The sequence below is a fragment of the Phyllostomus discolor genome, chromosome 5 (genome assembly GCF_004126475.2).
Source record: "Phyllostomus discolor isolate MPI-MPIP mPhyDis1 chromosome 5, mPhyDis1.pri.v3, whole genome shotgun sequence".
In the NCBI taxonomy this organism is placed as follows: domain Eukaryota; kingdom Metazoa; phylum Chordata; class Mammalia; order Chiroptera; family Phyllostomidae; genus Phyllostomus; species Phyllostomus discolor.
This window is the reverse complement of record NC_040907.2, coordinates 165,311,713-165,455,891: the sequence shown is the minus strand read 5'-3', so window position 1 is coordinate 165,455,891 and position 144,179 is coordinate 165,311,713. Positions and strand designations below refer to the sequence as shown.

The following is a 144,179-nucleotide window of genomic DNA, read 5'->3' as shown; positions in this document are numbered from 1 at the left end:
GGGAACCCATGAGAATTAAGAGATCCGAAAAGGCAATTAATTAATATGTGGTAGGTCAAAGAATGGTGATGACCGGCTACGGACTGAGTCAGGGTGGAGAGTATAAGGGAAAATCTGAGAGCCTGAAACTCTGTTTCCCGTTCTGTGGTGTATTCGGTTTCCTCCACAAGGAAAGAAAGGACGAGAGGAATATGCATTTCTCTTTCCATGACTCGAAAGGAAAATGTTTTTTAAAAACTCAGCCTCTTTGGTCCCTCATCAAAATTATGGTCATTGTCAGTTCCCCGGGTTTTACACATAACTCCAGGTTCTCCTTAGCGTGATATTTTCGAAGGAAACCTTCATATAGTCTCAATGTGTGGCTTCCCCCCTGGGTTTTAGTTTCAGATGCTGTATTGTGAGTCCTCAGACGTGTCGAGTCCCCCTAATGTTAAATGGTAATTGCCAGAAGTGTAGCCGGGGATGGAAACATTGTTATATTTTGTTCATTTTTCACACTTCAGCAGTTCTCCCTTTTTCTCTCTTGCTGTATGCTTATTAGGGTATGAAATGCAGGTGTGTGGGAAATGGCTAGCGGACATTGACAGGTTATTTTGTTGGTCACTGCCTAATTAGTAGCATAGTGGATGCACCCTGCTAAGCTTTAGTGTGGGGCAGCAGAGCTGGTCTGTTCTAATTTCCTCACGGCTTTGATATTCGCCAAAAGATTGACGGTTTACACAAAAAGCCAGGCCCGAAGGAGGCCTGTGGAAACAATGAGGCTTCTCGCGTGTAGACACCACAGATGTGAGAGAAAGCTGGCTCAAAACAATTGGCTGACACTGTCTAATTGTCTCCGATGTCAGCGTCATGAATGTTTTCCCATGTAAAACGGAGAAGGCCAAGGTTGTATCCTCCCTTTATTTTGAGTCACATGATTATGTAACTTATCGAGATTCAGATTAAGTGTTAATTGTATTCGTGCAGTAAAGAAACTGAAGCTACCTTGGGTTTAATGAATATGTGCTTAATGAATGTTGACAGCTTTTATCTTTACTACCTTCGGAATAATCCCTCTCAGAATTAACAACATTTTTTCCGTAATTAAAATCACAACCCGTGTAACGAATGTATACACGTTTACATTTTTGAGTTGAAGCCAGAGCGATGATGATCCAAGTGTGCTCGCCTTCTGGGACGCTTCTTGGGAGTGTGTGAAGCAGGAATTAGAGCAAATACTTGGGGTGTCGGCAGTGTTTTCAGATGGGAAAGCCGGCCCAACCGTCCCGAGGAAACACACACTCGAACCGCCAAGGAGCACAGAATGGCAGGAGGAGCCCTGTGAGGCCCCAGACCTGTTTTTGCTTATGCAGTGGTTTTAAAGGTTTTTTTTCCTAAGGAGGAGAAGACTGGGGAAGGTGAAACCCCTAGGAAGAACGGACAGGTTGGAGTGAAATTAAACATTTTTTAGCAAAGTAAGACCCGTAGTTTCCCACAGCGCTGATGACGCGCCAGCCCAAACCGCACTGTGTTACTTGCGTCGTAATCAGCAGACACTGTCCTACGGTCTGCCCTGCGTAGCGCCATCTGTGACCCCAGCGGAAGGTAAGGCAGACGCTGCAGTGTCTGTGCCTCCTGGTATTTTCTAGGTCTTCTCTGGGCAGTGAGCGCCTTGCCTCCCTCTGAGCCTCAAAGCAGCGGCAGTGGAACCGGGTGGGCCCTGGAGAACAGGTGTGCTGCCATTCGTTTATTGTCTGTGGAGCTTTTGAATCGAGGGAAACCCACATAGGAGAGCTCCACCGTGAGTTAAAAATGGATCAGACTTGATGCCGCAAACAGCGTCTTTGAAAAGTTAGCTTCCCCCCAAAATCCTTTTTCCAGGGGAGCCCCATGTTGTCAGCTGGACCTTGTGTTGTCCAGGTTTGTTGCTGGAGCGCACAACTGCCCCCGCCAGGAAGCAGTCTTCGAACTTGGAGTCGCGTGTGGGAAATTCCACCGCGGAGTTATCTGGCTTCCCTCTGCCTCCTTCACAACACCACCGCCAAGGGCAGTCCACACCATCGGCGCCCAGGGTGTGGGGGCCGCTGCAGTGTTCCTGGTGGTCTCACAGGGGGTGGGTCCCAGCGCCACTTCCGACCACAGGCAGCCTAGTTTACAGTTAGTGTCATGGGCCCTGGCTGGTGTGGCTCAGCGGATTGCACGTGGGCTGTGAACCAAAGGGTCGCCAGTTCAAATCCCAGTCAGGGCGCATGCCTGGGTTGTAGGCCAGGTCCCCAGTGGGGGCCAGTTGAGAGTCAGCCACACACTGATGTTTCTCTCCCTCTCTTTCTCCCTCCCTTCCCCTCTCTCTAAAAATAAAGAAATAAAATCTTAAAACAAAACAAAACAAAACGGTGTCACGGGAAAGCACATAGCCTTTGGGGTCAGGTAGCTCTGAGTTTAAATCCAGACCCCGTGACTTACACCTGTGAGACTTGGGCATGAGCTGTCTAAGCCTTGATCTCCTCGTATTGAAAAGGGGTGGAAATGCCCCTTTTGATGGGTGTGAAGTGCTCATCAGCACAGGGTCACCTACAGTGGCTGTACTGCCAGCAGTGGCTGCCACTATTACTGCCGGGGCACCTTCTGTTCCTAGGGCTCGTCCGCCTCGGGCTCCATTCCCTCCGCCTCCTACCTGTGCACACCTGAGCATGTTACCTCACCAGTCTGCGCTCAGCTCCTCCCGCGTGCCATGGGACGAGGACAGTGCCTCCCTGATGGCGTGGTTGTGAGGGACGAGTGAGCAGGTGGCGCCAGTGCCGGTCGTGGCAGACGCAATGACTGCTGCCGCGCGTTGAAGGGGCACTGGGTGTCGGGCCTCGTGCTGCGCTTTCTGTTTGGTTTCACGTCTTATTTAATGCGTATGTATCACAGAGAGCCTGGGGCATGGTCAGCACGGCATACATATTAGCCGCTCTTGCCGTGTTTCTTGTGAAGCTCTCAGATGTGGAATTTCAGCTCCGCTAGACTGGTCACATCTCATTTTAGGAAGCCCCGGTGAACCAGTTCCCCTGCCAGGCATTTCTTGCCCACGAGGTTAAGAAAGTGTTACACAGGAACCCTTCCCCCTTTCTCTTCAACCCAGTAGTGTCAATCTCTCCCTTATCTCTCCCTTACTTAAAACAAAATAAAACAAACAAACAAACAAACAAAAAACCCCTCTTTTTAAAAGACAGCAACAGTGCGCAGTAAATTGAGCTGCTCCAGAGCGCGGTATTTGCTGATCTGGACTCATTCGGTGTGGAACCTGTCCGTGCGCAGCTGTTCTCAGCCGCTGGTGCTGTTGCCGCGGCCCCGCAGACCCTCGTGTCCTGGGCGCGGCCACGTGGGCCTAGACAGCACCCTCTCCGCCCCCCTCTTCCTTCTCTGACTTGGTTTGCCGCTAAAGGGGATAAAGTTTCACAGTTTTTAAATGCAGTGCCTTCGCTTGTATGTGTTGGTTTATGTGTTTATCACTGAAGCCAGTAAGCGGCCTCACAGCAGTTCAGCAAACACTCCCTCCACACGGGTCGCTCGCCGGCTGCCGCGGTGCGTGCAGGGAGCCCCGGTGTGAGTCCGCGGAGTGCCGTGCGCTGCAGTGGTGACACGCACGGGCTTTGGTGTCACTTCTGGGTTTTTTCTTCTCTCTGTTCCTTACGAGCTAGAGAAGGCACCTGCTCGAAGACTTTCTCCTTATTGGCAAAGAAGGGTTTGAGAATATGGATGTCGGAAGGTTGTTTGGGATCAAGCGAGGTAACGTATGGAAAGCAGTGATTACTCAGTAAACGGCAGTCATTAATAAGACGCAGCCTCTTCCCGAGCTGGAGGAGACGCGCGCCCAACAGAGATGGCGTGCACGTGATGCGCTCCGTGTGCTAGGTAGGTTCCTGCAGGCGGCGTGGGAAGAAGGCGGCCAGGGAAGGCTTCCGGAGAGGACCGTCCTTGACTGAGTCTTGATGGGTGAGGCAGAGCCATCCAGGGAAAGCAGGACACGGGGCCGTGTTTTCCCAGCGGGAGGGACGGCGTGAGCAATCGCTCAGTGAAGGAAACACAGGGTAGCCCAGGAACTGCAGGAAACTCAGTGCTACCAGCAACCCAAAGTGCTCCGTTGGACCTGCCTGTGGGAGAGGCCGCTGGAGATTGGGCGGGCCCTGCGTAACCTTCCCTTGTCTCTCTCCCCTCCGGCTAACTTGGCAGGTAACAGCCTCCTTTGGAAAGTGATGTGCTCTAAAGAATTCCAGCTCTTTTTTTTTTTTTCAATTTGATTTTAATTGTTGTGCATGTACAGTTTTCTGTCTTTTACTCCCATCCCATCCCACCCACCCATCCCCCCCATTCTCTCCCCCCCCACTCCAGTTTTTGTCCATGTGTCCTTTATACTTGTCCCTGTAAACGCTTCCCCTTTTCCTCTGAAATTCCCTCCCTTCTCCCCTCTGGTCACTGTCAACCTGTCCTCTGTTTCAGTGTCTTCGGTTATATTTTGCTTGTTTCTTTGTTTTGTTGTTTAGGTTCCTGTTAAAGGTGAGATCATATGGTATTTGTCTCTCACCACCTGGCTTAGAGATGCAGATTAAAACCACAATGAGATACCACTTCACGCCAGTCAGAATGGCCATCACAAACAGAGCAACAAACAACAAGTGTTGGAGAGGTTGTGGAGAAAAGGGGACCCTAGTGCACTGTCGGTGGGACTGCAGACTGGTGCAGCCACTGTGGAAAGCAGTATGGAATTTTCTCAGAATTTCAGCTCTTATTTAATTTGTTTAACTTTGGTTCTGAAAGAAAAGGTTATTTATGGGGAAAGGTCATGTCTATCATTTAAGAAAAAGTCAAACACGGATTTCCAGAGCTTCCCTTGCCAACTGTGTGACTGTGTACTATTATTTAACCTGTGTCTCAGATCCTTCATCTATAAAATTAACATTTTGGGTAATGATAGTATTTACCTCATCTGGGATATTTCAGGATGAAGAGATGTAATACATGTAAAGTGCTTGGACTGGTCTCTGGCACAAAGAAAGAAGCTCAATTAATGTTAATGTGGGTGTGGCCTCCCTCGAGGGCATTTCCATTCAGAAGAAGGCAGTGTTTAACCCAGAGAAATGGTAGACTTTTTCAGCATGGGGCTGTTTGCTATTTGGAAGCAGAGGTCAGTGCAAGAGTTAGAAGAAGGCAACCCAGTTCCCTCACTCCCATGCTCTAGAGGAAAACTGAGTGCTTCTTGCACACGCCGTCATGTGAAAGGGAAAGCCAGATCCTGAATGATGGTGCCGTCCTAGCTCAGTGATGTTCACGATCGCTACTCATCAGGGACATGCAAGTCAGAACCCCAGGTAGGTGTCACCTCACGCTGGTTAGAATGGCTGTTCTAAAAGAGACAAGAAACAACAAGTGTTGGAGAGGCTGCAGAGAAAAGGGAACCCTCCTACATTGTTGGCGGGAATGTGAATTGGTGCAGCTGCTGTAGAAAACAGTGTGGAGAGTCCTCAAAAAGATTAAAAATAGAACTACCATATGATCCAGCTCTTCTGCTTCTGGATATGTATCCAAAGAATAGGGAACCACTAATTTGGAAACATGTGCACCCCTATGTTCACTGTTTACAGTAGCCAAGATAGGGAGGCAACCTAAATATCAGTTGCTAGTCGAATGAATAAAGAAGATGTGATGTAGATACACACACATATGTATGCAGCAAGAAAGAACCTTGCTATTTGTGACAAGATAGATGGACCTTATGAGTATTATGCTCAGTGAAATAAGACAAAGACAAATACTGTATAATTTCACTTATATGTGGAATCTTAAAAAAATTGAACAAACAAACAAGACCTCATAAGTAGAAAGAACAGATTGGTAGTTGCCAGAGGAGAAGGGGGTTAGGTGAAATGGGTGAAGGCATCCAGCCGTATGGTGATGGGTGGTAACTAGACGTATGTGCTTATTTGCAGTATATACAAATGTCGAATTACGATGTTGTACACCTGAAATTTATATGGTATGTCCTGAGAACAAACTTATCCCGCTGAGCAGAGCCTTCTCCTCCTTCGCCCTCCCCTCCCCCTCCCCCAGCTCTACTAGCTGCCCTTTCTTACTTTCTCTCTTCCTCCCTCCCTCCCTCCCTTACTCTCTTCCCCTTCACCCTTCCTTCTTTACAAATCAGGTCGCTCGGCTTGCACAAAAGCCTGGGGTGGATTTCAAAGCTGTGGCTAGGTGCCCTTGTACAAGACAACTTGTACAACCATGTCCCCTTCTGAATTCTTGCCTTCTATTGGAGTCCTCTCAGTAGGGATTGTTCTGTTCTGTTTTGTTTTGTTTTTAATTGTGGTAACACACACAGAATAAAATTTATAATCTCGACCATTTTGAGTGTACAATTCAGTCATGTTAAATATATTCATATTATTGTGCATCCAATTTCCAGAACTTTTTCATCCTGCAAAGCTGAAGCTATGCCCATTAAACAACAGCACTCCACTCCCCCTGCTCGGCCACTGGCAGCTGTTTTCTGTTCAGTGAGTTTGGCTGCTCTGGGCTCTGCCTGTGAGTGGAGTCACACAACGTTTGTTTTTCTGTGGCCGATTTATTTTACTCAGCATAATGTCACCAGGAAGCGTGAATCCTCCAGCTTTATGCTTTTTCAAGATTCTTTTGGCTATTTGAGGTACTTTGGTATTCATGTGAAATTTATTATTGGTTTTTCTATTTCTGCAAAAATATGTCACTGGGATTTTAATAGTATTGCACTGAATCTGTAGATCACGTTGGGTAGTATTGATATTTTAACAATGTTGTCTGTCTTCTAATCCATGAAAATGGGACGTGTCCCTTCATAGGTCTTATTTGATTTCTTTCAACACCCTTCTGTAGTTGTCATTGTGCTCTCCTTGGTTAACTTAATTCCTAAGTATTTTATTTTTTTGATACTATTATAAATAAAATTGTTTTTGTAATTTCCTTTTCAGTTTGTTCACACAGTATTGTAATGCAACTGATTTTTGTGTCGACTTTGAATTTTGCTACTGTGCTGCATTCATTAGCATTAACTTAAAAAAATCTTTAGTGTTTTCTACGCATAAAATTTTATCATCTGCGAACAGTGATAATTTTACTTCTTTCTGATTTGGATTCCTTTTATTTCTTTTTATTTCATAATTGCTCTGGCTGTAACTTTGAGTAGGATGCTTACTAGAAAGTGGGCATCCTTACCTTGTTCTGGCTCTTAGGTGAAAGTTTTCAGTCTTTCATAATCGACTATAATGTTCGCTGTGGGCTTTTCATATATGGCTTGCATTATGTTGAGGTGATTTCCTTTTCTTCCTAGTTTTTAAAATGTTTGTATCATGATAAGCTGTTGAGTTTTGTCAAATGGCTTTTTCTATAGCAATTGAGACGATCATGCATTTTTCTTTCTTCATTCTGTGGGAGTGGTACATGCCACCTTGACTGATTTTTGTATGTTGAACCATCCCTGCATTGCAAGAATAAATCTCTGTGCCAAGAGCCAGGCTGTGTGCACACGGCTGCTTGACATGTGAGTAGGGGTGGGAGATGGGTCACTGCTACAGTGCTGGAAGATGAAATGGACTGAAATTAACTTCAATGTGCCACCCATTCTCTCTGCTGGAAGTTCCCTGCCTTCAATAGACACCAGAGCCCCTAAACAGTTACGTCGGACGGATCCTGCCACTGTGACTGTTGTCTGGGTGGAGAAGCAGGTTCTTGGTGCTTCCTAACCCTCCACCTTCCCAGAATCCTCCTCCTGTTCTTGGTAGTGTCATTTGAAGAGGAGCCTTTTAAATTTTTGATAAAGGCCAATTTATCAATTTTTTCTTTTATTGCTTGTGGTTTTTGTATTCTATCTAACATTGTTGCCCATCCTAAGATCTCATAAATTCTGTGTTGTTTTCCTTTATAAGTTTTATAAGTTTAGCTTTTAAATTTAGATCTATTGTCCATTTTGAGTTATTCTTGTTATATGGCATGAAGGATTGAGAGGTTCTTTTATTTTATTTGTTTGGTTCTTTTTCATATGACTATCCGATATTCCCACAACATTTCTTGAGAAGATTTGATCCACTTAATTATCTTTGTATTTTTGTTGAAAATCTATTTGTGTATATATGGTCTTTTTCTGCATACCCATCTGTTTCCTTAGTCTATGTCTGTCTGTCCTTAAGCCAGTACTGACTCTTCTGATTGCTTAGCGTTGTGTGAAGCCTTGGAGTCAGGCAACATAAGCCTTCTCACTTTGTTTCTTCTCAAAATTGTATTGGCTCTTCTAGATCCTTTGCATTTCCACGTAAATCTGGGGAGCCTGAGCTCTTCGGGTACAGGAAGCAAATCCAGTCTTTAGTGTTACCCAGCAGTGCCTCCTAGGTAAGGTACTTTTCCCTGTTTGTTGACTGACTAGTTCATGGGAACTGATGGAATAAGTGGGATTCAACCCATCGAATCATAGAATTTTGGAGCTGAAAAAGGATTTATATGGGCACTAAGATGAAGATTAAGCCCAATAACCTCATTGAAAAATGGTCAAACTGAGGCCCAGAGAGGTTGCATGACTCGCCTGAGGTCACACAGTGAGTCAGAGCCAGTTAGGGCCAGAACCCAGGTCTTTGACCTGCCTACTCCTAACTCAGGCACTGGGCTTGCCTGGGTTGGCGGGCCCGTGAAGCTCTATTTTGTGCCAGAGGTAGGACTTCACTTTGCCTTTACCACCAGGGCTCACCAATAATACGCTAGGCCACGGGGATGCAGAGAGGAAAGGGACATGCTGCTTACATGTGGAACATTCATGGCCTTCTGGAGCTACTCTTGGATGCCTCACCGAAGGTGCCCCGGACGAAGTCCCTGATGTGTGTGTGGTCCGGGAAATGTGCCTGAAAGCAGGCCTTAGACATCTGTGTTTTAGTAGCAGACGTAAGGCGTGTCAGAACCTGACAGAATCTGATCAAAGACTCCTTCCAGGGGCCCAAGCAGCAATGCCAAGGACAAAATCCCCGTAAACAGCCCACAGATTACAGGTGCTGCCATCCGCACACCTGTATCGGAGGACTTGCTGAGCACAGGCATTCTGACTTCGTAATGGATGGCCGTGAAATTGGCAAATTAGGGGGGAGGAAATTGCATCTCTGAAAGCTTGTGGCTCATCGTTCTGCCGGGAATGACTCGGCTCCTTCCTCCCTTCAAGCTGTGATTTCAGTTTCCTTTTCTAATACACACACTGGTGTTTTTGTGCTTATTTCTAACCTGGTGGCCTATGGAAAATTTCCTTAAGAGGAAATACAGAAGGTAGAAGTTGTAATTTGAAAAGTCACTTTTATGTGAAGCAACTCCATGAATATTGAGATTTAGTCAATGCCTTGTAAAAGAACATTTCTAAACTTTAATCAGCTCTGAATAAGTCCTATCATTTTGCTATGATAAAGAAAAATTTTTACTCTTAAGTGCTTTTATCCATAGTTGTTAAACAAAAAAAAAACAAATGTTAATTATGTTGGAAACTATTAAAACATGCTATGTTTCCTTTATCAAATAAAATGGTTTTCTAAAGTTTTGTATTTAGACCTTAAGTAAACAAAATTAGATTAATAATATGAATATCTATAAAACTAGCTCAAGAACTAGAAATTACTAGTAACCTATTTATCACTGTCTATGTGTTATTTCTTATCCCATCTTTCTGCCTTTTATTTATAGGCAAACACTGTCCTAAATTTTGGTTTTATCATCTCACTTTTAAGTTGCATCAGACACACAGACAAAAGTCTGTCCGGAAAACGTCCAACCACTGTTGATACAATGAGAACAGTTTGCAGGGCATCCACATAACCAGGCAGCCAAGGAGGGTGGACTGGAATGTGCACGTGTGAACCATGACAACTTCACTATGCTAGTCAGTGGGGGCGGTAGACACTGTTGAGTGAGCATGTGTACTGTGTGGCTGTCACGTTCAAAATGACTGAGGAAGTAGAGCAATGAATCTGCGTCAGATTTTGTGTTAAGCTTGAACAGTCTTCTGCAGACACTATGCAGATGATTCAGAAGGCCACAGCTGTGGGCAACTGGTGATCGGCAGCTTCGTCATGACAAACTGCCTGCTTGTGCATCACATCTCGTGAAGAGTTTTTTGGCAAAACTCTTCACACAGGCATCTCAGCCCCATTATAGCCCAAATTTGGTGCCCTGCAACTTCTGGCTTTTCCCAAAACTAAAATCATCTTCGAAAGGAAAGAGATTTCAGACCATTGATGAGATTCAGGAGAATGTGATGGAGCAACTGATGGCAGTTGGGAAACTGTGTGAGATCCCAAGGTGCCTACTTTGAAGGGGACTAAGGCCTCATTGTCCTGTGTACGATGTTTCTTGTATCTTCTTCAATAAATGTCTCTATTTTTCATATTATATGGCTGGATACTTTATGGGTAGACCATTATATGTCACTTTTATGTCCTGTCCATGGTCATTTGTGTTGTTTCCAAATTTTACCTCTTACAAATATTGATGCTACGAATATTCTTGAACATGTTTCCTGATATACAGGCTCGGTGCCTTGTTTCAGCTGTACCTGCAGGAGTAGAATTGTTGAACTATAAGGTATGTCGATGTTCAACTTGCAAGCGACTGCCACATTATTTTCCAAAGTGTGCCAATTTAGAATTATGCTACCCATATATAATGATTCCATTACCCATCTATTGGCAATTCTCCTATAACATAACAACTGTGTCCCAGAAGTCACCATGCTGTACAGAATCACCCAACAAACACCACAGGGTTTATGGGGGAAATGGGGTTAGGGGAAAAATGCTCAAAGACTTTTTCAGTGGCACATAAACACAGTAGCATAGTTTTACGCACGAACCAGTGTAGACGCACATATTGTAGTTGCGCGCCTCTGTGCTCTGGAGGTGGATATGCTCATCTCCAGGAACGGTTCTGATGCAGTTGCTGTAACAGGTAGAAGTGCTTCCCTGCCTGATGTTACACTGCGTACCTCTTTGAGCTTCTCGGACTGTGTTTCACAGCGCCTCGTCTTTAGGAACAGTGTGACATGAGTGTGGGCCTGCTGGGAAAGGGCTGGGCGCCAGCCTGGCCAATGAGGGACCCGATGCCTGAGACTTTTTGTCCTTCTTGCCAGTTCTTCCTCAGAGACATTGTTTTAGTCAGGATTTCAAAGTATAGATTAGCGATTAAGAACGTGGGCCTTGGGGGCCAATGGACCTAGGCCATGTCCTTGCTCTGCCAGTTACTAGCTGCATCACTTTGGTAAATTACGTAATCTTTCTGAGCTTGTTTCCTCATCTGTAAGATGGGCGTATTCAGATACTTGACTATCTCGTAGGTCTTTCTGAGAAATTAAAGGAACTAATGCATTTTTCATTCAGGGGACATAGTAGGTACAAAATAAGTATTAGCATTTTTCTCTTTCTTCCTATTTCGTTCCCTCCGAAGGATAATCAGCTTAATTCATTTCAGGAACATGCAGTTATAAATTCCTTTCTGCCTTCCTAAGTAGAACTTTAAAGAAAATATGAAATTGTAAAATTACTGATTCATATCTTTTAAAGCTCAATTTTATGTTTAAAATTTGCTCTTAAAATCCTGTTTTTGGTTTTATATTATGAACTATACTTCTTCCATGTACAACTTAATACATTAACCTTTATTTCATTAAAAACTAATTTCTAGCTCTGGCTGGTGTAGGCTCAGTGGGTTGAGCCCTGAACTGCCAACCAAAAGGTCGCCAGTTTGATTCCTGGTCAGGCACCTGCCTGGGTTGCAGGCCAGGCCCCCAGCTAGGTGTGAGCTAGAGGCAGCCGATAGATCGATGGTTCTCTCCCTCTGTTTCTCCCACCCTTCCCCTTCCTCTAAAAAGAAATACATACATACGTACATACATACAATCTTTAAAAAGTTAATTTCTACAGCACCAATATTATTTTAGTATATTAGTTTTTAAAAAGTGTTTTAAGTTTAGGGAGAAAATGATTTGAAACTTTATTCTTTTGCAATTTGTTCTTTTTTTGGTTCAGTGCAGGTAGCAATTAAAATAAATACAGCTGATAATTCCTCCAAAGTGGAGCCTTGCCCACCTAAATCATGATTTTAGAGATTTCCATGATTGCTCCACAGTGTCTGATTGCTCTGGATATCTAGCTGTCCTCCCCCCCACCTCCGCCAAGGACAGACTTTCCGGTGAAACACCTGTGTCCGCAAGTGCCTGGAGACAGTTCCTCTCCACACACATACCATCGACGAGGTCAGAAATTACATGCCATTCTGAATCTCTTCATTTTAGCTCCCTTGTCTTCTGTCGGAGTGCAAACTCTTCAGAATCTACATTCTATAATGCCTCTTTCTGACCAGCTATTGGGAAAAGCTTAACGTACTGCCACACTTTCTGTTCGGGGAAAATCCTTAGGAAACTCATGAATCACTTTGCCAGTTAAGGAAACCCGTTCTGAGAGGTGAGACATTTTTATCTTTGTGACTATAAGGGTGTTTTTATCTTCTTAACCTGTTAGGGCTTTTGCATCGGAGGAGCCTTCAAATCTATTATGAAAAAAGCGAAGCGAGAGGTACCGAGGTATGAGTATATTAATGAAAGCCCTTAGGAAGTTTCTTCCACTAAAATAAAGAAATGAAGTCAGCACACTAAGCACAACACCAATGAAATGTTTTACATCCGAAATGAATAATAGGAGACACTGTATGTTTGCTCCTCTTTTCTGTAGAAACCTGTAAATCAGCTTTACTTTCATGCAGATAACACAAAAACTCCGGTTTCTATACGACCTTGGACAAATTAGCAAGAGGCATTTTTTTTCCTAGCCTCTTTCCAAAAGTTAAATGTTTTCCAGACTTTATGACACAGAATCAATGCTTTTTCCTGGAAGCCCCAATTCTGAGTCAGAGATTCAAAACGACTTTGGATACTCGAAATGAAGTGTCTCGGTGACTCTCATCTGTCCCATCTAATGCCACTGAATAAGCTTAGTAGTTTGTCACTTTATGTGGAAATACGGTGTGATATATCCTGCACACTTTCGGGGGGCAAGCTTGAGAATTTGTTTCAGTATATTTAACTTGTGTTGGTATTCTCAGATGGTGGGTTTGGAAGTAGAATAGAGGGAGAGACAAATGATGGAGGGGATGAGGAGGCTTTTCCAATAAACTGCTAGGAAAGAGAGAGAAAGTTAAAGGAAAGGAAACCCCACTCTGGTGGAGGGCGATAAGGATGTAACTATGTCACAGATTAATTCACTTCTTTCCATCCCTGCTGTCACTTTCCCAAAGTAGCATCGTTTCCCCTTGTGACTGATTTCCTTCAGTCTCGGCCGTCTCCCACCATGCTGAGTTTAGGTTCCCTTGTAGGGTACCTCCGCTAGAACACTCCCATCACACTGGGTGTCACAGTGCATGATAAATGCCCCTAATTATTAGTCTGCATCCCCCACTAGGCTGAAAATTCCATGAGAACTAAGGTCAGGCCATGCTTGTTTTGGTTACTATTGTGTCCTCAATGCCTAACAGAATGCCTGGTGTGAAGAAGGCGCCCATATTTATTTGCTGAATAATTGCATGAATGAGGGGGCTGTGATTTGTTTCAGACTGACCCAGAGCCTTTACCACCTCAAATGCACAAGCTGGTCCGTGGTTTGCACTGGAATCCCAGCGGGACCCAGGAGCTGGATGCAGGGTGGGAATGGGCAGCTCTGAGCCAGTGAATCTGAAACCTAGGGAACCTCTCTGTTCCCCGGGTGAGTGATGGCTCAGGATGCAGAGTGCCTGCAGTGAGGCAAAGCGGAGTTTGAAATACTGTGTTGAAACTCTAAGGAAAGGAGATCCTAGAACATTTCTACCAACCAGGGAAAAGATAGGTGGGAAAAATGGAACAGTTTCCACTTCCACGAATTTATTTAAGATGTATAAAATTCAGATAATTGTGTCTATATTGTTTTATACAAAAGAGCTTTTTTTCTTGATAAGATCTTAATTTTTTTTCAACCCAGATTTCTTGGAGGTGTTGAGGAACTGAACCCATGGAGGACATCTGTATTTTTAAAAATTTTGTTACATTTATTGAGGTAACATTGGTTAATAGGGTAATGTAGGTTTCAGGTTTTGGTGTACATTTCTGTGATACATTGATCTGTACATTGGGTTGTGTGCCCAGCCTCTGTGTTTCCTGATTCCCGCCCTGAGAGCCTTAGCTTTGGCCAGGACGGCTCTAGGCTGTAGTCCTGCTGTCCGCCTGTCCTCCCTGCAGATCCGAGCAGCAGTGGGGGAGGGGAGGCAGGGCCAAAGCAGGCCTACTTTCCTTGGGCTTCTCTATCTCTCCGGAGGTGTCCTGAAAACTTATGTTCCTGCCCAGCCAACAGCTGCATTTCCTGTTCCTGGTCTCAGTTCCCCATTCTTCCCATGATCCCCCCAAAGTTACTAAACTTACAGCTCTCCAAACCAATACAGAAATAAATTTACACATATCAAAATTGAAGAAGAGAGGAAACTAAGATTTGTGGTGGTATCACTGAAATGCAGTAATCCTTAACCTTTGTAGGGTTATGGATTTTTTTTTTTTTTTTTTTTTGAGAATCTGATGAAAGTTGCAGGTCCTTTCCCAGAAAGATGCACATGCACACTCATGATGTTGCATCCAGTTTCCGAGTGTTCGTGACCTAAAGGTCAAGGACCTCTGCTGGCACGTGTTTACTGAAGAACTCTCCTGCATTCTAGGGTATGGGTACTAGGGGATGAGAAGCATTAGAGGTGCTTACCCCTGTGAATTTGTCGTTAAAAATGAAACACGTTTCCGAAACGCGAATCCAGTCACACAGTTTGTGCATGCTTTAACGTGTACCTTATTAATTTATGGCTATTACAGGTTGCAAAACAGGATCATTAATTGGGGTCCCATCTTGGTGGTTAGGTGAAATCCTCTGTGTATTTGAACTCAAGCTTTCTTCATTCATTGCCCGAGAGTAGGAAATGCTGGCTTGGTAGTCACAGAAAGTATACATTGTAGACTTCCTGCCAGGAGAAAGGTCTCCAATGTTCATTTCACAGAATGACAGTTCCTAGAAAGGCTCTGCCTCTTATTTAAACTAACAAAGTGTTGTCTTTCACAGGACAACTCCAAGGGATTTGAGTTTACGTGCAGCTCTACCAGATGCTCTCAGCTCGCTCAAATATGTTTGTAGTAGGACTTCCTGCAGGATTGTAGGTCTCAGGACACTTCCAATAGTTTTGCAGCCTAGAGGGCCCTCATTGTGCCCAAAGTAGGTGGCTGCCCGTATGTGTTGTATTACTGGAGGCCCCAGAAGCCTGGCTCCCAGGGCTGAGCGGGAGCCAGAACCTCGTGATTTGCATCGCTTCATCAACACGTGTGGAAGGGTCATGGCTGTTAGCAATGGGCGGAACAGGGGTCAGTCCCACCTCTATCATGTATTAGCTGTGTGACCTTGGATCGATTTTTAAATTTCACTTTGCTCCAGTTTCCTCAACTGTGGGATGAGATAATCACGGCTACCGAGGTGGGCTACTGTTAGAGGGCCTGGCGCAGTTCCTGGTGCACAGTAAGCTTCGTTCCAATCACTCGTTACCACAGTGCAGCCTTACAGGAAGTAGAACCATTCTGATGAATAAATCTGGTTAATAAAGTATTTCACCAGTGCAAGGTGTCAAGCATGAACAACCTTCATGATAATTGACAGCAGCAGAACATAGCAAATGACTGTTAAAAGATAATTCCAAGCACTCATTTTGCTTACGTCTTTGTAAAATGCTACTTTATTAAATTGCATTTTTCTTCATGTAAGGTAATTGCTGTTTTATTGTTAAAGAAGACAGGAAATATAAATGCAATATTTTAAAAATAAACCAAAGTTATATTTTAGTTTGAATGTCTTCAAACTTTGTTCTGGAGAAAAAATATGCCCAAGCCTATTGTATGAATCTTTAGTAAACCAACATCTATGAAAACGCTTCCGGTCCCTTTGCCCACTGGCTGGTGGAGACCACAAACTCTTCTCTCCTGAGCTCAGTGCCCGAGTGGCATCCTCTACTCCATCCTCATGAAAGCCTGCTCTTACAAAAAGGAAAGGAAAAGATCTGGCACTCAATTCAGTGAGCCTGGGACAGTGAGCCGAGAGCCAAGAGGGAGGCCCTGCCTCTGGACTGGCCTCAGCATCCAGTCAAGGTGCCACAGCCAGATGGGATTCCAGGGACCCGAGCCGCCTGCTCCCAGCCCAGAGAGAACGTGTCTTCTGCTTGCAGAAGGTGGAGATGCCCTTTGTAGTATTAGAGGTAGCTTTGAAAGTACAAATGCCTGTGTTTTTTAATTTTTGTTGGTTTGTTTGCACATATTTTGCTTTAAGTTTTCTGTCTCACGTGTGAGTGAAATCATATGGCTCTTGACCTCCTCTTCTGTCTGACTTACTTTGCTTAGCATGATGGTCTCACGGTCCATCCATGTTGTTGTGAATGGCGGCATTTCATGTTTCCTCATGGTGGAGTAGTATTCAGTGTTACGTATGTACCACTTCTTTATCCGGTCATCTGTCAAGGGACACTGCCTGCTTCCATGTCTTGGCCACTGTGAATAATGCTGCAGTGAACAGAGAGGTGCATATACTTTTGCAAATAAATGTTTTCAAATTTTGGGGCTAGATACCCAGAAGGGGGGTTGCTGGATCATATGGGAACTCTATTCTACATTTTTTGAAGAATGTCCATAGTGTTTTCTAAGTGACTGTACTAGTTCACATTCCCACAAGCAGGGAATGAGAGTTCCTTTTTCTCCTCTTACTAGTCTTGTTGATAATGGCCCTTCCAGCAGGTGTGAGGTGGTATCTCATTTTGTGTAGTTTTGATTTGCTTTTCTCTAGCAGCTAGTGAGGTTCACATCTTTTCATATGTACGTTGGCCATTTGTATGTCTTCCTGGGAGAAGTGTCTGCTCAGGTCCTCTGCCCATCTTATAATTGATTGATTGTTTTCCGAGAGAAAGGGGAGTGAAGGAGTAGTGAAGGGTAAAGGGGGCCAATTATATGGTGACGGAAAATTTGACTTTGGGTGGTAAACAAATGCAATATATAGATAATATATTGTAGAATTGTGCTCTTGAAACCTACATAATTTTATTAACCAATGTCATCACAATAAATTTAATTAAAAAAAGAAAATACAAATGCCTCTTGGAAAAGCAACTAAAACTCACGATAAAAAGTTAAGCGACTGAAATTAGTTAACTTCTTGGCCGTGACATTGCTGGGAATACACAAGATGAGCGAAAAGGGCACAGAAAATGAAGAGAAAGGTGTGTGGAGGAGGAGAAATGTGTAGAGCAAAATTAACAGGCAGCTCACAAGGGATACTGTATGGGCTGTGGTTTTAAACCAGAATCTGCAGTTTGGAATTTTTTTAGATCAGACAATAGGCTTTGATTTAAACAAGAAACACAACACATACCCCAGAATAGACACAGAAAACGTGCCTCCCACATCCATTTAGTTAGGTTTGCAGCCATTTGACTGGCATGCTTGGTACTGACCTCAGGGTCCATTATGGGCATTAATACAGCAGCCTAGGGGTTTTTTTCTTTTCTGGTTTTTTTTTTTTTTTGACAGATTTTCAAGATTTTCCCATGGCTCTTAGTACTATTTTTTTTTTGTACTCTATTAAGGATTTTAAAAGCAGAGGTCTTTGCTTACATTGAAAGTACTACTTTTTCTAGTATCATGGTTCCATGCTAATGGATTTCTGAATACCATTTTCATTATTTAATTTTTATAGGACTCTGCTTCCTTTATTATTACATTTGCCTTTGTAACATGTACAGTCTGTTGGCTACATATTGCTGTGCTTTAAGTATTTTTTTTGTTGTTTACCATTAATAAGAAAAAGGCTGTGGATTCATTTGCTTTGAAGAACAAATCACTATCCGCGTCCATGCCCAACAGAAAAATGGCGTGTGTTACCTCTTGATTACCCTCACTGGCTAGTTTGCCCTGTCTGATCTCTCTCTTCCCCTCCACACTAGTGGAGATGTAATGCTGTTTGTGGAGAGGAAACAAGGATAATGGTAAGGCTGCTTGGACTTTATAAGTTTAATAGTAATTACCTATTGTTATTAAATAGTAACACATGTAACACTTGACAGTTTACTGAAGACCTTCACTAATATTCTCTTGTTTGAGTCCTGAAAGCTTGTCCTGTCCTGATTGTTATCCCATTTTTGCAATCGTGACCTACACAGGTTCATGACTAGTAAGTCACGGAGGCTACTCCTCCTTTCCTTTTTATTTTTTCATGTCTTTTTATTTTAAATATTTTATTTATTTATTTTTACAGAGAGGGAGGGAGAAAAAGAGGGAAGGAAACATCGATGTGTGAGAGAAACATTAATCAGTTGCTTCTTGCATACCCCCTAACTGGAGACCTGGCCCACAACCCAGGCATGTGCTCTGACTGGGAATCGAACTGGCAACCTTTTGGTCTGCAGTATGACACGCAACCCACTGAACCACACCAGTCAGGGCACCCTTTACTTTTAAACTGGGTCTTTTCTATCCTAAGACCACAAATCCCTTTCTCAGTCCACATTCTCTTTTAACTGCAATCTCTTCTCTTCTCCTTCAAGGCTGAGCCACTTTTTCTACTTCCTCAGGTCCCATTCATCCCGCAGCTCACTGGAATCCCGGGTTGCTGTCCACACTGTACCGGTCCCACTTAGAAAAGGTCATAGCAGCCCTCTGGTTGCTAAGTGCAATGAATCCTTTTCAGCCCTCCTTTCCCCGAGTTCTTGGCTTCTGGGTCACCATCCCCTTTGGGTTTTCTCCTTCCTCCTCAGCAGTCTTGGGGTCTCATCAGTGGCTTCTCTTCCTGTGCTTTTTCCTTAAATCATGAGTTTCCTCAAAATGCCAGCCTCTGCTCCCTTCAGGCTGCTTTTTCTTCCCTTTTGTTCTCATCTCAGAGCAGTGTCATCCGTTTTTCAGTTTCCTCTATAGACCCATGACTGTTTTTTTAAGCTATTACAGATGTTTTTAAACGTAAGAAAAACTAGGGATAAATTGAATTAATGCCCAGGGACCCATCCCTGAGCTGCAACAATTACTGACATTTTGCACATGTTGTCATTCCTCTTGCAAATACTTCAATATACATTTCACAGGGGCTTTTGAAAGTCATAGCCAATGCGCCACCTTTATACCTAAGCAGAATTAACCGTAACTACTTAATGTCATCTAATACTTTCTAAGTTTCTATGATTGTCTCAAAGATATCTTTTTATAGTTGCTTTGTTTGAATCCAGATTCATACCCATTGATGACCTTGAAATGGGTCCCCACTTCTAGTCCTACTGAGCAAGGCCTTTCCTTTGGGCTCCAAACCCAAGTATCCAGCTGACCTTTAGTAGCCTCCTTTGAAAGCCTTAAAGGTATTTCACACTCTTTATGTCTCTAACTAAACTTCCTTTGTCCCTAAAGCTGACCCTCATTTTGACCTTCCTCTCTCGGTAAACTGCACTGCTTGCCCCCACCCAAGTGTTCATGCCAGAAACCTGGGGTTTACTCTTGGTGTCTCCATCTCATTCTCTTCCCCTGGCCAGTATGTTATCAAGTACTATCCATTCTGTCTCCTAAGTATCTTTTCAGTTCATTTTTTCACCCTCCCTGTCATTATCTTAGTCCGGGCCATCATTTTTTTCTGGATTCCTGCAGCAGCCTCCTAAACGATCCCCTATTTCTATTCTGTCCCTCCCAAATAGTCTTTGCGTTATAGCCGGAGATCTTCCTAAAGTGAAAATCTCGTCATATCACTCCCCTCCTGAAAGCTCCTCAGTAGTTCTCCATGGTTTGGGGGATAAATTTTAACACCGTAGAAGGCCTTCAAAACCCAGCGCTTGCCAGCCTCTCCGGCCGCACTTCCCCTTTCTCTCCAGAGGCTTGTGCTCTAGCCACATGTCACTCAATTCCGTGTCCTTTCCGAACGTGGGCCTGTGCACGTTCTGTTCCTTCCGTCTAGATGCGCCTTGATTTCTTCTCCCGAGTCTTTCCTCGTGTTATAAATCTGCCTTGTCATCACATGGTTGCTGAACACCTTGGGCAAGTCCGCCCTCACTCCCAGGCGGAGTGAGGTGCCTGCTCTCTGGCTGCGTGGTGTATCTGGAGGTACTCAGTTCTGGCTCCTTTTGGTACATTTGTTTGACAGATTTGTGTTGCTTGTTTGATGTCTTCTGTCTTATTTATGGTTGTAGTCTAAGTGTCAAGAACAGCGTCTGTTATGAGACAAATGATCAGTAAGTATATTTCAGGTACACCACTGTTCCTTAGTGTTGTAGGCATTGTGTGTGATAGACATTGCTCTGGCGTCTTAGCAAATTCCGTTGCATTTTCAGATCATTGAAACATGGAAACAGAGTAGTGCGGGGTGAAGTTTGTAAGCTGGTTCCTGTCTTAGGGCCTTTGTATTAACTACTCACTCTCCTTGGAATATTTTTCCCGTCTTCACCCACATGGTTCCTTTTCAGTAAATATCACCCCCTCAGAAAGGCGCTTCCTGCCACACAGTCCCATTCAGTCACATGGCTGTCATCACTCGTCCAGTTTGAATTCTCTGCACAGCACTTGTTGCTGTTTCTTTGTTGCTCTTTTGTCCCTGCCTCTCTCCTCAAGGGATGCAAGGGACCTTGTCCACCCCACGCCTTGCTGTGTAGTAGGTACTCTATAAAAAGTGTTGAATTAACACAAAATGAATGGGTGAATGAATGATACAGAAGTTAAGGTGATACACGTGTAGCACCAATAAGGGAAAATGACAAGCTCATTTCCCAAGGGGGAATGTTTTTCAAAAGTAACAACCCTCTGTAGGTCCTGTTATTAATTAGATATGTGATCTGGTGTGTGCCCTTTTTCTCTTTTCTTGTTCTTTATATTTTCTTTCTAATTTTTCTTTTCTTAAGGGTACATGGAGAGCTGCTTGATGGACACTCTCCATTGGACCACCTTGCTTAAGGGAGGTGATAAGCATGTGCCAATATTAGCAGAATCAAAGAGGAGCAAGCTCTGGGAGAGGTGTAAATGAGTAAGAAAAGTAATTAAGGTACCTTTTGAAAGAAACCTTTTAACAAAAGAGAGAGGCAACAGTTTGTCTATTTCAGCTTCAGAAAACCTGTTTGGGAGGCTCATTATAAGGCTCACTGATTTAGCCCGAAGAACAACCAGTAAGGGTCAGTTTAGATCCCTGGCTTCTTAATACTGGGCGGTTGTGTAGGACTTTGAGCGATAACGGGGGGAGGGGGAGGCTGGGTTGGAAAGCCCGTGGGCTGCCTGAAAGTACTATATATTTCTAGAGAAGGGGCCAAAACTCTACCCCAGAGACAAGACAGAACTGTGTCTCTGAGAGGGGGTGTGAAGAGTTGGATTCAGTTACTTTCACGGGTTCTGTGTTTGAGAACATGGTCCAAACGTGGTCTCGCTCTCTCAGCATATCTCTAAACACTTGACACTGTTTCCTGTGTTGTCAGAAGAGACCCAACAATGAAAAGGAAACAGAATAAAAGGTGGGATATTCGTCCTCACCCCTGGGGAGGACAAACCATTCTTCTTTCTCACTGCTCTGCTTCACTGGTTCTGCTTGCTAATTTACATGGTTTTATCAGTCTACTTTCACCTGCAATAAAGGCAATTTCATACCTCTATCTCTATCTCTATCTCTATCTATAGATATAAAGAAAGCAAACACCAACCTGAGTGTTTCCACACACTGATACTCACAGTGCGGCGCATGGATCAGCGCTGTCTGAGAATGGATATTAGTGCAGAAACTGAGACTAACCATTTTGGAACTTTTATAACAATTCGACAGAGTAATTTTATGCCAATAATAAGAGAGTTAAGTTTGTATTTTGTACTTATTTGTAGTTTTATTTTGCTTTTCTAGTAATTAATTTTTAAAACAATTTTATTGAGATATTGACTTACAATAAACTGCATATATTAAAAGTATATAATTTGATAGGTTTAGACATATGTGTACACCTGTGAAACTATCTCCACATTTAAGGTAGTGAGCAGTCATCCATCCCCAAAATTTACTCATGCGTCTTTGTAATCCTTCTTTTTTGCCCTCCCCTCTCCCCCAAGTAATCTCTAATGTGCTTTCTCTTCCTATGGATTAGTTTGCCTTTCTACACTTTTCTATAATAGAACAATACAGTGTATACACTTCTTTGCTTGTTTCACTCAATGTTATTTTGAGAGTCATCCAAGTAGTCATATGTAAATGAACAGTTTTTTTTTAGTTGCTGAATAATGTTCTCCTATAAGAATATATGAATTTTAGTGTCGCAGGTTCGATTCCCAGTCAGGGTACATGCCTGGGTTGCAGGCCATGACCCTCAGCAACTGCACATTGATATTTCTCTCTCTCTTTCTCCCTCCCTTTCCTCTCTAAAAATAAATAAATAAAATCTTTGAAAAAAAAAGAATATATGAATTTTCCCGGGCTGGTGTCACTCAGTGGATTGAGTGCCAGCCTGAGAACCAAAGGGTAGCTGGTTTGATTCCCAGTCAGGGCACCTGCCTGGATGGTGGGCCAGGTCCCCAGTAGGGGGCATGCGGGAGGCAACCACACACTGATGTTTCTCTCCCTCTCTTTCTCCTTCCCTTCCCCTCTCTCTAAAAATAAATAAATAAAATCTTAACAAATATATATGAATTTATTTACTGTTCATCTGCTAATAGACATTTGAGTTGTTTTTATAGTTTTTAGCTACTATAAGCAAAACCGCTCTGAACATTTGTGTGTAAGTCTTGGTATGGCTATGCATTTTCTTGTGTAAGTATGTATCCATGAGAAGAATGGCTGGATCAAAAGATCAAGCAGAATTTAGTGAGCTCTGGCTGCTATAACAGGACACCATAAATTAGGTGGTTAAGACCACAGACATTTATTTTCTTACAGTTCTGGAGGCTGGGACGTCCAAGATCAAGGTGCTGGCAGATTCGGTTCTTGGGGAGGGCGTTCTTCCTGGTTGCAGTTGGCCGCCTTCCCCCATGTGTTTTCATGGCCTTTCTCGGCGTGTACATGGGAACTTACAGATCAGTTTAGGGAAGACTGACATGTTAACAATATTTAGTCTTCTGATCCATGAGCAGGGTATACCTCTCTCTTTAGTTCTTCTTTAATTTCTTTAGCAATATTTAGTAGTTTTCAGTTTATAGGTCTTCCTCATTGTTTGTCAGATTTATCCCTAAGTATTTCATATTTCTGATGCAAATGATAACATTTCAAATTTCAACTTCTGATGATTTACTGCTGCTAGTAAATAGAAATACAATTGATTTTGTGCATTGACCTGTATCTTGCACCCTTGCTAAATGCACTGATTATTTCTAATAGCTGTTTTGTAGATTCTGTCAGATTTTCCGTGTTGGGGTTTAAAAGATATAATTACCAGAAATAACTTCATTGCACTCAGTGAAAGTTGGCCAGAGGCATGTTTTAAGTTCTTAAATTTGTTCTTCTAAGAGAAATGAAGCAGTTGTGGCAACGATAATTAGATTCCTGGTGATCTGACTTGATCTTAGGGGGAAATAAGACAATGAAAGCAAAGCCTCTGCTTCCCATGTAATGCTTCTGGCAGAGAGGAGCCTGGGGAGGAGCTCCGCTGTAAAGATCCTTGCTGCTCTGCAAGGCCCAGTCTTGGGGACGCCCCCCACCCCACCCCACAGTGTTGCTGTGGTTGCCTCTGGCCTGTGCCCACCTTTCTGGCTCTTTGCAAAAGGGGCTTTAGGAGGTGCCCAGAAGCGAGGCTGTGGCCCATGAAGGATCATTGTCACTAACAGTGCACCATCCACCTCCAGCTGCACGCAGTCTGAGGTTCACGGGAGCTTTCCCTGGGGCCTGAGGTAGATGAGCAGAGGATGAGACAAAAGGCAGTCGTGCCCACTTCATTTTGGATTCTCAAGATGCAGGAAACAAGCTTTTCCTTCCTCCCTCCCTCCCTTCAGGTGCAGTGTCCTCTGTGTTTATCTCATACTGGAGTACGCCACAATTCTGTCTGCCCCGATATGGTGAGGTTTGATTGGGATCATCGCAGGCTGAGTGAGCTACAAATTGGCCCCTGTCTTCTGGAAGCTAGGGCTCATCTTTTTCTCATGCCTGCCTGTTTTATTTCACAGAGCTATTACAAAAATCAAAGGAAGTAATGCTGTGAAAGTGTTTTGTTTACCACTTTCGAAGGATGCTTGTTATTATTTAACAAATACTTATCGAACATTTATTTTATTTCATGCACACTAGGCATAGAGCAGAGAACAGACCTGGTCTCTGTTCTCGTGTCCCTTAAAGCTGAGTAAGGGCGGACAAATACTGAGCTAATAGGTACACAAAGATTGTGCAGATACAATTGCGGGAAGTGTTACGAAGGAAAAGAAAGAGTGCTTTGAGAATGTAAAATGTAACTCGATTTGTGACTCTCAAGAAAGACCTCTCTGAGAAAGTGGTGTTTAAATGGATGAATAAAAATTGCCCGAGTGAATGGTGTAAGGAGTAATGCTTCTGGAAGAAGGGACCACACGCGTGAAGACAGTGAAGCGAGGTGGCGACCCCAGTATTTGAGTCAGGGATGGAGGGCCACTAGATGGGGCTTGGGAAGGGGGTAGGGACAAGGTCTTATAGGATCTTGAGGCCACACTTAGAGTTTTGGACTTTTACTGAAACCTCTCTACAGTTGTACTTTGAAAGAAGGAATTGAACACCGGAAATTGGTTACACGTGTACCAGAGGGGCGAGCGTGCAAAGGGTGTCCACGGAGAGAACCTGGTGTCATTACTGCAGTTGGCAGCTCCCACCCGCCAGGACTGGTGGTATTTGTAGAACCGGGAGTGCTCAAAGGGACCCTTGCGGCAGGTTGTGGGACTACGGAGTGGGACGGAGGAAGGGTCTTGGTGTTGGGGCTTGGATCACCAAAGGACAGGGCCTCCTATAAACTTGCTGTCACAAGTAGAGAGAGGGGTGGGGGAGAGGGAGAGAGAGCCCTTTTCCCCTTCCTTCTGCCTTCTGCTCTCCTGCCAATACCTCCTAATGGGAAAATGTAATTTATAGACTCTTAGCCACTGGAGCAGAGTGGAGAAGGGTGGGTTGGAGACAATAGCAGAGAATGAGAGAAGAGGTGAGAATCCCTGAACTGCAGAAGGACTGATGCTGTGTTAGGGACAACCCCCCTGACTGGGGTTCAGTAAGCCATCCCCCTTCGTGGGCACCGTTACCTAGGGAACCTCCCAGTTTGCTTCACTTAAAGCCTGTTGGTCTTACACTCTCTTTTCAGTAGGTACTTGTGTACAGGAGGATCTGGGAATCCATAGTGTGTATACCATTTGTCGAGCAACTGCTGTGTTTATGGCACATGACAGTGTCTCATGTAATCCGCACAAAACCCCTCTAAACTGGGTACTGTCATCTCTGTTTTATTGTAAAGGGACCGATACTGAGGGAGGTGAGCCAGTAAGCAGCAGGGACGATGTGTGACCTCGGGCTCTCTGACCCAAACCTTGCGCTCCTACCATTAGAGCACAGCACCGAGCCTAGAGCTTGGGAGGGGCTCCCCGCTGTCAACCTCCCGCGCTAGGTAATTCTTTGATGCCCAATTTCCTCTTACCTGGGAGGAGACTCCGAGTGGGAATTCTGTGTTAGCTGAGCAGGAGTCACAGCACTTCAGTGTCTGGAGCCTGTTTACTAACAATGCTTAAAATTCATGGTCAAGAAAGGGTTGTTTTTTTTTTTTTCTTACTGTAGGGTAAATATTGTCACTTTCGCCAGTAAGTCATATGGCTCTCTTCATAGAGGAGACAGTGTAAGCTTTATTGTCCCGTCCCCCCACCCTATAGGTTTGTTGTGAGGATTAAATAAGACCTTGTAATGTGCTATAATGTAGCAGGTATTCAACAGCTGCTACCCAACAAGTGTTGCACTTGTAATTAGCTTATTTTTGTGAAGAGTACAAAGTTCAGTGAAGAGACAGACCGGTGTGAAATGTTGTGCAGGTAATTGGATGAGGCCACAGTGACTCCTGGGGCAGGAGTTCTTCTGCAGGGAGAGCTGAAATCCCGTCAGGAGCTCTCTGACCCTTTGCTGAGGTTAGTAGCAATGCAGAAGCTAAATAGTGTTTGGAGATGATTTAAACCTGAAGAAAGCCCGTGAAATACCATTATACATTACCCAGAGTTCAACTGAGAGGGAGAACTACTACGCACACATTAGTAGAGACTGCTGTTTTAAAATACAGCGTGGCACGTGCTTTGTAGAAGTAGGCCAGTTGGTTGCTGGCGATGGTTAGGTTTTGCAGAAGCTTAAGTAGAGTGACTTGCCCTTTCTGTAAAAAGCCTATTGAAAAGGTAACAGTTACTTAGATATACACCAAAGTTTCAGGCGACTTAGCAGCAGATTTCACGTTGAATGTACATAATAATGGTGTGTTAACATAAAATGAACATTGCCAGCAGAAGATTTCATCTTGAATATACATAATAATGGTGCATTAACATAACATGAACATTGCCAGCAGACCTTGACCGTTTTGCTTAAAAATGCATTGTTTCTTTCAAATTGAATTCCTACGCTAGTTCAGCATTAGTTCTTCTCTTTTAAATTTGAAGCCAAGGTCTTGCAGTGTGAGCTGTTCTGTGCTAGGCACTGTACCGTACCACATGAGGTTTTTGTTGGAGTTCCTACCATTTCTAAGGTTCCTTTCCTCTTACTTCTCATACCATAAACAGCTTAAAACACCATGAGCTTTCCGTAGCATTAATTCCTCAATGACCTGTTAAGCTTTGAAACAAACCTCAAGGCAAGATAGTCATCATGAGAATAATATTGTCTGGTTGAAACACGATACCTTTTGAGTTGTATATTATCCACTCAAGGTGCAGTTCTTGTGTCTTGTACAAACTCCTGGCATGTCGCCTTGCTTGGCTTACTGTAGGCACCTCCTATGTAGGTCATCAAGGTCGGAAAGACCTTACGAACCAATTGCCCTCTGTTTCCCAGGTCTTTGGAGTCACCTGCGTTCCAAGCTAACTATCCATGCCTTGCCCGGAATGGAGAATAGGGCAAAGGAGCAGTTCTCAAACTGTCCGGGCCAAGGAGCCCACTTAAAAAAAATTGTTGAGGACTGCACAAACCTTTTCTTCAGGTCGGTTATCTATCAATGTTTGCTGTGTCAGAAATTAAAACCGAAATGCTAAAATGTTTATTTTATTTATTAAAAATACAGTAATAAACCCACTACATGTTAACATGAATAACATTTTAAAATGAAAAATAACTAGGTATTTTTAAATTACACTTTTTATTTTGAGATAATTATATTGGGGTGGCCAAAAAGTCCATATGGTTTTTTCCATAAAACAAAAGACACATTTTTCATTTTCACCAATAACTTCATTGATTTGGATGTTTTGAGTGTGTGGGCTGTCTCCTACTATTGGCTTCTAGTGGGTGGAGGCCAGGGGTGCTGCTAAACATTTTCCAGTGCATAAGGCAGCCCCACAGCAAAGAAACATTTGACCAAAATGTCAACAGTACCAGGAAACCTCACAAACCATTTTTGACATGTTTGATCAGTCACAGCACCTTCTCCATACATTGTACAAATCTTTTCTTTTTGCATTTCAGTTGCATTTTTACCTTCCTTGAAATAATAAAGCATAATACACTGAAAATGTTGTGTATTTCCTTCCATCTTTAATAATAAAATGACGCACAAAAATGCACCGATTTGGATAAGCTATTTTTTAAATGCACGCTGAGATGACACGTGTCAGAGTGCAATATAACAAAATTATTCTGAATGAAGTTAAAGACAACTAAGCACTACTAGAGCCATAGTATGGAAAAAAACTTATCGGACTTTTTGGCCAACCCACTAGATTCATATGCAGCTGCAACAAGAAATACCAAGAGAGATCCCATGGACGTTTTACCCAGTTTCCCTCAGCGGTACCATTTTTCTTGTAAATCATAGTACACCATCACCCCTGGGTGCTGACATGTGTGCAGTGAAGATACGGAACGGTTCCAGAGCCACAGGGATGGCTTCTGGTGCCCTTTCATGTCCCTGTCCCTCCTCTGCCCACCACCCGTCCCTTGCATCTAGTAACCTTTCCACTTCTGTAATTTTGTTTTTACAGAAAGATTTCTGTACAATGATTTCCATTTCTGTAATTTCATCATTTCAAATATGTGACGTAAGTGGAATCACATGTATGTAACCTTTTAGGACCGGCTGTTTTCACTCAGCATAATTCCCTGCAGATTCATCCAAGCCGTTGTGTAGTACCCAGAGCTGGTTTTCATGGCCGAGCGGCGTTCCGCGGCACGAACGTACCACATTACGTTGAACCATTCTCTTGTCGAAGGACATGGGGACTATTTCTCATTTTTAGCTGCTATGTATGTGGCTGCTGTGGACATTTGGGTAAATGTATTTTCAGTTCTCTGATATAAAAATATGAAAGAGCATGGTTCCTGGATTGCATGTTTTCCAGAGTCACTGTACCTTCCCACCACGAATATGTGAGTAATCTCACTCCTCTGCATCCTTGCCAGCACTTAGTGTTGTCCTTTTTATTATTATTTTTACTTTTGTTTGTGTGGGAGGGAATTTTCCCCCAAATTGTATTATGTAAAAATACACATGACATGAAACTTACCATCTTAAGTGTTTAGCATGCAGTTCAGTGGTATAAATATTGTTACACAGCCATCACCATCATCTGTTTCCCGTGTTTGGGATTTTGGCTATTCTAATACACGTGCAGTGGCATCTCACTGTTGCTTTAAGTTGCATGTCCCTCATGACATATGACTTATATGACTTGGGAGTTTCATAGATGCTCTTTACCAGGGTTAGAAAGTTCCCACTCTATGTCTAGCTTGCTCAGTTTTTATCATCTGTGGGTATTGGCTTTTTTCAAATCCACTGATGTGATCCTATATATTTTTTCTTTAGCTTGTTGATAGGACCACTACATTAATTGATTTTTGAATGTTAAGCCAGTCTTATATATTTGGGATAAATCCCAGTGGGTCATGGTATGTAAATCTTTTTATATATTGCTTGATTTAATTCTCTAAAATATTGTTGTGGATTTTTGCATCTATGTTCATGAGAGAGATGGACATACAGTTTTCTTTTTCTGTATTGTCTTTGTCTGGTTTTGGTATCAGAGTAGTACTAGCTATAAAATGAGTTACTCTTTCCTCCTCTTGTATTCCCTGGAGGATATTGTACATATTTGTGTTGATTCTTCTTTATATGTTTGGTAGGATTATCCAGTGAAACTACGTGGACCTGGAGTTACTTTTTCAAAACTTTTCAACTACAAATTTAATTTCTTTGATGGCAGTAGGACTGTTCATATTATCAATTTCATTGTCATTGAATTTTGGTAACTTGTGGTATTTGAGGAATTGATCTGTTTCTTCTAAATCATCAAATTTATGAACATAAATTTGTTCACAATAAGAAGGGTACTTAAATACACATTTAACAGCTACTGGATAGATCATCCAATCAGAAAATCCATAAGGAAATACTGGCCTTATGTGACACTATGGACATAGTTGACACAGTCTTTCATCCCAGAACACCAGATTGCACATTCTTCTCCAGTGCACATGGAACACTCTCAAGAGTAGTCATATGTTAGGGCACAAAACTAGCCTCAACAAATTTAAGAAGACTGAAATCATATCAAGCATATCCTCTGACCACAATGCTTTGAAATTAGAAATCAACTGCAAAAAGGAAGGAAACGCCCCCAAAACAAAACCCCACAAATATAGGACATCAAGCAACATGCTACTAAAAAAGGGTCAAAAAAGAAATAAAAGGTGACATCAAAAGCTATATAGAAACAAATGAGAATGATAATATGACATATCAAAACTTTGGGGATACAGCAAAAGCAGTAATAAGAGGGAAGTTTCTATCCTTACAGGCTTATCTCAGGAAGAAAAGAAAAATCCCAAGTAAACAACCTAGCATTACATCTTAAAAAAAAAACAGAAAGAAACCCCAAAACTGTCCAAAGTCAGAAGAAAGGAAATAATAAAAATTAGAGCAGAATTAAATGAAATAGAGAACAAAAAGGCAATACAAAAACTTAATGCAATAAAGAGCTGGTTTTCTGAAAAGATTAATAAAATTAACAAACCTCTGGCTATACTCACTAAGGAAAACAGAGAAAAGACTCAAACAAAATCCAAAATGAAAGAGAAGTTACCACTAAAAACAAAGGTTCACACAGAAGTGCTAGGAAAGACTACATGCCACCAAATTCAATAATCTAGAAGACATGAACAAGTGCTTAGAAATACATAACTTTCCCAGACTGAAGCACAAAGAAGTTCAACAGTGAGGAAATTGAAATAACCATCAAAAATCTCCTGGAAGGTCAAAGTCCAGGACCGATGACTTCATGAGTGAATTCTACCAAACACTCAAAGAAGACTTACTACCTCCCCTTCTCAAGCTCTTCCACAAAATCGAAGAGAAGGCAATACTTCTAACATGTTCCACGAGGCCATCATAACCTCATTACCCAAACTGGCAAGGATAACACACACAAAAATCCTACAGACCAGTATCTCTGATGAATATAGAGGCAAAAACCCTAAAGAGAATGCTAGGAAGTTGAATAAAACAATGCATTACAAAGATAATACATCATGATCAAGGGGGTTCATTCCAGGGCACAAGGATGGTTCAATGTACGCAAGTTGATCAATGTGATATAACACATGAATAAAATAAAGGATAAAGACTATTATCAATAGATGCAGAAAAAGCATTTGACAAGATAAAATATCCATTTATGATTAAAACACTCTATAAAATAGGGATATAAGGAAAATACCACAACATCATAAAGGCCATATATGACAAACCCTCAGCTAATAACATACTCAATAATGAAAAATTGCAAGGTTTTCCTCTCAGACCAGGAACAAGACAAGGGTGCCCACTCTCATCATTGTTATTCAATGTAGTACTGGAAGTCCTAGCTGCCAGAGCAATCAGGCAAGATAAAGAAATAAAAGGCATCCAAATTGGGAATGAAAAAGTGATGTCACTTTGTACAGATGACATGATTCTTCATATGTAGAAAACCCTAAAGATTCCACCAAAAAATATTAGAAACAATAAACTGATACAATAAAGTAGCAGGATACAAAATCAATATTCAAAAATCCATTGCATTCCCATATGCTAACAATTAAATTGCAGAAAAAGAAATGAAAAATTCATTTTGCAATTGCGACAAAAAGAACAAAATACCCAGGAATAAACTTAACAAAGGATGTGAAAACTACAAAATATTACTGAAAGAAATTGAAGAAAACACAAAGAAATGGAAATATAATTCTGTGTTCATGGATTGAAGAATCAACATAGTTAAAATGCGTACCACCCGAAGTAATATACAGATTCAATATACAGATCAAAATCCCAATGGCACTTTTTACTGATTTTTGTTGAGAGAGAGAGAGGAAGGGAGGGAAGGAGGTTTGTTGTTATATATGCATTCATTGGTTGATTCTTGTATGTACCCTGACTGGGGGTTGAGCCTTCAACCTTGACATACTGGAATGACACTCTAACCAACTGAGCTACTCAGCCGGGGCCCCCAGTGGCATTTTTTTTTAAAAGAGACAGCACAAATATTATCAGATTTGTGTGGAACCACAAAAGACCCCAAATAACCAAACCAATCCTGAGGAAAAAAAGCAGAAAAGCCAGATTCCAAATTAAACTGCAAAGCCACAATAATTAAAATAGCTTGAAAATAATGAAAATAGGTAGAAAAACAGACACATAGACTGGTGGGAAAGAATTGAGAACCCAGAAATAAATGCACATGTATATGAGCAAATAATTTTCAAAAAAGGAGCCAAGAACATACAATGGAGAAGATAAAGCTTCTTCAATAAATGGTGCTGGGAAAATTGGAAAGCCACATGCAAAATGATGAAACTAGACTTCTTTTTGTCAGCATATACAAAATGTAACTCAAAATGGACCAAAGATTTAAATAGAAGACCTGAAACAATAAATTCCACAGAAGAAAAAATAGACACTAAGCTTATGGACCTTAGTCTTAGAGAGGATTTTCAAATTTGACCTTGAAGGCAAGGGAGGTAAAAGCAAAAAAAAAAAAAGAAGTATGAGACTTTATCAAACTAAAAAGCTTTTGCACAGCAACAGAAACCATTCATTCAACAAAATAAAATGGCAACCAACCAAATGGGATAAGATATTTGTAAAACTGCACCTCTCATAGGGGGTTAATGTCCAAAATACATTAAGAACTCACACAACTTAACAACAGAAACAAATAATCCAACTGAAAAATGGGCCTACGTCCTGACCAGACACTCCTCCAAAGAAGACTTACAAATGCCCAGCATATGTTATGAAAAGATGCTCAGCTTCACTAGCTATTAGAGAAATGCAGATCAAAACCAGAATTAGCTACAGCCTCACAGCTGTTAAAATGGCTGTTGTCAACAGGACAAGTAACGGTAAGTGTTGGAGAGGCCGTGGAGGAAAAGGAACCCTCATTAACCACTGGTGGGAATGTACACTGGTACAGTCATTATGGAAAACAATATGGAGGCTCCTCAAAATTTAAGAATAAATTACCGCATGACCGAGCAAGGGTAGATACCCTTATTCTGGGTGTCTACCTAGAAAGTCTGAAAATATTTAATCATAAAGATCTGTGTACCCCTGTGTTCACTGCAGCATTATTTCTAGAAGCCAAGACATGGAAACAGTGGAAGTGTCCCTTCATAGACTGGATAAAGAAGTGGTATGTATATACAGTGGAATACTACTTATCCATAAGAAACAACAAAGTACTGCCACTTGAGGAGCTTGAAAATATCGCGCTGAGCAAAATAAGCCAGCTGGAAAAAGTCAAGAACCATATGGTATCACTCATATGTGGAATATAGAACCGAAAGCAACAAATAAGACAAACGAGCAATCGAAAGCTCATAGACTCAGACTACAGTGTGGTGGTGACCAGAGGGAAAGGGGGAGGTGGGGAAGGTGGTGGAGGGTAAAGGGGTCAAACACTCGGTGGCGGGAGAGTTGACTTTGGGCAGGAAACACAATGCACTATACACACGATGCATCACAGAGTTGTACGCTTGAGCCCATAGCGTTTATTAACCAATGTCACCCCAGTGCATTTAATTAAAAAATAAGACTTTAGAACTATATATGCTAATGAATGTTAAGTAGACTTAGTGTGATGATCATTTTGCAATATATACAAATGTCAAATTATTATGTTGGACACCTAAAACTAATATAATGCATATATGTTATATATTATAACTAATATGATGATATATATACATATATATATACTTGATATACTTGATATAAACTTGATATACTTGATATATATATATCAAGTTTATCTCAGTAAAAAACCTAGGGTGGTGAACAATCCTGTATAATACTATTAATGATGGACATGTAAATATACATTTGTCCAAACCTATAGAATATATAACACTAAGAGTGAAACATAATGTAAATTATGGATTTTGGATGATTATGTGTCAATCAATGTATACTGATCAACTATAACAAATATACCACTTTGGTGGGAGATGTTGATATCAGGGGAGGCTATGCATAGGTGGGGGCAGAGGGTGTATGGAAAATCTCTGTATCTTGCTCTCAATTTTGCTGTAAACCTAAAACCGTTCTAAAGCCTTTAAATATGGGAAAGGTTTTAAAGGAATAATCAATATCACTGAACGGTGAGACATTATTAAGCACCTATTGTGCACCAGGCATGGTTAGACTTGGGTGATAAGAGCAGAAAATGCAATCTAGCCTTCACTCTCAAACCAATCTGTTAGTGAGAGCCAACATATCAAAAGATGACTGCGATGCAGGCAGTATGATGTTGCTGTGGTGGTGTTAATGTTCAGATACAACAATGAGATAAAGGAGGCAACCAGTAACGCTCTGGTAGAATTAAGACATGCTTCCTTGAGGAGTGGAATTTGAAGCCATGTCTTGAAGGACAAATTGTAGTTTGCAGGGATGTCCAGAGAAAGGAAACTCCAGAAACCGAAAAAGCATGTGCAGATACATGAAGGCAAAAGAGAACCACTAGAAGTCGGCTCTGTGGTGTAATCTTACCCAGCCTTCTGAAATCAAATTGGGTGTCTGTTCTTGAACCGGGTGCCATTCCATTAGTGTGAACAAACTGCTGCAGACCGGGGTTTTAAGGGCAGAGATCACTTTTGCAGCTTTAAAAGGGGCGCAGTGCAGTGGAAGTGAGGAGAGCTGTACGATCACCCGTGCATAAACAAGTCCTAATAGTAAACACCACAAATAAGTGCATGACAGTAACTCTTGGAGTGTATAATTAACATTATGAATAAGATTAAGTGGATCTATGTGTTGAGGTGATGTAAATATCCCCATCAACTCAATCAGGCTCAAATAATGACAGTAGCATAACGTATCTGGGTAAATAAAAGCTTTTATTGTTTTCATATTCTGACAACTAACTAATCAACACTCATTCATAAAGATAACATAGCTATGATTAAATATAAATTCCAGATAGAAAAGATTCATTTTACAACTTTCCCAGTTGATTAGACACATCAGCACAGTCTTGTTACCTACCCCCTTCTCTGAGGCAGACTTCATCAATCTGGAGAATGAAGGCAGACCACTGATTGGAAGGCAGACCTGAAAGGGATTAAACACTTAGCATGGCATTCTAAAATACTGTAATTACAGTGCAATTAACCATACTGCATATTAAACGTGCAACTCTGAAATGTGTTCAGACTCCCCAATTATAACTAGTTATTCTTCAAAGAATTTTGCCGCCCACATTGAATTACTCTAGTGCTTCTTTGTTAAAATTCAGGTGTGACAGTCACTAATATATCTGAAAGGACAGTTAATAAGAAGTAGGCATTCTTTACTGTAAACCTAACACATGCATGCCAGGCAATACCCAACCATTACCATTAATAATCATGTTTCAGACAGGCAGGTCTATTATACAATTGGGCTTTGTCCTCTTTTACACATATTTAATGGTCAGCTATGAAGAGGCAGTGAGATTGAGGCAGAGTAAAAGCCTAATTGGGAGTCTAGAAACATGTGTGAGGTCTGTGCAGGAGGTATCCAGCCATGTAATATGAAAAATAGAGACATATATTGTAGAAGATAAAAGAAGCATTGCACATAGGACAAAGACGCCTCAGTCCCCTTCCAAGTAGGCACCTTGGGACCCCACACAGTTCTCCCAGTCACCATCAGCTGCCCTGCTGTATTTTCCTGGATCTCATTGATGGTCTGAAATCTCTTCCCTTTCAAAAGTGATTTCAGTTTTGGGAAAAGGCAGAGTTGTAGGGTGCCAAAGTTATCGTTGTTCGTGCATGTGCATTCCAGTCCACTCTCCTGGGCTGTCAGGTTACATCGATGTCACACAAAGCATTCTCACTACATTAACAACAGCTGGGCAGACTTTGGTATTTTGATTTTCTCAGCTAGGCAAGTCTCTTAGCATCTCTGAGTCTTGATTTCCTCATCTGTCAGCTGGGTCTTATATCTGCCCAGGAATGTGATGAAGGTCAAAAGATTTAACTGACAGGAGAAGTCTTAAAAAGTTGATCATTTGGAGGCGTAGGTAGATAGATACACTTTGCCTCCTCGCACAACCAAAAGAAGGATGAGAACAAATTTAAAAACAAAAATAACTAGAATTGCCAGAAAATCGAACTGTATGGAAGTCTGACAACCAAGGAGTCAAAGAAGAAACATTCATCCAGACTGGTGTGCCAAGACAGAAATACAGCCCAAATGAAAGAACAGATCAAAGCTCCAAAAAAGAGAACTAAGTGATGAAGAGGTAGCCAGTCTGTCAGATGCAGAGTCCAAAACACTGGTAATCAGGATGCTTACAGAAATGGTTGCGTATGGTCACAAAATAGAGAAAGAAGTGAAAACTATGCAAAGTGAAAAAAGGGAAAATATGCAGGGAACCAACAGTGATGGGAAGGAAACTGGGACTCAAATCAATGATTTGGAGCAGAAAGAAGAAATAAACATTCAACCAGAACAGAATAAAGAAACTAGAATTCAGAAAAAATGAGGAGAGGCTTAGGAACCTCCAGGACAACTTTAAACTTGCCAACATCCGAATCATAGGGGTGCCAGAAGGAGAAGAGGAAGAGCAAGATATTGAAAATTTATTTGAAAAAATAATGGAGAACTTCTCTAATCTGGCAAAGGAAATAGACTTCCAGAAAGTCCAGGAAGCTCAGAGAGTCCCAAAGAAGCTAGACCCAAGGAAGAACACACCAAGGCACATCATAATTACATTCCTCCCCGCCCCCCCCCAAGATTAAAGATAAGGAGAGAAAAGCAGCAAGAGAAAAGCAGAGAGTCACTTACAAAGATGTTCCCATAGGACTACCAGCTGATTTCTCAAAAGAAACCTTACAGGAAAGAAGGGGCTGGAAAGAAGTACTCAAAGTCCTGAAAGGCAAGGATCTACATCCAAGATTACTCTATCCAACAAAGCTTTCATTTAGAATGGGATGGCAGATAAAGTGCTTCCAAGATAAGGTAAAGCTAAAGGAGTTCATCATCACCAAGCCCATATTATATAAAATGTTAAAGGGACTTATCTAAGAAAACAAAGATAACAAATATGAACAGTGAAATGATAACAAACTCACAACTATCAACAACTGAACCTAAAAACAAAAACAAAAAAAACAAACTAAGCAAACAACTAGAACAGGAACAGAATCACAGAAGTGGAGATCACAAGGAAGGTTATCAGTGGGGAATGGGGGAGGATAATGGGGAAAAGGTACAGGGAATAAGCATAAATGGTAGATACAAAATAGACAGGGGAGGTTAGGAATAGTGTGAGAAATGGGGAAGCCAAAGAACTTGTGTGTATGACCCATGGGCATGAACTAAGGAGGGGGAATGCTGGTGGGGGCAGTGGTGCAGGGCAGAGGGGAATAAAGGGGACAGAAAAAATGGGACAACTGTAATAGCATAATCAATAAAATGTATTTAAAAATAAATTAAAAAGTTGATCTTTCCACCTACGTCTAGGTTGCCACTTTAGTACAGGCTCAGATTGCATTCTAAAAAAAAAAACATTGTCAATGGCAAGAGAGAGACAGAGATGTCTGCAGTCATGGTTCAGGCCCGGGATGAGATTTAAAACACTCAGCGCCAGTCCTAGCCCATCAGAAAGAACTCAGCTTTAAGCAATTGGTATTACTTCTAGGATGCAGACCAGTTTTAGATCTTCCTATTTTAAAACAAGCAGAGAGTTTAGTGTTGAAAATAGGGTACAAAATGGCAGAACTGATCAGAAAACAAACAAACAAACAGCCCTAACTGGTATGGCTCAGTTGGTTGGGTGTCATTCCACATAATGAAACAATTTCCAGTTAGGGCACATGCCTGGGTTGGGGATTCGTCCTGGTTTGGGGTACGTACAAGAGGCAACCAACTGATGTTTCTCTCCTTCTCTTTCTCCCTCCCTTCTCATCTTTCTAAATACACATTTAAAAACAAACAAAAATAATGGCATTTTAACCTACCTTTGTGTTATTGGCAGTAGTTTCTACAATAGAGGAGATAGTAGTCACCCATGAAATTATTTGCTTAATTATTTGTCTTCTCTGCCAGACAGAACCATGAGAAGAAGCAATATGTCTGTCTTAATCATCTCTGTATCCCTAACGAGCACAATGCCCAGTGTAGGAATTCAGTAAATGTTTGTTGAATGATTGAACAAATGAATGAATGAATGAACAAAAGAATGAACAGACATTCCTGCTCTATTTTTCAATGGCCAGACCAATCCAGAATTCAATGTTCTAGGTACCATAATTTAAGAAAGTTACAGATAAAGGAGGGAGACCACCGTTGAGGGAACTAGGGGCCATGAACCTAGGTACTGATCCGTGATGTGATAGTTACCTTATAATATTATTGTATAAAAATACAACTTATCAAAATATGCGGGACACAGCTAAAATGGTACTGAGAGGGACATTGATAATGTCAAATGATTACATTAGAAAAACGGTCTCAAATCTAAGTAGCTATTGCAAGAAACTGCAGGAATAAGAGGAAGATAAATCCAAAGCAAGCAGAAAGAAAAGAATAATTTCATTAGGAGCATAAATAAATGAAACAAAACAAAAACTATAGAGAATATCAATACAACAAAAAACTGCTTCACGTAGAAAAATCAATTGGATTGATAAACCTCAAGCAAGACTGAGAAAGATGAAAAAGAGGAAAAGCATGAATCACCAACATCAGCAATAAAACAGGATATTCTGCAACCATTCAAAATATATGAAGTTAAACACCAATAAGTGAAGAAAGAAATCACAATTGGTACTTGGAGATGAATGAAAATACAGAATCACAGAAGGTCTGGGATGTAGCAAAAGCAGCCTTCAGAGCAGCAAACTAACTTAAGAAGAAACACATTTCCGAACTGCTGTAGCTATTGTCTGCTTTCCTTTGTAAGAATGGCTTGCCTCTAACCTTTCTTTGTATTTAGGTGTATAGTGCCCTGTTCTAGACAAGTGTTGCAATATCCTGCTTCTGTCTGTCATCTTGCTCATAGTTTTGTATCTTTTTGTTTTTTGCTTCCGGTAGAATAACCTGAAACTTACAGCTCTCAGGGCCTGCCTTAAAAAAGAAGATCTGAAGTCAGTAACCTAACTGTGCGTCTGAATGAACTAGGAAAAGAAGAGCAGATTAAGCCCACAGCTAGCAAAAGCAAGGACATAGTACAGATGATAGCAGACAAAGTAATTTAAAATGTAATGAAAAGAAACAATAAAACCAAAGTTAATTCTTTGAAAAGAGCACCAAAATTAGCAAGCAGTTCGAATGACTAGGAAGAGAGAAGACTCAGTGACTCAAATCAGAAATTAAAGTGGAGACGTTCTTATTGAACTTACGGAAATAAAAAGAATTCTACAATGAACTCCATTCTATACCAAAAAATTAGGTAACCGGAATAAAATGAAAAAATTCCTATAAACACACTAATTCCCAAAACTAACCTAAGAAGAAACACATTTCCAAACTGCAGTAGCTATTGTCTGCTTTCCTGTTTAACAATGGCTTACCTCCTTTGACCTTTCTTTGTATTTAGGTGTATAGTGCCCTGTTCTAGAGAAGTGTTACAATATCTTGCTTCTGTCTGTCATCTTGCTCATAGTTTTGTATCTTTCTGTCTTTTGCTTCCGGTAGAATAACCCCCTTCAGTGTTTCCTGTAATGGAGGTCTTGAGGTTGTAAGTTCTCTCAGCTTCCATATGTCTGGAAAAGTCTTTATTTCTCTTTCATGTCTAAGGAATAACTTTTCTGGGTATATTACTCTTGGCTGGTAATTTCTTTCTTTTAATAGATGGAATATATGATTCCACTCTTTCCTAGCTTGTAGGGTTTCTGCTGAAAAATCCAACAATAGTCTAGTGGGATTTCCTTTTTAAGTCACTCAGTCGTCTTTTCCCTGGCTGCCTAGAGAATTATTTCTTCGTCATTAATTTTTGACCGTTTTAATAGAGTGTGCCTTGGAGAAGGCCTTTTTGGACTGAGATAATTAGGTATTCTTTTTGCTTCTTGGATTTGAGGATCTAGCTCTTTCCGTAGGTTTGGGAAGTTCTCATCAACTATTTATTTAAATAGCCTCTCTGTTTCCTTCTCCCTCTCTTGTCCTTCTGGTATACCCATTATCCTTACATTGCCCTTTCTGTTGGAGTCATGTAGCTCTCCTAGAGTTCTTTCATGCATTTATTTTTCACTCTCAAGTCTCTCTGGTCTTTCATCTGGGTCACTTCCAGATTTCTATCTTCGATATCACGAATTCCTTCCTTCCATCTGGTCGGCTTATTTCCTAAGCTCGTTACTTCATTCTTCATCTCTTTTACTGAGTTCATCATCTCCAGAATTTCTGTTTTTTTAAGGTTTGGTATTTTTGGTTATGTACTCTTTTTGTTTGTTGCTTTTATTTCAGAGTTCATTAAACTACCTATCTGTGTTTTCTTGTGTCTCGTTCAGTTTATTAGAACTGCAATCTTGACTTTTCTGTCCTTTAGATCACGTATTTCCATGTCTTTAAGTTTATTTTCTGGAGATTTTAATTTTTCTTTCTGAGTTACCTAGTTATTTTGGTTGTGACATGTGACGGATTACTTCTCTGCCCAGGCATCTATGGGAATGAAATCAGTTCTTTTTTTGAAGAGCAGCCCGTGTGTATTTAGTAAATTAAGAAGAAGTCTTCCTTTCTTCCAGTAGGTGGCGCTGAAGTGCAAGTTTCCAAGTTTTTCTTGCTTCTAGGAACTCCGAGGGGTGGCGGCAAATGCCCCATATTCCCTGGGGAGGTGGGCATTTCTTCTGTGACCACGTCACCTCAGTCTTAGGGTACCACCTCTGTGAGGAAATGTGGTGGGTCATGGGGCTGCTAGCGCATGGAATCCCCGCGCCGCCCTCTGCAACCAGACCCTGCCTGCACTTCAGCTGCCAAGGGTTGGGGCCGGTGAGCCTGGACAGGCTGTCTGGTGTGTCCGTGGCTTTGTTCTCTGAGTAATCAGGACTGCCAGACCTCAGTTGCCTCGCCTCTGCATCTCCACGGCTCTCACCAGGGTTAGTGTCAGCATGCATTCTTAGGGAAGAATGCTTCTGTCTGCCCAGTTCTCAGGGCTGCAGGTAATGTACTGTGTAGCCTGCCACTCGCTGCTGCAGATTCTCCTGGGGCCTGCTGCTAGCTCTGGGAGGGTTGGGGGCGTGTGGCCAGGCTCCCTGAATTTTTTTTTTTTTTGCCTGGCAGTGGTAGTCTTCAGGTAACTGTGGCTGTACCTCTGCATCCTGTGTCTGCCCAGGTCACTGGGTTCAGCCACAGCCTGTACTGACCACTCAGGCAGGAACACTCACTGTGTCTCTTCGTGGGTATCTCACTGTATCCCGAGGCCCACAGTGAGCTTCCTGCTGTGTCTGTGGCACCTGTCTCTGCTCTTCTCCCCTTCCTCCCCCCCACTCGCCTCATGCGTGGGTCTCTCAGACGTGTTTGTGTGTTCAGCAGGGAAGCTTTGTTGCATTATAGCTGTTCAAATTGTGGTGACTTCCAGGGGAGATGCCAGGGGAACCTCTCATGCTGCCATTCCTCTGACATCCCATAAAATCTTATTTTTAAAAATATTCTTCAGATATAATGTATACATAGCCTAAATCCACTCTTTTAAAGTGAACAATTAAGTGGTTCCTGATACATTCAAAAAGTTGTGCAGATGTCACCATTATCTAATGTCTGAGTATTTTTTAAATTTTAATTGTTGTTCAAGTACAATATTCTCTCTTTTACTCCCATCCCAGCCCACCCACCCAGCTAATTTCTGAGTGTTCTTGTCACCACAAAAGAAACCTTATACTCAGTCCTCATTTCCCCCTTTCTGCAGCCCTTGGTAACAGCTGATCTAATTCAGCTCTCTCTGGTTTGCCACTTCTGGACGTGTCATATAAACGGACTAGGTGTGGGGTATGGCTTCTCTGCATAATGCAGCATGTATCCCTACTTGAGTCCAAATAATGACTCCATTGTATGTATATATTATTGTATATATTACATTGTGTTTGTGTATTTACCAGCTGGGGGACACTGGGTTGTTTTCACTTTTTGACAATATAAATAATGCTGCTATGAACATTCATGTAAAAGTTTTATGTCAACATGTTTTCAGTTATCTTGGGTATATACGAGGTCTGTCTGGAAAAGGTCCAGCCATTGCTAATATAACAAGAGCAGTTTATGTGACATTGATGTAACCTGGCAGCCAAGAAGCGTGGACTGGAATGCGCATGTGTAAACAATGATGACTTCACTGTGCTAGTCAGTGGGGGCAGTAGACACTGTTGAGTGGGCACGTGTACTCTGTGGCCGTCACATTCAAAGTGACTGAGAGGGTAGAGCAATGAATCTGCACCAGATTTTGCATTAAGTTTGAACATTCCTCCATGGAAACTATTGGGATGATTTGGAAGGCCACAGCTACGGGCAACTGGTGATCGGCAGCTTCCTCTTAACAATGTGCCTGCTCGTGCATCACATCTTGTACAGAGGCCTTTTGGTGAAACATCAAATCACCCAGGTGACTCAGCCCCCGCTATAGCCCAGATTTGGTGCCCTGTGAGTTTTGGCTTTTCCCAAAATTAAAATCACCTTTGAAAGGGAAGAGATTTCAGACCATTGATGAGATTCAGGAAAATATGAAGGGGCATCTGATGGTGATTGGGAGAACTGTGTGAGGTCCCAAGGTGCTTACTTTGAAGGGGACTAAGGCGTCCTTGTCCTATATTTCTTTTATCTTGTATCTTCTTCAATAAATGTCTGTTTTTCATATTACATGTCTGGATACTTCTGGTCAGACCTCGTATGTATGAGTGGAATTTCTGGATCAAATGGTAACTCTGTGTTTAACTCTTCTGGGAGCTGCTAAATTGTCTTCCCAAATGACTATACCATTTTACACCCCCACTGACAGTGTGTGTGAGTTCCGATTTCCCCTCATTTTCCCCAACACCTGTTATATCTGTCTTATTGATGTAGCCATTTTAATGGGTGTGAAGTGCTATCTCATTGTGGTTTTGATTTGCATCTACCCAATGGTTAATGACTAATTAGGAAAGATCATCAAGAGCAAAGATGTCGCTAGAGACCAAGGCTAAGTTCATCTGCACCCCAGTAGTCCTAATTATTATGTAATGACTTTTATATTTGTCCTTTACCAAAGATGTTTATTTCTTTATATAGGTTTGAGATACTGTCTAATTCCTCTTGATTTATACCTGAAGGACTCCTTTTAGCATTTCTTGAAGGACTGGGATAGTGGTAACAACCTCCTGAAACATTTGTTTATTTGGAAATGTCTTAATATCGCTATCATCATTAAAGGGCGGTTTTGCTGGCTATAGAATTCTTGGTTGACAGTTTTTTTGACTTTCAGGACTTTAAATACCATCCCACTGCCTCATGGTTTCTATGGTTTCTGATGAGAACCTGCTATTAATCTCAGTGAGGATCCTCATTGAAGTGGAATGTGTAAATTCATCTTTAAATCAAATTTGGGATCATTTTAGCCATTATCTTGCCACTTATTTTTTTTTTAAATTTACCATTGCTTTGTCTTTTTCTGGGCCATCAATTTCATGTGTGTTGAACGGGCTGCTATTGTATTTCATGTCTGTGGTGGTAGGTTAATTTTTCAAAAAGTTTTTTTCCTTTGTGTTTCATTTTGAATTGTTTCTATTGCTGTGCTTCAAAATTACTGATTTTTTCCTTCTACACTGTCCAATTTGCTGTAAATCCTATAGGTGTGGGTGAGTCTTTTCTTATCTGGTATTGAATACAATACCTCTCTTACATTGAATTACAATGGAACTTACAAGTACCATTGAATTATTTTTAAAATAATTACCATTTCTCCCCTCATCTTGTTTATGTTACTCTTTGCATTTTTTACATATGCCTTTAGTTATATTTATAAGCCTTATAATGTTGCTTATAAAGTCCTAGTCTGCTAATTTTATTACCTCTGTTGTTTCTTGTTCCTGTTGAGTGATTTTTCTCTTCATATGGCATCATATGTTCCTACTTCTTTGCTTACTGTAATTTCTGAATGCTGGATATTGTGAATTTTACATTGTTGAATGTCGAATAATGTTGTAATCCTTTAATGATTACAACATTAAGTATTAGGAAGTTTCTCATCACTTTTATTGTTGTTGTTCTGTATGTAATGAATATTTTTCTTGGGCTGATTTTAAGAGCCAAATGTTATGTTTACTTTTAACAGATTAACTATGATATGTCTAGGCATGGTGCTTGTATTCCTGCTGCATTACTCACACAGAGACAAATATTAATAATAACTCAAATATCTAAGGACTTGAGAATGGCTAAATATTCATCAATATAATAGAATGGCATTGAGTAAATGTATAGATTATGTTGGTACAAGATAAATTGTATACAAAATGACGTTTGTATAGAACAAACTATTAACTATCCAAATATTTGAAAAATGAAAAATGTTTGTATTAGAAACATATATTTAAGAGTTATTTAAATAGTGTATTAAGGTAAAAGTTTTCTTCTGAAAGTCTGTTTTTAATACAGTTTTATTGAGATACAATTAACATACCATAAAATTCTCCTATGCAAGGCATATACTTAAAGTGTACAATTCTATAGTTTTGAATATATTTACAGAGTTGTACAATCATCACTGCAATCAATTTTAGAAAAATTTTATCCATCAAGAAATCCCACGCCTATTAGCAGCCACCTCCCCTCTCCCCCAGTGCCCCGAGTCCTAGATGATCAACCACTAACCTCCTCTCTTTGGGGATTTGCCTGCTCTGGGCATTCTACAAAAATGGAGTCATATAATATCTGGTGTTTTCTGACTGGCTTTTTTTTCACTTAGCATGTTTTCAACATTCATCCATGTTGTAGCATGTGTCAATACTGTATTTCTTTGTATTGTTAAATTATATTCCAATGTTATCATTTTATTTTATTTTAAGTATATTTTATTGATTATACTATGATAGTTGTCCCAATATTTCCCCCTTTGCCCCCCTCCACCTGGTACCCCCTTCCCTCCAGCAATCCCCACTCCTTTAATTCATGTTCATGGGTTGTACATATAAGTTCTTTGGTGTCTCCGTTTCCTATACTATTCTTAACCTCCTTCTGTCTATTTTGTACATACCAACTATGCTTCTTAATCCCTATGTCTTTTTTTCCCATTCTTCCCCCTCCCCCTCCCCACTGATAATCTTCCAAATGATCTCAATATCTATTATTCTGTTCCTGTTCTAGTTGTTTGCTTAGTTTTGCTTTTCTTTTTTAGATCAGCTGCTGATAGTTGTGAGTTTGTTGTCATTTTACTGTTCACAGATTTGATCTTCTTTTTCTTAAATAAGTCCCTTTAACGCTTCATATGATAAAGGCTTGGTGATGATGAACTCCTTTAACTTTACCTTCTCTGGGAAGCACTTTATTTACCCTTCCATTGTAAGTGATAGCTTTGCTGGATAGAGCAGTCTTGGTTGTAGGTCCTTGTTTTCATCAATTTGAATACTTCTTGTCAGTCCCTTCTTACCTACAAAGTTTCTTTTGAGAAATTAGCTGACAGTCTTATGGGAACTCCTTTGTAGGTAACTCTCTGCTTTACCTTGCTGCTTTTAAGATTCTCTTTAACCTTTAGCATTTTATTTTTTAATTTTTTAATATATTTTATTGATTATGCTATAATAGTTGACCCATTTTTTTCTCCCCTTTATTCTCCTCTGCTCTGTACTCCCCCTCCCACTGGCATTTTCCCACTTTAGTTCATGCCCATGGATCATACATATAAGTTCTTTGGTGTCTCCATTTCCCATATTATTCTTACCCTCCCAGTCTATTTTGTACCTACCATTTATGCTGCTTATTCCCTGTACCTTCCCCCCCTTTTCCTCCCTCCCCCACCCCACTGATAATCCTCCATGTGATCTCCATTTCTGTGATTCTGTTCCTGTTCTAGTTGTTTACTTAGGTTTTTGTTTGTTTGTTCAGTTGTTAATAGTAGTGAGTTTGTTACTGCTCATATTTTTGATCATCTTCTATTTGTTAGATAAGTCCCTTTAACATTTCATATAAGGGCTTGGTGATGATGAACTCCTTTAACTTTTAACCTTTGGCATTTTAATTATGATGTGTCTTGGTGTGGTCCTCTTTGAGTCCAACTTGTTTGGGACTTGCTGTGCTTCTAGGACTTGTATGTTTATTTCCTTCACCAAATTGGGGAAGTTTTATTACTTTTTCAAATAAGTTTTCAATTTCTTGCTCTTCTTGTCCTTTGGGCATCCCTGTGATTCAGATGTTGGCACTTTTGGAGATGTTCCAGAGTCGTCTTATTCTCTCCGCATTTTTTTTTAATTCTTGTTTCTTCATTTTGTTCTGATTGACTGTTTATTTCTTCCTTATGTTCCTATTCATTGATTTGAACCCCAGCTTCCTTCCCTTCACTGTTCTTTCCCTGTGGATTTTTCTTTATTTCACTTAGTGTAGCTTTCGTTTATTCCCTTATGCTTTTGCTGCACTCAGTAAGTTTTCTGAGCATCCTTACCACCAGTGTTTTGACCTCTGCATCTGATAGGTTGGCTATCTTCATTTCCTTCAGTTCTTTCTCTGGGGTTTTGTTCTGTTCTTTCATTTGAGCCATATTTCTTTGTCTCCTCCATTTGAGAGCCTCACTGTGTTTGTTCCTGTGTATCAGGTAGAGCTGCTTTGATTCCCTGTCTTGGTGCATTTATTACGTGCTATGGTGTGGAGCCCTAAGTAATTACCAGGGTGCAGCAACCTGCTTCACATCTTTGTGGCTCTACATGTAGGGGAGGGGTGAGAGGGGATAGTGCCACTGCCTGGCACCAGCCCTGTTTTCAGTCACTTCACCCACTTCCCATGTGTGATTGCCACCCCTATAGCTGTTGCCCTGGTGATGGTTCCCAGGGTGGATGGGTTTGCACGCATCCTAGGACCTTGAGGGCTCTTTAGATGGACTCTCCTGGGAGATGGGCAGTTTCTTCTGCCATCCCGCTGGTTTTTGCAGCCAGAAGTTGAGGCTTTATTTTCCCAGCACTGGGACCCTGGGCTGTGCAGTCTGGCCTGTGGCTGGGATCCCTTGCTCCCCAGGTGTCCTTCCTGATTTTTATCTACTACATGTGAATGTGGGACCACCCATTTCACTGGCTGCTGCCACCTTCTGCCACCTCGCCACCGCCACACCACATCTTCTTCTCCGCAGCTCCCCTTCTCTGCCCCCCATACCCACTTGGATGAATGTCTTCTTTACATCCTTGGTTGTTGGACTTCCATACAGTTGGATTTTCTGGCAGTTCTGGGTGGTTTTTGTTGTGAGGTTACTTGTGATCCTTATTTTGGTTGTGCAAGGAGGTGAAGTGTGTCTGCCTACGCCTCCATCTTGACTCGAAGTCTCACCCAATGTTACCATTTTATACATGGTTAACCTTATAATCAATAGCTCTGTATATAAAACCTTTTAGGATAGATTCCCTAATGTGAAATTAATATTATGGAATCAAAGAAAATGAATTTGCCCTATTGTATTTTGATCATATTAATCTATACACCTCAAAAGATTACACACGTGATTTTACTTTAATTTCCTGCAAACACAAACAAATATGACAGAAAATCTTTCTGATCACTGCTCTTTCCCACTCCAGCCCCTACCCTCAGGCTTACTTCCTACCCCTCGCGGCAGGCAGTCCCGAGTTTGGTACGCAGCCTTCTAATCGTGTTTAAAAAGTCTCTCCTTCCCCTCTGTCTGTATATGTATAAATACATACATCTTTAATGGTTTTTAATTACATGTTATTTGGAGGTTTATAAATCCAGTGTGATGCCTGCAACATAAATCCCTGTGTGCATTATTAAGCAGAACAAAAACTAATTATATCACTACTATCCTTTCCATCAATATTAATATCATATAAATAAACCATAGTGTAATGGGAGACCTGAATCCCAATAATTGACTGTAATAGCCACCCTAATCATTCATTCCATGCCCTCAAGATAATGCCATATTGTATTTCAGGAGGCTATTTTAATTTCAAGGAAGGTAAACAGGATTAATTTCAGTCGGCTGTAGATTCAGTGTGGGGCCAAAGCACTCAGTTTGATTATGTATTTGATAATTAATTAACTCCTTCTTAAACTCCAAAAGTGCCACCTAATTACTATATAATTGAAGTAGACAGTTGAATCAGCCATTTAAAATTGGAACTTTGTGAACTGACCCAAAGGGTACCCTGCTCATGTTTGGTTGAGTATGAGAGGATATTTTGGACTACCGGTTAGGAAGAGGCCTCTGGTCATTGACAATCAGGGTGACAATCAGGTTTAACCGGTTTCCTGGCTGCGGGGCAAAACCTAGGTAGCCATGGTGTGTTACTCAAGTCTCTTCATTTTTTTCTAGAAAGAAGTTGTTTTTCCTAGTACAAAATTCCCGGTGCTCGAGCATATCATTCATATTTTCACGCAGCTGAGTCGGAATTGCCTCGCATTTGGGGGCCTTTTTAAATTCTGAGGATTAAAAAGTCATCTCAGGGCAGAGGCCATTTGGTTCTTGCCTGGGCACCTTCCTAACAGCTGAGCTGCACCTATCCTAAACCAGCTCATGAAAAACTAGGGAAAGAATTGAATAATAAGACCCCCTACTAAATTTATTTGCAAAGTTTCAAAATTTTAATTCACTCTAAAAATGCTACACTGCCCTTTTAAATGACTCTACTACTGAACCACCTATGCTAAACTAATTATATCACCTTTTCCAGAGACAGCAGTGTTATCTTTTTTTTCAAGTTTCTTTGAGTTAGAATTTCATAGGAGTATCAGACAGATACTAGTTACAGCATTTACCCACATGTCAGCCTCTACCCCATCAATCACCCAGTAAATGAAGTTGGGTATTTGCATAAAACAGCGAGCAGAAGCGCTGCGCTGGTGCAGTCCCCACGCCGAGTTTCCAGGCAGATGTTCAGTAAGTGTAATTCAAGTGGGTTTAGTTTGGATGCTTAATGATGAGTATAAAATGACTCTGTCCGTTTTAGCTCATAATCAGCATCTACAACCCCCTTTTCACAGAGCTGTGCCCTTAAAAAAACCCACCAATTGTATGTCAAGTTCTGGATTTGATGTTTTGTATATCTTCCTTTCCACTCTTTCTGGAGAGCAGTTATTAATATTATTCCCATCCTTTCAATAACTTTCGAAGGGGTCGGTAGGTTGACCAAAGCCTAAGGATCAGCAGTTGGCGCTTGGGGAGAGCCGTGGTGAAATCTGGCAGGCCTGCCGCCTCTCTTCCAGTCCGGGTCTCACCCGGAGCCGGGTTTGAGCAGTGCAGGGGGCCGTGGAGTGGGACACGCGCGGGGCTCCACTCCGCCAGCCTCTGCTGCCGGGCAGCTGGGTGGCCTTGGACGTTCCAACTGCGATGGCAGCCTCACTGAAGAGAAGGTCCTCCCATCAGCACCCGGGTGACCCGCGAGGACACGTGCTGCAGGGCCCGCGGCCAAAACACCTCTCAACCCCAAGGGGAGGCTGGGGAAAGCCAGCCGTGGCCCTGGGAGCGTTTAGCTGCCACGCCTCCGCTGCTCACTGCGTGTTCACAGGCCGGCCTGTGTCAGTCCTTGTCTGCTTTTCAAGGTGCTACACGTGCCCCAGTGGGCCTGCCCGGCAGCTCCTCGGTTTTCCCACGACGCCCCACAGCCCATTGTGTGAGAACCGGGAAGGAGCCCGTTGTGTCCGGCTCTGTATGGGCGGCTCGCGGGGACCGGACCTTGGGCAGCGTTCAAAGTGGGGTTCCCACAGACACTGCCGATGCAAGGCCGGTTTGGTCCTGAACCCACCTCTTGGGTTCTGGGGAGATCGGGGGGGGGGGGGGGGGGGGAGGGGAGGGGCGGGTAGGCGGAGAAAGGTGCTCCAGAGCGAGCCGGGGCGACCACGGACAGGCCCGCAGGTCGCACGCCCTCCCGCCAGCGCCACCTGCGGCGCGGGCCTCGGCGGAGCGAGCCGAGCCGCAGCGGCCACCGCGGGTCCCTCCCTCACCCCACCTCTGGCCCTCGGGCGGCCGGTGCGTCCCCGCCCCCTCCGCCGCCCGGCCGCCGCCCGCAGGTGAAGCCAGCGCGGCCGCAGGGTAGGTGCGCCGGGTGATCTCACTCGTGCGCTCCGCGCCAGGAGGAGGAGGAGGAGGAGGAGGAGGAGGAGGAGGAGTGAATCCAACTTCCGGGTAGTGCCGCCGCACGCCACCGGCATCTTGCTTTTCCTTCCTCCTCCCCCCGGCGCACCCCTCGCCTCTCCCTCCTTTCCTTTTATTCCCGACCCCACCTGCCAACATGAACAGCTCCGACGAGGAGAAGCAGTTGCAGCTCATCACCAGCCTGAAGGAGCAAGGTAGGCGGGCGCGCCGCCGCCAGGTGCGGGCGGCCGCGGCCCGTGGGCGGGGACGGCTCCCGGGCGCCGCGGTCGGGGCCGCTGGAAGCTGGGCTGCAGCTGCTGCGGCCGCGTGGCCACGCCGGCGGCTCCGTTACCCGCGGAGAAGCATCCTCCGCGCCCCGCGCGCACCGGAGAGCCCAGGGCCGAGGGTGCCGGGCGGGTGCCGGGGAGTGTCGGCCCGGCGCTGCGGGAAACGCTACCCGCTGGTGGTTGCAGCTGGGGATCTTGGAGTGTTGGGGGAAGGGACTAGGGTTCGGCGCTGACTTGGCCCCACCGCCTTACCTTCCAGGAGGGACTAGCGGGTGGGGCTGGATGTCTTGTGGGGGTGGGGTGGGCGGCTCAGCTGGCCCTGCTCGCCCACTTGGCCCCACCCTTGCCCTTTCGCGCTGGGAGGCCTGCGGCGCTCCACTTCAGCCTTCCCAGCTTTTCATTTTGTCTGGTTTGCTCGAGTTCCTCTTTCTTTCCCCAGCTAGGATTTTCAGGCCACGACGGGTCTTATCAACTTCTCGTTTTTAGCAATTTTTTTAGTCATTGAGTCAAAACCCTGCCTTGGGTCAGGCTTCCCGAATTAGGGCTTGGTTCTTTTCCACGGGAAAGCCAGGCCATGTAGGTGCACTTCTGCACTGCCTGGTCACGCGAGGTTATCCCTTAATAAAGAACTGTTTTAATCCAGCTTTTCCATCACTTAACCACACTTGTTAAACAAAGCCAGATGAACGTGAACCTAACACTTTTTAAATGGACGAGGATTATTACCCTGACCAAAGGGGGCCTGAAAACGTGGGTCGAGAGAGGAACCACACAAATTTAGGAAGTGAAAACATGTAGGAACAGTGCTTTTCTGACTCACGTGCTGCCAGAACCGCTATGCAGAGGGGACACATCGGGGCCCCTTCTCTCTGGCTGATCCTCGGTGTTTACCCCCAGCCCTTTCACTTCTCTTGCTCAACTCACCAACTCTGAGTTTGGACGAGTACTGTCTTCATCCTTCCAGGGTCTTGTGGATTAAGCCTGACCCACTAAAGGCAAAGGCTAGACCAGATCGTGTCATGAGGTTCTGCCCACTACTATGAACCCTTGCCCTTTAGAGATGCAGGCGTACCATTTGCAAGGGAATGTAGGTCCCTCTGGAATGCACTCTCCTGGAAAGACATCTGTTTACTGTTTACTGTGTGACCTTGGGGAATTCTGTAACCTCACTCAGATGGTCAGACACGTTCCTCTGTAGTATCTACCATCCAGAAAGCACTGGATACACGTTCATGAGTTTGCCTTCCCAGTGCCCTCCACTCCCACTGTAATTAGTCCAAGGTCATTAAATCACAAGCATCTGTGACTCTAGCAGGCACATAAAATGCCTTTATCTGGAATTTCTCAAGCGTTTTTGTGAAGGGCTGGATTCTATTAGTATTTTTTAAATTTCTTATAATACCCCCATAACATAAAGCCTTTTTTACTCAAGCATAGTTGACAGATAACATTATATTGGTTTCAGGTGCACAGCATAGTGAGTCGACATATGTACACCTTATGATGTAATCACAACAATAAGTCTGGTAACTGTGTGTCATTCTACAAAGTTACTGTTGACTCCATTTCCCTGTGCCATACATTATACTTCCATGACTTACTTATAAGTGGAAGTTTGTACCTCTTGATGCCTTTAACCTCTTTCACCCATCCCCAAATACTCTTAATTCCTATTCTAGACATTGGAGATTTCATTATTGGTAATATATGCCAGTGGATACTAGATCTTTTGATAGGTTATCAGTTTGCAAATAGTAATGATAACAAATTTCATTTCCTTTCACACTGTGTATAATTTCAAGGGTAGATTAACATAACAGATAATCCACAAGGTTATATTTGCTTTTGGAATACATTTTCTGTCTCTGTTGGGTTTAAGAGCTGAGAAAAAGGGTTCTTAAGTTTCTGGCTCTTTCTTATATTACATCAGAAAACAAACAAATCTATGTCATTGGTATTTATAGAGGATATATTTTCTGAATTATGTACATATCAAGTACAATAGACCAGGTAGAGTTTGAAGTTGTGTTTCTTAAAAAGGTAATTTTGTTTAAGGCTATTGAGTCTGGTTGCACAGGTGTTGGAATTTTTTTCAGTCCACAGTCTGGTTTTTATCCATCTCAGAGCTAGGGCATTTGTTTGTTTGCTGTTCGATCACAGAGTGTGTTAACACACTCAGGAGTACTGAGTTGCTGTTTGGCCAATGGGACTAGCTGGTAAAATAGGGGTTTGAGGCAGAAAAACAGGCAACTAGGTATTTGGGCTCTTACTAGTATTATGATCAATTTGGTAGGATGATGGTGTGTATAATTTATTTTTGAAAATAGACAATTCTTTTTACTACCTGTTAATGACATTTTGAGTAACTCCACGACCCCTGTTTAATGTGAACAGGAACTAATAATTCATTTCATACTCTGTTTTCCTTTTTAACACTGAGTAAACATACTCCTTTATTCTTTTAACCAAAATTACCAGGTGCCTCCTACTGTAGCGTGGATAAGGCCCAGGTGCTAGGCACGGTCTGAGATGGTGACCAGTCTTTGCTGTCATCGAGTTTCTCTTCTGGTAGGCAGTCATTCAGGAAATAATCATATGCATAAGTTTGTACAATTACAAATATTTTTCTAGGACAGAGTCTTAGCAATGGAATTGTTGGGTTAGAGGGCATGTACACCCACAGTTGCTCGAGACATCACAGAAGTGCCCCCCAAACGGCCGAGCCAGCCCACATCCCCCAGCCTTGCCCGTGAAACCACACACTGGTCGACACGGACCAGCAGCGGTCTTTATTAATTTTGGCAGCCTGGCAAGTTCCTTAATCTTGCCAATCGGATAAACAAAAACGACACCTTAAAGAATTGGTATTACCTGGTTATCAGCGAGGTTCGAAATCTTCCTACACATTCCCTGACCGTTGAGGTTTCGTCGCATTGTTCCTTCCTCAGCGAGTGTGCAGTCTGAAATTTGAACCCGTTCCCCCGGAGGGAGCTGGGGAGGAAGGTTCCTCTCCGCTCTGAATGGCAGGACGTGAAGCCTCCGTGGCGTGGCCCCTGACGTTGTTTTTGACACGAGTTGTGAAATGTAATGACGGAGTCTGTCATAATATGAACAATCTCTAATTTATACTTACCATTCCCTAAGCTCGATGTCTTATAAATCACACCCACTTCTGAATTACTTCAAAACATTGTATGTTCCCTTCTGGTGAATGGTATAATTAGCTATATTATGTCTTTCTAGAAAGTTATATTATGTCCCTTTAAAAAAAATTAGCCAGTGTGCGATTGCTTATGTTCCAGCAGATGTTGAGGTAATGAGGTAATTCTCCTTTTGTCTTTTCGGGGGCTTTATTTTATTGGACTGATTGACATCTCTAATGCGCCGAGAAATGGCAACTTGGGATACTATTTCCAATGCGTATTTCCTAGCGACTAAAGTGGACATTTCCCTGACAAAACATCATACAATTTGCTCCCCCTCCAGAATTCTGTTGGGAAATGATAGACTTAGCTTAGCATTTGTTGAAGGTACATGATTTTCATTGTAATTTATTCAGCCCGCATGCATTGAATATTCATAGCCAGGCACTGTGCTAGGCTTCAGAGATACACAGATGAATAAAACCTTGTCCCTGCTGGTGAGGAGTTCCTCCCCTAGAGATGGGGCTAGGCATGTACATCCCAGGAAGCGAGTTCATTGACCTAGATGGGGGTCACATGTTTAAATCCTTTGGCCAGGGCGGGGAGGGGCACCTTGATTGGCTGTCCCCACAAAGACCGATGGGTTGGAGCAGTGGTCCGAAAGAGAATGCTACGCTCTCTCTGGTCAAGTGCCACTACCAGAAGCGGGATGCAGGCCATGCAGACACAGAAACTGTGTCCACTGAGCTGGTCACCACAGTAGTGTCGTGTCATTTGGAAATCGTGGAGGAAGTGTCGAAGAGAGTGATTGTCATTTAACCATAAGGCTGTTCTGACCAAAACAACCACAAGCAACCCAGAAGTTACAGCTGTTCTTGAGCTAACACTATTTCCAGTGGATTTCCTATGGTGAGATAATTGGTTTTAAAGAGAGGCAGCCTCCTTTTCGCCTTTAATTACTAGTATTTTCCTGAAGATCACTGAGATAGTGCTTGAGGTTCAGATGGAAGCTTAGTCAAGCTCCTTCTCAGGCTGAGATGGTCATTAGAGGTGTCCAGTGCTCCCGTGGCTTCTAGGTTGGGAAGTGGCTGGGGCGTTGTTTTGACAACAGGGACTGCAGCTGTTGCCTGCCACGGTGACCTTTTCCGTCTGGACAAGCGGAGGCACTGTCAGTGTCGGATCCGCGCAGAGTCAGTCAGCAGACATTTTCTCTAAGTGACGAGGCAAGGATTTTAGGCCTTGTGGGTTGTATGGTTTTTGTCGCAAACCAGCGTACTTGTTAAAAATGCAATTTCCTCCTAAAGTTGGTTAGCCGCTGCCCAAGAGACATCAGCTGGGCAGTGCAGCTTCCTCTGTCATTCTCCAGCGAAAGGAACAAGCTCCGGGGGAGAAACGGCTGATTCCAGGGCTGGGGGGGCTGGGGTGACGGGGGCAGGAAACACACAAGACGAGCCGGGAGCATCCTGTACAGCAATGGGGAAGTGCTCCAAGGAAGAAGCCCACGGCCATGGGGGTGTGTCGAAGAGATACAGGAACCAGCGGGACTCGCAGCGGCCAGCAATGGGACAGCTTGAACAAGGAAATGTTAGCCTATAACCCAGAGTACGAAACAGATATTCATGCGTCCATACTGACAAAAACAAATGGTTGAATCAACAGGGAGAAGAGACCAAGCTTCTGGGCAAACAATCCCAAATAGTGTATATAGATACTCCTGGTCAAAGCAGTGGAACACGTGCCCTGTCCCTTCAGGGTGGGCTGTGCACAGTGACGCCTTTCCAAAGAGGACAGAATGGAAAGGGGGAGAGAGAGCACCTTTCCAGAGGGGAAACTTGACAGACATCACCTCGGCTAGGTGGTCAAGGTCAGCGCCAATGGTGGTGGAAGTCATGTTGATAGGATGTACCTTCAAAAAAAATCTTTCCCCCGGGAGACCTGATCTTTACTTTGTCTCCAGCCTCACTGGGGGGAGTGTGCACCTTTGGACAGAGGTGCTGAAAATGGCACTTCGCCTCAGTGTCTTCCCCCAGAAACCTGGAGCCCCAGTCTGATGGTGAGGAAAGCATCAGACAAATCACAATTGAGGGCCGTTCTACAGAACACCGGACCAGTACTCCTCAAAACTGTCACAGCCATCGAAAACAAGGACAGCCTGAGAACCTGCCACAGCCAAGCGGTGTCTAAGGAGACAACTAAAGGTGGTATCTAAGGTGACAACTAAACCTTAGGTGGTATCTGGATGACGTCCTGGAACAAAAATGGGGCGTTGTGTACAAACTAAGGAAATGGGAAGAGAGGATGGACTTCCATTCATAACAATGCGTCAGTATCGGTCAACTCATTGTAATAAATGGACCATACTAACGTGGCCTGTTGACAGTAGTAGAAACTGGGTATAGGGTGTGTGGGAACTCTGTACTATCTTTGCAATTTTGCTGCAAATCTAAAGCTTATAGAATTAAAGTTTATTGAAGATCATAGGGCTGCTTACATTCTTGTACACATATATCTGAAAGTGCAGCTGTAGGAAAAATTCTCAACAGTGGAATTGTTGGATCCAAAAACTATGTGTATTTTAAACTTTGTGGTGCTGTGGATGGTAATCCATGAGCTGTGACACAGCCAGGCTCTGCTTTAAAATGTAGAGGGAGCATAGCTTTTATTTTTCTCTGTTTACCATTCATGCTGGCTAAGCATTTTAAGCATTAAAACACAAGTTCTGAAATTTTCATATGGTACAATGAGCAGTAATATATCAGGATCCTTTTAGTTAAAATTCTTCGTGGCACAGATCAGTGCATGGTGATGATCTATGTCTTAAATAAGACTTTTTAGGCACAGTTTTAGGTTTATAGAAAAATTGAACAGAACGTAGAGAATGACTACATAGCTCCTCCCTTCCCCCCTGCACGTTTCCCCATCATCATCATCATCATCATCATCATTTTGTATTAGTGTGGTACCTTCAGTTTTTGACAAATGTATGACCTTACCCCCATTACATTATTATGCCGCACAATTTCACTGCTCCAAAAATGTCCTCTGCTGTACCTGTTCATCGCTTCATCCTTACTCCTGAACTCCTGGCAACCACTGGTCCTTTTATTAGCTCCATAGTTTTGCCTTTTCCAGATGTCATGTAGTTGGAATTGTACAGTATATATATAGCCTTCTTAGAGGGGCTTTTCCCCTTAGTTTTATGCCTTTAAGATTCCTCCATGTCTTTCCAGCTTGATAGCACATGTATTTCTCTCTATCCCTGGGTAATACCCCATTGTATGGAAGTACCATAGCTCATCCACTCATCTATTGGTGAACACCGTGGTTGCTTCCAAGTCTTGGCAATTGTGAATGAAGCTGCTATGAACATTCATGTGGTGATAGGATGGAGGAAGGGAAGTGTTGCACAGCCCTGTGATGAGGTCTTCGTCTTGTAGCCAGCCTGTGTGTCCCTGGGTTATGACTTTTGCAAGGGCTAATCAGCTTTGTTTCCTTCTCCACAGCTGAGACCGGAGTGCTGGAGGGGGGTGGAGTTGGGTCATTACCTTCCCCCAAGTCTGTTAAGCTCTGGTAAAATAATTTCTCTTGAGGGCAGGCCTGTCAAGAAGAGCAGAATGCTCTGAGTATGTTTCGGAGTAGTTACTTCCTCCTCCCTGGCCTGCATTTTCTCTGATACTCACTGTGGGAACCTGCTAGCCCTCCTGGAGGTCAGACTCAGGACACTGTGGGTGCCCCTGAGGTTTTTAACTCTCAGGCTTGTTAGAACTGAGCTTCCAGCAGTTCGTCAATTGCAGTGTAGGTTTTCCTTTGTCAGTGCTGGTGCCTGGGAGGTTAGACCCCTGCTGTTGGTCCTGGTGAGGGCAGCTTGGCTTCTGCTCTGATTCAAGTCCTGATCCTTTGTATCCGCTCCATTGTCTCCAGTTTGGGGAGCAGCGATTTGCCCTGTGACCTCAACTCTGGTAGATCTAAGAAGGGTTGTTGACTTAGGGTTTGTTTGGTTTGTTTGTTGCTGTGAGGACGGGAGTGTCAGTTTCCAAGAGTCTTACATACCAGACGGAAAACCAGGCTTACATATGTGTCTTAAAGTTACTCCGTGTCTTTCCTTTCCGTTGGTTCATTTGAATCACTGATATAGTTTGTTATGAGTACTTCTTAAGCATCATTAATTCATTAACACTGAGCTGTGTGTTCTACCAAGTAATGGGTGAATTTCAGGCTTGGCATAATTTCTTTTCAGATGTGATATCCGGCGTCTTTGTTTTTTGATCAGTTTTTTTCCAGCACTGTTTTCTCTGACTTTTTTTTAAAAAAATAATTAACAAGTGAAGTATAAATGACTTCTCTCTCCACCCTGGCTCTAAGAGCAGGACCCACTGGGGTGTGTGCAGAGGGGAGCAGTGTCCTAATTGCACATTATCTGTTAGGACTCACCCCCTTGCTCCCCATTAGTAAGAGGCGTTTCAAGGCTCCATGAGCCTCAAAGGTGCGGACTCAATGGATGAGAATCTACATTAGGAGAGCTCATGAGGCAGTGTTTTCTGGTTGCATTTGACGGCTACTTAAAGCTTCACTTTTATTAAGTATCCTTTTGTCACATATGGTGTTAAGAGACCCTTTTAATATGGGGAGGAGCATGTGCTCTTTCGTGGTTCGTTCATGTGAAGACTGAGATCCGTTCTCCCCCCTCCTTCATTTAACACACATTTATCAAGTGCCTGCTGTATGTCAGGCATTGTGCTCCGTGTGGGTGGGCACCTGGATGCATAAAGATACGGGCCTCACCCTCAAGGGCCATTTCTGGGCTCGTGCTTGAGCACAGTGTTCACAGTGGTGCTCACTCGCGTGTTTCACACGAGTGTCGGAGAGTCAGTAGACGGGTTCTGCCTCCGCCGTCCTCACTGTGGGATTTGCCTTCTCAGTACGTTTGTGTCTTCCTCTTTAAAATTGCTTTAATATTTGGCCCAATGGCTCGACATCACAGATTGATGTGCACCAGCCACTCATTCAACACAGGCAACAACTCTGCGCTTGGTATTCTGCTGGGTTTCAGGAATGAATCGAGGGGAGAAAAGACAGGAAAACAAACCCACGCTCAGATCATGTAGAATGTTATAGGTCGGTGCTCTGTCCAGCAGAGACACGTGAACAGCGTGCTCTGGTAACACATTAGAAACATACGTGCTGACTTTTGCCTAAGGTATGTGAAGAGGGCTTCTTGGAAGGAATGACCGTTGAATTGCTTTCCAAATGAGGAGGTAGCGAAGATGGGGAGGGGAAGACCTTTCAGGAAGAGGGGAAAAGACTATTTTACTTTTTGGCTGGGTACAGTGAACTCTATTGATGGTGCCTGACAAGGGAGAGCTCGCTAAGCTCCTCCCCTCTTCATGGGGGCTGGGATGGAAATGGGAGGTCAGGGGATGCTCAGTGTGTTGGAAGGTCGATCTGGGGCAAGGACTCCCAGCAGCTGAGGAGTTGCCGCCCCTCTTGCTGTCGCTGGGGCTGGCGATCCAGGGACCTCTTCGTCTTTGGAGGCCACGTGGACCTAAGGCCCACCAACCCTGTGGCTGTAGCCACATTCATTGTCATACCAGGAAATGAGCTCGACATAGTGGTCACTGAGGACAATGCCAGCCCCAGCATCGAGGGTGGAGGAGTGGGTGTCACTATTAAGATCGCAGGAGACACCCTGGTCCTCAGTGTAGCCCAGAATGCCCTTGAGGGGGGCCTCTGATGCCTGCTTTACCACCTTCATGATGTCGTCATACTTGGCAGCTTTCCCAGGTGGCAGGTCCGATCCACAACTGACACGTTGGGGGGAAAATATTTTAAAGGCACCTGGGTATTCAAGCTCTTGGATGGTTCAGGGAAGCCTGAGACTTTAGGAAACATGGAGTGAATTGTGGTCTCCCAGGCTAAACTTTGGGGGTTAGGGAAGGAGAGGAGGGTCCTAACATCTCTGGGGGCTTTTAAGTAAGAGTGAAATGACCGGGTTGCATTGTTACTATGCTAACGTCCTACCTCATATGGAATGAACTGGGGATAGAGGGAGGCTGGACAAGAAGGTTCTGCCATTCTTAAATGTCCGAATTAGAGCCGAAGTACTGGCTGCAGAGGAAGGGCAGACTGGAGAGTCATTTGAAGAGTTCCGAGCCTTTTGATGATCCTTGGGAGGTGGGAGGAGGAGGGGAGTCTAGGGCGATCCCAAGGAACCAGCCGGAGGACCAGATGGAGGATGGCACCGGGGGAAGGAGATCCTGCACATGGGAAGGGGGAGGTCCGATGACGGGAGCTGATGAGCTCGTACTCCAACGTGCTGAGCTTCAGGACAGTAATGTCCAGAATAGTGCTGTCCAGTGGAACTTCCTCCTGTGATAGGAATGTTCTATGTCCATTGTCCACTATGGTAGCCACACTGGCCACTTGTATTGGGGTGACCAAAAAGTCATGGTTTTTTCCACAAACTAAAAGACATGTTTTTCATTTTCACCAATAACTTCATTGATTTGGATATTTTGAATGTGCCGGCTATCTCCTGCTATTGGCTTCTGGTGGGTAGAGGCCAGGGTGCTGCTAAACATCTCCCAATGCATAAGACAGCCCCGCAGCAAAGAATCATTTGACCAAAATGTCACTAGTTTCAAGAAACTTTGCAGACCACTTTTGACACGTTCGATCAGCCACAGCAGCTTCTCCATACACTGCACAAATCTATTTTTGCATTTCGGTTGCGTTTTTACCTTTCTTGAACTAATAAAGCATTACACACTGAAAATGTTGCTTATCTTCTTCCATCTTCAAAACTAAAATGGCTGCACAAAAATTCAGTATTTTGATTAGCTATTTTTAAAATGCACACTGATATGACAGCTGTCACAATACAATGTAACAAAATTGTTTTGAAGTTAAAGACAATTCAACACTACTAGAGCCATTGTACAGAAAAACTAAACAACCTTTGTGGCCAGTCCAGAAGCTGTTGAGCACTTGAAGCGTGTCTAATGCTGCTGAAGGACTGAATTTTAAATTTTATTCACTTTTAAATGATTTAAATGTAAGTAGCCACCTGTGGCGAGTGGCTATACCATATTTGACGGTGCAGATCTAGACAGTACCGGTTGGAAATGCTGATCTGGAGCTCACGCTAGAGGCGGGGTGATTCACTTGCCTGGGACGGAGGGCCCTGAACCCTTTGGAGCTAACGCTGGGGAGGTCCCAGGCACATGGATTGTTTGCCCCCCAGCCAGAGGTGCTTCCGGCCTGTAGTTACCAACTTGAGCTGTCGTGTTTCTGAAACAACTACGTGCCCTCCGCTGCTTCCTGGGCCGGCTCCCTCATGATTTTCCGCCTGGAAGGAAAACTCCCTTTCTTGGAATTTAGGAGTTAGAAAATGGAAAACCAGCATGATCCTTGAAGCACGTGCTCTGCCTGATATTCTCCTTGTTTGCTCCACGTCTTCCTTTTCCTTCCGTTCTGTACTCTTAGGTGGTGATTCCCCTCCTTGGCTGCACATTACAACCCCCCGGGGTGCTTACTTCTAAAAAAACATGGATGCCGAAGCTCTACCCTAGACTAGTTAAACCAGCACGTTGGGTGAGGGCTGTGTGGAGAGGGGGCTAGACTTGTGTATGATTGAAAAGCTTCCCAGGTGATTTCAGACGTGCAGCCCAGATTGAAAGGCACAGCTTCTGGGCGTGCCTCCACTTACTGGCCCAACTGCAGTCGGTCTGTAGCTCCCTCTCTCCTTTGCTTAGGGGAGGAAAATCTCTAGGGTTTCTGAGATTTTTCTGCTGTGCCATTTTTTGGAACTCATGAGGCAAAAGCACGCCCCGGACTGAGGGCATCAGAGAGCAGCCTAGTCTTGGCATGCGCACAGGATTCGATGTGCTTTGCTGTATCAGTAATAATACCCATGGCCATCCTGTATTGAACCCTTCATGTGCCTAAGTACTCTTACAGTTGACGTGTTCGCTCACTCACTCTTAGTAACAACACTATGAGACATGTATAATTATCATTCCTATTTTCCAGATGAGAAAAATGAGACTCGGATGAATCAGTTTGCCCAAGGTCCTCCTGGGTACCATGTGCTCGGGCTGGGCTTAGGCTGTGCATTTTAACTACTGTGCTGTGTGACCTTGCGGTGTGGTGACGTGAACTACACCTGTACACCGAGCGCTGATCTTGTTCTGTGGCAGGGAATTGGTCAGAGGCACCTTCTGAGTCGGTGAGTTCAAGGTCTGCAGGGTCTCTCTCACAGGTCGCGTGGGCTCTGCCACTGACTCAAACTTTCCCGACTGTGAGCCAGTTCTAGAACAATAGAAGGCTTTTCTCTGTGACCCTTTAGTTTTGACCCACCCCCCCCAAAAAGTAGCTGAATTATGTAGGTCACTTCAGTTTTTGCCAGTTTTGCCGAGGATGGTTACATGTGTAACCACCATGGTGTGTCTGTGTGTGTGAATATTATGGAAAGCAGTGAGCTTGGTTTCTAACTTCAAAGAAGTGAAAACATTAGTAACTGTTTTTCGTTCCTTTTATGCCCTGTTTCCCAAGTGCCCCCTTCCCACCACCAAGAGGCCGAATTTCTTCCTATCCTTTTCATTTCCTTCCCCTGTTCTTGACTTTATTATTATTTTTTTAACTCGCAGATAATCACAGTAAATCATATGTTCTTTGATTTCCATGAAGATCGATAGGTGAAGGGTTCTTAATGAGCGCTGCCCAGAACGACCCAGCAACTGGGGGTCTGCAGTGTTCCATCTGGATTCTATCGGCAATGCAATGGAAGAATAGTATTGGTATTTTAAAAACGGCTACAAATAGAAAAAAAATGTTCTTAATGTCAATATGAGACCATGGTTTCATAACCCTTCCTTGTTTGTTTTGTACGTCTATAAAGTAGGTCATCAAGAATAGAAAGGAAGATCACTTTTGATTTTCAGCCTCATCTGTAGATACTTTGAAATGTCAAGTAAACTCATGCAAAGTCTGTCAGTAAAGTATATATTTATTTTTCAAAGCACTATTAGGGGTTTGTGTGGTGGAGGCTGATGAGGGGCTGGTGTGCAGAGAGCTGCATTCTGTGGTGAATCAAATCTTTTCTGTTGAAAATGTAATTATTTTTTAAAGAGCTGTATCATTACATGTATACATTCAGCTGCTTCTAGGGCTAATTTTCAAGGATTCTTTTTGGGCATGGCTTTAGTAAAATTGCCCGTGAGTTCTTATTTAGATGGCCATGGAGCGCTAACAAAACTTCGGGGCAGTGGTGGTGTGATCCTGTAACTATTGGTTCACTGGAACTGGATTTTAAGATGTCGGTCCTGCCGTCTCAGTAGCTGCTCTTCCAAACTCTCCGGGTCCTGGTCCGAGGAAGTAGAACGCACACCTTCCCGTGTGAACTGTCTGTCTCCGGGGCGCTCTCTGCTCAGTGGGCGGAATCCTGCCCCTCTAGAACTGATGACCAGCTGTCTGGGGTCTTCTGAAGCCTCTGGTTTCGGACTGTTTGTTTCTGTCTTTAGGTTATTCATAGGAGTAGGAAGTTCGATTTGTCTCTCTTTTTTTTTTTTTTTTTTAGGGAAAACTTTTTGTAGATAAATCCAATTACAGTTTTGGAAAGTAAAAGTGTAACATTCCCACCTGGTGGTGGTCTGCTGTCTGGCAGCGGTCTCGGCGGCGCTGCTCCAGAAGCTGTGCTCGTCGTCAGCCCTGGGCCATTCTCTCCCTCCCGTCCCCTCATCCCTCGTCTCCCGCGCACTCTCAATGTAACGTTCTCAACCCTAAGGGTGTCTAAAAATGGTGCTTTGGCTAAAAGATGGATGTGGGGGTTCAGGTTGCTTTTTTTTTTCTGGCAGTAGAGGGTTCTAAGTTAAAAACTGCCATTTTCCCCATAGAGTTGGAAGTATTTCCAAATAACTCACGTTTTTCCGACTTAGTGAAACGAATCTGGCTGGTGTCTGCTCAGGGCCTGGTGACCGATGATCATGCAGTGCTTGGAAATAGTGGTTCTGAGCTGACTGCTCGCGGTGTGAACTTTGTGCTGTGTGGGTACAGCAGAGGTGTGACAGCGAGTCCCATGCGTGCGCCTACTTCATCTTCCGGCAGCTGACTTGAAAGGTTACCCACTTCATGGCAGCACCGCAGACTCTCAGTGCTGGGAGGAACTTCAGCGAACACCCACCTGCCAGGGCCAAGTCCTGAGTGTCCAAGAGAAGGGACTTGTCATAGGTCACTTTTGGCTCATAGGTCTTCCTGGTGGCCCAGGGAGAACCGAAATTCGGCTTGGCGGACTCGCGTTTGCTGTGGTCTCTTCCCCTTCCTTACTCTTCAAAGTGGAAGCCTTCCTCCTCCTGTGGCCTCTTCTGCTTCTGCACCCACCCCCCGCCTAGAAAACAGACAGTGGGGTTTAGTTGAGTTCCCAGGTTTTTCTGCAGTAAACTTTTGATCGTGTTATAATGTTGCTTTCTTTCTTTTTTTTTTTCTTTTAGCAATAGGCGAATATGAAGACCTTAGAGCAGAGAACCAGAAAACAAAGGAGAAGGTTTGTACTTCCCCCTTTCTTTCCTCTCTTACTTGTGTGAAAAGCCTAGATGGCACGGTGCATTGTCCTGCCACCAATTTCAGTTAAATGTGAATGAGAGGTCCCCTCCCCACCCCACCCCCACGTCCTGCTTGTGTGGTTCAAGCTTATATCCACTGCAGGCTCCAGATGGTAAAGAATAGCAGGCAGGCCACAGAGGCCGCTGCCCTGGGAGACTGGCTGCACAGCTAAACGTGCAGCAGGGCACCGGGCCAGGCAACGCAAGCCCCCAGGAATTGTACTTTTCCCCAAGAGCCCAACCTGGGATTCTAGGGATGGCACTGAAGGCCTAAGACATTCACTTTTGGGCTTTAGACACCCTGGATTCTGGAGAGAACTGTTTGGAAGCAGTCACTGCTGGTTGGCCCAAATGCCTCTATAAACCTTTTGTGTGTTTACTTCCTCTAAGGATATAAATAATGTGCTGGAAGTTTCAAAACAACTGGGGTGAAGAAATGGGGAAGCCTGGTGAAGATTTTCAGGGACTCTGGGTGTTTTATTTTTAAACCGTTAAGTAATTGAAATCTGCTTACATTTACCAACTACTTACCTTTTTGTCTCTGAACATGCTTATCTGAGATTTGTGAATATTTGTGTGTATACACGTGTATATACATATATATGTACACACGCACACAAATGGAAGGGAAGGCTAAGTTAAAAAACAGTAGAGGGAATGAATAGAAAATGACAAGTAGGAGAGAGAGCTGAACTGTTCCTTATGGCTTTTAGACATAAACAAAATTGACTTTTAGAAATTACTTTGTTTGATAGACCAAATATTTCAAGACAGAACCCCTGTGGTGGGAAATTAGTAAAACAGGTCCTTTGTGATGATTAAAGAAGGTGGCCATCGTTGCTGTAAATTATGAAACCTCATCTTTACAACTTTGGAATAAGAACTGTAATGAAAATTAGTTGTGAGCTAAATATTTGTAAAACCTGTGGCGTATTTGGGAGCATGTATTGGGCCATTAGGACTCAGAGTTAGCTTTTTCACTTATGTTACTTTGCCACCTATACAGCTGTAGTACACTTCGTGATTTCAGTATCACTTTAGTTGAAAGCAGATTATAATGGATTTTTAAAATAATTTTTAAGGTTTTATTTATTTATTTTTAGAGAGAGGGAAAGGGAGGGAGAGAGAGGGAGAGAAACATCCATATGTGGTTGCGTCTCCCACCCCCTGCCCCTGGGGACCTGGCCCGCAACCCAGGCATGTGCCAGCGGGAATTGAAACAGCAACCCTTCAGTTTGCAGGCCAGCACTCGGTCCACTGAGCCACACCAGCCAGGGCAGATTATAATGGGTTTTTAGATCATCATTTTCCACCCAGTTTTGAGGCTTCCTTGCTCATTTGTAAATAACCCTTTGGTCCCGTGAAATCTTAAGTTTCTTCTCTTCCTTTTATCAGACGATGCAGGAAATGGTAGGTGGGGGTGATGAAAATACCCATGATAGAATGTGGCTGGCGTATGCATCTCTAATAGGATGAGAAGGTCACAGGAAATAGTTTGACAAAATTTCTGATTCTGTTGCCATAAATGCCAAAAATCACGGGTGTCCTGAGGATGCCAACAGGTGGGGAGTTTGTGCTGAGACCCCGAGTCCCCAGCGCCCTGTAACTTCAAATGGAAGCTAATGGGCGATGGAGCCAGGTAGCTGGAGCCTCTTTTTTCTAAGATACCCAACCATCTTCCAGCTCTAGGAGGAAAAGCCCAGAAGTTATCAGTCGACTGAGTCTCTCTTCCTTGGGTGTTCCTGGCCCAAGAGGGGAAGAGCCAAACCACATGAGGGGGGCGGTTAATGCAGGAGAACTCGGACTTCACCTTGAAGGTACGAGGAGAGAGAGCAAACAAGGCCCTTCCCATGGCTGAGAAGGGAGGATGTAGAAGAAAGCGAAGAGCGTAAGAGGAAGAAACTTCTGTTCTTTCTTTTTCTTCTTTAGTTCTTGCTTGCTAGCAGATCTGGTGTTGCCCTAAACAGAGCAGGCGTTTTGCAAACATCTGTCGGTGGTGGCGACGGCGGCTGTTTAACTGAGAGCCGTCTTCTGCAGCGAGGCTTTCAGCGAGCCATGTGTTATGTGGGTGGAATTACAGGTCATGCGCATTTGGTAGAAGGAAGGTTATAAATTATCTTAGCCCGTTAACTGTTTACGTGTTTCTTTTATACACAGAGTATGGCCTGATACTTTCGTAACATCCGTATGCACGATTGATTTGCTTCTGTTCTAATTCTTTAAAAATAACTATTAACAGAAGCGGGGAGAAAGGAGATGAAAGCCACATGGAATGCCGTGGTTGGGTAAAACAAACCGGAGTGGTTTTAAGTTCAGTGCCCTCTGTTAATCTTCTGTTAGAGGACTAGCAGGCTTATTACTGAAGATTTTCCCCCCTAAAGGAGGGCTTTATTACAAAGGAGGGCAACATATAATAAAAGCCTTTTTAGACAGCAGAGGAGGAGTAAAAGCAGCTTTAGTTCTGGAGGTGGTAAGCGCGGAACACCCTTCTCTCCGGCAAAGCCCTTCTGTGCCTTGCTGGGGGCGGGGGGCTTTGTCCGCGCCACACCGGCAAGTACACGTACGTGGCCGTCCTTGCCGCGTGGCCCCACGCCAGCACGCAGCTCAGTCAGTCGAGGATGGGAATCCAAAGTAAAACTCTGTTTGCCATAGTTAATTGGATGTGGGGAAATTTTGCACGAGTGGAAGGGGCCAAAGTCCACGTGAAGTCTGACCATCTTGGTTGCCAGGCCACCAGCCTTCTCGGTGGGAAGAGACAGTGGGGGTGATTCCTTTGGGTAGGGTCTCCTGAAGCCCTGTTTGGCGTCTCCTCTGTTGAGACACTGGGTGGGACAGGCATCTCGGCAGAGCGGGCACTTGCTTAACAGGTGGCGTTCACTTGGGAGTTACCGTGAGTTACGGTCATCCACTTCTCGCCCTTTCTTGTCTGCTGCTTCACACAGCCCCGGGTCAGCTCTGTGTCCCGGAGAACAGTGTCCCAGGGTGACAGGCTCTAGGCCCAGACATGGGTCCTCTAACTTCAAGTGGTATCTTTGAAACAGGTAAACGTACAGGAGCTCATTAACTCTTTCCATAAAGGTCTTGGTTTTATTCACAATTCTTTATTGTTAGCTCATGGATTTTCCGCATGAATTTAATTCCACAAATTATCAGACTCCATACGTTTCTGTATCATTTGTCTATCAGTTTGTAGTTAAGACCCGAAAGTAGGCTGTGGAATCCACCTGATATCAGAAAAAGTCACGAGTGTGCACGCGTGTGGGGATAGTTTGCGACCCACTGCAGTCCTGATGGACTGCATTCCGAGTGGGTGAGGAGGTGGTTGGGGAGAGTGGGCCAAGGTTTTCATGATCTTTTCCTCTGCAGATTTCCTTTTCAATGACCAGAATCTTTTTGAGTTTGTAAGGAAAGCTTTTGGAAGGGAAAACTTTTTGTCAAATGCCTTCTGAGTACTGGGGCATGAAAAATACACATGAAGGTCCCACTCTTGAGTAAAACCACTGTAATGAGGGACATTAAGTAAGTTGGCAAATAACTATAATAAATTGTGATGATATAAGTGATTACGTAGAATTTGGGGTGGGGCGGGAAGAGCACAAAAAGACAAAGTTCCTACTCAATTCCATGTGACAAGCTCTTGGTACACAGGTGGCAAACACAAGGTCATCAGGCCGAATCCAGCCTCCACCTTGTTTTATCCGGCCCGGCACCTTGTTTCTACCCAGCGGCAGCGCTGAGCTCTCACTCAACTGTTAGGGAGTAGTTACATTTACACAGTCCTGAAGTTACATTCGGCCCTTTGAAGGCAAGTGGGAGGCTGATGTGGCCCCCGGTGAGAATGAGTTTGACACCCCTGTTAGTAGCTTTAGTGCTTGGTTTAAATGTCACTTGCTGCAGAATTAATTGTTTGCTTCTTTGAAATAAAACATCTGTATATTTCTTAGGCACTTACCACATTTTATCCACAGAAGTTCATTATCATCAAAATATATAGGGTTCAAGTTGTGCAGGTTGGATTGTAAAAACTTCAGGTTTTTTTTTTTAAACATCAAGATAAGTGGAGATTATGGAAACAATGTGCTCCTTTTTATTCTTCTTTTTTGCCAGTTTCTAAATAACGTTATCAACAGTATGTTAAAAAAGTGGGAAAGTCTAGCACATGGAAGCCAGCAACCCGTCCCAATCTGTCTTTTGGGGAGTATGAAAAAATGGAGGACTGTTTATTTTGGAATCAACAAAATAAAACGTTTTACTTTGCTTGTGAAGCAGTCATCATAGTCAAATGTTAGTGCCGCTTCTACAATGGAAGGGACATTTCTCCTGAGACTCATTCAGGATCTTGGTCATATATTTTTTTTAATGGGGGGCAAAGCCTCGCTGAGCTTTTAATGGAATAGCTTTCAACTTTCTGCGGTGGGTGGGGGATGTGTGCGGAGTGTACATAAAAAAAAAAAAAAGGGAATCTGTGTCGTAGAAGAATGTGTGCCTTTAAACAGTCCATATTTGTGTGTAATATTATGGCCTGAGACCCAGTTTTGAAATGAATCAGTGTTTAAGTGGCTGATTAGACGTCGTTGGGGGGAGCCGCGGTGCCCGTGCGTCGGGCCGCCTGTCAGCGCGCCAGGAACAATGAATGGAAAGGGAGTGAGGCAGGCTCACGTTTCAAGAAGCAAGGTATATGATACAGTTTGCATCTTGGCTCAGTCGTCTATTGTTAAAATTTCTTCCTCTTGTGTAAATCTCAGAGGTGAAGGTCCCCAAGTATTTTATTTAAAAAAAAAAATCAATAAAGAAGCCACTTTCAAGACCAAGCTATGCACCCATTATGCTAACTGTTCATGCATAATACATCCACATACATGCGGTTTCTTTAGAACAGAGTGGCAAGTGGTTGTGCCAGAGAAAAAGTAATTACTTAGCAGTTTGAAAGTGAAAATGAGTCTCTTATTAGCAGCAATCTATCCAGAAACAAAGAGCAGGGATCTCTGTTCCGATGACACGTGTTTTCTTCTAACACACAAGACCTAGAATTTGGAGAAGGCTACAAGACAGCTTCAGAGGCAGCTACTGTTTTATGGCCTGTGAAGACTGGAGGGAAAGAACTTTGCGTTGGAAGAAAATGCGCCACCGAAAGAGGGAGCGAAAGGAATCCCGTCCTGGTGGGAATGATTTTAACTTGTGCTCTTCAAGGGGTGAGCACAGTTGAGATCTGGCCGAGCTTGCATCGGTGGAACAATATCGTCCGTTATTATTAAAGATGATTTGATGGTCCTTCAGGTACATCGCCAAAGATTCTAAAAGAGGTAAAAATGCACAATTGTGGTGCTTTGCATGCTTAACATGTTTAAATATTGTAACTGGACATGAAAAGAATGAACTTCAAGGAAAATCAGTGAGAATCGTGTGAGGCTGTGGCCTCCCTAGACCAGCCACAGCCTCTGCTGCGTGTCCCTACAGTGCAGCGTTTCTCCCGTGGAAAGTGCTTGTTTCATTTGTTGGTCCTTTTCGGTAAATCACGTGTTTTGTGAGAGCACGTCGTTTATCACGTTTCCCGGTGTATTTTCCCCCAGTGCATACATAGCCCAGTGCCTCGGCACGTGTCAGTGCCGTATACATGATTTGTTCAAGGCTCAAGGGGGGAGATAGAGGCGGTCAGTGATTGTAGTAGTGATCTGCTTAGAAGGCTAATTCAGACAGGTTGTCTACTCTGCTGGTGTTATGTATGTGTGTGAGAGGTGTGTGTGTGTACTGCTCGGGCCCGAGGCTGGCCTTTCTGCAGGCTGGCCAGCCACCCCCCTGCCTTTGCAGACCACAGAGGTACAAATGAATGTTGGTGTTAGAAGTTAGACACGATTCAGAACACTGGGATAAAATAGACACACAGCAAAATACAAAGATCTCTTAGGATCTACAGGAGTTATCTGTAGTTCTGCTGAGCCCTGTATAAACAGTAAGTTGGATGATACATGTGGGAGAAAGATCAGAGCTGTTCATGTTGGTGGGGGAGGGGGTGGTGCCAGTTTGCAATGGAGAGACTTTCCTCTGAGAGTCAGTCTGTCGGTGCTTTGAAATGCTGGTTCAGTTTCGGAGGCCAGGTATCTGCCTGGGTGAGGCTCAAGGAAGAGATCTGGAGAGCAGCCAGGGTTTCTAATATTAAGAGCTGTCAAAACCAGCAAGGCCAATCCCTGATCAACTCACCACTTCATAAAGGGCCAAAATAGAGGCTCTAGAACAGACACAATGTTACCCAGCTTGCTGAAACCAGCCAGTGCTTGTGCTGTGGGCTTCTACCCCAGCCTTGAGCTCCAGAGAATCATGGGCCTTGTAATTAAATGATGTGGGCCCACGAACATCTGTTGCTATTGCAGAGTCTTGGTGAGCAATTCTCAGACAAAAAGAAGCCATCACTACAAATAGTGCAGCTGCGTGAGCAGGGGAAGGGGAAGGGGTAGGATGGGTGAGGGGCTTCTGTGGGACATAAAGGTGAAACATTCTTCCAAAAAGGCCCAGAACCCTTGCTGAATTCTCTCTGCAGGTAGAATGAAAGAAAGATAACAAGGTATTTTTTGTGAGTTCACATGAATTGATGAAATAATTGGACGTTTGGATTTTTGCTTAGTAAATGCGTCCATCCTTCATATTTTGTTCAGCTCTGGGTGAGAATAAGCTGCCTTTGCCGCATGTGAGATCCCTCCCCCCCAGGCACACACCCCTTTCAGTAATCATAGCAGATGGTGAATTCTGTGGCTGCCAGTTCTACCATAATGTGGTTGCAGAAAATAGCAAGCCCGGCAACATGAAGACCCCGGATAGAACACAGCTGGGGTTGGGAGACAGCTTCTGAATCGGCGGGCGAGGACTCTGGGGTGGTGGAAAGGCCCATAGCTAGACTGCAGGCACCGGTTACTTGCCTGTTAGAATAACACTGCGGTGTGGAGACCTGTTATTAACCAAAGCTGGTCTCCCAGCATCTTAAGAGCAGAGAGCAAGGGTATAGAATCTTAGTTTGCGGGGGTCGGTGTACGCCTGCCTAACGTTTCCGTGTGTGGTTCGTGACCAGTAAACGGTCGCTGCATTGGTGGCTCATGGGCGATGTCAGCTGGTGGCCTTTTTCAGGTCTGAGTAGACAGAGCGCCCTCCTGTTTGAGAATGCTCACTTCACTTCTTTGTCAGCCAAAGTCTCGGAAAACTCCGGCCATTTGATTTAAGTGAGAGTGAAATTAACCTCTGATTCTTTCAGGTGGAGCTCTGAGAGGTTTATAGACGAATCCAAGTGACATGAAGGAGGGAGCAGCACTCCCCAGCACCAGCTCTTAGATAAAGACGGTTTTTCACGGGGCATCTTGTACCTTTCAGAAATGCCAGACAGTGGAAACATGAAATTAATTTGAAAGAAAACACCAGATACGTTTTATTGGGCAATCATAACTCAGGAGTCTAATCACAAACAATGTTTCTTTTTGTGCTTTACTGTGCATTGTTGGAGGTGGGGTGGGCAGACTCGCAGGCTGGTGGGGGAAATACAGAACAGACAGAAGCCACATTCTAGAAAACAAGGGGAACATTCCTGAGGCAACTGGCCGGCAGCATCATAAAACTAAGTTTCGAACAGTGTACTGCACACTGCGGGACGTAACGAAGCTTATTTGAGAATCTAGAACTCTGGTTTTTAGAATTTTAAACACTCCCCAAAATGCATGCAGTTAATTTGTTAAGTTGACACTAGAAACTATATTAGACAAACTTTTTTTTACAGAGGATAGATTTTCACAAGCAAGCCTCAATAAAAAAAATACAGTAGTCCCCCCTTATATGCAGTTTTAGTTACTTACCCACAGTCAACCAAGGCCTGCAAATATTAAATGGAAAATTTCAGAACTAAACAAGTCCCAGCTTTTAAACTGCATGCCATGCCGAGTAGCACAATGCAGTCTTCCGATGTCCGGCTCCATCCTGCCTGGGCTGGCAGTCAGCCCTTTGTCTAGCATGAGTGTGCTGGGTATGCTGCCCACACAGTGGTTACTCAGTGGTTCTCCCATTCATCAGACGGGTCATCAGAGATTTTGAGCGGGGGAGGGGGGATGTGCGGGAGAGATGCACACTACATTAACATAACTTTTACTACAGTATATTATTATAATTGTTCTATATTATTATTATTATTGTTAATCTATTACTGTGCCTACTTTTTAAATTAAACGTTATCACAGGTATCAATGCATAGGAAAAACTACAACTTATAAAGGGTTTGTTACTATCAGCAGTTTGAGGCATCCACTGGGGGGTCCTGGTGTGTGTCTCCCAGGGGTAAGGGGGGACTGCTGTGTGCCTTCTGCTTTGTGATCTGGCCCAGCCTGACCCCTCTCATGGGTGGTCTGAGTCAGCATGCAGTAAACAGCTTTGCTGAGGTAGCACTGTGTACTTGCTTCACACACCAGAGTCAACAGGGTTGCCCGTGTGGTTTTTTAAAGTTTGAGCTCTGGAGAAACTAAAGAGGAAAACTGAGCCATTTGCTTCTTAACATTTCCTTTCTTTTAAAAATATTTTTAAAGCACAGAAAAGGGCAGAGAATACTATAAGAAATAAGTAAAATTAACTTATTTTTCTGAAATTTGAAAATAAAAAAGAATACTGTAGAAAAAATTGTTGAATATCACCTCTGTCACTCAATCATAGCTCCTTCTTCCCCTCTCTGTCTTTTGTTGTAAATTCTGTATGTATATCCTTCTATTTCGTGTTCCTATATTTTATATATACCACATGTATCATGAAATATACATTTACAGTGTAAGTATATCTCATGTGTGTTAAGATATCATTTGGTGTATATTCTACAACTCTTTTTACTAAATATCGTGGTTTTGAGGTTTACCTATGTTGATACATAGAGCTCTAGGTCATTCTCCACTGTTGTTTTGGAGTGTATTTCATGACTATACCGTGAGTTATTATTACTGCAGATGCTGAACATATTTGTATAGATCATGTACGCACAACTAGAGATTCTAGTGGTGGTAGCGGAACTGCTGAGTCACGCACAAGGTGTGGGCACTGTCAGTTTCGATGGTTTACTTTCAAGTACCTGTGCCTGCTGACACCACCAGCAGTCGGGAGTTACCAGCTCCTGACAGCAGACTGTTGCAGTTTTTGCCAGCCTATCAGATGAGAATATCTCACTCTTTTAATTTGGGTTTTTCAAATCATCCGTGGCATCATTATTTTTTAGCCGTAGAAAGTTGGAGATATCCAAAGGCATGAAATCCCAATATGTTTATCTAGCATAGTCGGATTAAAATACAATTTAAAGTTGTGTTTTCTTCAGATGGTCCTCTTAGTACACTATTCCACGAAATTAAGATTTTAATGATCACTCTAATAGCTAAAATCACTTTTTAAAGTTTTAGACATTTTGGATGAAAAATCTTTCTGAAAGTGTTATACTTTTCTGTTTTGTGAGATTCAGGGTAAAATGAATTCAGTTCTCATAATGAACATTAGGCTTTTAAAAAATTCATTAATACCTTCAGGGTGTGTAGCAGTACTAAAACTTGTTTCCATACCCGATATCCTAAAGAGTCCTCGTGCTTTAATAGTTAATTTTTGCCTTTGATGGTCTTACCTCCTAAAGTCTCTTTTGGTGAGTCCTCCCACCTTTTAAAATGAAAAATCCATTTATGTAAACGATACCTGCTTATTGCAGAGTAGTTGTATCTTTTTTCCTATGAAATTGCTACCTTCCTTTATTTAGAACTGTAAGGATACAAGAATGGTGTGTGTGTGTGTGTGTGTGTGTGTGTGTGTGTGTGTGTTCCTTGAGTAAGAGTGTGTGGAGCACGTGGCAGCAGTTTGTCTTCCTGTCGTGGTCACTGCCGGTTGCGCACCAGGCGGTGTTCCGGGTATTTGAAGCCGTCCAGTCTCGTGGAATTTGACCTGTGGATGAGTGGGGTGTTCACTGTATTTGCAAAAATACCCACTTAAAAAGGGGCACACATAGTGTCTTAAAGAATGAATATATTTTAACTGAAGGACGGTAAATGGGTCTGTCACTGAGTAGATCATGAGCAGTAAGGTGACTCACTCGTCATCTTAGAAGGTCCGAGAAAACTGAGCAGACCCAATGGTACAAATAACCCAGCCGGGTGAGCGGTACAAATACCATGTGATCAGGAATGCTTTTTTTAAAGGTTTCTAATTTTTTGTTTTCTTTTCATAATGTTGGTGTTGTTTGTAAGTTTGCTCTTTCTTGTCTTTCCAAACGATGATACAAACTCAGTGTTTTCATTTCTTCTCATTTCAGTGTGACAAAATTAGGCAAGAGCGAGATGAAGCTGTTAGAAAATTGGAGGAATTTCAGAAAAGTACGTAAGCATTTCAGTGGATGTTATAACACGCAAAACTGTGTGTGGGGATTCTGTGGGTAGACGTGCCCCCTCTTTTTAGTAACTGATGCATCGGGCATGCAAGAAAGCAAGAATTGTCTTCTCATTTGTCCCCCAGATACGCTGGTATAACTGGCATTTTTAAAGAAATGGAATGAGCATTATTGTTTTATGAGTGTGTTACTATAAAAGACAGTTTGTACTTGCTATAAAAGATTTTATTATGCAGAACAGTGAAAAGAGAACAAAAATTACTTGTTATCTTGACTTTTTGAGCAAAGTCAATGTTAGTATTTTGTAGTCTTTCCTTCCTGGTCTTTTATCTGTAATATGTGTATCTACAAAAAAAAAAAATACTATCATGCTTTGCATTTAGTTTTGCAGCTTGCTTTCTTCGTAAACAATATGTTATGGTCATCTTTGTCAGCAGAGATGCATATTAGTTCTCATCGTTGTCCATGATATTCTGTTATATGGTAGTGCCATAATTTATCCCAGTGTTTCTTCACTGGTAGATGGGTTATTTCTGGGTTTTAGTCACTATAAATAATGCCACGGCAAGCATTGTTGTACATACATCTTTATGGTGGTCTGCTTAGTTCTTTAATTTATGAAAAAGGAACTCTAGGTATAGAACGTACCCAATTTTTAAAGTTTGAATGTTTGAAATAGCCCTCTCACCAAGGAAAGTTACGGTCCTGCAAAAGTTGTAATATGTTTTCTGAATTTTTGCTGTGCATTTTTTATGTGATATAAGTTTGTCGATGCTCTGTCCCCTAAGATAGGACGTATCTGATGACACTCAGAAGGATCAGAAGGAACTACGTCGTGGGAAAAGGGCCAGACCTTAGCAGGGAAAGTGACCCACCCCCTTGGGAGCGGGGCCTTTCTGCCCTGTTCTGCAAGTGCTGTATTAGCCAGGCTGTTTGATCGTGTCATAAAGTGTTCACTTGGTAGCTGCACAACAAAAGACTTGATTCTTGTGTAAGCTGTAGAAGTAAAGCATGATCATTAAATTTCAATAGCCAGTTTATTTCACGAGTCTGGCTGTGACAAAGGAAATCTGAGGGGAGCGATGTTGACATCACCTGTCTCTGGGGGCCGACACGCTGCGACCGAAGTGTCTCCTGTTTGTGAATGTAGGAATTCCGGTCACGTAGGATCTTCTCCGTCCCCAGAGCAGGAGCCACAGGATGTCCTTGCACTTGTGCTGGCAGCCGAGTGGCCTCTGAGGGAGTGGCACATCGACGTTGTGACCGGTCACTGTGCCCAGTTCCTTACTGAGAGCGGATGGGCCACTGTGTGCGGTGGGGGCAGTCCCAGTGGGGCTTCCTTAGTGGGGACGAAGAGAGCTTTAGGTATTTTTAAAAAATTCTATCTGTGGTTCATAACCTTCGAACACAGGGTAGACCGTCAGCTTTGGAAGGGAGTGAGGCAGTTACGTCACCAGTGAAAAGCACCATTCTGTGCGAATCCAGGAGCCCTGAGCAGTGTCTGCAACAGGAAAGTCGGGGCGAGTGACCCTGACTCACAGGCTGTCCAAGGACGAAATGAGATGCCCACGTGAAAGGTGCTGCTGAGTGCAGCGCCTGGCATTACCGTCAGCGTTCCCGGAGCGCTGGTTGCTGCCGCCACCATCGCCGTTGCTGCGCTGTCCAGCGCGCGACTGCCCTTCGGTATGGAAGTCACATATCACTTGCCTTTCGTGAGTTAGTCTCCAGACACCAGCCTCCATCCACCTTGGGACGGCTCTCGGGGAAAGGATCTTTTCGTGCTGAGTTGAAGCTGGACCCCCGTAATGTTTACCTGCTGGGAAGAGCATGCTTTTCCCCGCTGCTTTTGCCCACCCCCATACAGAGGTGGGCGAAAGTAGGCTTCCAGTTGTTTGTATGGAAAAAGACATGCAGGCTGTGATCATTACAATGGCTTTATTAACTCGAGAGATGTTGCAGCCGTAAACCTGCGTCTGCCCACCGTGTAGTTCCGTGCAGCTCTTGGCTCTGTCCCAGCTCTTCGTGAGCCTTTCCCCTGTGTTTCTGCACGCAAACCTCCACACAGCAGAGCCGGGCTCCCTAGAAGGACAGGACTCCTGTGAACGTGGAAGTGGATACAGCCCTCCGAGGTCTGCACACCGCGGGGTTCCACCCGTTGCCCGGAGTGGGCGCGCCAGTGTTCCCATACCTGCCAGCGTTCACGGCTGTCTTCTCACCACGGGGAAGGCCTTTCTCTGGAACCTGGTGTTGCAGAAGAGCTTACGATACGTCGTCCATCACGTACTCTTCACAGGCATCCTGGCACTGAAGCGTTGCCGAGAGTCGGCTGGAGGGAGGAAGGGTGTTTCTGCTCTGGAAGCAACGTCACTGGTGGTGTCACCTTTAAATAGGACACATTAGAAGGGGACGTAGAAACTGGAGTCACCTAGAAATAGTTTGGCTGGGCTTGACCAGTTAGAGCTCTCATTTGGGGTACGTGCTTGACCTAACTCCTCCGGGCCTCGGTGTTCTGAGATATAAAGTCTCTGTGAAAACACCCACCTCGCGGGAGGGCCGTGAGGGTGCGAGAGAGCACACGTGAGGGCTTTAGCACACGGCCGATCGGAGCTGGCTCGGTGAGAGGTGGTGGTGGTGGTGGTTTCCTGAGCGATTCTCTGTGACGGAAAACATATTTGTAAAAAGGTGTTCACAGAGGAACTTAGCCAGACACACGTATCTTCCCAGCCACTCAGACAAACACAGGCACCACCACCGGCTTTGTGGGTGGCAGCGTGCTAACTGCAGGCGGTTCAGACGTGAGTAAAACGAAGTCTCTGCTCTAATGCTCACAGGTAGCAGAAGACCAGAACAACAAACAAACAGACAACAACCCAGTTACCCTGCATTCTACAATAGCACGTGTGTGAGAGTCTTTTGGGGTCATTGAAAGGATCAGAAAAATTTTGCTGATTCCACTCGACTGATAGAAGCAATAATTGGTATATTTTTAGAACATACTTCAGCATATTCAGAGTCATTAAAAAACTATTATGAAAAATTTCAAGCTCATACAAAAGTGAGAAGATGGTGTAATGAACCATCCTGTGCCCAGCATACAACTTCAACGATCACCAACTCAGGGCCAATATTCCCCTCCAACTCCTCCACACACCCACCCACACTGACCCCACACTGTTTTGGAACTAATTCCAGCCACCATATCATTTTATTTGTAAATATTTCAGTGCGGATTTCTGAAATACTAGGATTATTAAAGATATAACTGTACTAATAGGGTCATTTTATTTAAAGCTCATCCTTTTTCTTGCTTTAAACCTTCATGGTATCCAAGTTAGAGGCGTTTTAGATGCACTGGTCATGGATTGTGGGTATTGTGGGACACGCCCAAATTTTAGGACTATGAGAAAATCATTAAATGAGCAATTAAAGGTTTTTAAAAACATTTGTCCTTTGAAAGGGACAAATGTATTTGTGTAGTTAAAAAAATTCTGTTTCGTGTCATGTGACCTGATTTTTGGTGTTGGAAATGAGGTCACACTTCCTTAAGGTATAAATGTTCTTTGAAATATGCTCTTCCATTTTGGATCTAGGAAGTTGGTAAGTAGGGTTCTATGATACCAATTTAGCATTGGGGCAATTTTTTTTTAAAGATTTTATTTATTTATTTTTAGAGCAAGGGGAAGACAGGGAGAGAAGCATCAAATGTGTGGTTGCCTCTCGCATGCCCCCAATTGGGGACCTGGCCCGAAACCCAGCCATGTGCCCTGACTGGGAATCGAACCGGTGACTCTGGTTTGCAGGCCAGCACTCAGTCCACTGAGCCACACCAGCCAGGACTGGGGTCATTTATTTGTACTAAAAACCAAAGCACAATTTTTAATTTCTACCGTTCTCACTTAGAGGAAGAAATAAAAATCCTGCATGATGGGGTATTCTGTATCAGAATTGGAGAAAATGTGGGCTAGTGCTACCTAGCGAAGTTTATCAAGTTAAATTATAGGGAAGCTTTTTACAAAATGTTTAGAAAATAACTGTTTTTTCTTTCTCCTTTTGCTAGGCTTAAACCTTACTACTGTGGAATAATTTTTCTTACTCTCCCGGGAGCAAGAATGTTATCGAATAAAAAGTCAAATTCCTATGAAAAATGCAGAGTGTTTATGTTTTTGTTATGATGGTGGAAATACCAGATTGTGGCAGAAGGTGTCAAGTAGTTAAGGCTAAAAATTCAAAGTAATATTTGATGTTGTAAAAATTGTATAGGTTTCTTTTCTCTTTCCTTCACATTTTTGAAGAACCTACCTTGTAAATATAGTGATAAAGTGCCAGGAATATTAGGATTTTAAGGAAATAATAGAGCCTATTATTTAAACTACAATATAAAAGGCAATTATATTGATGAAGAGCTACATGGGCTTTGTGTGTGTGAATAAACTTGGTCTGTGTTCAGCTTCTATTTGTTCTTCTGGCATAAACACATATTGTGTGTGATTCCAGTTTAATGGGGACCCGTTTGTATGCCAAGCAGCTGCATTTTAGGACCTATTGCGTGATTTCATAGCTCTCTGAAAATTGGTTCTATTCAGAACCAGAGATAGAAGAGGAGAAGGGGGGTGGCGTGGAGGGGGGAGGGGGAGAGCTTCAACACACAATCATTTCTTTTCAATTGGAGCCAGAAAGGTTGATGACAACATGACCATTGTGTTATAATGGTCAGACCACTAAGGCATCTGTACCTCTCATCAAGGCTTTCACACAACAGCAGATACAATTTAATTCACTGCTCTGTCAGCAGTGCTGATACCATTATGCCGTCTGTCTCCACAGTTATAATCACTGTCGTCTGAGAAATGCAGTTGAAATGATCTCGAGCAGTCAAAGAAACTCTCAATTAAGGCTGCCACTTCCAATGTGTCAGATTGTGTCTTATGCACTTGGTACAATTTTCACTTCCAATCCTGTTTATTTACAATGTCTACCAGTAATTACGCTTAACGTGTCATTTAGTGAGGGGGGCCCCTGCCAAGCCGATTGTTGGGTGCTGCTGTACCATTGAGTGGGAGTTTCTCGAAGTCAATGCCATCAGCAGCTTTTAGGCCCTGATGGGATGCAGTAGTAATGTTGATAATGCAAGTATCGTGCTCATCAAGTCATAATTAGATGCCACTCAAATGTGGCACTTGTAATAACAGTGTTGGTTCATGTTTTTCTCGGTGACTGCAACTACTAATTAGTTAAGTGGTTTTTGGTTGGCCTGCGTTTGCCGCAGATTATTATTACCCCTGAAAAAATGTCAAGGTTAGAGATGTTTCTGGCCATTTAGTGCTGCTTTATGAATTTGAATATTAACATAATAAGAACTTTGGACAGACTTAGGAAGTAATACATTTTTGTATTTAATTCACAGAGAAATTTTTTCCCCTGAGTTTAATCATAATTGTAGGTTAATTAAGCTTAAATGAAGCAAAAGTAATCTCTCTTTGTGCTACGTGAGCCCAGTGCTTTTTGCCTAACTTTGCTGGCTTTCACGTTTGGGCATCCTTAATGTTCCTGTGTTTTAAGCCCAGCCAGTGTCAGTCACTACACATGTCTGCAGTTAAGTAAGTTTGAGATGGTAAGCATTTTCTTTCAACTGGAAATACGGGTGAAAGGCATTGGCGTTTTTCTTACTTGATTTACAAAGTTCCAAATTACTTTGTACCTTTACATCTCAATTTATATAAACCAGCTGCCCCCCAAAATCTGAAAAATGACTATTTTTCAAGCATTGGTAAAGTATCAGGCAAAATTTACTTTTCCTAATCTTCCTGATAGCCTGGGATGCAACTTCCTAGCATCTGTTTTCATCATAATGTAGTACAAAAATCTTGCTGCTGTGATTCTTGGTCTTACTAAATAGGAAGTTTATTAAACAATAGTAAACTCCCCTCTGTCACTAATAAAGAAGACTATTGCTAAACTCACTGGCTAAGCTGCCTGCCACATTGTTACTGCTATTTTCAGAGCTCAAGATTTAGTTTTTAAAATTTTTCTTTAGCTAATTTTCCTTATTAGATCCATCTGTTATATCCTGCCAAACAAAGGACATCATGTTTGTCACTTTTTATTTGTGAGAGGTTCTTTTGTTTAATTTAGTGGTCATCTGTACAGCTCCATAGAAAATACACAGTTAAAAGTTCTCCTAAATAGCTTTCTTAAAATATGTGCGATAGCCATAAAAGTTCTTTGTTGTGTTCTTTTCTTCTTTCTTTGTTTCAAATATTAGCTAAGATTTAATCAGGGCAGTATCTGAAACACTTTTTTTCACAATCACGGAAGGTCTGGCCGGCCGAAGAATTTGGTGTTCCTAATCATGGGACTGATGTGTGGGCTTCTGGAGGAGCTGACTAATCTATGAATGCTGAGACATTTTTTTCTCTCATTCCTAGTTTCTCACATGGTTATAGAGGAAGTTAATTTCATGCAGAACCATCTTGAAATAGAGAAGACTTGTCGAGAAAGTGCTGAAGCTTTGGCAACAAAGGTGAGACTCTTCCAAGTAAAGAAATCCCTACCTGAGCTTTTAAATTTCTGCTTGCTTTTCTATCCAGTGGATTCTCTCCCTTTTTGGCTGTTTCAGTTTTCTAATCTGTCTTCTACTCCGATGACAAGGAAAGAGTTGTAAGGTCTCAGAACTCTGGGATGTGACCATGTAAATATCTGTCCTCGTGCAAAGATTATTTTTATTGTAAAAGGGAGCTTTTGTGTGTGTTTCAGCATTTGTGCTTTTCGCCTCTGAAAAACAGCCCCAGAGTGATCTGTTGAACTGGACTTTCCCAGTGTCTCTGCATTTGGTTAAAATGCTAACCAAGTTTCAGGCTAACCTGTTGTGACAGAAAAGAACAGTGAGCGTTTTATATTGGAGCCAGATGAAAAAGTCAGCCTTAAGCCTTACAATTCAGGTGATTATTTGTGAAAGCAAAGTAAGGGCATGTGAAAGGTGACCTCCAGTGTTCTGCTGATTGCTTCTAGCTGATGAATTTACCAAGTGTGTAATTTTCTATACTCTGTCTCATCAGAAGTGCATTATTATTAAAGAATGTTTTTATCTCTGTCTTATGTATTTTGGGTTGGGTAAAATGCATCTGAACCATTTCATCAGAAAATGGATTACAGCAATTTTCACCCAAATTTCATTAGTAATGCTGGTTGTTTCTTTACCTACCTCTAAAGTATTCCTTTTCATGTGACTGAAATTCTACAAATCTATCTATCTATCTATCTATCTATCTCGTATGCATTAATAGTATCTTGCTTGCTTAATTGTTTGCATGACACTGCATTAGAATTCATAAGACATGCAGTCAGAATCTAACTAAGACTATAAATACATGTATGTAACTTCTCTTCTGTTACTTGTTTAAAGAACACACAGCAATGCAGGCCATTGCTTTAAAAACAGTGATAACATGGGTGCTCCCGTCCCATCTCCGCCCGGCTGCACTCCACAAACGTTCACTGGTCCATAGTAACGTGCGGATTCTCTTTTCACTTTCTTCATTTCTTCTTTTGGAACAAGTAGGAAAAAACATATTCGGAACCTACGAGATGCTCCAAATCTCGTAGTGTCTAAGAATAATCTCTGTATTTTCTCCCGTTGTTAGTAAGTATTCCTGTTGCAACAGTACATCTAAACCAGGGGTGTCAAACTCATTTTCACCGGGGGCCACACCAGCCTCGCGGTCACCTTCAAAGGGCTGAAATAATTTTAGGACTGTATACATGTAACTACTCCTTAACTGTTAAGGAGTTGAAATTACGTGCGGCCCTTTGAAGGTTGGCAACCCGAGGCTGATGTGGCTGGTGCCCGGTGAAAATGAGTCTGACACCCCTGATCTAAAGGAAGAATACTGACTACCTCTCAGGGCTGGCAAGGTTATGGAGATCGGTGGTTTGGGAGGCGGTAGATGCGGGTTTTGTTCCTGGTTGTGTCATTTAGCCATATGTGGCTTTAGGCAAGTTATCTATGACCCCCATACTGCTGCCTCGTCCGAAATGACAGGAGGGACTGGGGGTAGCCCTGGAATGAGAATGGGGCGGGCTTTTCTTTTTTCATTATGCACGTTCATCATTGATCCATATGATAATTTTAAAAATTATTTCCCTTCCCCCGTTTTAAACTTAACAGGTAACTTTGAATAAGAGAATTCGCCTCCCTGAGCTACAGCTGACTTGCCCTAAGTGTCAGGGTGGAGCAGGGTTGGTTTCTTAAGAGCACCCCAGACGCACCGACTCAGGGGACGTGGCCCAGGCACGGCTGTGTGGAAAAGCTGCCAGGTGACCGTCACAGCCGTCCCTGGATACGAACCATTGTGTGACTGATCTGTAGGGTCACTGTTGCAAGTGTTTTGACAACAGGATCCTTATGCAGTTTATCATCTGTGCTTTAAGAAGCCTTTTTGAAAATGGACAAATGGTTGGTTTTTCAGGTTACACTGTGAACTCCTGGGGATTGGAAGAAAAAAACCCCAAACCTACTTAGTCAAACAGCGTAGATGTTCTCATTGGATGTGGTAGATACCGCAGCTTTGAACGCACAGTTTAGAAGCTTCATTGTGTGTGATCAGTAAAGGAGAGTGACTCGTCCTGATTTAAGTGTCATTGTCATTTTGAAAGTAGGGTCCATCTTTTAAGCAGCAAAGTTTCTTGTTTTTCTGAATTTTTGCTCTCAAGTTAACGACAAACAGAATGTTTAATTCTTACAACACAGTTTGACCTCGTAATTTTCTTAAAAGCAAGTATGGATACTTGGCTTTCCCAAAATGTGTAGGTTAAATTGATAAATGTAAACCAGCTATTTAAGGCCGGATCTGTTTGTTATTTTGTATGTATCTTTAAATGACTGTTAAACTGTGTGCCATATAAAAAACTCCACTTAAATTTTAATATTGAAGATTTTGTTACTGTAGGGTTATAAGATTCATTTTTACCCTGTGATTTAGAATGGCTCCAAAAAATGTAGCATGCTATTAACTTATATAACTTGATGAATGATAACTGCAGAGAAATAGCCAAAACTTGTGAATTCAGAGCTTTCAAAAGTGTTCAGTTAGTGTAGTCATAAGATCTTATGTATATATCTTATATTTCCTCTTTCAAAATATTAAAGTAATATTTTAGAGAACACTTTGGAAATTTTTTGTCTGGCTTTTTTTTTTTTGAGTTAGTAACTTGGTTAAATAGAGTAGTTGTATTACAGCCACAGAGTAGCTGGTGGATTTTGATGACTGGTTTGGTAGAAGCATTACACTCTTGAGGGCAGAACTTCTGCCAGGTTATTATGTATCATTGTGATGGATGGCCTGGGAAGTAATGTATTCAGCACCAATTGGAAAAAGTTAGTATTTTCATGACAATCCCGGAGGAAGAAAAGTTTAGAAGAACACTTTGGTTGAAGAAAATTAGCTGATAAAAGATTTCCAAAGGAAAATTAGATGCACGGACTAAAACTTTTGTTACTATTAGTAGCTAACCTTACTGAATTTTTACTGTACGTCAGTCACTATATTAAATACTTTGTATGTAATATCTCATCCTTAATCTTCATACTATGGAATAGAGACTATTTTTATCCCTAGTTTGCTGCTGAGAAAACTGACACTGAAATATTAGGTCATTGGAGAAGCAGAGACGATTTGATTGTAGAGCTGCTGGTTCTTAACTCTGCTGTACCGATTTTGTGGGAGTAAATACGCAGGCATTGCGTCACACTGCATGGGCGATCCTTAATTACTACTGATGTGCGCTGGCATCACCTGGGAAGCTCTGAAGGCGTTCTGTGCTGGGCCTCGCAGCCAGAGACTTGGGTCTAGCGAGGAGGGCTGCGCACTGGGGTTTTTAAAGCTCAGTAGAGATTCTGATATGCCCAGTTGGGAACCACAGGATGTTAGGATGCAGAAGTACAAATAGTGTTTCCTTTTTTTCTCAAATTGTTACTGTTTTTAACATTCATAAAAAATGGCATTGCTTGAGAATTGACGAGGATCTTTTTTTAAAAAAAAAAAAAGATTTTACATATTTTTAGAGAGAGGGGAAGGGAGGGAGGAAGAGAGGGAGAGAAACACCGATGTGAGAGAGAAACACTGATTGGTTGCCTCTTGCACAAGCCCTGGTGGTGGAACCTGCACCCCGCACCCCAGCATGGACCCTGACCCGGCCACCTTTCACCTGGTGGGACAATGCCCAGCACACTGAGGCACACCGGTCGGGACAGAATCGACGAGGATCTCCGAGTCTCTAGTGCTGTATGCGCCGTAGCTTTCACGGCTCAGAGCCCACTCCGCCCCCAGTGGTGTTCACCTGCACTCTCCGTTTTAAGGAGGAGGGGTTGGGCAGCCCTGGGCCTCTGTATCTTACTCCTGGTCTTCAGTGTGATGTGGGAGCCAGAAGCTGGAGGGCTGGGGCATGAAGGGCTGTGTCTCAGCCCTGAAAAGACCTCACCAGGCTTCCCAACAGGAATCCATGGAAGAATTCAGAGCCATTTCTTGGAGCTTCTTCCTGATTCCCCAGCAAGGAAGCGCCTCTTGTGCTCTAGAGCAGGCGACTTCGGACACATTTAGATTCAATGTCATCGAGCAAGAATTCGATCTCCCACACTGAAGTGGGCTGGGCTTTCCCTGAGAGAATCCCTGAGGGATCCTAACTACGATTACAAACGAAGGGCCGAAGCTACAAAAGTACTAGGCTAAACATCTCATTCTGGTATAAGGGTTACTGTAGGGAAGGGCAGGGGCCTTTTCAATGAATTATGTTTCTCTGTTTATTTTCAATGTCACTTATTAAATTCAGAACTTTTTTGGTAGTCAGTGGCCCTTAGTAAAGGAAATACATTTGCATTTCTGTATCTTACATTTTATACTAGAAAAATCAATCTTATAAATATGTTCATGTACTCAAACAAGAGAAGACTTTTATTTTTTAGTCTTCAGAATAGAAAACACCAGAAAAACTCTGTTTTTCCCCTGTGAACCTCAGATCATGTTTAGTCCTCGTGTGTGCTTTGTACAAATGTTTATATGAACATAAACACAGGAGCTACAGAAGTTGAGCAACTGAAACAAAAAACCAGCTTATTTCTACATTAATGAATAACAAATATGCTCATGAATTTGGAGTCCTCCTCTCTGCTATGAATTCAAAGCCTTTATAGAGATAATGGAAACATACCTTGAACTTTCTTACATTGCGTATCACTAGAACTCGCTGTGCAGATAGCAACACGTCTTGAACTAGCTCGAGCCGGAGAAGAAAAAGAAGTAGGATTTGTTACCGAGGGACTGGAGAATCCCACAGAACCTGCGAGCTAGAAGCAGTTGAGGAACGGGCTGCAGCCCTGTGGGAAGCCCTAGCCCACTGCTTTTCTCCGCTTCTCTCCTCACACCAGCTCCCGTGTAGCTCTGCTCCATACAGACTGCCTTCCCCTCCTCCTCAATTCAGTCGTGGAATGTGGCTGCCAACAGCTTCTGCGCATCCAGTGGAAAGAAACTGAGCTCACTGCTCCAGCCTGCAGATCCCTAGAGAAGGGGTCCACTTGGCCAAGCCCGGGGCACACACCAATTAGCTGTGTTTGGGGGGAGCATGACTGTCCCCACAGGGACAATGAAGAGGTGTGGCAGCGCCCAGAACAGAGGGAATGTTGGGTGAACAGACCTTTAGAAGGTGTGCACAGCACAGCGACCAAGAAAACACTGGCTTGAAATAAAGTGCCTTCATTAAGACAATCAAACTGATCTTTGGTTTAGTCTGTGCTGGTGTTTTATCTTCATTCTCCTTCTATTTCTTACCAGTTAGAACTAGCCTTCTCACGTGCTGCTGGCTGTAATCCAGGCATCGGGTCTTCCTTAAAGCAATAATCTTAATATTATTAAAAAGCGTAAATAAAACCTTATTTAATGAATTTTCTCATTGTTGTATCATGCTGTGAATGTTAATGAATAGGCAAGACAAAAAATACACTTAATTTGTCTGCTGTTTAAAACCCCAAGATACTCATTTGACTGCTGTTAAAAGGACTGTTTTTTATGTCTTGCCTTAGCTAAATAAAGAAAACAAGACATTGAAAAGAATCAGCATGTTATATATGGCCAAGCTGGGACCCGATGTCATCACCGAAGAGATAAACATCGATGAGGAAGATTCAGCGGCAGACCCAGAGGCCACCGCTGACACGTGTGTCTCGGTGCAGTGTCAGAAGCAGATCAAAGGTGGGGCTTCAGGCTTAATCACTGAGCTTAGTTTTGATCATGTTTATCGACCCTGGTTGCACAAAAATACCGAAGTCTGGGTTTTATCTTGAAAAAATTGTGGTTTCAGTGTCCTAAGGTATAGTGTGGCTGAGAATCACGATCGGGTGTAACATTTGTGCTTGATGAGTTGTTTTCTCATCTAGGCGTTTTTGAAAGCACCGTCTTGACAAACAGCCAGTTAGTCTATAAACTTCTTAAGAATATGGACTGTAGGTTAAGATATTCTTGGTGAAAATAAAACGAAATGAAAGAAAGAATGAATAAAAAATCTATTTGGTCCACAACTTCTGAGTGTGGTTCTCTGCTGGAATCTTTAGGGGGAGATTCCTCCCCAAATTGCTTCGTATCTGCCCTCAAAGGGCTTCTCACCTAATTCAGGGAACGAGCTGTAAGCAATATGCAGTACTGAACAGCTGTGTTGATGAGCAAGACCTGGTGTTAGGCAAGATCATATGATGCACTTATTAAGTTCACGCTCATTCATAAACATATATACGCATTGCGAATGCTAAAGGTGTAGGAGAGAGATTTTGTTTCAGTAACTACTGGCGTATTTTAACTTAGTGCCCATGTCAAAAGCAATTCTCGTTAGCTTGGTAGACAAAGTTTCAGTTGGAAGTATTAAGAAGAAAGTATAGTCAACCCTTCATTTCAGTGGGTTCCGCATATGAGCATCCAACCAAGGGCAGATAGAGAATATTTGGAAGAAGAAGCTTTTGTTGTCGTTGATACGTACTGTGTCGTTCGACCTAAGATGATTGCATCTGTACTGAACACATACAGAGTGTTTCTTAAACAATAAAGTATACGAATTACTTACATAACATTTACATTGCATTAGGTATTATATCTAGAGATTATTTAAAGTATAACAGGAGGATGTGCTCGGGTTGTATGCAGACACTATGCCATTTTATATGCCATTTTATATGATGGCATTCGTGGATTTTGCTGTCTGAGAGGTCCTGGAACCAATTCCCACAGATACCAAGGGATGATTATATAAAGAGAGTCATCTTTAATCGACTCTTCCCTCTCTTAACCTAGGACAAAACAATGTTTATGTTGGTGAAGACAGAGGAAGTTTAAAGGGTTTTCTTTTGTCCATAATGCTCCCTCCTGGTAGGTCCTGAACAGCACGGTCTCTCGCGCTTCACTCAGGGTCGGCAGCCAGTAGACAAAGTGATTTTGAAATAAGTCTCTGAGAACTCCGTTAAGTGGGTCCATGTAAAAAGTTTGATTTAATTTATAAATAACCACATAGCAGGTTTCTTATTGTCCTTGCAGAAAGGTAAGAAATTAAGAGCAGTTAAGAACTAAGTGGCAAAACCAGAAGCCTGGGTATAAATTCGAGTATTCTGTGTTAATCCATGTATATTTTTAAACATTCGAGTGGGGAAGTAACTTAAATCTCACACCAGAAGCTTTTGCACTTACAGTGGCTAATATTTTCATTTTAATAACACAGTTTTCATTAAATCCCAGTAACCAGAAATATGAAATAAATTAAGAAACAAAACACCCACAACTCTGGAGAGAAAATTACTAGAATTAACCCTTTTTCAAATAGGTTATATTTTTGAGTCAGTTAAAATAATATTTAAGGGCTATAAATTGGCAGCAAATCAGGATATTTTTCTTCAAATCAAAGTCTCCAAATTATTAACTGCCCAATTGTTTATATTGTATTGTGACAAGAGTCCATGGCCATTATAAAATAGAAAAGAAATTACCACAATGCCTTAATTTGTCTTAAAGCTTAAACAGTTTGTTTGAAAGCTGAAAAAAAATTTGCTTCTAAAATGCCAGATAGTTTTCTTGACTGTGGGTTTGGTGGAACGCGAAGAAAGCGTGATCCGGTGCATTTAACACAGTGAGTCTGCGTGACTTGAAATGACTAAAAAGGCCGTTGCTGGAGGCCACAGACATGACATTTGCATTGTCCTTTGCTGCTGCTTTTCTTTTTTTTTTTTTTAAGTATTTTAATTATTTATTTTTAGAGAGAGGGGAAGGGAGGGTGAAAGAGAGGGAAAGAAACATCAGTGTGCGGTTGCCTCTCACCTGGCCTCCACTGGGGATCTGGCCTGAAATCCAGGCATGTGCCCTGCCTGGGAATCAAACCGGCGACCCTTCGTTTCACAGCCTGCGCTCAATCCACTGAGCCACACCAGCAGGGCCCATTTTTCTTTTAATTATTAAATAACCTACCTGGCTGGCGTAGCTCAGTGGATTGAGCACTGGCTGCGAACCAAAGTGTCACAGGTTTGATTCCCAGTCAGGGCACATGCCTGGGTTGCAGGCCATGACCCCCAGCAACTGCACATTGATGTTTCTCTTTCTCTCTCTCTTTCTCCCTCCCTTCCCTCTCTAAAAATAAATAAATAAAATCTTAAAAAAAAAAAACCTGACTATGAGCTGCACCTGGGCTGGCCTTTGCCATTCTTTTGACAAGATTGATTTCTTTTAAAAATATGTTTATTTATATTTTTTTCCTTTGCTTTTTTCTTTTAAAATGCAGAACTTCGAGATCAAATTGTATCTGTTCAGGAGGAGAAGAAGATGTTAGCCATTGAACTGGAAAACCTCAAGAGCAAACTTGTAGAAGTAATGGAAGAAGTACGTATCTTAGGCCTGGCAGGCGAGGCCTTCTGTGTTTTCAAGGGGCTCGGGGGCGGGCCACACTGAGAACTTCCCTTTGAAAGCTGAGGTCTGACACGTGAGCCAAGTACCGGTTCTGATTGCCTCTTCTCCCCTCTCTCTCAGACCTGCAGAAAGGTCTAGAAAATCAGATCCTGACCCTTCGTATACCCACTGTTTAACTTGGGACGGAAGTAGCATCGAAGTGCTCCCTCTTGCCCCTTCGGTTTGACCGTGGGAGGCCCGTTTGTGCAAATGGCATCTTGAATTTAGGCCATACACCTTATTGCTGCTGGGAGAGGAGTATTTTGCTTCTCCGGTGCGTGGCTGGCTCAGTTGGGAGAGGCTGCCCCCCATGTACCCCCAACACAGGCATAGGTGATAGATGGTAGAAGGGGTTCAAGTAGGTATTTAGAGAACCTGTTCCTTTTTATTTTTGAATTGTCTTTAAGAGCAGGAGTACATAATTGCCTTTCTTTGCACATGGCTTCAGGGATCTGCCTTTGTCGATGGTTCTCAGTCTCTGTAGCCCAGAGCCTGCCGATCGATGTGCCGTAGCACCTTGAGATCCCTCAGAGGCCTTACAGGTGTGCCGAGGTATCATCGATCCTTTCAGTGAGCGGCCTCGCCTGATCAGTTCCCATCCCCGTGCTCTGGTTTCCTCGAGGGCCACAGTGTGAGCAGGCTGGGGGAGCCGTGCCCACCAGCCTCTCAGCCCCAGGGGTTTCCACTTATAGTGGCAGAACATCCCAGGGAATGGGAAGAAGGGTGATGTTTTGGAAATGGCATTCCTGCTGGGCGTTTTATAGCAGTTACCAAGTGAGGCCAAAGCCGAAAGTGTGGGTTATACTGAAAGAAGTCAGTTCGGAGACTACCCGAGGTGTCGATGCATCCAGAGGGTCAGAGTCCTTGTCAGGACCACAGTCTCAGCTTGTTTCTCAGCCACGGAGAGAGGCGCATTCTGATGCACGGCGTTCCTCAGCTGTCGTCGCTGATCGATGCTTCTCTCCCTCCCACGTGGAGGTGTGACTGGAAGCTGTTTCAGAAGTTACTTTTGTGATGACTGTTTCAAGCATCTGAAAAGTATAAAAAACAAAATAATGAACATCTACATGCCTGCTGTCTACCTTAATACATAAAACATTCAGGGAGTATTGAAACCCAGGTGTCTTTTTCTCCTTACTTGCATTTCCCCAAACAGCAGTTATTCTGATTTTAAGTTTTATCATTGCAGCACATGTGTTTATATTCGTACTACAATGCATAGCATTTTGAGTGTTTTTAAACCGTATAAACTTAACCTGCATTTTACATTCTACATAATGCATTTGGGATTTTTCTGCTTTGATATGTATAGCTTTACATTTTTTTTTAACTATGATATTCTCATCTCATTGGTAGATGAAAAAAAATTATTTCAGACATTTTAAGTTTGGGGGGAATATTATCATATGTATCTTATTTAAACCAAAAGTCATCCAAATTGAAAACAGTTTTTAACTTAAAAAATTTATGTATGTTTTACTTAAGCCAACTATCATCAAAGTTTAAAATAAATACCAAAATTGGGTGTTGGATCTCTAAATGACTCATGTATTTTCTGAGTGCTCTGTAGTGGGATTTTTGCATTAAAAATATCAGTCCTTTACACTGGCTAGTTAGAACACTGCCGTGTGTAGAGACCAGAGCCAATGCCATTTGGGATATATAAATAAATTCTCTACCAGTCGTGCATCCTGACTTCAATAGCTCCTTTACAGCTTTAATAAGAGCCGTAATAAAAGCCTGATGCAGGGCAGCCAAATCCTACTTTAAATTGTTAACTCCTTATTGCAAGTTGAACAGCAATTTGCATATCACACATCACCATATGTCATGTCTTACAACTTTGGGTGTTTTCTCTCCTCAAAATCCCACATTTTTAGGTAAATAAAGTTAAGCAAGAGAAAGAGGCTTTAAATTCAGAACTTCTTGATCAGAGGAAAGTCTTAGAAAAATGCAATAGAGGTATGTGTTTCCAGTTTTTTTTTCCTCGAGTGCATATATAACTAACTTTGTGTGTACATACGTATATATTGTGTTTTATAAATGTGTCTAAAGACCCTTGCAGCAAGAATCTTCTCCTGTATTGTGTTTTCCTAACTTACAGCAATGGGTCTCTCTCATTTCCGTTTCCTCACTCACCTTACGGTCTTGGAACATTCACAAGTGCTTCTACTTAAGAGACTCGCAACCTGCTCATTTTGAAGCTTTTGACCTAAATATTTATCCATCCTACATCTATCCTGGGACCATGGCCATATTGGCTGTGCCCTCAGTATTTGTATATTTGGCACATTTGTTTAGTAAACCTCTTTTGAATCCAGAAGAGAGAGGATATCTACATAATACATGCAGCATGATAGGAAAGTGTTTTAGATTAGGAGGCTGTGGAAGACAGGACCAAGGGAAGGTGCGAGCACGTACCGCTACGCAAGGTGCAGACGCGTCCCCGCCTGTGTGCCTGGAACCTGACTCCGAGCTGCCGCAGGGCCAGCGCAGGCTCCCGTGACCACCTCGCAAATTCACGGTCATCTATACGAATCCCGTAAACATGGACCCACTCCTCAGGAGAAGCAGACGTGGTCTGCTGGCGAGAAGGAAATTTCTCCAAGGCGACTTCTGGAGAAAACTGCAGTTTGATCTTAATCCTTGTCGTAAAACGCAGGGTCTAGTCTCACGGCGCTGTTTTTTGTGTCCCCTGGTTTAGGACAAGGGAGTGACGCTAAAGTGCGGCCCTGCAAACATTCTGAGACAGAGGACTGGCTGTGGTTTTGTCCTCTGGTCCCTTCCTTTCCCAGTCCAGGAGCTACAACACTGAAAGGAAATCTTTCTGACCCAGGGCCTTCCCTGTTTTTGATGCTAGTTCTCCATCTTAGCATCGCTCATGACTTGAGATTTTGGAATAAACGAAGAGCCTTGTAGTTGAGTGTGGGAGATGCACTCAGCTGTAACGTGTCCTCAGCTCTTTCTGCCTCCAAGAAGGTAGAACTGGCGTAGAAGACATCTCAGTCTTGATGCCCTGGGCTAGGAACGGAGGGTTCTACGAAGGTTGACCACGTGGATCTTGCCTTCGGAGAGCCCCTCTCCCTGGAGGAGGGAGGGAGATTATATAAACACACACACAGCTCGGACCAAACTGACTCCTGTCAGAATCCGGGTGAAAGGGACCGGGACACATGAACACTCACTTCTTATTCCAGTGTTCTGCACATCGACAGCAGAGCCAGTTATCCTGCCCGGGGCTTCAGATAGTTGCCGCTCAGTCTTTGTTTCCTTCATGAAATTTCCTTTAAAAATAGCTCTGAAAATAACGGAGCTCTCAGGGACCTGTAATTCACATCACCAACCACCACTCTGATGGCTTTACCCGAGTAAGACTGTTCGTCTTCCCCCCGAGCGGGCAGCCGATTGACAGAGTGCGGAGTCTGAAATTCCCTGTCATTACACCGCAAACCGGTCCTTAGTCAGTTAGGACTGAAGGGCCCGGCGGAGCCGCGCTTGAAAACGGCCATTAAAGAAGGCCTTTTCCGAGACGGTATCGAGGCGACTCAGCTCGGAATCGCAGGTGCCCCGCCAGGAGCAGGCCGAGAGACCAGAGCGACAGCCACCTGCGTTGTGTCTCACTGCTAATGGCGTCATCACTCCCTGTCTCGACTGTATCGTTCTTTAATGAAATGGAACACCAGATGTCAGGAATTCTGAGTAATGCGTGTGCTCTTATGTGACGGGACCCTCCCCCGGAGATTTCTGTCCTGTCGTGACTCTTCAGTTCAGGGCTCTGACTGTGGGCCTGCATGGGTCCGAGGCTGTTTCTCTTCTTTGTAAACACGGAGAACACTTCAAAATAACTTATGCCTGTTTTTCCTTTTATTTGGATAATGTACTTTGGTGGAAAGTACAGGTTCATACCAAAAAAAGGAAAAAAATACTCTCAATCTTTCCAATCTAGAAATTAGCACTGTCGACATTTTAGTATATATTTTCCGATCTTAAAAAGGCTACATATACATTAAGTTGTTAGTTAAAAATGTTTATAACATATATGGAAGACAAAGAAAATACCAGCAAAATGGTCTCTTTAATCATTAGTACCTTCCAAGTTCCTGAACACCTTTCTCTATGCATACCCATCCCTTGGATTTTTATCATGTTTAATTTTTAATTCTGCCAAATACGTTTGCATCCTTAGACTACAGCACGTTGTTTAATTTTGTGTGTTTTTGAACTTTGTAAAATGCTATAATTTTGCACATGTGCCTCTTCAACTTCATGTTTGTGAGGTCTGTCCGTGATGAAGGGTTTTGCTGTGGTGTGTTTATTTGCACTGCAGTATCATATTTCATTCAGTGTCTGCATCAAAATTCTCTTAGCCCGTATCCTATTGGTGGATGCCTGAGTTTTTTCCCGTTGTTTGCTATTCCAAGTCATATTGTTATGAAAATTCTTATTCATGTCTCCTGGTGCGTATGTCCAAGAGTGTCACCAGGGTATACGACAAATGTAAACTTTTATGTGTATTTCAGTCCCTAATACCAAATTACTTTTTAAGTAGATCTGTAAGTTTACATTACTGGTAGCTGCGTGTTTGTTCCTGTTTGTTCTCTATAATCTCCAGACTTGATGTGTACTTTTAATTTTTTGCCAGTCGAGTCTGGTGAGTATAGGAAGGTATCTGTGTTTTACTTTGCATTTCCTGTTTACTAACGAAGGTATTTTTCCACATGTTTATGGGCCTTTTACATGTTTCCTCTTCAGTGAAATGCCTTGTTAGTGTGTTGAGTATGTAGCTTTAAAAAAAAAAACAAAATGGACTCATTTAAGATACCGCGAATGCCTTTTCATTCAATAAATATGCTTCTACAGTATAACTTGGATGGCAGAATACTATGTCTTGTACATACTATACTCCGTTGGTCCTTCCACGTGAGACCATTATGTGACTGTTTCCAGCCACGATGCGGAGGCATCTCCACCACTAAGTCCTTGTGCATGGTCACCAATTACTCTCTTAGGAGGATAAACACATTATTCCTAAAAGTGGCATCGTTGAGTCAAAGAGTATGAATAACTTTAGATTTTGATTCACATCACCCTCCAGAGGGTTTTATCGGTTTACGTTCCATCCAGCAACGGTGGAGAGTGCTTATGCGCCTGTATAAAGAATGTTTTTAACACTATTTTCATCCACATTCCTGATAATCTGTGTGGCGTATTGTCCATTCCCCGCCCCCGCCCCTTGTCTTCTCAAGTGTCCATGCTGGCAGTAGAGGAGTACGAGGAAATGCAAGTGAACTTGGAACTGGAGAAGGACCTTCGAAAGAAAGCAGAGTCATTTGCACAAGAGGTAAGTCAGTATCTTGTGGAGACCTAGTTTTCAATTTGTATTTCTTAAACAACTTTGCAGATGACACATCAGAGTATTTTTCTTTAGGTTGAATAAGAACTTACCACTTTGAATTAAGGATCAGCCGGGTTAGGCAGGCAGCTATGGATTACAGTCCAGTTCACTGAACTTGGTATCAGATCTGGGTTCAAATTTTGGCACGTCGGTCAGCTCCCAGTTGTATAACCATACAGCTGTCTCTTAGCTGCCTGGGGCTTCGCTTTCACTGTCTATGAGATGGGTGATAATGCTGACAGAGCCAAGTGGATTTTAAATTCAAATGGCACAACTTCTCAAAGGTATTTTGTAAACTCTAAAAGGCTACACATGGATGGGGAAAGAAGTTCTATCCAGGGATACTCATAACCTTTGATGGACAAGTCCAGCTGGAGTATAGGACTTTTGTCTGTGTCCAATGGCCTTACGAATCGAGGTTACCTCTCCAGATACCATCTCCAGTAACAGTATCATGGTCTTGGTATTTCCCTTCGGCTGCTTATCCAGTGCTCGCATTACGTGAGTTGATTCTCCTGCGTGCCGTGGCGCATTGCCACACTGTACATCCACTATCTCAGCCTTTCACCGGAGCAATGATGTTCCTTTCATGTCAGAGATAAGCTTGGAGCGTCTCACGTTCCAGCTTACCTTTGTTGACATGGGCATTGGGTATTCCGCGGCCCTGGGACTGGCTTCCAGGGAGTGATGAGGTACCAGTTGACTGCACCCTGGCAGCTCACGATGGGGAGCTGCCAGACCTGAGAGTTCCATCAAGTGTAATTATTTTGAATCTGTGTGCATACTGTAGGTTGAAGAAAAGTAGCCAAGGAATTGTAGAACATTCTTAGGTGGAAGTGGCCACAGCACAGAAAGAAGACAAAGCGTGGGGTCATGGGAATAACATTTAAAAATCAGATTATGGCTTTGCGCGAGAGCCGTTCTGTGCTTGAATGGAGCCGGGCTAGTAATGAACTCTATAAAAGGTTTAGCCCAAGAAGATCTGATTTGAAATGTTATGATTCATTTTATTCAGAGAGTTTAATGAAAGGTGAGTAAATACTGTCCTCTTATTACTCGGAAGAAAGAAAAAGGAGCTGGAGTGTCTCCGAGTTCTTTGGAAAAAGCTGCGGCAGCATAAATAATGGATCTAAGTAAACAGCTGAGGGGAGGGAGAGCAGAGATAATGGGGCGACGCCTCCGCTGCGAAACTGCAAATGTTCGCCGACACTGACCTGACCGCCAGGGGCTCGTTCGGAGAGACATTTTCAGCGCTCCACCCCCATCGTGCGTGGAGGGATGTGAGAACACAAAGCAGCTCCAAGGAAACTCGAAGGCCGTGCTATAGCGGAGAAGACAGGCGGGAGGAGCAAGACTCTGCCGAGAACGTGAGAACGGGTTTCTGCCGTTCGGAAGGAGGAGATGGATGTTGGAGGAGGGAAGGCGAGAGCCTGGCGCGTGTGCCGCTGGCCGCGTAAATGCTGGGCAGTGGGCTCAGTGCCGCTGGCCGCGTAAATGCCGGGCAGTGGGCTCAGTGCCGCTGGCTGCGTAAATGCCGGGCAGTGGGCTCAGTGCCGCTGGCCGCGTAAATGCCGGGCAGTGGGCTCAGTGCCGCTGGCAGTGTAAATGCCGGACAGTGGGCTCAGTGCCGCTGGCCAAGTAAATACTGGGCAGTGGGCCCGACAACGCCACGGGGCCCAGACTGGCCCACAGAGTAGAGAGAAGAAAGGTCGAGCTGGGCTGGGACCAGTGTATCTTCCCTTGTGCGTGGTTTACCAGTTCTCAGGTTTTCAACAGATGACCGAGGCTAAAAGGTACATGACTTCGTTCACCGAGAGAAGGGCCGCCTTTCTGGCAGTTTGTTCCCGAGTGCGGTCGGCAAACACCGCATTGCACCAGACACTGCCGGTGGTGGGGATATGGTGGGGAACTAGTGCATTTGGCAAACACCGCATTGCACCAGACACTGCTGATCGATGGTGGGGATATGGTGGGGACTGAGTGCATTTGGCAAACACCGCATTGCACCAGACACTGCCGGTGGTGGGGATACGATGGGGAAGAAGGCAAATGTGACCGCTGCCCTTCGGAACCTTGGAACCTGCTGTCTAGAGACTTAGAAATGGATTGTTAACGTCAATTTACTGGATGTATTTAATTACAAAAGGAATATGTGCCTTGTAAAAGAACACAAACCATTCTCAAATGTATAAAATAAAAACATGAAAATTTCTCCCTTACACCTACTTCTGCTTGTCCATTTAAAAAAACAAAAATGTGATCGATGATCACCCATCCTGGATGCCATGATTTCCCATCGGGATGACGATGCTTCAGGGATGCCGGCCTCTCCCTGTTTTGGGAGCGTTAGCTCATAGCCCCTGCCCCAGGCACAGACCCCATTCATTCCCTTGTCTCCCTCGGATCAGCACTGAAGCCTTCTCTGCTTTCCTTGTCGCCCCAGTAGAAGATTTCAGGGATGGAAGTCTCCGAGCGGGAGTGAGGCAGGCTAGTAAGCCAGGGCAAGTGGAGTAGGGAAACTGGGACAGATAGTTAAATGGCCAAGCAGTTTACGGCTTGGATTCTACCAAATCCTGTCTTCCTGACCCAGGACACCTAAGAGTGAATGGTTTATATTTCTCTTACCCAGCCAGAGGGTAAGTAGTTTATATCACCCTACTCAGGGAGAGAGAAAAAAATGCAGTTAATGCCTTCCCTGCCAACCACACCCCAGGACTGATGAAGTTAAGGGAATAAATCTCATTTTGGCGCATCATGATAAAGCTGCTGAGTATTCTGAGATCCTCCCCTAAAATCCCAGCCTTTAAAACCCTCACGAGGGAGGACCCAGGGCATGCTCGCTCTCTCTCTCTTTCTCTCTGTCTCTCTCTCTCACTCTCTCTCTCTCTGTCTCTCACTCTCCCTCTCTCCCTCTCTCTCTCTCTCTGGAGCACGCCCACGCCTTTCTTCCCTCTCCTTCACTCTGAGGGACCCCAGGAGACTTACAGCCAGGGGAGCAGTGGGCAGCGACAGCTGTTCTGGGACTAATCCCCTGAACCTGCCCCATTTTCTCTGACTTCCCAGTGAGCTAAAACATCCCCACCTCGCCTCACTTCTTTCCTACAGCATCTCCGCAGCCCCGCCTAGGCTCTCCTGTCGCTGCTTCTGCCCTGAACCCTTCCTGGTTTCACCGTCCCCAGCTTTAATAAACACACTCTCAAAACCAAACACGATCACCCCCTGGATAATTTGTGTAGGGCATTAAGGAAAAGAAATAACAGGTGAATAGAAAATAATGTTGTCTTTAATCATAGGAAGTTGTGAAGATTCAATCAATGATATATGTAAATTGCTTAATAAAGTGCCTCATAAGTATTACTGTACCTCTCCCCTTCTTTACAGTCCTACTGGTAACTGCTTCATCAGCGGGGGGGGGGGGGGGGGGGGGGGGGGGGCACAACTAATTGCTTTAAAACAAAACCTTAGGTCTCCTGAATAGTGGGTGAGATTAGCCAGGTGATCAAGAGCTTGGGTTTGTGAAGCAGATAGATCTGCATTTAAATTCCGGTTTTGCCACTGACCTGTGTCCTTGGGAAGAAAGTTACTTAACCCCCTGAGGTTCATTTACCTTCTTAGTAAAAATGGATAAAAACAGCATCAACTTGACAGTGTGGTTTTAAGGATTAGATGACAAAATACATGTAAAATGATGAAGTGTCCATAGAGTGTAGTGAGTGTTAGCTAGTCACAGCAGAAGCATGTAACTCATAGGATTAATGCAAGGATTAAAATAATGCATAATTCAAAATAATAATTAAGATAAAATATTCAAATTAAAATGAATATTTAGCAGAGTACCTGGCATAAGATAAGCTCTTCATAAATATTGGCTACCACTGTTAGTATTAATGGATTTAAAAGATAATACAGTATTAAAAACTGAAGTGTAGGGCTCAATTCTTGTACCTGGTTGGGGGCAAGGGTACAGGTACTGAAGACTGTATAAAAGGTTATGAACAGTAATCATTCCTTCTAAAGCCGTTAAGTTCCAGAACTCAGAAACTGCCTTTACCTTTTTGCTAAACACTCCAGCTGCTTCCCTGTTGCCGCAGCTGCAGTGGCGGAGGTGGACGGGCATCTCCATTTCCGTCACTAACTTTTGCAGATGTTCATTGAACAAAACAAGCTGAAGAGACAGAGCTGCCTTCTGCTGCAGAGCTCCGCTCCTGACCAGCAGCTTCTGAAAGCTCTAGATGAAAACGCCAAGCTCACCCAGCTCCTTGAGGAAGAGAGAATCCAGCATCAGCAAAAGGTAACGGGTTTTCTTCTGGGGCCTGAACACACACACACACACACACACACACACACTGAGAGCAGTTAGTCTAGGCCCTAGAGTTCCACGTTTCGCCCAAGTTACCAAGTCTCTGTCTTTTCACCTCTTGGGAAAAAATAATTTAGTGTCCAACTAAAATTTACAGTGCCTTATTGTTTTAAACTGTCCAAAAGTACAGAAGGAGGGAGGGAAAGAAAGACGGCTTAAGAAAAGCTCGGATAATGCATCCAGCGCACCCCGTGCGGGACCCGGGGGTGCGCAGGGGAGTATCGCTCTCAGAGAGCTTGTGGGAGGGCGTAGGCTTTCTTCGGAGAGGGCAGGAAGGCCCATGTTGGTTTGCTCAGAGGAAATTTCTGGTTTTGTCGACTTGCACAAATGTGTGTGTTTAAAGACGTCCTACGTGGTTATTTCCCTTTGTTTGAGTGGAGCCGCTCCAGCTCTGGCCGGCACAGCCTACCTGGGTGTGCCCGGCCAGAAGGATAATCAGCGTGGCCGGTGAGTGGGGGCGGGAGAGCGGCAGAGGCCCAGGGCTGGAACAGAGGCTTTCCAGTTAAAGAAACCACTTCGGAGAAATCACACCAATATTTGGACTGCTTACAGTGTACCTAGCTTGTGAAGGAAAGGCTGTTAGCTGCTATTCGTTACCATTTGTCGCAGTCTCTGTAAGGAACAATATTGACAGTTGATCCTTGGGGATTTCTGAAGCGTTTACAAAGTTGTCCATGAGGTTGAGTTGTTGTTGTTGTTGTCGTTGTTGTTATTGTTTTCCCCCAGTAAGAGATGCTGGTATATGCACAGAGGGTGGGAGAGAAAGAATCCCCACCCCCCACATGCAGGATTATCATTTTAAATAAAGCGAAAATGAAAGAGTGCTGTGTTTACCTAGCTGTTCTAGAATGCGGGGGTTCTGAAGAGCCCTGCTGCTTGCAGGGAACTCTCAGTAACTGCTGCAGAGGAGGACCTGCCGGGCGGGACCGAATTGCTGGGCACGAGCCCGAGGTTGGCGGGGAGAGGTGCTGAGGGTCAGGTATGAGAGTCGAGAATGAGTCACAGCAGTCCTCACCTCTCAGACTGTTACGTTACACCGTACAGTTTCTCTGGACGACATTCATGTCTGTGGTGTGTAAAATATTTCTCGCCTGTCTGTAAGTCCACTTACAGAATTAGCAGTTTTTAAACACAGCCATATTATTTTTATGAGTACAAAGATGACCTATCCCTTCTAATAAATTTTTTAAATATAGGAAAAGTTAAAGAAGAAAATTAAGATTATCCAAGCATCTCATGTTTCGATGCTTATCTAAACCTCATGTATATATATATATATATATATTTCTATGAATACAGTTTAAATGGAATCATACCATGCTGTTCTATAACCTGATTTTTTAAATTAATAATATATTGCCCTGGCTGGTATGGCTCAGTGGATTGAGTACCATACTGCAAACCGAAGGGTCACTGGTTCGATCCCCAGTCAGGGCACTTGCCTGGGTGGCAGGCCAGGTCCCCAGTGAGGAGTGTGTGAGAAGCAACCACACACTGATGTCTCTCCCTCTCATTCTCTCTCCCTTCCCTTCTTTCTAAAAATAAGTAAATAAATAAATAAATGAAATTTATAAAATTAATATGTCTTCCTTTGTCAGTGTATAATGAGCTATAGGATTTTTAAATAGTTGCATATTATTTGATTTAGTGAGCACATTAGCACTTATTAAATCAGTGATATTGGCAGGCATTTAGGTTATTTCCAGTTTTTCCCTGTCACAAAGAATACTTTAGTGAATATATTTGAATGCTTGTCTTATTACTTCTTTAAAACAGATTCCAATAGTAGTATTACTGGGCCCTGGCTGGGCAGCTCAGTTGGTTAGAGCATCGTCCCAGTACAACAAGTTTGGGGGTTCGATCCCTGGTCAGACCACATACAAGAAACAACCAATGAATGCGTGAATAGCTGGAACAGCAAATCAGTCTTTTTGCTCTCTCCTCTTTTAAAATGAATATTTTTTAAAGTAGTATTACTAAGTCAAAGGGCCTTTCCTTCTTTCTTCTTCTTTTTTTTAATGGTTTTTAATGCTTATTACCAAATTGTCCCCCAAGGGTCTGTTTTAGTATTATCTGAATTTTTCTCTTGAAAACGGGTATGAAAGTACTTGTCTATTTTAAATAAAATTTTAAGGTATGGTATTACTTTTTTGACTCACATTAAAAATTAAATTACCTGGGATATATAGTTCTGTAGTACATTTTTACTGAATCCTAGCTGATAATGATTTGAGGTATTATATGTATCCCAGAATGTGTATAGTTTTAAAGACGCATTGGAATCTCTTTGCTATGAAGTGCAAAGTAAATGGGAAACATTTCTTTTGTCCCTTTCTTGTCCTTGACACAGGAAAAACTTTATCATTCAATAAAAGTCTGTTTATAACTTACAGGTCAAAGAATTAGAAGAACAACTAGAAAATGAAACACTCCACAAAGAGATACACAACCTCAAACAGCAACTGGAGCTTCTAGAAGAAGATAAAAAAGAATTGGAATTGAAATATCAGAATTCCGAGGAGAAAGCCAGAAATTTAAAGCATTCTGGTAAAAGCATTCAGTAGGCTACTATGTCCTCTTGTTAATCTGAATTTCTCATGCGCAGTACAAAACCTGGTGTGCAGTTAGTCCAGAATGTTTGCTGAATGCCATAGAAACACACTGAGATTCGTGTTCAAATTTCTTTCTTTCTCACCTTTGCAATTAGTAGAATGGCCCTTGTACTTAAATGATTCACAAACATTTAGACTTTTTTGGACTCAGAGCCTTTGTAAGCATCGCATAGAATTAAGAGCTAAAGGTACCATTGATATGAGAAGACCAAAATTCCACTGTTTTTTGGGGCTTCAGTTATGATGGTTGATTAAGTACTTATTTTGTTCATTTTAGGGTATATTTTTTAAAAGAATTAAACTTTTTAGATTCATACCACCTTCATCTTTGATGTCTAATTATACACTTGAAATAGTACTTAAAATATCATACCTAACAATAAAGAGGGCAACAATATATATATTAAATGGAAAACTTTTAAAACACCAGGGGTTACTTCAATCAAAGGATTTATTCATTCAGTTCTGGAAAGCTTAACAGGAATGTATGAGTTGGATTACTGCACAGGGATAAGTACTAAGTTTTTGCTGGAAAGTAGGTAATTTGAGGAGGCTGGTCATTCCCTTTATAACAGCTTCAAAATCCACTTCAGATATTTTTGGTTAATTTTATACTAGAATTTTGAAATCTTGTACAGAAGAACCAAGTTGGCTTTGTTCCTTTACAATGCATTCAAAGCTTTGTAATCCACAATGAAAATTATAGTTTGTTGTTTTTTTTTTTTTTAAATAAACCTGATCTACAATTAAGAAATACTCCATTCTTTTTCGTGAGTATCGGAGCAGCCTGTAGTGAAAGGCATTGATCTTTATTGTAAAGGAGGGGCAGACGCTAGAGATATTTGCCGTTCGATTTGGACCATGTTTTCATTTCTGCCGTGTGTACCCAGCCATACGCTAGGGTGCACTAAAGGAAATAGAGCAGAAAAGAAACGATGGCTTTTGTCCTTGAGGAGCTCGGATCCCCCTCCCCTCTGCAGAGGTAGTCCCGTGGAATACGTAGAGGAGTCCTGGTGTCTCCAGCCTACCCACACTGCTTCCATGAGCACTGAGAGTGGAAGCAGACAGACCGATCATCGGGGCTACGGTCAGTCTGGAAAGCGGAGCGGCTGGGGAGACAGGGAGCTCTTCCGGCACGCAGGCAGCACCGGGCACCTGGAGCCCATCAGGGCTGGTTGCAGGGGTGCGGGCCTCAGGGACGGAAGTTAAATTCTGCTCCTCGAAGTCAGGGACTGTGGCTGGCACAGCACCAGTAGGCCCTTTCACGTTGTTGGTGCTTAGCAAATACCCGTTTCCTTAGTCACTAGAGTGAATGGAAGGGATAAATCATACTCCCAGAATGCTCTTCAAAAGAGCAAAAAGTTTCTGAGTCACAGACATCTGAGAGCCTGAGTCTGGTTAGTATCAAGAACACTCCGATTTGCAGTTGTTGAAGGAAATTAAGTGGAGGAGGAAACCATGCTATTAAAATTCAGCACTAAATGTCATCTTTAAAATTAATTCTTGGTCTATACATTTGAAAAGTCAAGTAGTAACAATTTCTTTGTGTTTGAATAGTAAGTCGTTAACAAATACTTCTTCAACCCACTCAGCCCTTACTTCCCACCCGTCCAGCCCAGCCGTTGCCTTGACCTTTTTCCTTCGCCGCAGTTGTAGGTACAGCAGAAAGACGGTGACGTTGTCTTGCAACGAACGTAAGGCCTCTTGCATTAGTGAGGGTAGACTGGATGATAAAAAGTTGAAAAGATTCTGCAGTTTCATACTGGAATTTCTAACTTTGCCTTACTACAGAAGAACTTGGTTTTGAGACGGGCCATGTTTTCTTCCTTAACAAGCACAAAAGCTGTCGAGTTGCCTCTTTCAGCCCTTTTCTGACCGTGCGCTCTCTGTGCAGTGGACGAGCTCCAGAAACGGGTGAACCAGTCCGAGAACTCCGTGCCCCCACCGCCTCCTCCGCCCCCGCCGCTGCCCCCTCCTCCCAATCCCATCCGGTGAGTGCGCCCGGCCCCGAAGACCGCCCTGCATCAGGGTCCTTCCTTCCTTGTCCGTGAACCTGAACTTGGTGTTCCTGGGTTTGTTTGTTTGTTTGTTTGTTTGTTTATGCTGGCTTAGAGTGTGTCATTAGAGAATGGTCAGGAGTGTGAAAGATACCAGCTGGTGCTTCTCTAAGAGAATTTTCTATAGACCAATGTATTTTTTGTACATTTTGTAAAGACCAATACATTTTGTCCCTTTTTGTAACACATATAGGAAGAGTCTTAAAAACACGTGACAAGACTGACAGCATTCTGTCGGAGAGGTTCCGATTGCAGGGGGATGTCGGGAACCACGGGGAGCTAGACACGGCTGGTTTGGATACTTCAGTTTTAAGTTGCGGTCGATGACGTTGGGATTTCCTTTAAACTGGAACACCGACAATTTTTGAGCTTCTCCAGAATGTTTTTACCCTTTTCTCTTACTAATCTGAATTTGAAAACCACTAGTTTCTTCAGTGATTTAAAAAATAAGGGTACTAAACAAAAATGTAACAACTAATTGTTATAAACTAGTAAACTAAAAGTATGAATTATTTTTTGTACCTATCTTCCTGTCGGAACCTTTAATGATGCTGAGAGAGGAGCCGTCCTGCAGAAGAAGAAATTAAATCCCTGTGACAGGAGACCATTCCTGGTGATGTACTGGTGCTGGGCGCCTGCATTAAGCACCGTTCACCCTAGGGGATGTAGTCAGATTTTGCCTCCGTTGTGGTTCTTCATGGCACCAGGCAGAACTACGTAAGACAGTCTACGCGCTGTGGTGACAGCGTGCTTCCTCATGTCACGATGTGAGCTGCTTCTGTGTAATTTATTCTTGAGCAAGTGGAATTTAAAAATTCGCTAGATTTTTACCTTTCATTAACTCGTGTGATTTGTTTAATCCTTTCACACAGAGAAGCCATTAATTCGAACCTGGTACCTTTGCTGATCCATCTGAATAGAATGTGTAGCGTGCTCCCCCCACATGGCTATGAAAATGGGACTTTGCCTTTTAAAAAAAAACTCATTAGTTTTCCTTACTGAGTAGGGTATGACAATCTACTTTAAGCCATTGAAGTAGTTAAAGCAAAATAATTTTTACGTGGGATCCATCCAAGAGTCAATTGAAAGAATTTCAGGTATTTTAAATTCTTTCTCTCCTGGGTTGCTAAATCTGTAGGAGATGGAGATATTCTGAATTTGACATTTAAAATAGGAAATTCATCACTTTGATCTTTCTCCTAGGTCTGGAGTTTTGAGCTGATAAGAAAGGTCACTCCTGTCTATGAGGAGGGAGAACTATTAAAAAGTGATTATAGTCGTGCTGTTGGCCTTTAATTTTCAGTCTCAGAAATCTTAAGAGCCCTTCAAATTAAAATATAACCTAAATAGACTGGTTTTCCAAAGAGCCCTTTACAGTTGAGAAAAGAATGCAGGATTCAGACCATATGTCTAAAGCATGAATTCTTTTATATAAAGTCCTTTAAAGAAAATCCATTGAATAACATGAATGATTTTTATTTTAAGATGGATTTAAATAATATAAGATATAATTTCTCAGTAGAAAGAGATTTTTTTCTTTTTTCCGGTAAGGAGAAGGTGCTTGTCAGAGGACTGTGTTTGCATGCGTATTGATTTTCCGTGGACTTTGAGTCCATGATCGAGGTTTTCCAACCTTGTTCCTGAGCCGTTTGCTCCACCCTGATGTGGGTCATGGGGCAGAAATGAAAGTGGGGGGGAGCCTAGGGCCTGTGACAACTTTAGTGGCTTTATCGATTTCCCCTCGTCCTCCTGCCCATTGACTGAGGGGCCGGGGGAGACAGGACAGAGAGGAAGAAGGCGTACCTTGGTCATTGTACTGGTGGTAGTGAAATCAGGGCAGGTCCTGGGATGGTGTGGCTCATGGGAAAGGGCAGGTTGTATTAGTGTATTTGTTGGAGTTCTCTAGAGAGACAGAACCAATGGGGAAGGGTGTGTGTACATATATACGTATATAATATACATGTACATATACATATATATACACATACACGTACACATGAAAAGAGTCTTATTGTAAAGAATTGGTTCGCATTATCATTATGGACACAGACAAGACCCAGGATCTTCAGGGCGAGTGAGCGAGCTGGAGACCAAGCAGAGCCTGTGGTCTGGTTTCAATCTGGAGGTCAGCAGCCACAAGGCCCGGGAAGAGGCAGGGTTTCAGTCTGGGTCTGAAAGCAGGAGAACACAGGTGCCCTACTTTCAAGGCGCTCAGGAAGGGGGCATTCTTTCTTAGGACTTCAGCTGATTGGACGAGGCCCACCCAGTCTAGGGAGGGTAGTCAGCTTTACTGAGACCACCAACTTACATGTTAATCTCACTCAGAATCCTCAGAATAATGCTTGAATTCTGAATCCTCAGCATATTCTGGGTTCAGAACCCAGAATAATGTTTGAACATACAGCTGAGTACCCTGTGACCCAGTCAAGTTGACTCATAGTGGGCATGAGGAACACTTCTTACAGAATTTCAAGGTGAATATATTCCGTTGAACTGTTTCATCTTTGGAGGGCGCGTGCTTGAAGCTCTTACACATTCAGTTGAAGTGTCTGTGGAGTGGGGAGATTTTAGATGGTGGTTTTAGGTGGTGGTTCGGATCATGGGTGCCAGATACCTCGCTCTGGCCTCCTCGTGCGTCCTGTGAGACCCGCCCTATCTGTTCTCTGGGTGGTCTGAGCGCCACCTTGACAGATGGTTGTTTCCTAATATCACCCATGTTTTCCTGAGTACCGTGCTAGTCTCCAACTTAGACTTCGATGTGGAACATTTTAAGCTAGCTCTTTCTCTGCTCAGGCGGTTTACAGTGGTGCCCACGTATTCTTACTTCATTTATGTGAATTCGTACAAGTATTCCGAGCAGCACAAATACCTTCCTGCTTCGTGATCTTCATGTACAATAATACACAGTCTCAAAATCTCCCCTCAGAACTGGAGGTATGGTCATTACAGGGCACTGTGAGAGGGGAAGGAGAGGCCTCTAATCAGTGAGAACCCTCCCCAGACCCCACCCCACCCTGGGATGTTAGCAGACGGACATCAGCCACTCCTGCCTCCTGTTGACAGGATGGGAAAAAATGAGCAAATAAAGTTTGCACTATTTCATTCCTCCCAACTTCTGGAATAAAATGTCCTTATTTAAAAATCCTGTGTAAATTAGAATCCTGACTTCTGTGAAAATAATTTAACTCCGCGTGGGGCCCCTGTGAGCCCAAAGAAGACAAACTAGATGAAGCCAGTAGCCCCGAGATGGATTGCTCCCCAGTTGCTGAGTCCCGGAGATTTCCCAGGGTAGAGCAGGGTATAGTGCTTTCTTCCCACTGTGCTTCGTGGGGGATTGCTCAGTGGGTTTGGGAATTTTAATTAAGAGAAGTAAAGAACAAAATTCTAAACATTACAGTCACCCAGAAACACCGAGTTGTTCGGTCGTCAGGGCATGAGTGACTCTGCCTTTCTCTCTTTCTCTCTTAAGTATCTTGTCTGGGTCACTCAGATCCGGGGTATTTTATGCCTATATTCCACAAACAGATATTTTCTGAAAATCCCTCCTAATTCTTTCATCCTTCCCTCTCCTTCAAACATGTTACCTAGAGAACATTTTTGAATTTTAGATATGGATATTGAGATTTTTCTTTCATGTATTTTACTGTGTAAATGTCTATGTATCGTATTAGTAATTGTAGCAGTCTTTCAGTGAGTTTGGCTGCACACAGAAGGTGATGAGATACCTTTCATGTCCTTGAAGTGATGAAAAACTTGCTAATGTTTTAAAAGTGGAAAGGAGGCTACGTAAGTTCTGTGTGTCCGTTCATGCCCCTAAGAGTCGGGTATTTCTGGGTTCTTGAGAATCTGTACATGTTATTTCTTGGATCACAAGGCCTCCAGTAATCTCCTGTCAACCCTCTCTCTCTCCCAAAGATCCCTCATGTCCATGATCCGGAAGCGGTCCCACCCCAGCGGCAGCGGTGCTAAGAAAGAAAAGGCAGCTCAACCAGAAACAAGTAATTCTCACCCCCGCCCTTGCTTCATTTTCAGTGGTTGACGGTGTACAGTTTTTTAACAGCACACAAAGTTGTCGACCTCAGTGACTATGGACAGACTGTCGGGGTGGGGGACATGTGACCTTGACAGCTACTGGAGCCAACCAGGTAACAGTCACTGCCTTCGTGTATCTCGTTGTCGAGAGCAGCACTTTCCAACCTGTCTCATCTCACGGCGCACAGACGAAACCCTGAAATTCTGCAGCACACCGTTGGGAAATCACTGGCTAGAGCATGCACACATGTCACTGGAAGGCGAAGTGTGCTGGGTGAGACACGTGATTAAGGTGCAAAGGCGCTGTGGGGCACAAGGGAAAGAGAGAAAGGTGGTAATTCCTGATGGGGGACTTGGGGAAAGGCTTTGCAGAGTTGATGGCGGTGGACCGAGAGTTTTATCAAGCACTTCGTATGTACTCCTCGGCGCTGCACACTGCAATGCAAGACATAGAATTTGCATTTGAGTGGGGGAGACAGGAAGAAAACTAATTATCCAATTAAATGTACAATGATTTCAGTCTACTTTCTGATCAGAGCTGTGGAGGAGGCACACACGTGTCTAAGGCAGGTTTTAGGTGGGCTGCTGGTATCGGCGTTGCTCATGCTGAGTCACTGTGGGTTTGGAAAGTTGGGGTGAAGGTGTTGAGGATAAAAGGAATTCACACACAGAGGCAGCAGATCCAGAGGTCCAAAGTGGGGCAGGAGTTTGGCGCATTAGGGAACTGAAAGTTAGTTGGTGTTACTAGCACATGGGGCGCAAGGGAAGAGGTCTGACAGGTAGGCGAGAGCTACATTCCGGAGGCTGTGGCCGAGCCTTTGAAATGTATCCTGAGGGCAGTAGAAGTGGTAGGCAGGGGTGCAGCTCGATGAGATTTTTTTTTTAACTCACACCTGCTGCAGGGAGAGGGGAGAGAGCAGATGTGAAGGAGCGAGGGGATGAGGAAGACCGCTGCAGTCATTCAGGCGGAGGCTTGCGGGGGCTCCTGTCAGGGCGGCTGTGGTACAGATGGGAAGAAAAGGAGGAATGCAGGAACTACTCAGGGAGGTCAGATGTCCAGGAGCCTGCGATTTGCTGGAGAGGGAGGTGCTGAAGACCAGAAGGGAATGGAAGGAGAAGGGCTTGCCTGTGGAGCAGGGGCCCTGGGCAATAGAGGCAGAGTCCGCTCCCAGCGCTTTGGCGGTTTGGTGGGCAGCCACTGTGAGAGCAGAAGTTTGAATGCTGGGGCCGGATCTCGGCCTCCGTGCCTGAGGACTGTAGAACCCGAACTAGACTCCGCAGTGTCTGCTCAGCGCCTGTCTGTTACACCGTACGGTGGGTGCTCCTGGCTCAGAGCCAGACCCGTGTGAGCTTCTCGGCCCCCTTTTCCAGCCCGCAGGTGTCCGCAGGTGTCGCTGCTGCAGTCCAGCCTTTTCCTATCACGGGCAGTGTCACGGGGCCCCTCCCGTTGTCCTCTGTTCTGTGCTTCTCCCCGCATCAGAACGGAATCCAGACTCTATCAGAGTCTGTTTGTAGCTGGTTCTCTGCTTTCCCGTCAGCCTCATCTCATTGCCCCCTCCCACCTGTGGCCGGACTGTTCCACCAGCCCGCCCCGCACTTGCTCCTGTCACTCCTCGTTCCAGAGTTGCCCCCCTTCCGTCCCTCTAGCCAGAGCTCTCTCAGGCGGGGTGCCCTTCGAATTCCAGCTCTCCAGTGTAGGTTCTAGGCTCTGCTGCCTCTTCCTTGTATTTATTAGTATTAGTATTAATAATCGAAAATGAATGCCACGTCACTTTGTGTTGCTCTAGCATTTTGCTTCAGATCTTGTTGCTGTCGAGATTTAATGCCGCCTCCCCACCCCCACTTTCCGGTTCCTGCTCTGATGTTCTAGTTGTTTCCACGTCTCTGGAGGGTTTACAGCTTCCCACGGTCTTCGTGCATATGGAATGAATCCAGGTTTGGATCTAGTCTTTTCTTTCCTGGCAAGAACCTCCCAACCATCACGAACGAAAGCTGTTTGATTTCACATGTGTGAATTCACTTTCTGTGCCTGATACTGTGATGTCGTACACTGCTCTCCGCCCAGGGATGCCGCCAAAAGGCAAATCTTGCTTTTCGCCGGGCGTTGCAGGATTCGGAAAAAGTCCTGCCTCTGTTGATTTGCAGAACAGTCCTGCTCCTGGCTTCCTGGCTACACACCTTTCCTGACACTGAATTAAAATTTTGTTTGTGTTGATCAGGTTTGGGGACAGTTGCCAAGTCTGGGAGGGCCAGGAGGGCAGTCAGAACACAATGATTTCCCCTTGTAAGTAAGTCCATTATTAGCTGTCAACCTGGACAGCACCCTTAAATTGAAAAGAAGTATTCCAGAACTTACTGTCCCCCAATGTTAGGAACCATACTTTTCCTTGCGGAAGTGATATTTCATTTACAATTCATGAAATGTGGTACTTTCACCCTTCTCTTTGAGCTGTTGCATTGCACTTTGGGGACCTGAGTGACTGACACAGAAGTTGCTCATGAGATTTTAAACTGGGACACTTCTAAATTCATAGTGCCTTAAATGATATGCACCATAGCCACCCGTGGCTGGATCCTCTGTCTGTCCAGTGGGGTCGTTATTGATCATGTCTTATTAATAGTTCACACTACAAAATAGTTGCTGAATGAATGTTATCAACAGTGATTAAATGCATGATGAAGGAACACATAGCATCAAACACTGGGCTCCTCTGTGACACTTTGGAACTTGCATTTAAAACAAAGGGAGCAGCCTTGCTACCACATCATTTTCTTACGTTAGCATCTTACAGTGTCACTTACTATCCAGTTGGTATGCCTTTCAGAGCTTATGAATGGAGAAACTTATTTGGTAGATACTGTTTCTTAAAAAACTTGATTGTAGGGAATACCTGTGGAATATTATAGTAGTTTTAGTTTTAAGTATAAGAAATCATTACAGACTTGGAAGTTAGTGACTAATATTGTTAAGTATGCAGTTATTGGACATGTTCTGAGATTTTATATATTTAGGTCATTAATTTGTTGATATTTTCTTACCCCAGTTTACCAATCTGTAGAATGGGGTTAATAGTAGTTTCTGTTTTATAGGGTTGTTGTGAGAATTAACAGTAAACATATAAAGCATTTAGGATAGTACTTAACACATAGAAAATACTCTAAAATGTGCCCTGAGTGGTGTGGCTCAGTAGACTGAGCTCTGGCCTGTGAACCAAAGGGTCGCCAGTTCGATTCCCAGTCAGGGCACATGCCTGGGTTATGGGCCAGGTAGAGGTGACCACACATTGATGTTTCTCTCCCTCTCTCTTTCCTTTCTTTCCCCTCTCTAAAACTAAATAAATAAAATCTTTTTTTTAAAGAAAATACTCAAATGTTAGCTAAAAAAAAAATAGACAAGGTCCTAACCACCCTTTGAGAGGTGGGCATCCTCATTTATCAGGCTCTTGTGAGCTTGTAGTTAAGAAAATTTCTTTAACTCTGTGACCTTAGGTCAAATTCAGACTTGTTTGACCATGATGTATTCTTTAGAAATTTTGTATATCATAGTGACATAAGATTTTTTTCACGCCTCTTTAAAAATGTTAGTGAAAGGGAAAAGTAATCCTGTGGCATTCAACATTCATTTCAGCTTCTTTTAGGTAAAAACAAAGGGTTTTACTGAGCAGCAAGGTGATGGTTTTGTCTGTGGGTCTTTTTCTTTCCTTTTTTTTTAAAGGAATTAACTTATTTTTCAAGTAGATCTTAAAATTTAAGCCTCAATTAATAACATGTAGCTTTCTGATCCAAGACTGACCTTGAAGCACTAACTCCAAGAACATTTGGTTTGGTTTTCCTGCGGCAGCCCAATAACGTTAGACCTGTTGTCTTCATTTGTCCCTTCTCTTTAATCTCCAGCATCCTGCACATTTCTATTGTCCCCCTGATTACATGCCTTTGTGAGACAATTACCAGCTGCACAATGGCAGAAGGACTTACAAAACATGCCATGGGCGCTCCGTGGGCGACCCTTGCAGATTTGTTAGAACTACTTAATAGTTTAGAAGTCCATATAGATTGCTTTTTGCTGGTTCAAAAAACAGGGTCGGCGAGAGAGAGAGCTGGTGGAGCTCTAAGCTCAAGTTGCCCTCTGTTGTGCTCGAGTAGGGGATCTGATAAGAGTGATTTCTTTCCCTTACGGCCAATTAAGCCTTTACATCGGAAAAAGACTGAGAAATTAAAGGCTGGTTAAAATCTGTACTCAGGACTGATAGTGGCACTTCTCTGAGTTGTCACTGTGATTCTGGCAAAAATAAAAAAGAAACTACTTTAAATTCCTGCTATGTTAGACGCCGCAGCAGATTTGAATGCTGGGGACCATAATTCTCCATCTGTCCGCCTTAAGTAGGTTTGTGTGGTGCATTTAATGGGGTCTCAGCCATTCCTTGGAGCGCTTCTCTGTTTGTGGGCTCCGTTCCTGTTGCTATGCAGCTCTTCCCAAGTCTCTCTCAAGATGGCAGCATTTTTGAACACCAGATGGGGTGTTTTTGGAAGATTTTAAAGTCCCGGGAAGAAATTCCACACCCAGACCAGGTGCCTGAACGACAGGTTTAGACTTTATCTCCTTTGGTTTTGAATAGGGTGGCAAAAGCACTGTGTAGTGCATTATTTAGGTATTCCGGTATTTAGTGAGGGAGGGAGTAAGCAAATGAATGAATGAATTTCTGTCCGTAGTAATTTTGTCTGTCCCCGTGTTGATGTTTGTGGGCCATTGGCAGAAGCTGCCCAGGAAAGTGCTACTTAGTGGCACATAGGGGATCAACCCACAGTTTTGTTCTTTTCATTTTCTGACTTTGCTGCCATTTTTCCCATGTTGCCTGGCAAAAAGTACTTCTTTTTTTTTTTTTTTTTTTGACTTCTGGGCATGAAAAGTGCTGTCTGGATATTTTAATTCCCAGCTTTTCACTGGCTTGTGAGGATGGCAGAACCCATTTGAAGTCGGGACTGTGTGAGAGAGCCCAGGTTGTGCAGTGAGTGTCGCAGGGGCCCCGTCGCGGTGGTGCTTGCAAAGGTGGGCTGATGGCACCATGTGGGCGCTCTGAGCAGGTCCCCTGGGCACGGGTATTAGCGGATTAACTACCCAGGGTCAGTGGGTGCCGGCCATGTAACAGAAAAGGGAGCCATCTTGTAGGCCGCCTCCGGGCAAAGCCTGCCGTTTCAACAGTTAGCTTGGGGATGTGGTTGTGATTCCTCCATTTAGAAGTCATCCTTTGGGGGCTTAGTTATTTCTGCTCAAATAATAAAAATATCCACAGCCATTTAAAGCCCGAACTTTACGAGCCTGTCGGTAGATAGATACTGGTTGAGTGGCTGCAAGGTGCCTCATCATGTGGGGTCTTACTGAGGATGCTAACTGGAAGGTCTTTATGGGACATTTAAAGACTCACTGCTTTCGGTCCAGCTGTTCTGCAAAAGAGACAAATCCCCGTGTTCTGAACCACGGGGTGATGCTCAGCACAGTTGCATTCTTCTGGCTGGTACATATTTCAACAGCTTCATTGTTTTTGCAGCAACATAGCACACAGGGTAGACAATAGGCAGTTGAAATTTTTAAATCAAACTTAAATTACTTCATGACAGTCATCTCTGGATGTATGTATTCCTTTTAACATGGACAATTTTAAAAGACTTGAAAAAGGTTTGCTTAAATGTTTCCTTCCCACGCGCTTCCTAAACAAAGACGGAGTTTAAACACAGATTTTACCCATTTGCTGCTTGTTTTTTGTCTGAATTTCTTTCAATAAGTAAAAGAATCTTTTTTGATCTTTTATTTTCTAGTGGTCTTTTTGGTAGTTATTCCTTCTTTGGGCTGATTTCTTTGACATATGATGTACTATAACTTATAAAATACTTTTCAGATAAATATGAATGATTATTTGGGGCTAGTTACAAAGTTATGTTTTTATTTTTTAATTTTATTTATTTATTTTTAAATTGATTCTAGAGAGATAGAGAACAGTATCGACTTGTTATTCCACCCATCCATGCATTCATTGGTTGCTCCTTGTATGTGCCCTAACCAGGGATTGAACCCACAACCTGGGCATATTGGGACAATGCTCTAACCAACTGAGCTACCTGGCCAGGGCCCAAGTTGGGTTTTTGAAAACCTGCATAAATTCATTCTGCTGACAAAGGGGACAAAATCCACTTTGATTGTGTAACATAGATGAGCCAGTATTGATTTCCAGGCTCTAAATTAGACCTTAACATTTATAACTCTTATTTTTCAAAGCAGATTATTTATTAAAAGATTTTTATGAAAAATATGTTGCTACCTGGTCGCTATTAACCTTAAATCATTGGTGTTTTGTGACTTTGTCTGAAAAATGCCTGTGGTTAATTACATAGTGAAATCTTTTGACGTCACCACGAATAGGAGGTAACTGTTCTCTTATGGCGTGTGCTGATTTGTGTGTATGTTCTTTGAACAGCTGAAGAGGTCACAGACCTGAAGAGGCAAGCAGTTGAAGAGATGATGGATAGAATTAAAAAGGGAGTTCACCTCAGACCCGTCAGCCAGACAGCTAGACCCAAGGCACAGGTACGGAATCGCTGAATGCTTGTTCTCTTCCTTGGTGTTTCTGTTTTCAAATGGGAAGTTTCGAAGTGCGACGCGAGCTCTATCAGCACTGACTGTCGAATCTTAGGATAAGGCTCATGTGCCCTGAAAGCCTTTACTTCCATGGGCATGTTTCAGGGGGACTCTGCTGGGCCCACAGTGGGCCTAAATCACCATGGAAACCAGGTCCTGCTGTCGCAGGTGCTGGCTGGCATCAGCCTGACCGAGACACTGATGGGAACTGGTATGCCCAACAAACCACGGTTGCTACATGGTTTCTTTTCTTTAATTAAAAACCATTTTCATGGTTTTGTAGAATTTAACAAATATTTATTGAGTACCTACTATGTGCCAAGTACTGTTTTAGGGACTGAGGATAAAGCAGGAAACAGGAGAGACACAAATTCTTGCCTTCCTGAGGCTTCTGGTTTTGTCTGTGTCTTTTGTTGGGGGGGCGGAGTGTGGCAGGGGGCCTGGGGGTAAGGAGTCACATAATAATGCCAGAACAGACCTAAGACAGCTTTTGAGAAATCATTAGATGTATGTGATCATTTTCACTTGATTTCACAAACTTTTTCCAGGTCACTTCGAGGAGAAAATTTTGTGCAGGGGAAAGAAAAAAGAAATACACACACACACACACACACACACACACATTTATACATATGTATAAATAAGATCATCAACTTTAAGACACCAGTGAGCACGGGATCTGTCGAATCAGAGTCTAGTTCAGTACTTCTTTCCCTGTGTATGTCTTGTTGCATTTCAGGAGACCCAGTAATAGACGTTTTGACATTTTTCTTGAAAAATATTTTTCTTTTTTCACTTTCGTAAGGGATCAACAGATTGGTTCTCTTTCTTCTACTTTTAAAACAAACTTTGTTTCTTTTTTGCTCTCAGAGATGCCCCTCTCCAGCTGCTCCATGTCCCCAAGTATCAAAACCGTTCAGTACAAATTCTGCCGAGCTTTCAAAGTTGCCCCTTTGTCACAGGCAGGCAAGACGGCCGGGCCAGGCAGGAACGGGCACGGTGTGGGCTGTCCGGGGTGCAGGACGGGGCTTGGAAGGGCGGCAGGAGTACCCAGCTGCAGCGCAGATTGACACCTAGTGAAGGAAAGCTTCCGCCAACAGCCACGAAGAGTGATTCGGTCTCGTGCTAGTGCTGTGAAGGCAGTTTTCTAAGTCGGGGGCGGGGGCAGAACGCAGAAGTCAGGCAGAAGTAGAGCCGGAAGAGAGGCTGAGGGTGGAGCCCGCGCGGCCCAGCTGTCTCAGGGCTGGCGTCTGGGGACTGAGTGCCGGGCACTGTCGCTGGAGTTGGAGCCTCCCATTCTCCCCGCTGCCTGGGCTGGTTCTCAACCCCCAGCGGGAACAGCATCTGCCCTGCCCGACTCACAGGGTCCTTGTCCCCATCGAACGGAATACAGTGTGAAAATGCTTTAAGATGCAGGGTCCAAGTGGAACCTTGGAAAAGAACACATTCTTAGAACTTTCGTGTCACAACTCTGTTGGAGAGAAGCAGCAAAACCATGTCATGACTAAAGAAAACAGTGTAACTAAGCAGTGTAATTAAGAAGCAAAATTAGTTCAGAAAGAAAAAAAAATGTTGAAAACTTCTTAAACCCTAAGTAATCAGTGTTCCGTATGTACTCTTCCAACAGTTACACATTATCTAATGTCCATTCAAAACCTCGAAGACACCCGCACCAGGATCAGTGGACGAGCGGGTTTTTCGCTGGTAACCATTAATCTGTGGACAGGTAGTGCCGAATGACCCGGTCAGTCACCTTTCAAATGAGCGGTCACTGCGTGCCCCGGTACAGACTTCTCCCCGCAGTGACCTCGGGGCTTTCCTGGCATGTCCCGAGTGCGAGAGCCTGCGGCCTGGGCTGCAGCGCCTTCTGCAGCCAGAGGTGGCGGCTTGCATGGCATGGCGGCACTTTGGAGCATGCCTTCAGCCACATCCTCCATTCAAAAGTCACAGCTTGTCCCCTGCAGAAGTCAAGCCTGCCTTGAGAATACTAATCTCACTGCAAATTTGCAAGATTCCTCGCTGCTGTTGGCAGTGCTAGTGCGGTTCAGACTAGTGTATGAGAGCCTCAGGTGGGCACGGATGGCGTGTGTACTTCACACAAAGCCTAGGCTGAGAAAGTCGAACGCCTTAGTCTAGTTTGTCCACAAGCAACAAACCTCTCTCTCCTTCCTCCTCCCTCTGTCTCTTTCTCACTTTCCTGTTGTTGTCCATTTGAAAAAATTGGAAGGGGATCTTATTCTTTATTATCTTCTGAGAGGAAAAAATTACAGGTTGCTATGAATCACCGCCCCGCCCCTCCAATTTCTTGATGAGAGAGGAATTAACCTTAGCTCTTTTCTTGGCATTAAAGAGCCTTGGGGGTCCTTTCCCTGTCTTGCAGGCTTCCCTTCAGCTCTATCCTTTGTGAAAGGAAGAAGTGCAAGGGAGATCAGAGGTCTTTTTTTGGTCTTTTTCATGAGGTCCTCATGCTAAATTTTCCATTCATTAAATTACCTGAGGGATCCAGAGACACGATGAGGTGTTCCGGGGCCAGTAAATATCACCCAGAACTTCGCTTCGGATGGTCCCATCCATGGTGTAGCCAGAAGAGAACCGGGCTTGTAATCAAAACGCCAACTCAAGTACGCTCTCCCTCGAGGTGTTACTGTCCTCATGGACCACACACCCTCTGAGGCCTTGCACTGTCTGGTAGCCAGGGATGCTAAGGTTCTCCTGTAAGCCCGTCTCCTTCACTGGCCCCTGCTCCCGACCCGGTCCTGTTGTGGAATTCCTGAAACAGGGCGTGCCCGTCCCCTGGGCTTGGCTTTCGCCAGGAGCTCCTGGAGACGAGAGAGGTTTTCTGCCTGCCGCTTGCCTTCTGCTCTGCAGCCTCCCTCGCCCTCACTTGCCGGCAGGAGCCCCGCCCTGGGAGTGCAGAAGCTTAGCGTCAAAAATTCGAAATAATTCGACATCAAGCCTTTGAAATCTGGTGCTAACCAGTTTTTTTCTATGGGTGATGACAAATAAGATACACAATGGTATTTAGAATATGGCGGCTTGAGTCCTTTTGCTTGGAGTATTACTGCTAATTTTCTGTTTAACTGCCCCTGGGGAGCACTAACCCTGTCTAATATTTTTTCCTAACAGTAAGACATAGACCTAATTAGAAGAAATCATGAAGATAAGCTGTAAGCACTTTGTCTTGTGAAATGTTTGTGGAGTATATTAAAAATGAATTACTCAGTCAATTGTTTTTTTTTTTAATTGTAGCCAGAATCTTCCAAAGGCTCTGAAAGCGCAGTGAATGAATTAAAAGGAATACTGGTAAGAATAGAACTCAGCTTATTATTCACTTAATGGGAAAATGAAAGGAGGATGTTTTTGAAATGGATTGTTATGAACGATTGGTTTGATGTGTTTTATTTCCACGTCCAGTTGCCTCGTTTCTTTTGATAGTTTGTTTGATTGAATTATGGCCTTCCCATCAGGCGTGTTATTAAGGTACCCTGCTGTCTCTATTCTGAAAGACTGGTTCCACTCTCACCAAAATCATGGTTCCTTGTTCTTGCCCTCCAGTCCTGGCATCGCACCTTGAAGGTAAAGTGTCTGGCCGGATGCGAGGAGTCGGCCCATGCTTGTTAATGCCGGAGATAGAGCAGAGTCCCTCACATGGACGGTGCTCACCTTTGGGGCGTGAGAGTGGAATTCTTGGCGCCTGAACCTAAATCTGAGCCCCTGCCCAAAAAATATGTTCCCAGCAGGGTCAGTCTGCTTTTTCTCACGGTTTATAAGGTTCGATGATAAATTGGAGAATAAAACAAAAGCCCCCTTCTTCAACATTACTGGTTTTGCTTTCTGAAAGTTACTCCTGTCCATTGGAGAACACATTTACTGCCCACCCCCAGCCGTATTTGCCCTCCCAACATAATGAGCGTTTGCCGACTGGGTAAATGAGCACTGCCCTGTCCAACCGTTGCTGTCCGAGACGAGCGCCTCACTTAGGAACTGTTTCAGATACTTGGCGCTCTGTTCCCCGATGCCGTTAGAGCGGCGACAGCAGTCATTATGCACAGTACGTCAGCAGATCCGGGGCGGGGGCGGGGCTCGGGACCAGTGCCCCCGTGTTTGTTGTTACCGCGCTAATTACGCGCTGCATGTAGACATCCCCATAATTGCGGTAAACAGAATTATTTTCATCAAGCGCGAAACGGTACACTTAACTCAGAATGGCTTCGTTGGTTAGCTTTAGTTTTTGGCGAGTGAAATGAGCGCGAGAGAGGTATAGCAGTGGCCAGCAGTACGGGTCTGCCTACAGGGTCCAGTGAAGCCATTGGGAAACCGGGCAGCTATCACCTAAGGGATTCTCTGAGGAGACAGTTTTGTCACCCAGCGTTCTGTTAAGGAGACCTCTCCATGACAGTCCCCACCCCACCCCCACTCCCCCCCTTTTTTTGTGTGTCTCTGCATTACAGTGCTAATTCCTGTTCAAGAAAACGTCCCCCGGGGCATCATGAGGTTCTAGAGTGTAGTCCTGATCAACAGTGAAAGAGTCAACTAGACCGAGTGTGACTTTTTAAAAATTAGGTCGATTTGAAAAATCAGACATCTGCACGAGACGTGTGGGAAATGTGCCCGGCCAGGGCGTGCCGCGTCCCAGAATGCTGGTGGTGGCGAGCTCCCTGAGGTGGCCTTGCTCTGAAAGATGATCGTAGTCACTGCGAAATGCCATCCGCCAGCATCTGGTGCCACTTCAGGGAGAGACATTTTTGAAAAAGATTTTTGTGAAATAATTTACAAATTATAAAAATTGTCAAAACATCTTTTTTTTCCCCTGCAGATTGCCCCTGTCCTCCTTGTCTGGATTTGTCATTAGATTTCTCTGCCTTGTCTGGCATTGACCTATCTGGCATTGTCATCAGAATAACTGTTATTCTGACGACATTATTTCTTTACATTAAGTGGCTTTTTTTTTTAAGAGGAACTCACAGTGTCCTCCCCTACTCTTCTTTGCCAAATGGCAACTCTCTGCCACCCCCACAGAAGTCCCTTTGTGGGGGTGCATCACTCGTCACCTGGTGCCAGGAAGCCGTACAACGTCTCGTAAGAGAGAGAAGAAGGAAGCCCCTGTCACACGGGCTGTATTAGTGCCTTTTGCTGGGGCTCAGACTGCAAGGATTCTCAAATTCAGAACCCAGCAGAGACACCAGCCTCACAGCTGTGACATGCGAGAAACACACGTGAAGAGCCCACAGGTTAGGAAGTGAGCATCTGCGCCCAGAGATGCCAAGAAGCAGCCTGGTCAGCACCACTGCGGAGCAGAAGGCAGGGGCGGGCTCAGTGGGGAGCATGCTCACTGAAGTGGGCGAGGCGGGGCCTGAGCTGCTGCGAAGCAGGGACCCAGGGGTTGGGCCTGTGGCTGGCAGTTAGCCCCGGAGAGGGAAAAGGCCCTGGCCGGGGAAACTTCACTGTACTTTGAGTTGTAAAGCTTTCGAGCCAATTTTTTTCCCAGCCTATTTTCACTTAATCAAAAAAAACTGTATATTGTAAATTTAAAAATATATACTTCATTTCTTGTAGTCACACAAGGATTTTTTGAGGTGGCAGAAACCTCTTGAGTCCTCCCAGTCATTTAGAAGTCACTCAAAGCGGAAATGGCAATTTCTGAAGAATAAATCAATACAGGTTAATCTAAAAGTCTGTTTTCAAATCCAGTGGCCTCTAAATCAAAGAAACAAAAGTAGCATTTGAAAAAATTCTCTTACAGGTCTTTCTCAAACATCTTCAGTTTTTTCAAAGTACCCAAAAATTGTTGAAGAGCTAATTTTTGCTACTGACAATTAGATTATTCAGTGTTATGAACATTTAGCTAACATGGGGACTAATATTGTTAAATGATCAAAGTGGTTTGAAATAGGAATAGAATATTGGTTTGGGAACTCAAAGAGCCAAGTTCAAGGTCAAGCCCCAAGGCCCTTTTCTCTGTAAGGTGAAGGAATTGTATATACCACATGGTCCCTACGTTAATTTCTGGTTCTCAGAATCTATGGTTATAATATAAATAGATTATAAAGATCATCTTGGTACTTTATTAGCTGAGCTCCTTTATCATTTTGGTTGAGAGTCATGCAGAAATTTTCCTTTCATAATTGCCTCCATGTTTAAAGTTTACTTATAAATTAGCTGAATTAACTGTATCAGTCAGCAAGTGGAGAAAAATTACGGGATTCAAGGATTCGAACCTGGGAGGAAGAGAGGGTCATTCACCACAGTTAGGAATTTGGGGAAATAATGCTGTTGTCTAAATGAAAAATTGAGAATATTGTGAAAGAGAAATTCTTCAATAAGAGATATTCATTGACTCCAGCCATTGGGAAAATCACACAGAATGTCCTTGACATTTAAACAACGTAGTACTAGTTTTATGAGTTGTTTTAATAAAAATGGCCATACCTTTTAAAAAGATGTGTTTGCATGTGATACAGCTGGTAAGTTTTTAAAAATTATAAACTGAAAATAGTTTTTCTAATACATTTTTAAAAATTAATCTAAATTGTTTTTAGTTCTGTGTTACCAGTGTTTATCCTATCTTATTCTATACCTCTTAGATGAGTAGATACGGACCTGCTTGTTAACTGTCAAATAAACCCAATAACTTTGAAATGATACAATGAGCTGTTACAGTGTTACATATAAAGTAGTTTTCCTTTGGGTGTATTTTATGAACATGTGCAGTAAAGGAAGAGCAGAAAGACGTATTTCGGGGTGGGGACGAGGAGCGGATGGGTGCTGGATTCCATTGTGGGCCCTGTGTAAGCGCTTTGCGCCTCGGTTTCGGTCGGGCACCGGCAGGGAAAGGACGCAGTCTCCTAACCTCGCTAGGCAGGCTCCTCCCAGACGGCAGGCTGCTGGTCCCTAACTGTGCTGTCAGGGGGAAGCACCTTTCTGCATAAAACAGCACAATGGCCTGTGTCACCGAAGATTTGTAATCACCTGATTTTACAAAGCTTTTTGTTTTGTAGGCTCAAGAAGAAACACGAGCTACCATGTTTAGCCAGTTAGAATTCTCGGACTCCTCAGGGAGTTGGCAGGGAACAAGGTGCGGGAGTAAGGCGGGCCTGTGCTGAGCTCAGTGCACGAAAGCCGCCTTCTTACTCTAATACCTATCGGGCAAGTTGTACCAGACGAAATGGTGTGCGTTTCTTATGAAAGAAAACGGGCCACTCGTGGTGGTGGAGTGCCAAGCCCTTACACATAGGAAGCCCCTCGGCTAGTGTTCTGCTCAGACACGGGGCCACGGAGGTGGGAAGCCACGCCTCTCCCTCCACGGCACACGTCCTGGAGCCGCCAGGGCGGGGAGCCACTGCCTGACCAGTCTCAGCAGGGGCACAGCTTTGCGGCCTCTCTTGTCCCCTTTGGCACCTCCTGGGCCCTGAGGAGCACGTTCACTGCCTCCACTGCCGGGATTCTGGAGCTCCCGTGCCGGGCCCTTCCTGGCCTCCCTGCCAGAGTCTCACCTTGCCTCTTGCACGAAGAAGCCGCACTGTGCTCAGGGCAGTGCGTCTTGGGGCGGGCCATGGAGAGCCTTCCGTGCCTCCTTCGGCCGCCACGACACCACTGTCACCCGTTGTGCAGGCAGGGTCATTCTCTCTGAAGAATCCCATTTCTCATGCTGCCCATTTCCCAGTGCCCCAAGGGTTTGGGCTCTGTAGCGCGTGGCTGTCACGTGAAAACAGCCACCTAAGGTGAGTTCGGTATATCAGTGCTCTTCTCCACACGGCGGAGCAGCACACACCAGACCTTAATCGTCGATGTGCAGGGGTGCAGGTGCCTTCCCGCCCCTGAACACTTCGTCCAGGTAGCTCGTCACGGGTGTTCTTGTCCTGGTCTTCCGACACGGGAGCCAGCATCTTACTGCATCATCGGCAGCATCTTCCTCAGTGGTCCACTGAGTGGTGAAGTGAGCCCGTTAGAGATATGTGCATACATGTAAAGTTCGTTTTATTTTCTAATTCCATTCAAATTCTGGTAACGTTGTGGTGGTTTGATTTTTATATTCTTTTGTGTATTGCATGAAGCCATTAACCTTTTTGTTTTTGTTTTGTTTTCACTTTAGGGGACACTTAACAAATCCACTAGCTCCAGAAGCTTAAAGTCCCTTGACCACACTGAGAGCAGTGAGACTGAGTTAGAGAGGATTTTGCGCCGCAGGAAGGTGACGGCAGAAGCAGACAGCAGTAGTAAGCCGGTTTGACTTCCCCGCGCTCTCTGCTTCCTCTCTGAAGCCTCTTCCTTTGAGCCCCCTTTTAACCTGAAGTTATCTTTTCAAGTGATCATTAAATTTTTTTAATGTGAACGAGAAGTATCGGATGGTCAAAGGCACTTATGGCTGTCTCATAAGTATGCTGATGTTATTTTTTTTTTATTGGCATGTGTACTTGTTTATTTGTAGGCACTCAGGCTTTTATAGATCTGGTTTTGCTTAATGCAAGATGCCCTCGCGTTAAGCAAAGACATTCAGGATGGGATTTGGCAACAATGTAGCACGGAGTACAGGCTCTGGAACTAGACTGTAAGTTCGAACCCTGGCTCTGCCGTTTACTAGCTGCTTCCCCTTACACAAGGCACCTACCTCTCTGTGCCTCAGTTTCTTCATCTATAAAGTTAGGATGCTGAAAGCATTACCCCACAGGATTATTCTAAGGATTAAGTCGGTCACTATATGGAAAGTGCTTAGCACTGTGCCTGGCAGACAGTCCACACATGATCATCAGCAGTAATAGTAGAAGTTACACATCAGCTACACAGGCAGAGAAAGCATCTCAGTCCTTCGTACCCGGCTAGTTTAGTGTCTCTGCCTGCGGATGGGAAACTCCAGCTCTGTCGCCAGCTGTGACCGTCTGAGCAAGTCTTGCACTCACCGTTGGTATTCATGTTGTGATACGCATGGATTGGATGTCAAAATTAGTTCCCACACCAACCTCGTGTGTCCATTTTTCCCCATCCACTTCATCATGGGAATTAGCAGAAACCTTTCTGAGGTTTTCTACTTGTGGCTGGGAGGCTGGCTTTGAAAAACTAAAGTAAAATTAATCCGCAACTACAGCTAATAGGCTGCATCGTTTAGACTCGGTTGAGTCAGGTCCGATCCATGTAGCCCATCGTAACGGTTTCACTTGCACTGCCGCCACGTGCACGTCAAGTTTAAGTTGCTAGAATGTTAAGGAATCGGGCGTTTGGTAATCACGCTGTAGTTTTCACACAGGGACTTAAATAATCAAGTTAACCTAGAAGCCTCATCATACCAGCCAAACCTTTTTTTTTTAAAGATTTTTTAAATTTATTTTTAGAGAGGGAAGGGAGGGAGATAGAGAGAGAGAGAGGGAAACATCAATGTGCGGTTGCTGGGGGTCATGGCCTGCAACCCAGGCACGTGCCCTGACTGGGAATCGAACCTGCGACCCTTTGGTTCGCAGCCCGCGCTCAATCCACTGAGCTACGCCAGCCAGGGTCCCAGCCAAACCTTTGTTATAAAAAGATGAAGCTTTTGTTTTCTTCTTTAAAAAAATCAGTTTTTAGTTTGGCCTGGAAGTTTTGCTGTCACTATCCTATGAGAACCCCCCTTCCCGAACCTCTCAGGAGAGTTGAGGGGTGCCATGAGAGTGTTCTTTTTCCTTAGGATTGGTTTCCCAGCATTCAGCAGCCTCTGTCATGAGTATTCATCTGGCAACTTAATCAGCGTGTGGCTTTTCCAGCGTTTCAGCCTCAATGTACTCACGTAGCCGCCGCTGATTGTGAGGTCTTTGTGGAGGCCACTGTCGGGCTCGGCCATTTGCCTGTTTTATTTTGCCACTGACCTTTTTGCTCCTGCAGAAGCACCCTGACCTCCAGCATAAACTCGGTCAGACACGAAGCACTCACTATTTCAGAGTGAGTTTTCTGTGGGAGAGACCAGGGAACATTTTCATTTTAGTCAATATGGAAATTTGAATAATTCAAAGTATAAGAGAAGGTGGGGATATGTTTTATGGGCATGGTGAGACTCTTATTTTATTGGTCATATTCCACCAATATACAGACATTTAATAAATCATTTGAGGGATGTTAGAATAAGATATCTATTCAATAGAATCACTATTTAGATAGACAATAACTTTGTAATGGCAGGATAGAGAGGATACACATACTGAGGGGAGTAACTTGTAATTGAGCAGAAATTTTATTTTGAGCTCCCTAGTAGCCAAACCAAAAAAAAAAAAGGGTGGGAAACAAACCTACAAACTCTATAATCTAGTAAAAGAAATACCTTTATAAAAAGATGGTATGGATGTTTTCCTAGCATCAAACTGGAAGAGGTACTTACCATGTAAGCCTTCTAAGGGCCATGGAATGACAAAGCAAAAATTCTAGGACAAGAGGGGATGGGTTAGGAAGCTGATGCAGCCAGCTGCATGGTGAGAACAAATGACAGAGGTGGGTTTGATACATTTGTGCCTCAGGTTCACTTGAATCTCGGGGATGTTTTTGCCACCACACACAAAGGTTTATGGGAAAGCTAAATGTGGGGTCACAGAGCACAGAAAGGAGGCATCTAAGAGAAGCAGAGGCAGCCTGAGGTTTGCAGAACTCGGGTCCCAGGTTAGTTGGTATCTGCCCCAGAGGCCTGTGAAGCACCTTTTTCTTTATAATTTTTCTTATGGACCTGACTGATACTCCCTTTGTTTACCTAGACTTGTGGCCGAGCAAACTGACATTTCAAAGAGCAGCAAGGGCCTCTTGGAAAACACTGGGCGGCTTAAGCAGGATGCAACGATAATAATAATCTTCCACATTATGCATTTTTCCGTATTTTTTGTTTGTAGGGAAAAGAAGAGCTCTAGCCCAGCTCACCCACTCCCCTGTTTAACTGGCTGCAGCCGCAGAACACGCGGTGGGCGGTGGTGCATTCAGAAGCACATCTTGCTTTTCCCTACAAGGACAGGTTGTCTAGAGTGTCCAGTGTTGCAGGCAGCAGTCATCCAAGGGCAGAACAGAGCTGCTCTGGAGCTATTCTTAAAGTCAGCTTCATGCTTACATTTTTAGGATCTTTCTTTCTTGATCTCCATGCCCTTCCCTCTCTGCCCCCACATCTCCGTGCAGCATGAGGCATCTCCACGTAACACAGGTGGGTGGGAAAGGCCTCTCCAACCCGAATACCCAGTGTCCCCAAGTTGTCCGCCCAGATGCTGCGGACGAAATCAATGAGGAAGAACAGACGCTGGTGCTTCGGGAGCTGAGGCTTGCGGCTAGATCTGAGCAGGTCTGTATCTCCTACACAGAGAAAGGCTGAAGCAGGTGCCACAGCGGAGTGGCCGAGCCATTTAAATTAGGGCTTCATTTTTGCAGTCGATGCGTTACACTGTTGTCAAAATCAGCCATATTCGTGTACAAATGAAAGAATAGAATTCCAGAGCTTTATGTCGATGAGTGATTCGCTGGCGTTTCTGGATTGCACCCACTTTGCACCACTTTCTTTTTTAGGGGATGGTCTCACATTTCTTACGGCATATCCCAATTTTGTTCTCTTTTTTTTTAAGTGTAGCTTTTTTTTAATCTCTCTTTTTTTAAGATTATATTTATTTTTAGAGAGGGATGGGAAGGAGAAAGAGAGAGAGAGAAACATCAATGTGTGGTTGCTGGGGGTTATGGCCTGCAACCCAGGCATATACCCTGGCTGGGAATCGAACATGCGATGCTTTGGTTCGCAGCCCACATTCAATCCACTGAGCTACGCCAGCCAGGGCTCCAATTCTGTCCTCTTTTGGTTAACACTTTTCCAAGTTGTCCTTGGGTTTCATTTTTAGAGGTTCTAATTTTATTTGTCCATTTGTGACTTATTTTGTAAAAATCTCTTTGTTTTAAAAGGATTCCTTTTGAAGTGTCAAGACATACTAGAATCTTGTTTTGAAAAAAAAAAAGGTCTGGGATAGTATCTTTCAAAAGATAGAAAATGAGTCACGATGGAGCTTAGCTTCAACACCAGAATTTCTAGGTTGATACGCCAATAATTTCAGTGATCAGGCCTGTTGTGGTTTTTTAAAACCTGCCCCAAAGAGCAGAAAAGTCTAACAGGTAAACAGCCAAACTCTTTGCCACTTAGTTTTTGTAATCCTGTGTCTGTATATTAACAGGAAATAAATCCACTTACTTCTCAATCACATTAAAATGAAAATGTTCATAAAAGCTGTTTAATGCTCAAGAAGCCTTCCTGAGCCTTTTTCAAAAGAGCCTTTTGACATTGTTCCATTTTGTGTTTCAAATGCAGAGCTGAGTTTGGGGAGGAATTAACTCTTAAGAGTCCACATGGTTCAAGTAGGGCTGTCAGAAAGCCATACTTAGGAGAAGAAAAGAGTTTTCACAATTGCAGCATTTTTAAGGGCTCTGGTCAGTGAGGCAACCGTGGCCTGGGGGCTTGTGGTTTCTTAAAAGTCTGTACACAATTTCTCAGCATGGTCTTGGGGTTCTGAGTAGTGCCCCCAAAGCAGAGTAAATTTCTGCTAGGAACATTTTCCAGTACGCTCTTGAAATTGTAGCAAAACTTGGCCTTTTCACTTGCGGAGGGATTTTCAGCTAATCTGTTTTTCAGTCCCATAATCAGCATCACGCAGAATTATTAAACTTGAGGTCTGTGTTTGGTTTTAAGGTCCAACCGGGATATTAGCCACCTCAGAGTCCAAATCCATGCCAGTGTTGGGTTCTGTATCCAGTGTAGCAAAAACAGCCTTGAACAAGAAAACTCTGGAGGCAGAATTCAACAGCCCGTGCGGCCCAGCACCTGAGCCGGGTGATGGGCCGTGTAAATTGGAAGGAGGCACACGTTCCAAGGTTACGTTTCAGTAAGTAATGATGCTCTTTACTAAATGGTGTGTGGAAGAATCTGGGATAACTAACTCGTGGGTTACTCTGCTTTATTTCTCTTTGGAGAGGTTTTGATTTGGCTAGCCAATGAGTATCCTTCCTTCCTTCCTTCCTTCCTTCCTTCCTTCCTTCCTTCCTTCCTTCCTTCCTTCCTTCCTTCGCTGAGCCAGCTTTTGATTCCAGGCTCTTAGCTTTGAGGTCTGATTCCCATCCAAAGCGGATATGTGTGAAGGAATCTCTGCCCCTTGACTGGGTTGGTAATGAGGTTCTTCTTCTGCATGAAGGTTGGCTTGGGTAACAATTATTTGGCATCAGAAGACAATCCTTCTTTCAAGATTAAATGCTTACATCATCCCTCTTAATGGTTCCTGAGGAGCTGAGGAAGATACTAGATCTTTCAGAAGAACTAGACCCTCAAACGTACTTTGAAGGGTACCTTATTTTCTGGTCCTCACTTAAAGGCGAGCCTTAATATTTCTCTGTCCCGAGAATGAAAACCTACCGTGTGAAGGTCTATCTCTATAGACTAGCTTGAAAGTGACACTTTGTCACAGTTAATCCGGCTATTGAATGTGTTTCCGACAGAGCTGGTAGAGGATCAGTTTGTTTTATAACAATGGCGGGCTCTTTTTGGAAATTAGTCTAGTTTTGCTTTAGTTCCCTTGCCAGAACGTCAGGGGGTTTGTCACCTGAAGAAAAGGAAGAGGTGAGACAAATCAGATCAGCCGATGGTAATTGTAATCATGGTTAATTAAACCTCTGATTTCCTGTTCTATCGGGAGAGAAAGAACCCCTCTTTGTGCCTCTACCTGTCTTAGTTTAAAAGGTGAAACCTGGACAAATGAAGTCGAAATTCAATTTAGATCTATTTTTGCCAACTGGTATTTTCTTCCATTCTTGCATTTCTCATTGGTACTATTAACTTTTTTTTCCCCCTCTTTTGGAATGAATGGCCTCCTTTGCTGACTTACAGTTTTATCTAATTCCATTGTGCTTCAAGGCACACTTCCTCCTGCAGTCACGTGCTGCTTTTGACTGCAGTCACTCAAACAGCCCTGACAGAAAGATGATCTATATTCATTCTTCATCTTTCCTGTTAGATTTGTTTAACATCTAATTGGACGTCAGCAATCGGGCTACATTGGAACCAATATCCAGACACAAAAGCAATTTGGCGGAGACAAGTTGGTTTCCGAGAGATGCTTCGCTGTGTGTGTATAGATTTTTTTTCCCTTTACCATTTTCCACAGATAATCTTAATCAGAAAATACTGCAACTCCTTCTTCCTTTTGTCTGCCTTTTATTCTCCAAAAGTAAGTGGAAATTACATTCCCAAGAAAGGAAATGAAATAATTGCAGGCCCAAGGTCTGCAGAACGTGTTGAATCGACAGTGAAAAGGATCCGTGTGTTGGCAGACACAGTTGTTAGAATCCATAAAGGCCTCCGCGAGGCTTAATTTATTTCTCATCTTGCTTGTTCAATGACTGCTCAAGAGACACATTTCAATTTAATTTATCTACTTAAGGCGCTAATACAAATACTCTGTGCTGCTGTATTAACTTCCCAACTTTGTAACCTAATGCTTGATTATTCCGTTCTTGACATTCTGCAGCTGCAATAGCCAAAGCCATGCGTTTTCATAGAAGAAAGCCATTTAACAAAGAAGAGTGCCTTTCTGAAAAATCGGTTTAAGGACCATTAGACTCTCCAGAGGAACCCGAGTATTTTGTGTGCGTGCATGGTAACTATTCACTTCATTCGTGGTTCAACCTGGCTTTTCCATGAGGGAAAGAAGTTTAACATAATTTAGTTATAGGTAAGCTGTAAAAGTAAAAACTCATGGGATGTGCCGGGATTCCCTGAAACCAGCCTCGCTGCCAGGAATGAAAAGGATTGTTTTCAGGACTGTTTCTGACTGTCGCTAACTAGTACGTTTACTCCGTTTCACAAACCGTAAGGTAGGGGCAAACCACATCGTCTTGTCTCATAGACGTGAATTGTCCAAGCACTTGGAAGTTGGATCAGCAGTTAAAAGTGAAATGTTTCCTTTGCTTTTTAAAACAGTCTTTGCACTCTGGTAATTGCGTCTTTATATTGATCTGTAGAGAGACTACAAAGTGTTTTAGGTGAGTGGCACTGTTGGCTCTTGACAGGGAATCAAGGTCAAGGAGTTAATCACAGTAGCCTCTAGTACTTACATTATCTCACACACACACACACACACACAGACACACACACACCGGTCCCTTCCAGTCTTACCCTCCCTTCCTCCCTCCTCTCTGGCCTCTCCGCCCAGGTTTGGGTCCACTCTTGCCCTTTACTTTAAATGCTGTACCCTCTGCCCGGAATGTCTTTTCCCCAAGTTATATGACCTCCTGTCTCAACCTCCACCATTTCTTTGCTCAATGTCATCTTTTAAAGGAGGCCCACCCCTACCACCCTATTTAAAATTGTAACTCATCTGCCTCTAAACTTTGGTTCCTCCTTAACCGGCTCCGTTTTTTCCCCACAGCAGTTATCTTCCAGTATACTGTGTGCTTGGTGTATTATGCCTAATGCTTATCCTGTCTGTCCCTGCTCGGATGGAAGCTCCGTGAGGGTAGGAGTTCTTTTGTTTTGTTTTCTTCCCAGGCATATCTCAAACACCTGGAAAAAAGTTCTTGCCTTATGGTAGGCTCTCAGGAAATATTTGTTGAATAAATGAACAGCATGAGTGCATTTTTTAGTATCAACAAAACAGCAGAATATCAATTCATTAAAATACTCGATTACCCAGCATCCCCCATGGCTCAGCGGTTACACAGATTCATAAGCCAGATGTTAGAGACTTTCATCTGTTGGTTTTGGTTGGCTTGTCTGGTTTTTCAAACATTTTTTAAATGCCCAGGAGTCATTTAGATCCAGCTCAGTCTTGCACACCTTCTGCATCTTTGTACTGAAACAAGATCAAGTTATCAGCCGCAGCGGAATGCCCCTTGTAGAACAAGGACTCAGGTATGCTCACCCGATTGGCCTCAGGTAGGCGGGAAAGTTTGCTAATCTACTAAAAAACATCTTAAAGTAAGAGTAGAAGCAAAGATGTTTTCTGCATAAGATCTCTGCTTAACCAGAAAATTAGTTACTGTCAAGCTATTCCTAGAAATTTTTTTAATTTTAATAAATCCCTAAAATGGACATATATACGTGTATTCCAAATAATGGAGTTGACTCCCGTCTGGCAAATTTAGAGCCAGAGGTACATACAGTCCGTGGATTTATTTCCTCAGGACCTGTGAGAAGGCAGGAGACACCAGTAACAAATACTTAATTACAAGGATTAATTAAAATGAACATTTTCGTCACCAGCCTAAGCAAGGCAAGGTGCTTTTTGAAGACAAAGAAGGAAAAGATAATCAGGACTCGGAAAAGCCCAGTTGCTTCTGTTTTGATGATAGTGTTAGAAATATTCGCGTGCTATTAATTATTTCTAATAACCGTATACCATCTAGTAACAATCTCTTAAACCAAGCAGTGAATCTGAAGTCATTCATCTTGGTGGGTTAGAATTCCGACGAGAATGAAGCTCACAGCCTCCCCCGACGGTCTGAGAGGTAAAGAGCTGGCCAAAGCAGATGCACAGCAGAAACCTGGGTTGCTTTCACGCTCCCTCCCGTGGGCCTAGGCTAATCCGACAGTCAGAGTGTAGTAAGACTCACTGATTCAAGCTAATCTCAATGGGTGGGATGTTGAATCTAAAACGGAGAGCATTCCGGATCCTAGAATTTCTTTAAAGGTAACTGTTTTCTTACTTTCGGACAGCTACAGTACCTGGACACAGGCTGGATGTCGCCAGGGTCAGAAAGACCGGAATGGTGTATGTTTCCACCAGTAAAAGCCTGTAGACTGGGCAGGGCAGTGACAAGGATGGGCAGTGTGGTCCGTGTTCTAAACCCACACCTGTCCTTAGACGCACAGGGTGGCAAGCAGATGGGGCTATTTCCAGAACCAAATTCTACAGTCAGGTAGCCTAGGTGGGGTTCTGACCTTGTGGTTGCTATTTAGTGTCTCTGTGACCCTGAGAAAGCTACTTCATCCATGACTCTGTTTCCTAATCTGTACAGTGAGGGTAGCGATGCCTACCTTGTAGGGTTGTCTTGTAAATTAGATAATCTCTGAAATGTATTTCCATGAACTCCTATTCCACCTCATGTTAAAATGATAGTGCTGAGCCATTACTATGTAATCAGGGACTAAAGTTAGAGTTGGAAGCTTAGGTACTGGACCCCCGGGTTATTGACTTGGCCAGTTTCCTTGGGGAAGTCATGTGACCTCTCTGTTTTGTTTTTGTGGTGGTTTTTTTCGGACCTAAAACTGAGGCAGGTAGATCAGGTATTCTCCAGGGTCCCTTTCAGCTCTGGAACCCCCATAATCCCTCACTAACGTGGTTGCTTGGTAAAAAAAAGTGCACAGTTAAGGTAAAGAACAAGAGTTAAGTATATATATGTTCTACCCGCCACACGTCTCTCCATACGTTAAAACACACACAAGCCCAGAAATGTAAGATACCGGGTTTTTAAATGGCATCATTGGAACTTACAAACCCAAAGCAAAATGACTGTGACCCTTCGGAGAGCTACTCACTCATTCCAGCCCCGTCACTGTGGCCCCAGATGCCTTTGGCCCCTTCGGATTAGAAATACCTGATCACGGACGGTATGATGGGGTGAGTGGGTGAAATGTGGAGTGACTGAGAGCCACTCCACTGGTCGTAGAACCCTGAGAGCCAGCGTCAGTGTTCACTGTGGTCAAACCGTGACACGGCTCATTTTAACCCCCAATGCGTGTTCAACATGCGCATATGTTTCCAAGCGACGTAGGGTTTGGAACGTGGATGCGGTTTTTGGGAATAGCTGTGAGTTTTGCCACCATTGCAGATAGTTTTAAATGTGATGCAGACATGCCTCCCAAGCACAGGTGCAGGAAAGTACCGTGTGGATTCAGCCAGGTCAAAGCTCCTCGGTGCCAAGCCTGATTCTCCTTTTACTCCCGTGGCTAGTTTCAGAGCCACACCTGCGGGGCCCTAGGTGAATGCGTAACTAGGAAGCGGATATTTCAGAGACAAACGTAGGTTGAACAAGAAGTGACAAATGCAGTGCACCTAGATCTGAGTAGAAGTGTCTTCCGTTTTAATCCTTGGAACATGGTAGCTCTGTGTTCCTGAGACAGGTGAAGTGGATTGGGAACACATTTTGAGGGTAAAAGCTGACATTTTACTATATGTGTTTTCTCTTTTGGCTAACATTTTGTTACTCTTCATCAGTATTTATTCATGTAGATCCACAGACGACACCACCCACGCGAGAGGAAATGTGTCTGGGTTGCGGGCGGCAGGGCATCCGTGTGGGTCGTAGGTGGAGGCTGTGGGGAATGGAGCCGGTGTCTGGCGTGGAAGTTCGGGGTTTTGGAATTGGCTTCTGTGACGTTTTGTTGTAGTTCCTGTAGTTGACTAGCGTTTATGAAAGCCAGGTACTTTCCTGAATAGTTGTAATTCTCCCAGATGTACAGAATGGACATACCTCCATTTTAAAGATCGAAAACTGAGGCTCAGTGAGGTGAACGAGTTGCCCAAAATTCTATTCCTAATCAGTAGTTGGGTCAGAGTTCATTTGAACCTATTTATTCTGTCTCCAGAGCCCATGCTTTTGAACTAGAGCGTACTGCGTTGAGTGTGTTAAACCTTGAGGAATGGAGGGAAGACAGTGACCTTGAGGTTTCTTCTACAGAAAGCACTGAGGCCACAGGGAAAGCCTCCATCAGCCCTGCGGTGCTCACACCCGGCCCCACCCCCCCAGCTCACACATGGGCACTGCCGCCCCGGCACCCGGCTCTCTCCCTCTGCCTAAGGGTAACCCAAGAGATTAACATTTCTCTTGCCGAGGGGAGGAAGTGTTTCCTAGTGAAACAAAGAATTCTGAAAGGAGAGCCCGTCTGAATTAACACGAAGATTTAAAGAGTACTCAGACAGAAATTATTTTACTGTTTTTCATGTCAGACGTCCAACAAAGGGGCAGTGTTTCACAAGTAAACTCTGGAAATTACCGTATCAGAACACCAGCCTAAGCTACTTTAGTCTTCGGCGTAAATTTAATGTACACATTTTTAAATGTAATGGCATTTCAGAACACTGAAGAATAGTTTATTCCCAGAAGTCAAACACCTTTACAAAAACACCTCTGTCATTGGATGATATAATACAATAATCTGTCATTGGATGATATAGTACAATAATATAGGGCTGTACGTATCGCTGCAAATCCTGTTGTTTCGTACAGTCTACAGCCAGGATAAATTTTGTTGTTATAGTCACTTTAATGCTCTACCTCAAGAGGTTGATTACCAGCCAGCTCCTTGATGTTTTGCTTAGTGTCCGTGGGTCATCTTATGTTAGGACAGCTCTGTTATAAATTGAGCGGGACGAGGGGGCCTTCAGCGTGGAGCAGATTTTAAGAGTCCTGCATCACAATCAGGCAGCGGTCCAAGAGTACCTTATCTTCTTGCCCTCTGGCTTTTTTGACTCATAATATCTGGATGCGGCCCTACTTGTCGGTGATGAGCTTTATTCATTCTTGTTCACTTTTTTTTATTGGTTACTTTCAGGAAGGTGAATGTCTCGCTGACAGTTTCAACTAAATAAAGCAGCCAACCTCAAAGGTGATTTTTCATTACCTCTAGTTACAGTACTTCTATGAAACTCTGCTGCAAAGGTGAGAATCCCTTTGAATGTGAGCTTAGGATCCACTGTCATTGGTGCCATTGGAGTGGTTTCATAGCTGTGTCCGGTCTCTCCGTCGTCCTCAGAGAGGCTTTTAAGCCGCAGTCGCCAGAGACCCGCCCAGTCAACACTTCCCTAGTTCATCATACTGCTCTTCACGCCCAGGTCTCCCCAGAACTTCGAGCTTTGTCGGGCTCTTTTAGATTTCCCTTTTAACTACCAGATCGGCAGCTAGCTTGCCTGTTTTGTTTGGGAGGTCAGAGCAGGTCACATTGTGCCCTGGAAGAGTTTAGAAAACAACAACAGCAAAAAACCATGTAGCAATTACAGGGCTTCAGTTTCAATAGGAAAATGTCCGTTTCCAATGAAACCATTTTTGTTTTAATTTGCATTTAATTTCTAGTTATAGTATCTCTGAATACATGTGACTTTTGGCCCCACAGAGATTTATTTTTGTAGAGTTCATCTCGTCGGAGCCATTAACTGAATACCAAGGGTAGCTGATAAAAGAAATTTTAGATGTCTCTGGGTTAGTGCGATTAGTCAGACATTTCTGTGAGGGAAAATAATGGAATTGCCTTTCAGAGGGTTTTGAATTAAAAGTAAGATTGATTTCATCGCCGTTTGACCTCGAACTGGCCTCTTCAGTTTTGCTTCATTATTTCCGGTGGGAAACTAATGCAGAAAAATGACATTGAAAAGCACTGCTCTTTTGGACTGGAGCTAGAAAATCGGCGCCTTTGATACGCGTTACCAAACAGCAGCGGAGATTCTTAACTTACTTTCAGGGAAACTCGGCTTAAATTATTCTCTCCCATATTGATCTCAGCTAGAAATTCGTTTGGCTGGTCGTGGAACTGTTCCCTGAGAGAAGTTGGGTTCGACAATCAGAACAGAACGGTTCCTTCAGCCCCCAGGGTGGAAGAGGGTGCGTTTTCTTTCAGCAGTCCCACCGCCAGCCTTTCCCCGCCCCCGCCTCTCCTCCTTTCTCCCCTTCTCTGTGTGAGTGTGCACGAGGGTGTGTGTGCGTGTGTGCACACTGCGGAGGGGAGACTGGAGGGCACCTTCCCTGTCCTTCGTAGACATTTGTTTCTGACAAGAGACTACCAGCCAGCAGAAGGAACTGCGTGGAAGTTACCGCTTAATCTGGTGCTCTCAGACAATTAAAGGATTTTGTCTGCCCTCAACTGCAGTCTTGGTGCCGCTGAATTGTGTGCTGACACTGCAGGAAACGGCTCTGCCCGGCAAAGCGCGGCCACAAAGCCGCTCCCTGTGCGCCTGCACACGGGCCATTAGGTTTGAACAACACAATTAGCAGACAACTGGATGTTCTGGAAGTTGAGATCCCCTCACTTAGTCTTTTCTTCCTGCCCCCCAAGGAGTGACCCTGTGGACTGCCCGGAAGATCCGCCGGGCACTTTGTCCCCCGCGTGTTCCGAGCCGCTGTGCCGACAGCGGCGTCTTCCAGGTTCGTGGTGGAGGCTGCGTCGCACCTGGCGTTCACGTGCTGCCGCGTACATCTCAGGATGCCTGTGAAAGTCGCAGTCCTCCCCAGCAATTGATTGCCTTCTAACATGCGCCTCCAGTGGCAAAGGCCTGTGATGTTAAGGGACTCAGCGTAAGATCTGTCACTTCTGCATAGAGAAGCACGCAGCTTTCAGTGCTCTGTAAAATTTTAAAAAGCATCACTCAGTAGCCTCTGCAGGGTTTGTGTTCCCCCGTGTTTGCATGTAGTGGAGTATTTATTCAAGCAGAAGTAGCTGACTAAAACTTAAATACAACTTCAGACTTAAGGACACATTGACCTTACTCCTGACACCCCATCAACACGTTTCGTCTGAAATACACTTCGTCGTGTAACTGGATGGAGCAGCTCACCGAATTCTTCGTGACTTCCCATCTTAAAGGAGAGCTTAAAGTGTGCAGTCTTTACCGAGTTAAAGATGCTGTTCTGGAAACTTAGAACGGAAATGGCGAGCGCTCGGGGCTCGGCCCCTTTTTGAGGAGCCCGTGTCACCCGTGGTCGTTTTGCGGAAGACTCCGCGTCTCTTAAAATACTTCTCTTCCGCAATAGTCCCTTTTAATAGTTGGGATCCGAGTGGATTTTTCACGGTGACGGAACGTTGTGCAAAATCACAAAAAAACCCCTGGAAAGTGGCCCCCAAAATGTGTTAACACATTTCAGAATCTTTGCCTGACCTAAAACTTAGTGAGTTCACGCGCCATCCGTGGTTGATTTTGCTGGTGAGACCGGTCCCGGCCGCTGCGCCTGCGTGGGCCAGTGTCGTCGGAGCCCGTGTCCACGGCCCGGCCTCCAGGACAGGAACAGAGAGCTGGGCCCAGGCTTTGCGCACGGTCTGCGGCGTCACCCCGCACGGGGATGCCCGCGCTGCCGTCACTGCCCTGCGCAGACGCAGAGGGTTGCCCCCACCGTCGTCACCTGTTAGAGAGGAATTCTCGCTCATCCTGAGGGCAGACCCCCGTCCAGAAGCTGCTGTCGGGTTTGCAGCCACGGCAGCCCGCTGTTGTTCCCAGTGCTTTGTCAGGGTGTAAAATTGCATCTGGTCTCCCCCTCGCACAGAAGCTGACCCACACGGACAAACTCATTTATTCTCGGAGCTCAGATGGAGTTTGAAAAAAGTACCCAAAGCCAAAAGAAATTAGCTTTGTTCTACTTGCATTCAATTTAAAAGCCTTCCAATTGGTAATAATATAGGAAATGTCCTTTTATGCTTTGAAAGTCTATTTGGGGGAATTTTAGACAAGTGTTATCAAGATCTCCTGAAAAGCAGGGTGTCTGAGAGAAACAACAAAAACGACCTCCATGGCGAAGCCACTGCCGTGGGCCGCTGTTGTGACCGGAGAAAGGGCTGGGGGCGGGGGCGGAGGTGGGGGCGGGGGAGAGCACAAGGGAAAATAGAGCACGGACTTCCTTTTTGGAGTTTTCCCAGGAAACTACTTTATGAAGACGAATTTGAATCTTTCCGTTTTCTGCCCTTGAAGGTGGTAACTGTGATTGCAGCCTTACCCATTTTCCTTGTAAATGAAACGGAGTGCAGACCGTCCGGCTGTGCATCACGCTTGGACAGCTGCCACCGACTAATGCAGGCGTCCCACTGGGAGACCGGGGAAGGACTATACTTTGATTCACCAGATTGTGTTAAATAGTCCAGCTGTTGCGATTTGAAAGATAGTTACCTCAGAAGTGAAATAGAAATGAACTTGGCATTTATGCCTCGAGCCATTTTTACACTGTTTGGCAATCAGCTTTTCAGAGGTAGCATTTTATAAAATAACTCTCACCGCTTAAAAGTTTCATTCACTGTAATGTTCAAAATGTCCCACCTTTATATTATCAGTAAAATTAAGCTTGAGTGATATGTAGAATTTGCATGAAATAAGCATTTCCCCCTCATTTCATGAGCTTTGATTGCATTCAATTGAGCTCAGAACCACGTCGATTAGGGCTCTTTGGGGCATTAGTTAATTTGAATTGCAGCCGCAACGGTAGCTAGAATGTTGTTGGAACATAATTGGAACGTGGAAAGTTGATTTTGAAAGGAATTTCATTGAATGCAAACAATGATGTGCTTTTTAAAAAATTAGAATGCTACATTTTCTCCTCATAATACAGTCTGAGAAATCACCGAGTCCTTCAGAGAGTTCCGCTCTGGCAGTACTGTTTGCAGTTGTTGCGGTTCTTCCGGTACCAGTCCAGTTGGGAGTCAAGTCTTTCCTTCCATCGGCAGATGGCCTCACCCATCCCCGGCCCACTCTCTGGCCCTCTTGCAGCTGAGGACACGTCGCCGGTCTCCGGAAGGGCACCCAGCTCTCCGAAAGGTCGTGCTTGCACGACCAGGCTTCTAGGTAGCGTAGCAGACATTGGCATATCGTCTCCTAGCTTTTATTTTGTTTTTGCCTTTTCTCGTTGTCTTGAAACAGCCCTTGGGCAGATGATCTAAAATGACCTGTGAGAATATCTATCTATTTGAATAGATTGTAAATGACTACTGGTCCGTGGTGGTAAGAAAAAATATATGTATTGGACAGGAAATCAGGACTCCACAATTTTAGCCCTGTTGTCTGCTGTTCACAAGTTGCACGCCCCAGGACATCGTTTCACACCCGTCTTTGGTGTCTTCATTTGACGGATGAAAAGGGGTTGGTGATCCCTGTCACCTTGACCGTCCCTGATGTTACTCTTACTCTGTCTGACCCGTAAATCCCAAGGTTACTTGGAGATTTTGCAGGATGCAGGAGGTCTGCCGTACTTTTCGGTGAGTGCTGAATTTGAATTCCTAGTTTGTGGTCATTGCCTTTAGCTGCAGAATTCAAGTAGAAAGACTGACCAGAATACCATACCTATCGGATTCCTGTTGGACTGTTGCATTTGAGTGCCTGGATTTTTTGCCTTGGGGGAGAAACTTCAGATTTAACCTCCTCAAGGCCGCCGCTGCAGTTGCCAAGAGCAGGAGCCTGGGCTCCTGGCAGTGTTCCTGGTGGGGCAATCTCGCCTTTTGCATAGATGGGAGTGCAGCTGGAATGAAGCCTGGGAGGAAGGCTCCTCATTCCAGAGGGCACCCTGGGCCGCTGCCCGTGGGAAACAGGAATGGACCCGATGTCAACCCAAGAGGAACCACTGATACAGGTCACAGAGGGAAAAAATGAAGTAAAATAAAAAACAAGGGTAGCTTGAAGGGATGGACTTTCTGTTTACATATCAGAAAGATGCCTCCAAAATCAGGCGTTTGCAGAAAGAAATGATCAAACCTGCCAGAATTAGCCTGTGGCATCATCATTTTTTAGGAGAAGATGCCTTTGGCGAGCAGCGTGGTGCCGTGGGAAAGCAGGCGCACGGCGTTAGAGCTCCCGGTGGTCGCTGAGGCTCTGCCACTGCTGAGCTGTGAGTTCCGGCCAGGCCCTGCCCCTCTCCAAACGCCATTCTCCTCATCTGTAAAAGGACAGGTTGGGCCAGATGGTCACCGTGGCCCCTTTTAGTCTTAACCCACCGGGGTCCCAAGTCAGTGCTCACCAACCTCGAGAAGCTCGTTACTCCGACTCGCAGTGCCCAGGTTCGGAGACGTCGCCCACTGTGCCAAGTTCAGTGCTAACCGACAGAGGAGCTCTCCCACTGCAGCCCCGGGTGATTCAATAGTAGATTAATCTGCAGTGGAGAAGCTTGCTCCAAGAAAGAGGAAGGATTCTCTGGACCAAGCCAATTCCAGGACAGTTTCAGCCCGACAATACGAGGTTTCCGAGTGTTCGGTTCAGTCGGCACTCAGTTGTTGCTGCTGTGAAGCCCCAAGAGCACTTCCTGCAACTGTCCGGCCTCCCACTGGTGAAGAAGGCTTTCCTAGGATGGGTCCAGCACCCCTTCACCTGCAGACACATGTGGGCGTGGAACCCTCCTCACTAGTTCTGCAGAAGTGGTCAAGGTCGGTATGGGCTGATGGAATTTGCTCACCTCGAATGATATAAATACTCCTTCGCTTGCTTAGCGCAGGCTGGCTGGCTTATGTACAGTGAGCTCGAACCCAGGGTGGTGGAGACAGACTGGTGGCTTGAGCCGCAGGCTCCGTGGCTTTGGCTGCAGCAACCAGCTAGGCTGGAGCTTCACTTCCTAGAATTCCCTTGTCCAGTGTTGCTTCTCCGTTAGGGAAGCCGCACGAGAATTCTGCATGAGATCGAGAAGGCGGAAGTCACGTAGTAGCCTTTTATTTTAATACTCTGAAGGTTCATGCTGCTCCAGTTCACGCATGTTGTCACCTAGTTGGCATGTGGCCGCAGCTGGCCCTCGGTTTCTCCAGCCTCTCCAGTGCCAGGCCAGGTGCATGCGCATTTCCGAGAGGAAGGACCCCGGCTTATCCAGCAGGTGCTCTGCATATCGGATGTGGAGCCTCCGAGAGAGCACTGGCTTGTGTGCCGCCTCCGGCCACTTTTCAGGCTGCCGGAGCTGCTGGCCTCGGGCCCAGCATCAGCTGCAGAGGCAGCAGCCTGAGACAGACGGCCTAACAGCTCCCTCCACTGCCTGGGGTCGCACTCCTGTGGTTAACCCCTCCGTCAGTTGCAGGGGTGGGTTTCTCTGACCACGCCCCGCTGGGTAAGGCCTTTCAGGTGTTTCCTGGTTCAGAGAAAGTCAAACCAGGGGAACTATAGCCCATTCTGATTCCCAGAGTAGAGTAACAGACATCACGAGAAGTGGATCCTCAGGCAAGGTAAGATGCGCAGTGTCTTGGTGATTTCTAATGACAAGGGCATTGCCCAGTCGAGAATCTGTCCTCACGATAGCCTAGCCTGGTCACCCCTTGGCTTTACCATCTCCAAGGAAGATAGAGTTCTGCTTCAGTCACTCAGCGACGGTAGCTCGTCACACAGCATAACCAGATAGCCAGGCGGAGCGGCTTTCCCAGTTTGGGTGGATCTCATAGCACTGGCTGGGCAGTGACACAGCTGCGGTTGTTGGGGTGGAGGGTTTCGTACCTGTGGTGGCTGTGCGGGCCGTTTCCTCTTAGTGGTTGATCATTTGTCCTGTTGTTCTTGTCGTGTCAGAGAGACTTCAGACCCGCTCACACCCGAGCCTTGGTTCCTGCCCATTCCTCATGAGGCTTTCACACAGTTAATCAGTATGCGCTCATTCGCTCACTCCACAGACGGGTCTGTGCTAGGTGCTAGCTGGCGTACACCTGTGGACAAAGCTGAACGGTCCGGTTTTGGGGCCGCTTGCACTGTATTTGCACAGTGTTTACCTATAACTGCAGTAAGTCCAACAAGGGACAGTGGGGAGTATTGAGATGTACGAGAGCGTCCGGCCGGCAGATCTGACCTGCTCCCAGAGTCAGGGAGGGGGAGCAGAAACCAGCTCCAGGTAAGGGGCTGGTAGAACCGTGGGCAGAGCCCGGCATCCAGAGGTGGGCGGGGGCGTGCTGGCTCATGGTGCACATCCCGGCATTTACCGAGAAGAGCAGATAAGCCTGAATGGCCCCGGCCCTGCCCACTACCCACCCCTCGACCCTCAGGCACCAGGGCGGCAGCCCAGGACCTTCGGGTGGTGGCTCCCGACCATGATTCGGGGGGAGGAGGTGCCGACTGCCTGGTTTCCTGACGCCCGGCGTGCGTGTTCCGGGACGTCCCCCTGCACGAGGACGTTGCCACCCCCTCAGCTGGCAGAGCAGTAGCTTCTGCATCCGAAGAGAGGGCAGGAAAGCCTCGGTGGGAAAAGAAACAGCATCTGCAATTCCACCAGAGATTTCTCCAGAAACACGATTCTTTTTAGAAAAGGTTTATGGTAACTTAGCATTTTAGCTGATTCCCTGGGTTCTCCCATCGGCCCTTGCTCCTCCCCTCGCCTCCATTTCTGACCACATTTCTCCTCGCGCCTCGGTTGTCCGTCAGTGGTGAGGGTGATGTGCTTCCCTCGTCCATCCGGGCAGTCCCCGCAGGGCTAAGCTGCAACCACATGTGTCCAGGGACGCGAGGCAGGGCGTTAACCGGCCCCTGCGGGCTAAGCGAAGGCGGGGCAGGAGTCGGGGCTCCGGCATTGGGGAGGTCTGCCCGTGTCCCTGAGCTTTGCACTTCCTGCGAGGAGCATGCCATGAAGCAGGTAGGTGCATTTGGCTTTTTAACACTCCTGTGGTGAACTGCTCTGACTTTTCCCGCCTTCTTCCTTCTGACCTTGTGCTCCTAATATGTAATCTAATAGCTTCACTTTTGTAAATGGCTGGCACCTCAAAGACCACTTTGTGCATGTTGCTTAAACTGAAAACGTGTGGGGTCTTTTGTTCGTCTGAATTCAGGAATACGAAAGAAGTGTTTTTTTTCTCTCTCTGCTGTTAATTTTTCATTGACCTGCTCATCCCCTAGGCCTCCCAGTAGCACCGGATGGAGGAGACAGGACGTCGGCAGTGAAAAACGAGCTAAGCCGGTTGTAGTTTTAGATCCTGTTTCCACACGTGAACCCCAAACCAAAGACCAGGTTGCTGCGCAAGATCCAACTCGGCGTGAGGATGATGAAGGCGACGTGAAACCAGAACACAAAGAAGACAGTGCTGAAAGACTGAGAGACACAGACAGCTCCAGCTGCTGACCCGGAGCCCAGGAGGCTGGCGCATTCAGAAGTCCTTTCCAACACGCACGGGCGTCGTCCCGGCGTGTGGGCGAGGGCTGCGGACTTTCTGCTCTTACCGCCGTATTCAGACGAGAGGTTCTTTCCCGACGTCACTTTTATAAGTAGTTCACCTATACAAATAAGTAAGCTGTTTAGCAAATTGCACATGCCGTGTAGTTTTCTTAAATATTTATAGGGATAAGGTTTTTTTTTTCTAATTACTGTATTAAGTGTGACTTTTTTTTAGAAGGGTACAAACAATTCAGAGGTTGCTATTTTTTTAGTTAATGTGCATACCACTATTGAAATGTAATGCTGGAAGTTTGCAGTGCTGTGGACAATTGCATAAACAGGATGAATATCTTAAGATGATTTTAAAAGCCCCCAAGTAAGCTTCTTTTTGGATCTGGCCCTCTTGATGGAGAAACGGCAGTGGCATGGGAATTGTGAGGCGCTGTGGCATACGGATTACCTTCTAGGATACACCGAGATAAACGTAAAATTCAGAGGCTGGCACCAAACCAGTAGTCCCTCAGTCAGTGTTAATTAATTACACACGCTGTTCCCTGCGGGATGAACACTACCTGCTGCTGATGGGGTCCAGAGCCTCCCGAGGGCTTTGGTGGGCGTGCTCTGCTGGCCGGAATGCGGCATTGGGGTGACGCTCCAATCCTTGACTTCAGGAGAGTGCCACGCGCTGTGTGCTGAGGTCACCGGGTTTTCCCGTGCACCGATGCGGCGCAAGCACCGTGTTTTCTCACAGCGCTCGTTTTCTCGCTTCACTGCTGTTCTACATTACACGGTTTTGTTGTTAGGTTTTGTTTTGTTTTGTTTTTTGGTAAGAAATTAAGTGGTAGTTAGTCTCTAAAAATACAACGTTTCAGTCTACCACAGTGAATAAATAGAAATGTAATCAGGGATTTAAAAAAAAAACAACAACAAACTTATGCAGCATTGCAAAGTCGATTGTTTCAAAATTGATGTTTATTTAAAATAAGTGGTAATGTGCTTGAATGCATTATTTTATGACAGTGATTCAGTAATGGTAATTTTACTATTAAAGAAAGTGAAAGGTTTCGTTTTGTTAGCAGAGCTCAGCATGTAGCTGTCAGGTGTTTCTCAGCGAAGGGCGGAAGAAAATGATCGTCATAATTGCAGTAGTTGTATTGTAGTTTTTTTTTGCACGTGTGCTAAGCATAGGCTTCAAGGGGTGGGTAGGCAGGTGAATGTGCTTCCTAAGTTTGGAGATAATTATCCTTCTGTAGGTTCGTTCTGCTTGCCTGTTTCATGTTCTTCCCGTGATGATTTGACAGTTACCAGTTTACTCCTGGGAAATTAAAATGTCATGTTTTCAACTGTAACTTTCCCCAACTGAATAATACTGCTCTGTGGTACTCTCCCTACCGACCGCATTAATTCACTTGAACAAGTTTTGTTATGCTGTGATTTGAACTCTCCTCACCACACTTATTAAAAAAAAAAACACCAACAGCATCTCATTAAAGGTCACTTGTGGTTATTGACATTTTTGGTTTAGGTCCCCAAATTCAACATTCTTTAAAAAAAAATTATGTGAGCATTGATAACTTTAGCGACCTTTTTTATTGTTGTTCAAGTACAGCTGTCTCCATTTCCCCTCACCCCTGCCTCTCCCCCCACCCGCCCCCACCTCCCACCCTCGATCCTGTTCCCTTTGGCTTTGTCTGTGTGTACTCCTCGTTTCTTCCTGCCCTCCCCCTTCCTGTGTCCGTCCTCAGCCCACTGAGATGCACTGCGCACATTTAGGGATGTAAGGATGCGTGCTCTCATTCCCTGTTTCATCATGCACTGAACAGACCGGTGCTGTTGTAAGAGTGCCATCGCTTCCCGGCTGAGGAGTGAGCCCCAGCGGGGGGGGGGGGGGGGGGGGGGGGGTAGCGAGGCCGGCCGCAGTCAATGCCGGCAGGGCAGCCGGAAGGAGCATTCTTTGAGCCGCGTGCTTTCCTCCACCGTGATCACATCCCTTGAAACTAATCGGATACGTTTGATGTAGGATTTCACTTGCCTTTCTCTGCCTACAGTTTTCCCTCGTTCACATCAGTT

At 44.0% G+C, this 144,179-nt stretch overlaps 1 protein-coding gene across 3 annotated transcripts; it reads left to right on the top strand.

The window, feature by feature from the left end:
• The first annotated feature begins 49,821 nt into the window (after window positions 1-49,821).
• Window positions 49,822-143,589, top strand: SHTN1 (shootin 1). 3 transcript variants are annotated; one of them, XM_028513525.2, is made up of 17 exons: window positions 49,824-50,136; window positions 63,836-63,888; window positions 74,244-74,304; window positions 80,744-80,838; window positions 86,389-86,557; window positions 89,118-89,215; window positions 91,162-91,243; window positions 94,528-94,622; window positions 98,821-98,967; window positions 101,430-101,583; window positions 103,543-103,639; window positions 107,621-107,703; window positions 114,208-114,317; window positions 117,618-117,671; window positions 122,461-122,584; window positions 127,027-127,219; window positions 141,854-143,589. In XM_028513525.2, the coding sequence occupies exons 1-17, from the start codon at window positions 50,079-50,081 to the stop codon at window positions 142,074-142,076; spliced, it is 1,896 nt and encodes a 631-aa protein (XP_028369326.1). In that variant the 5' UTR covers window positions 49,824-50,078; the 3' UTR covers window positions 142,077-143,589. The 3 variants fall into 3 exon arrangements, with proteins under 3 accessions (XP_028369328.1, XP_028369326.1, XP_035883262.1); XM_028513527.2 differs by lacking the exons at window positions 122,461-122,584; window positions 127,027-127,219 and having other exon boundaries at window positions 49,822-50,136; XM_036027369.1 differs by lacking the exons at window positions 49,824-50,136; window positions 122,461-122,584; window positions 127,027-127,219 and adding an exon at window positions 63,387-63,406 and having other exon boundaries at window positions 141,854-142,009.
• The last annotated feature ends 590 nt before the right edge of the window (window positions 143,590-144,179 follow it).

Excerpts from the sequence above, each read along its gene's own strand:
- SHTN1 (XM_028513525.2), top strand. The coding sequence starts at position 50,079 with ATGAACAGCTCCGACGAGGAGAAGCAGTTGCAGCTCATCACCAGCCTG. Across the intron at positions 86,558-89,117 it reads GTGTCAGAAGCAGATCAAAG|AACTTCGAGATCAAATTGTA; the intron begins GTGGGGCTTCAG and ends TTTAAAATGCAG. Across the intron at positions 101,584-103,542 it reads CAGAAATTTAAAGCATTCTG|TGGACGAGCTCCAGAAACGG; the intron begins GTAAAAGCATTC and ends CTCTCTGTGCAG.